The sequence below is a fragment of the Lepidochelys olivacea genome (assembly GCF_965140295.1).
Source record: "Lepidochelys olivacea isolate rLepOli2 genome assembly, chromosome: 11".
In the NCBI taxonomy this organism is placed as follows: domain Eukaryota; kingdom Metazoa; phylum Chordata; order Testudines; family Cheloniidae; genus Lepidochelys; species Lepidochelys olivacea.
Genome location: NC_140421.1, coordinates 1,124,203 through 1,253,483, shown reverse-complemented (window position 1 = coordinate 1,253,483; position 129,281 = coordinate 1,124,203). Strand labels below are relative to the sequence as shown.

General features: G+C 59.6%; 3 protein-coding genes across 5 annotated transcripts; 2 read left to right on the top strand and 1 right to left on the bottom strand.

The window, feature by feature from the left end:
- Window positions 1-27,471: 27,471 nt before the first annotated feature.
- Window positions 27,472-50,389, top strand: LOC311528096 (dnaJ homolog subfamily B member 2-like). Its single transcript, XM_084642722.1, has 9 exons — window positions 27,472-27,523; window positions 32,416-32,516; window positions 38,065-38,174; window positions 42,183-42,236; window positions 43,607-43,723; window positions 46,482-46,592; window positions 47,100-47,205; window positions 49,027-49,097; window positions 49,817-50,389. Exons 2-9 carry the CDS (start codon window positions 32,452-32,454, stop codon window positions 50,353-50,355), a joined length of 1,173 nt encoding a protein of 390 aa, XP_084498848.1. The 5' UTR covers window positions 27,472-27,523; window positions 32,416-32,451; the 3' UTR covers window positions 50,356-50,389.
- Window positions 50,390-57,320: 6,931 nt separating this feature from the next.
- LOC311528403 (dnaJ homolog subfamily B member 2-like) lies at window positions 57,321-71,709 on the top strand. Of its 2 annotated transcripts, none has more exons than XM_084643402.1 (10): window positions 57,321-57,450; window positions 61,141-61,240; window positions 61,843-61,952; window positions 64,816-64,869; window positions 65,932-66,048; window positions 67,362-67,451; window positions 68,518-68,623; window positions 69,351-69,421; window positions 69,682-69,897; window positions 71,026-71,709. In XM_084643402.1, exons 1-10 carry the CDS (start codon window positions 57,369-57,371, stop codon window positions 71,034-71,036), a joined length of 957 nt encoding a protein of 318 aa, XP_084499528.1. In that variant the 5' UTR covers window positions 57,321-57,368; the 3' UTR covers window positions 71,037-71,709. The 2 variants fall into 2 exon arrangements, with proteins under 2 accessions (XP_084499528.1, XP_084499527.1); XM_084643401.1 differs by having other exon boundaries at window positions 65,929-66,048.
- Window positions 71,710-73,113: 1,404 nt separating this feature from the next.
- On the bottom strand, window positions 73,114-121,343 carry PTPRN (protein tyrosine phosphatase receptor type N). 2 transcript variants are annotated; one of them, XM_084643399.1, is made up of 23 exons: window positions 121,227-121,343; window positions 108,386-108,436; window positions 107,761-107,874; window positions 107,469-107,574; window positions 105,513-105,774; window positions 104,809-105,148; window positions 98,980-99,096; window positions 98,697-98,731; window positions 92,487-92,836; window positions 91,684-91,770; window positions 91,220-91,299; window positions 90,799-90,863; window positions 82,089-82,301; window positions 81,711-81,920; window positions 80,489-80,636; window positions 80,085-80,158; window positions 79,752-79,829; window positions 78,895-79,014; window positions 78,597-78,763; window positions 75,349-75,402; window positions 74,940-75,004; window positions 74,587-74,660; window positions 73,114-74,071 (listed from the first exon to the last, which is right to left on the bottom strand). In XM_084643399.1, exons 1-23 carry the CDS (start codon window positions 121,333-121,335, stop codon window positions 74,000-74,002), a joined length of 2,991 nt encoding a protein of 996 aa, XP_084499525.1. In that variant the 5' UTR covers window positions 121,336-121,343; the 3' UTR covers window positions 73,114-73,999. The 2 variants fall into 2 exon arrangements, with proteins under 2 accessions (XP_084499525.1, XP_084499526.1); XM_084643400.1 differs by having other exon boundaries at window positions 105,513-105,756.
- Between the last annotated feature and the right edge of the window lie 7,938 nt (window positions 121,344-129,281).

Genomic DNA, 129,281 nt, shown 5'->3' with positions numbered 1-129,281 from the left:
GGAACAGCAAGGGAGAGTTGTGTCTTCCATGGGGTGAGAGGCAAAGTACTGTTGTGGATCAAAATCTGGCTAGGAGACAGAAACCAAAGAGTAAGATTAAATGGTCAATTTTCATCATGGCAGAAGGTTAACAGCAGGGCTGCAAGGTTTCATCCCTTGTTGTTTCATATATTTATTAATGATCTGGAGAGGGGGTGAGTAGCGAGGTAGCAAAATTTGCAGATGACAAAGTTATTTAGGTTAGTCAAGATCAGAGAGGGCTGTGAGGAACTTCAGAGACCTGAACAAGTTAGGGGAATGGGACACACGATGGCAGATGACATTTAATGTTGACAAATGGAAAGTAATACACAGTGGAGGGAAAAAAATTAAACTACTCTACCTTGCAGGAGTCTACATTAACTGTATCAACCCAAGAAAGGAACTGGGACATAGTAATACAGAGTTCAGTGGAGACCTCGGCTCAGTGTGCAGATGTGGTCAAAAAAGGATGTTTGAATACAAAAAACAGAAAAGGGACAGAATAGTACAGAAAATATTATGAGGCCTTCATATAACTCAGTGGTGCAGCCTCCTCTGGACCCCATGTCCCGCACTTCACACAGGATGCTGTAAAGCTAGAGGGAGTTCAGAGGAGAGCATAGCCATGTCAGCACACAAGGACTCACCGGCAGTGTTTTAGCACCGTGACCTGATGATGAAAGATGCTCTAGAAATACCTCTAGTGGAATGAAAGATTCCAGCTCAGCACAGTGATTTCCACCTGCATGGCTATACAATCTATTCATTCCTAGAGCAGTCAGTGCCCTGGGTGGCCCTAAGGCATGTGTGCAGTGCAGACGGTTATGCACAGCTCAGGCAAGGTACCACTACTAACAAACAAACACAGACAGGGAAAGAGTTAATGGTGAGAGCAGCACCCTGGGTAACAGGAAGGACTGGCAAATAAGGGGCTGAACCATCTTTTCCACTTGTTGCCTGTGGTTGATTTTTGTAACCAACCGAAGACCTCAAATGCCAAGTGCAAAGTCCTGACATCACAATCAGCCTCCCCTGGTCTCCAGGCAGCGCCGGCCAGGCAGGGGCTGGGCTCTGCAGGGGGACATGAAACCAGAGAGAGGTGGAGCGTGACCATGATGCAGCCAGCACAGCCTCTTCCGACACAGGGAGGTATGGCTGAGCTGTATTCGTGGGGCTGAGCTCCTGGGGAGCTCAACGAAGAGCCCCGTGGGATGGAGAAGGGCGGACGCTGAGCTAGGCAGTGCTCAGACAGTGGCTGACGCAATTGGTGCAGAGCAGAGAGTGGAAAGGGGATGTAGGAAAAAGCATGAGGGTCAGACAAGGGCTGGTCTCCTGGGCATGGGCCTAATACCCACGGCCTAGGAGCCTGGCCCCGTGGTCTGCCCTGGGAAGGGCCATAAACCTCAGCCAACGGTGAGCTCAACACCCTCCTGACCCCAGCAGGTCTCCCTGCCAGGACAGGGATGGGTCTGGCTTGTGGGCTAAAGCTCCCCGGCACGTCTGAGAACCGCAGCGAGAGAGGCTGCTCAGATCTCACCCAGAGAGGTGACATCTGTCCTGCCCTAGCCCAGCCCTGCTGCCAGGGAAGTGGCCAGTCCAGCCCAGGCCCAGTCAGGCTTGTCTGTGGAGTAGAGGAATTCTGAATCGGTTGAAGTGGAAGCAGCTGGGGTTCAGCTGACAGCAGGAACAGCTTGGTGGCTCAAGCCTTCGTGGGCATGATGGTGGGGAAGGAAGGAAGCCTTCTCCATGGCCACCAGAGCCAGGGCAGAAACTTGTCTCTGAGCTGCCATCTGCCAGACTCAGTGGAAGATGACCCTTGTCAGTTGTCATCTGCCATGGCTCATGGTATAACAAGGTGGCATGGGAGGACTGGGAGGAAGGGTTGTTTTGTGGGCAGTGCACTGGCCTGGGAGACCCTGCATACATGCATGCCCAATTATACGGAGAACGGCTTTATCACGTAGTGTGAGCAAAACAGACTAGGAAGCTAGGGTCCAACTGCTAGTCCCCAAAAGTGCATAGGCAGGAGATACTCCACTTAGAATCAAAGAATCATAGAATATCAGGGTTGGAAGGGACCTCAGGAGGTCATCTAGTCCCACCCCCTGCTCAAAGCAGGACCAACCCCCACTAAATCATCCCAGCCAGGGCTTTGGCAAGCCTGACCTTGAAAACCTCTAAGGAAGGAGATTCCACCACCTCCCTAGGTATCACATTCCAGTGCGTCAGCATCCTCCTAGTGAAAAAGTTTTTTCCTAATATCCAACCTAAACCTCCCCCACTGCAACTTGAGACCATTACTCCTCGTTCTGTCATCTTCTACCGCTGAGAACAGTCTAGAGCCATCCTCTTTGGAGCCCCCTTTCAGGTAGTTGAAAGCAGCTATCAAATCCCCCCTCATTCTTCTCTTCTGCAGACTAAACAATCCCAGTTCCCTCAGCCTCTCCTCACAAGTCATGTGCTCCAGCTCCCTAATAATTTTTGTTGCCCTCTGTTGGACTCTTTCCAATTTTTCCACATCCTTCTTGTAGTGTGGGGCCCAAAACTGGACAAAGTACACCAGATGAGTCCTCACCAATGTCGAATAGAGGGGAACGATCACGTCCCTCGATCTGCTGGCAATGTCCCTACTTATACAGCTCAAAATGCCGTTAGCCTTCTTGGCAACAAGGGCACACTGTTGACTCATATCCAGCTTCTCATCCACTGTAACCCCTAGATCCTTTTCTGCAGAACTGCTGCCGAGCCATTCGGTCCCTAGTCTGTAGCGATGCATGGGATTCTTCCGTCCTAAGTGCAGGACTCTACACTTGTCCTTATTGAACCTCATCAGATTTCTTTTGGCCCAATCCTCTAATTTGTCTAGGTCCCTCTGTATCCTATCCCTACCCTCCAGCGTATCTACCTCTCCTCCCAGTTTAGTGTCATCTGCAAATTTGCTGAGAGTGCAATCCACACCATCCTCCAGATCATTAATGAAGATATTGAACAAAACCAGCCCCAGGACCAACCCTTGGGGCACTCTGCTTGATACCGGCTGCCAACTAGACATAGAGCCATTGATCATTACCCATTGAGCCCGATGATCTACCCAGCTTTCTATCCACCTTATAGTCCATTCATCCAGCCCATACTTTAACTTGCTGGCAAGAATACTGTGGGAGACCGTATCAAAAGCTTTTCTAAAGTCAAGGAATAACAAATCCACTGCTTTCCCCTCATCCACAGAGACATATCTTGTCATCAAAGGCAATTAGGTTAGCCAGGCATGACTTGCCCTTGGTGAATCCATGCTGACTGTTCCTGATCACTTTCCTCTTCTCTAAGTGCTTCAGAATTGATTCCTTGATGACCTGCTCCATTTTTCCAGGGACTGAGGTGAGGCTGACTGGCCTGTAGTTCCCCGGATCCTCCTCCTTCCCTTTTTAAAAGATGGGCACTACATTAGCCTTTTTCCAGTCTTTTGGGACCTCCCCCGATCACCATGAGTTTGGGCCATTTGGCCCACAAGGTGCCCTGTGCAGGACACCTAGAGAAAAAGAAAACCTTTGACTGCCTCTTGGCTGGCTTTTACTAGCCTGGAGTGTCCAGGATGTTGCAGACTACTGAGCGCCTTGCCCAGACTGCCAACTCTCAGAGGTTAAGGGGGTCAAATTGGCACCCCTTGTCTCATTGACCCTAGTAGAAACCCCCTTTGAGAGGACAGGGTTAGAAAAGAGCTCGGTAGGCCATCAATATACATTGGTAATAGTGGCTTATGCAACACATTATCCAGAAGCTATTCCCTTGTGATCTATCAACGCAAGCACAATAGCAAGTGAGTTAACAAAACTCTTTGCCAGGGTAGGCCTGCCATGGGAAATCTTGACTGACCAGGGACCTAACCTTACATTCAACCTGATGCAGGATATGTGTAGTCTCCTGAAGACAGAAAAGTTAAAAACATCATCCTACCAGCCACAGACTGATGGCTTAGTGGGACATTTTAACAAGACCCTCAAGGGGATGTTGAAAAAGTTTGTCGTCACAGACCCCAAACACTGGGATCACTGTTGCCTCTGTTACTATTTGTTATCCAGGAGGTTTCCCAAGCATCCATGGGTTTCCCCCCTTCCAGCTTGTTACATGGCAGACAGCTCTGGGACATCCTCGATTTATTACCGGAGTCCTGGGGAAGTCAGGGACCATGAGCGGAAAAACCTAGTCCAATACATCGTTCACTTGCAGAAGCAGCTGGAAAGATTGGGGGCATTTGCCCATGAGAGCCTACAGGAGGCTCAGCATCATCAGGCAATGACATACAACCATGAAGGCTGGTTAGGAGAGTTCAAGCCGGGGGACCAAGTTTTTCTGCTGTTGCCAAGCACAGAGTCCAAGCTACAGGTCCAATGGCGGGACCTTTAGAGGTATTGCAACTTGTACATCATAGTGAACTGGGTCTGCTATGCCCAGACAAAAGAAAAGACACCCACATCTGCGATGTCAACCTACTAAAGGCCTGGAGTGACAGGCAAGCCTTCTTTATCACCCCACTCACCACTCAGCCTGAACTGAGACCAGAGCTTCCAACAACAGAGGCTAATAATGCTGTCAAATTAGGGGAGATGCTTGGGGCTGAACAAAAGACCCAGATGGATCAGCTGGTACAAGCACTCCCTCAGGTATTCTCTGCCCTTCCGGAGTGTACCCACCTGACATATCATTGCATAGAGACCAACCCTGGACAGAGGGTGAGGGAGATCCCTCGGCCCCTACCCAAGACAATGTGGGACACCATCAAGACTCAATCCAAGCAATGCTAGACCTGAGTGTGGTGGAGGAATCCCACAGTGAATGGCCACTCCCATCCTGCAACCACCACCCCAGTGGTATCTATTTTGAGGATAATTGTTTAGTAGTATTGTGATAGCACCTAGGAGCCCTAGTCATGGATCAGGACCCCATTGTGCTAGGAGCTGGACATACACACAACAAAAAGATGGTCCCTATTGGGAAGAGCTTGCAACATAGGTTTATTGGGGTTGAATTCACCCTCTTCCTGCAGACACTGGCTAAGGCTTTAATTGCACCATGGGAGTCAGAGGAGATGGAGGTATAGAGCAAAGGCACCACACCCCTAGCAACCTTCCCAACAGCTCATATACAGAGTGAACCAAAGGGAGAAGAGAATGGAGCCCTACTGAGGCCTCAGTGGAGGAGAGAAACCAACAGTATCCTCTGGGATCAGACAGCAAACAACAAAGGCACTCCAAAGCTGCCTCATTCACGGTTCCCACCATTCACAGGTGAGACAACATCACGTGGTAGTCAGCAGTATGGAAGGCATATGATACATTAATAGTATCAGCACTGAGACCTGACACTTGGATATTTCCGAGTGTCCACATTGCCTTGAGCCTGCAGAGACTGGAGCTCTATAAATAGCCCAGAAAGACTAGGGAGCCGCTGTGATGGGGGTGGGGTTGAATATTTATGAATATTGTCCCTGAGCTGCTTATCAGAATAGCTACTGCATAGCTATATCGGGGTAGTGCAGTGTTTACAGTACACACATGCTGGTTCGTAAAATGATTTACTAGGAGGGCTGTTAGGGGGAAAGCAGGAAGGCAGAACAATGTTCTCCAGATAAGTCAACTGGCCACGGCAGACAGGTCGGGGTCATTAAGAGGCAGCCTGAGCTATTAGCTGTGAATATGCGACTTCTAAGTGCTAGCAAAGGTACAAGCCTTGTTTGTGCTAAAAATGGTATTGGATCGTCACTAGATAGAAATGGTGCAACTGTCACTAATAGTGCAGAAAAGGCAAAAGTATTCATTAAATATTCCTGTTCTGTAGCTGCGGAAAAGCCAGGTGATGTAGTCATACCAGATGGTGATGAAACACTTTCCATTCCAACAGTAACCCAGGAGGATGTTAAATAGCAGCTACCAGAAGATAAACATTTTTAAATCAGCACGCCTGGACAACTTGCATCCAAGAGTTTTACAAGAACTGGCTGAGGAGCTCTCCGGACTGTTAAAGCTAATTTCCAATAAGTCTTAGAACTGTGGGGAAGTTCCAGAAGACTGGAAGCAAGCTAATGTGCCAATATTTTTAAAAAGGTAAATAGGACAGCCTGGGTAATTACAGGCCTGTCAGCTTGACATAGATCCTGAGCAAAATAATCGAAAGGCTCATACGGGATTCAATGAAGAATTAAAGGAAGGTGATATAATTAATGCCAATTGACATGCGTTTATGGAAAATAGATCCTGTCAAAGTAACTTGATTTTTTTATGAGAATACAAGTTTGTTTGATAGAGGTAACACAGTTGATGTAATATACTTAGACTTCTGAAAGGCATTTGATTTGGTACCAGATGACATTTTGATTAAGAAATCAGAATGATGCAAAATCAACATGGCACATGTCGAACCAGATTAACAGATAGGTTTCAAAATGTAATTGTAAAAGGGGAATCTTCATGAAGAGTGCGTGTTTCTCATGGAGTCCCACCCACAAGGATCAGTTCTTGGCCCTGTGCTATTTAACATTTTTTTCAATGGCCTGGAAGAAAAGGTAAAATCCTCACTGATAAAGTTTGCAGCAAAAGGAAGATTGGGGGAGCAGCAAATAACAAAGAGGACAGGTTACTGACAGAGAGCAATCGGGATTGCCTAGTAAGATGCGTGAAAGCAATATGAGTTTTAACCTGGCCAAATATAAAGTCATACCTCTCGGAAGTGAATGTAGGCCGCACTCACCAGATGGGGGACTCTATCCTGGGAAGCAGTGACCCTAAATAGGACTTGAGGGCCATGGTGGATAATCAGCTGAACATGAGCTCCCAGCACAATGTGGTGGGCAAATGGGCTGTGATCCTTGGATGTATATACAGGGGAATCTAAGCGGTAGGGATGTTATATTACCTCTATATCTAGCACAGAGTGACTGCTACTGGAATACTACATCCCGTTCTGGTGTCTACAGTTCAAGATGGATGTTGGTAAATAGGAGTGGATTCAAAGAAGAGTTATGGAAATGATAAGGGATTGGAAAGCATGCCTGACCCTGAGACTCGAGGAGCTCAATCTGTTTAAATTAACAAAGAGAAGGCTAAGGGGTGACTTCATCACAGTCTATAAGTACCTACAATGCGGAGTGAGACAATAGAGGGGTCTTCAGTCTAGCAGACGAAGGTCTAACAAGATCCTGTTGGCTGAAAAATAATATCCACTTTGACTTAGGCTTAAATAGTTTCTTTTAGCTTTTATTTGTATGTGTTAAGACAACACTTATCTATGAATAGAGCCCTACCAAATTCATGGTCCATTTTGGTAAATTTCAGAGTCATAGGATTTTAAAAATCTTAAGTTTCATGGTTTCAGATATTTAAATCTGAAATTTCACAGTGTTGTAACTGTGGGGGTCCTAGGGTGACCAGACAGCAAATGTGAAAAATCGGGACGGGGGTGGGGGGTAATAGGAGCCTACATAAGAAAAAGACCCAAAAATCGGGACTGTCCCTATAGAATCGGGACATCTGGTGACCCTAGGGGGTCCTCACCCGAGAGGGGTCGTGGGGGATGGCACAAAGTAATTGTAGGGGGCTCATGGTATGGCCACCCGCACTTCTGGGCCGCTGCTGGCAGCGGCACTGCATTCAGAGTTGGATGCTCGGCCAGAAGTCACAGCTTTCTGGCCTCCCAGCTCTGAAGGCAGCACAGAAGTAAGGGTGGCCATATCAGGACATCCCTACAAGAACCAGATTTCATGGGGGAGACGAGATTGCATGGTCCGTGATGTGTTTTTCACAGCCATGAATTTGGTAGGGCCCTACCTATGAATTACATATACATGCAAAAGTAGATAAGGTAAGAAAAGTAAGTGATCACACATCGTGTTCTCAAGAAGAAAAGGAGGACTTGTGGCACCTTGGAGACTAACAAATTTATTTGAGCATAAGCTTTCCATAAGCCTGTTCTCAAGGATGGTAAATTCTTTAAATCTCTGGTCTCTGGTATGTTTATTCCTGTGTCTTCACCACTCTCTTGTTGTTAATCATCTATCTTTCATCCTCTGTTCCACAACTTTGTGTAGACTCCTCATTAAGACAGTCTCATGCGTATGTCACAATAACTAACCCAAACAAAGACATTTTTGCTTATCCTGCTAAAATGTACTTTTAGCTATCTACTTCTCTCATCCCTACTGGTTCCATCCAGTTTTTTGTTTTTAAATCTTATAGCAATTGTAATTCTTCTTACTGGTCTATTTTTGTGGCCTTGGGTTTTTACTTGTTAGCTTCGGGGGGCGGGAGGAGAGGAAGAAGGGCACCCCTGGAGTTAACAATTCCGTCTCCACACTCTGCTTCACCCTGCTATTTGTATAGGTCATGCATTTTACAGATAAACACACAATAACCAATAACCCTGAAGCTGTTTCAGCTAAGTTCTGAAATGCTGCATTAGCAGAGACAAATACCAAAAGCAAAGATCCCTTTATATTTTCTTATAATGCTCTCCAGAACATTCATTTCTCCAACATTATTTAGTGTGTATATTTGACTAGCACAATACATTACAGAGCTCTCTAACAGTCCAGTGGCTGGAAGCTGAAACTAGACAAATTCACACTGACAGAACTGCAGGTACCGCCGCCCAGCCAGGCCCGTTGGGGTTCGCATGGTTGACGCACAGGGTGTTGTAGCCCAGGTCCCAGTGTAAGAGAGGGAGAATCATGGACTTCACCCCAGCAAAGGGAAGGGCATGAGGCTGAGCCATTGTGAGGGTTCACTCGGGGACACCAGAAAAGCGGTAAAGGTACAAGTAGCCCTGTGGCCAGGAAATCCTGGTGGGCAAGGACAAGAGGTAACTGTAGCGTCCCCTTAGGCCCCCAGTGGCAGAGGCCATCGGCTGTCCAGTATTTGCCGTTGGAGAAGAACAGTGTGAAACGCCAGCTGCAAAACTAGTGCTAGTGTCCATGCTGGCTCTCAAAATTCCAGACGACAAAATTCCCCCTTCCCGGAGGCTGACTTGCCTTGTGGACCCCCAAGTTTCACCTCGCTTACGAACGACTGGCGTACACAATCAGACCGAAAAATACAGACGTGTCACAGCACACTGGCACTGAGAGATGCTGACTTTCTCATTTTTACCATAGAATTATAAAAGAAATCGATTGGAATAGACATATTGTCCTTCCATTTCCGTGTGTGGCATGCAGAGCAGGATAAACAGTCATTGTCTGTAGGAAATGGTAGTTTGTACTGACTTTGCTGGTGCTTTGTATATAGTCTGTTGTAAAACTAGGGCAAACATCTACATGAGTTGACGCACCCCCAGAAGACCTCTGCGTACCCCCAGGCACACACCTACCACTGGGTGAGAACCACTTCTTGAAACGAGGATGAGGAAAGGGCTTAGAAGAGTGCTGCAAGGGTGACCTGTGGTCTGGGAATCACACCATACAGTGAGACTAAAGGTGCTCAGTCTAGTCAGCTCACTGAACGTGAGGTTGAGAGGTGACCTGAACACGGTATAGAAATAGCATCGAATCAGAGAATCTCAGACTCTCAGGGCTGGAAGGGACCTCAGGAGGTATCTAGTCCCACCCCCTGCTCAAAGCAGGACCAATCCCCAACTAAATCATCCCAGCCAGGGCTTTGTCAAGCCTTAAAAACCTCTAAGGATGGAGACTCCACCACCTCCCTAGGTAACCCATTCCAGTGCGTCACCACACTCCTCGTGAAATACCTCCACAAGAGAATGATACATGATACTTCAGGGCTCGTTCCTGAAGCAGGCAGAGGCATAACAAAATCCAGTGGCTTGGAGTTCGGTTAGCTAAATTCAGATTTAAGAGGCAAAATGTTGGCCAGTGAAGGTAGTTAGTCACCGGAGCAGCTTGCCAAGGGGCATGGGAAATATTCCCTCACGGCGGGTCTTGAACCCAGGACTGGATGCTTTAGAAACGATGTGCTGACATTCCACAAGAAGTTACTGGGCTCAATGCAGGAACTGTCCCTGGCTTTTAGCAGCATCCGGAATGATAGCCCTCCCAGGACTGGCGCCCTAGGTGTATGACAGGTCACACTAATAATCATACTGAAAAGCTAATGACATGGCTAGCATCGGTGTGGGGGAGGAGATGCCAAGGCCTGAGGAACAATAAGGGGCAGAGAGATAAGGCCAGCTGGAAACACTGCCATCGAAGTGAGGGACAGTAGGGAAGGGGAGAGAGCGTCTGACTGACACTGTAGGCTGGGCCTGTCTAGTTGAGTGGCTAGTTTGGTGGCTGGCCTGAGCATGAGGCAGGAGGGATGGATTACTGAACCATTGATTGGCCACACCCAAGTGCAGACTATTCCTTCTCTGTCCAAAGCGAAGGATGTGCCCTACCTGATCTCATCATACCAGTCACCACCGAGCACCTGACCCCTCCTTGTCAATCGGCTCCACTCCTCCAGCGCACCATTCCTGCCCGTTTGCTCTCCTTCCCTCCTGCTCCTCACCCGAGCATCTGCAATCTTCTCTCAGACACACCTACCTTGCTAAATCTGCTCTCTGTCCAGACTTGATCTCCTCTCCTGTCCATCCAGCCTCTCTCCTCTCTTCGGCCCAGCTCTCCTCACTTTTCCTCTACAGTCAGTCCCCTTTCAACTCCTACCCCCAGTCCAGCCCAGCCCTGCTCTCATCGCTGCCTGGATCAGCTCTGATGTCTCACAAGGACATTCTCCCTCTGGATCCTGGAAGAACATTTTTCTTCACATTTCACACTTGCCTTGTAGCTCATCCCCTGTTCCTTCCCCTTACGCTCCTGGCTAAGGGAACCTCCTGGGATCCAGTTGGGTCATTCAGGGCCTGGCCCTGGCTGGAAGCTCCCTGCAGTTAGTTTACCATCCTGTTTTTCAGCTGTATCCCTCAACTCAGGAGAAGGCTTCTGCGTCTCTTCCACTTCTACCAAGTTCATCAATGGCAAATGCATCACAACCGAAAGGTAAGGAGGGGCCATCAGCTTCCATTCATGGTCACCGCTTAAGCACGTAATTCCCGCTATTATTGTTGTTTATTATTTATACTGTGGCAACACACATTATAGCCCCACTGCGCTAGACTCCGCGTGCACATGACAGGAAAAGACAGGCCCGCCCCAGAGAGCTCCCAAGGGACGGGCAGGAGGAGAGACAGCAGATAAGATGAACAAACAGGAAGGAGGAGAGAGAACAGTTTGATATAATGAGCAGCAGTCGAGCACACCAACTGCCTAAGCCTTTTGCAAGCCCCCCAGCGGAGGGGAGTTTAAAGGGGGGATTTGAAGACGAAGTGCAACGCAATGGCCTGATGGATCTTCATGGGAAGCGGGCATGCGTAAAAGGGCAGAAGGGGAGAAGACCTGGAGGAGCTTGAGAGCCCCCTGGACTAGTAGGGAGAGCGAGGTGGGAGTCAGTGTGTCAGTAATGTGCAAGAGTTGACAGGGAGGGCAGGTCGAAGCTAGGAAAGGCCTCAGGCAAGGCCAAACAGCCTGAAATTGGTGTGGCAGGAAAATGAGTCCTGGAAAAGGAGGCGGCGGCAGCAGTGGTCAGTGGGATGGGCCAGGCAATTGCGAGCAGGTTGTGTTTGGGGCGGTGCAGAAGAGGGGCCAGTGGGCGCAGCGAGCTGGGGGGACGCAGCATCAGAACAGGAGGAGGTTCACGGGAGTAGCATTTTGAACAAACTTGCGGGGGCAAGATCAGGTCTCAAGTGGCAAGAATTCTCCGCACAGTGCGGCATTAGGACTGTTTCCTGAACGGAGCCATGTGGCCTGACTTGCTTTGTGAAGAGAACATCTGCCAATCGTGGGTGTGTGGGTGGGGGAAACGTGTGTCCTAATGGGTGCTGCCCCTCCTTTGCCTGGGTAACTCTACTGTCTGTTTTCCAGGACCGTGGCGAATAGGCAGGAGCGGGCAGATGTTGAAGGAGATGGGGAGCTGAAATCTGTCCGTGTTAATGGTAAGGAGCAAAGGCCAAGATTTTCAAAAGTGATGGGTGAATTTGGGAACCTCAGTTATTGGGTGCCAAGCTTGAGACAGTTGAAAGGGAGCTGATTGTCAAAAAGAGTGCTGAACCCCCTGGAATTCCCTGGAAATCAGCGACCCTTTAAGGGGTCTCAAGTTGGGCACCCAAGAACTGAGGCTTCTAAAAATCACTAGCCGCGTTTGAAACTCTCAGCCAAGGCTTGTAGGGCTGTTTAGTGTGAGAGATGACAATAAGACCTCCTGGAGGTCATCAGGAACACACAGAGAAGACCTGGTTTCACAATCCTGATACTTCTAAAGTAAAAAGCAAACAAACAAAATCAACCCCCACAGCGCTGAAAAAAACCTAACAACACAAAAGCCCAACCATTGAGATCTTCTCTATCAATATCATATAGAAGTAAAACAGGATTCAAGCAAGAGGAAAGGTTACAGGCAGTGCTCCATATTGTAGGGGAAATATTTAAAAAACAAAAACAAAAAATAAAAAACACTCCAGCAGGAAATTCAAAGTTAGTTACACTAAGAAAACCCAAATATTAGAAAGTGTGGAAGTGCAGTTAAAATGCTGAATTAACCTTGGCTCTGTCCTCATCCTCCCACCTTCTACTCAGAGTAAAGCAGATGTGTCAACCAGGACACACTATTTCTTTATCACAGGCAGGTACCATAGTAAACCCTGGATACTTTGAGGAGGTAAGCCAAGAATACCCGGTGTATTACAAAGTGTAAGGCAGGAGATGGGGGTATTGCTGCCTTGCTAAAGAAGGGCAATTAGTGGCTGATCTCTGGTCAAGTGGATGGCACATAGAGAGAGGTGGGTGCGTAGGAACATGCCTGTATGTGGCATATGAGACTGTGTAGTATGGGAGGGGGCTTTTCATTCACAGAGAAGCAATTTTATTTTGAAAATTTTATGCCACTAAGAGAATCTTTTAAAAGTAAAAATACAATCTTAGCCCTGATGCGGCAAACGCTGCGGCACGTGCTCTGCTGTAAGTACATGACTAGTCCCGCTGAAGGCAATGTGGCTCTTCATGTGAGCCAAGCTATGTACCCGCTGACTGCAGGTTGGGGGCCTTCCTTTGCAATATTTGTTTCTAGGTGATAGCAGTTTTAAAAATTCAATTGTCACTGTCTCAGGGGTGCTCACTCACCACAGGTGGCGCCTCCTCTTGGTCACTCTGGGGAATAGCTCTCTGCCAGGTCTGATGCCTTTCCTTTTGGTGTCTGCCCCCGCTGTCCTTTCTCTCTCTAAGGCCCCTCTCTCGCCTTTGCAAAAAGAAAAGGAGTACTTGTGGCACCTTAGAGACTAACCAATTTATTTGAGCATGAGCTTTCGTGAGCTACAGCTCACTTCATCGGATGCATACCGTCATCCCTAGAGCTGACCCCTTGAACCCAGCTGCCAGTGCCAAAGGGCACATGCCTTCAGCCACCGTTCACCGAGTCTCTTGGACCCAGCCTCTGCCCGCTGCTGCTGAGCGAAGGCCCAGCTGTGGGGCGAGTCTGGGCCTCACCAGTTACTGTGCTGGGTGGTTTCCCAGCGGAGGATGCACTGGTGCCAGGGTTCGCAATTCTTGTACCGCCTCCCCCCGGCCCGCCAAGTGACAGGGTTTTGGCTGGAGCCCAGTCTTGCGATGGCACAAGACACGCCAGCCCTCTGGCAAATCTGAGCCCTCTGGTTAGCTGCCTGCCCCACTTGCCAGCCTCCTGGAGCAAAGCAGCCAATGAGAGCTGCTCCAGGCAGAGCTCTCTCTCCCTCCTGCCCTCTCCCTTCAGTAACCCAAGGGCTTTCTCGCGGTGAGAAGGGGGGGCGCAGAAAGAGTCCAGCAACTCAGGGCAGCTCCACTCCTCCTCCCCTCCTGTGAGCAACAGGGACGGGATGCACCTCTGCTCCCTCCTCCCCTCCTTCCTACAACACCTGGCCTGGGAAGAGGTGGAGAGACCCTGGAACTGCCCCCCAACTTGGGTTATCCTGTGGCAGTCTCCAGGCCTGGGGGTGGCGGGGGTGAAGAACCACAGGAGCAGCAGAGTTGAGGCTGGAGGGCTGAACTGACAGGAACCTGGGGATGTGTGTGAACGGATAGTGAACTGAGGGGAGGGTGGGGGCAGGGGCACAAACAGAACGTACATGGGAGCAGAACTGATGCGGGGACTGGGGGATAGAATTGTTTGGATGTTGGGGGCAGAATTAATTGCAGGGGCGGGGACAGGCAGCTGTGGGGGTGATGGGTGCCATACATTTGGGAGAGTGGGTGATAGTAACCATCAGCCCACACATTGAGTTCAACGGACAGACCAAAAAACAATATTGTCTTTTAAAAATGAAACAAGATTTTGGGGCCCAGTCTCATTATTTTGGGGGCCTGGCTCATGATTTGGATCTCTTGTGGTTGGCAGTACTGGGGATGGGGCATTTCAAGCTCGTTACTGGTTACTGTCCTAGACACTTTTCTCGTGGGGGGCTGGGGGTGCTGAGCCCAGGATCATGGCTGCTGCTCTACAGCAGAAGAGACGCCCAAGTTCTCTCTTCTATGAATGCTAATGAGGGTCAATTCTTGCAGGGGTGGCTGTTGACAAGACATACAAAAGAGCAGTAGGGAATGAATCTCATGCTGGGCCTACGGACCCTCGCCCTGGGCCTCACACATCTCGTCAGAGGCAAAAGAAGCCACACACCAGATACAAGTCAGCTTCTGGCGACAAGCTGCTGGCTGGGAAGAGCAAGCCACAAGCCAGGCGAAGCTTACTACAGGAGGGAAGCAGCATACTACTGGCTGCAGCACCGGCCAGGGAGAGCAAGACACAGGCTGAAAGGAGCACACCAGGGACTGGGGAGAGCGCTCTGCAGGCCAGGGAGAGCAGGTCTGAGTCATATCTGGGAGCTGAGTCGCATGCCGGAAGGAGAGAATTGCATGCTGGGAGGAAAGACTTGCACGCCAAACAAAAATTAGATCCCAGATATGCTGGCCACAAGCGGTCTCCAGCTGGCAGGAACCAGTCGCATGACAGACGCCAAAGAGAAGAGGTCAGGTGGCTAGAAGCGGCTGCTGGGTGTGATGAGCTGGATCCTGGGTGGAATGAACTACCTGGTGATTGGAAGAGTCTCCCACAAAGTGGACGATGGTTGCTACTGCGTGGAATGAATTGGCAGCCTGATACAAGTCAGATCCCAGCTGGGACGGAGAAGAGGATGCAATACTTTGGGACAGCGTGTCTAACACGCATGACGCTTCTGGTGGGAGAGAGTCAGCTGCCAAGTGTAACAAGGATACTCCCAAGAGGAACAAATCATCTGCTAGATGGAAAGAGACAACTCCTGGGTAGAACCATACATTTGCCTAGGTGGCCAAGCCAACCCCCATGCAGGGCAAGCCAGCTCCAGTGTCATACAACTCCACTCTTGGGCAAAAGCAGCTGGTTCCAGGGTGGAACGAGATGGATATGGGACGGGATGAATAAGTTGCCCTGTGGAACAAGCCAGCTCTTGGATACAATCAGTCAGCTCCAGGGTGGGGTGAATCAGCTGCCCTGCAAAATAAGTCTGCTCCCAGATATAATCAGTCAGTCCCAGGGTGGAACGAGCCAGCTCCCAGTCAGAAGCAGTCCTGAAGTTTCGTCCTCTGATTCCAGCTGTTCCCGTAACCAGCTTCACACCAGGGAAGGGAGAATGCTGTGAATGGCTGGGACCCACTGGGAAAGAGGTTTCCAGGGGGGCATTGGCCCGTGGGCAAGCAGCTGTTCAATAAAGGACAGGACCAGGGCTCTCTGTCTGTCTTTATCATTCACTGAGAAGTCAGATGCTGAGGAGTTGCTTAGGCAGGGACAGGAGCAGAGCTCCCAGGGGCTGTCTGACCTCCAGAGGCCCAGTGGTGTCCTGGGCATTAGGTCCTTAGGGCCACCTCAGTGTTGCTGGTGGTGCCCCTATTGGCACATGGTTCAGCTGCATATTGATACCACACACCTGTTGTGGGCACTATAGACAGGAGGACGTGGTCCTGCTCGTTACTCACACACAAAGGTGATGGGGGCGTATAAGAGCCCAGAGAGCCCCTGGCTCTCCCAGGTGCTGTCAGGAGGTTACAGCCCCCTGACTGCTGTGGCTCGGTGCTCTGGTTTGGCTCTCTTGGAGGGGTGCCCAGGGAAGGGAAATGGGGGGCACGTGCACAAGAACACTGACTTAATACAGCTTTGAAACTTCACTGTGCAGAAGAAAAATGCTGCTTTGAACCATCTTATCTTAAATGAAAAAAGCACAAAAACAGTTTCCTTCCCTTGTCAGATCTTTTTTTTTTAAAATGACCCTTTATTTTTTCCGTTGTATACATCTAACACAGCACTGTACTGTACTTGCCTTTTTTGTGTGTGTCGGCTGCTGCCTGATCGTGTCCTTCTGGTTCCAAATGAGGAGTGTGGTTGACCGGTCAGTTTGTAACTCTGGTGTTCGTAACTCTGAGGTTCTACTGTTGGTGAGTACTAGTGTTAGGTGGATTAGCCCTGAAGCTCTGTACGGAGTGTAGTAACATGCTCCCCTGCTCCCCACACCCACTGCCTTTAAACAGCCCCGGGCAGGTGGCTTCTGGCCTGGCAGGCTTTGGGGATAAAGAGGGCACACAACTACCTTTGGCATAGGGGATGACCTGAATGTGAAGTTGGCTGGTGTGAACACCAGTGTGGGGACATTCCGTGGGAAACTCTGCAGGAAACAGTGGATCTGAGGGCACTGGACAGGAGAGGAGGCTGGTTCCTTTCCTGGGTGCCTCCCTCTCATCCCCAGGTCCATCCAGGGTTATAAATCCAAGGAGGGCAAGAAGAATTGAATTCTGAAATGACTGGGGAGGCGGAGGAGTTCTCTGTGGATCAGACTGGTGTGTTTGTGTTCTTTGTACAATTAAACAGCCAAGAGGCAGGCCAAGCTGAGCTGGGATGAAGGCCTCCGTGGGGATCTTAGGGGAGGAGGCACTGAAGCAGGGGCCACAGGGCAATGTGCAGGTGACGGGGTGACAGGCAGATCTGAGATGAGGGAGGAGGAGAGGAAATGTTCCAGGGTGACACAAAGGTGATGGACACTGGAAGCCAATGGATTGTCTGAGCCAAGGAATGAAGCAGGGCAGAGGGAGTTGTCTAAGCATGTTCCTCCCACCCAAAATAAGCGTTTCTATCAGCAAGACACATCTATCATATTTCTAGGAGGCTTCACAGCTATTAGCTAAGCACCAGGAAACGTCAGCATTTATCTGAAGAATGATGAGCTGTAGCTCTGTTGGCCTGGTCGATCTAGACAGTAATGGCAGCTAAGGACGTGGCATTCAAGGCATTTGACAGTCTGTACAGCTGAGTATAATCAGTGTACGTGTTAGCAACAGGCAGAGCAGAGAGAAGGGGGAGAGAACTGAACTGTGTGGTGCACCCCAGAGAGGGGGAGTATGACGGGGCACTCACCTCGTCAGTGCCTCCCGTTGGCTGGGTATGACTCAGCAACCCCCGTTTCCCTGCTCCTGGTGCCCCTGTAGGTGGTTGGCCTCACTAGGTAGGATTTCAGTGGCTCAGCCTTCCGGCTAAGTCACGCAGTCGATAGATGAATGAATGAACTGCTTCTGGGGTGACAAAGCTCAACGAAAGGTTGGCTCTCACCAGGGACGTCAGCCCCAACTCTGGGCCGGCATGAATTCCAGCCCCTTTCTCAGTCTTTTAGTAGAGAAGCTTGTCCCCTTTTCAGGACTGAGGCCACTTCCTCACTGGCCAGTAACGGGGCTCCAGGCCCACCCACTACTCCAGGTCCCAACCCAGGGACCCTGTAAGCAGCGGCCAGATGCTGCTGCCTTTAATAGCTGCTGCTACACTTCCTGGGCCTCATCCCACCTGGCCTCTCTACCTCAGTGCGTTACCTTAGGGCTAGAGCTCTAGCTCTGAGCTGAGCTGAGGTTTAGCTTATGCAGTCTATGGTGCTCCTGTGGCCAGAACATTCCCCCTCTGGCCCCAACCAGAAACTGAGCACCTCACCCCGCAGTCCCTTTTATCTGAGCCTACTGGGCTCTGATTGGGTGTGTCTAGGCAGCCTCTCTAGGCACGCTGGAGGACCCATCTCCGCTACTCCTTCCTGGGGCATGGTGTGGTGGGACCACACGGCTCCCAGCACGAAGACCTGGTGCACCCCATCACAAGGAGTCTTGGGGGAAAGGGAAGCTGAGGTTCGTTCCTTGCTACAGAGGTGCAGGCCCGGCTGGCTGAAGTTTTGCACTGCGAGCACAGAGAAAGAGGAGGCTGAAGAGCCTTCGTCAGCAGGAAGAGAGAGGTTGCTACGTATGGGACGAAAGCTGGGTCTGTACTATGCACGGAACAAAGTGCAGACTGCAAATGGGCCAGCGAGGGAGGTGACTGCAAAGAGGAGGGAGATCTGCTTTCTGAGGAAGGGAAGGGTGGGAGTAGGGGGTGGCTAGAGGTGCGGAGGGCCGTGGGGAGGCGTCTCTAAAAGAGGCTGGACAGTGGCAGATTTGAGGGGGTCGGTGGAGGTATAAGGGAAGGACAGTGACAATGGTGCTAGCAGGCCCCCAGGGCAGGGAGGCAGCAAGGGTTACTCTGGAGCTGGGAACAGTGCCCTCCTCAGGTACCTGAATGAGAGGTGGAGAGTGCAGCTGTTCAGAATATGACTGTGCACATCTCTGAGCTCTAGGGGGCACTGTGCCCCGGCTCCCCATGGAGGGGTTTGAATACGTCCACAGTCTCCGCTAGTCTTTTTCTTGAGGGGGGAAAGAGAAAGCGATGGCACCTGCCCAACATCAGTATGTGTAGAAAGAACAGGAGGACTTGTGGCACCTTAGAGACTAACCAATTTATCTGAGCATGAGCTTTCGTGAGCTACAGCTCACTGCATCGGATGCATCCTGTGGAAAGTGTAGAAGATCTTTTTATACACACAAAGCATAATGAGAGGTCACTCCCAGTGACCTGTGAGGAAATAATTAACGGTGACACTTACATCATCACACCTGGGCCTCTGAGCTCACACTCCCCTGCTGTTGACATTTCTCAGAGCTATTGCTGCCGGTTCTCTGCAGGCTCACCTCTGCAGCACGTACACACAGGTCACAATTTTAAAGTTTTCTTCACAGCCATCACTAGAGACTTAATTCTTGTTAAAGACAGCTCAGATTCTGGAGCCCAGCTTGAGAGAGGTGCTGCTGTGTTGTACCTACACACACTGACTCAATCCAAGACTCGGGAGACAGGCTCAAAGGATTGAAGAGAGGAGTTGACAGAGGAGTCGGGAATGAGTGGCATCAGTAGGGTGGCTGGTGGAAAACGGGAGGAGGAAGGCGGGTGAATGTTACAGCGGAAAGGCGTGAAGGAGGTGGTGGATGGAAGAAATTGTGAAGAGTTCTGAAGGGAAAGGGGAGATCTTTGGAGGGCAGCGAGGGCACTGATATGACGAGGAGGAGGACAGGAACCGCCGTGCCAGATCTATGTAGTCCAGTCTCCAAGTCCTGTCTAGGACAGTGGCTAATACCAATTATGGTACAAGATGCCCACTGTTGTCAGACGTCACCAGTGTGGTGCTCTTCTCTGTTCAATGATGATAACAGTCAGCTGCGTGCATGTGTGTTCTCCCTGTGTGCTGTCCCAGCTCTGTGCAGATAGCTGGCACAGCAGATCTCAAGCGAACCGCCCAATGACCACAGACTCTGATAAGGTACGAAGGCACCTGGCCAGGTTTCTTGCCAAACGAAACACAGTGTCTAGCTCCCCAGATCATATGTCTACAGTTCTGCTAGTACATATGTGCTCCCAGACAATGGACCAGCTCAGTCAGTGGCGGGATTTACCACTGCCCCCTAGGCCAGACCAAGACAACTCCTCAGGGGTAAATTCTTATACACAGGTACAAACAAGTTACACATCACTCCTGATGTACTGAGGTGCAACCCCTCTATGTATTAAGGTGCCACCTCTCACCTTGTACATGTTGGTTCGAACAAAACAACTCCAGCCATCATATTACCCTTTTGCCCGTCTTTAGGATGGGTCCGCCTGTTCCTTGTTATGTGTGGAATGTGCAAGTATCGGAGTGTTCTTGGTACCATCCTGGCACATGGTTATATCTCTAGTGTCCAGTACCTTTTAGGTAGGTGTATTTTTGCAACATCAGCCCTTTCCTTGCCAGCTTCTGTGAGCAGGGCCTGCCTCTGGCTCACTGTTTAACTTTGCTTTATGTTAACAAAGTCTTGACCATTACTTTAGTTCAGGCCTTAGGCCTCACACTGGGCCTCTGACATAAGGGTTTATGTTTCAGGGCCTCATCTTACTACACCCACATAGAGGAAGTTTCTGCCTGACCCCACCCACCACTCGGTGCTTGGCTTATGTTCTGATGCAGGGCAGTTGATACCACTCTTGTTTTAATCCTATCTGCATGTAGCTGTTGATGTTCTCATTATCTAGATAAATGTCTAATCCTTTTTTAATCCTACTTAAGCCTTCCCCTCAGTGATTGTTGTGGCAATGAGTTTAGTTGTGCAGAAGACAGCTGTGATTTTTATTTTTGACTGTGTCATCTTTTATGGATGTGACAATTTGCTATGGAGGAAGCAGAAGCTGAGCAAGATAGATCTGACAGGAGATGCATGTTTATTATTTAAGAATATGTACTAGTTTATGACATGCATTTCTAATGTACCCTTCAGGCTCGAATCTGGATAGACATTCAATGTATTAACCAGACATCAGATTCCCCTAATGTGCAATTGCAATTGCACATGTAATCTCCCCCAGAAGAAAGTGTGTCCCCTGAAGTCTCACTTCAAGGTGAATTTAAGGATATGGGCCCAGTGGGCAAGTGAACTCGGAGTCCCCATAGTAGGGCCCAGTGTGCCATTCATGTGGAAAGGCTGGAATGGGTAGAAAGGCAGCTGGGTGGTCAGGAAGAACAGAGCTGTGACAGCTGGAGCTGTAGGCCAGTCCCAGTGAGAACATGCAGCCCCCCCCATCAGTCCGCACCACAATCAGGGCTGAACAGACTCTCTTCTTCACTCACCTGAGGAAGGAAGGGTCCCTCCAGCTCAAATACCTCCCCAAGAGCCTAGGCCTGGGTGATCAAAGTAGCCCTTGCAATGACTTGTGTGCTGCCCACAACATTCAAACTCTACTTCCTATAACTTATTCAGAGGTGTTAAGGCCAGAAGGGACCATCATGATCATCCAGTCTGACCTCCTGCATAACACAGGCCAGAGATTCCCTCCTGCAATTACTGAATCAAGCTCTTTAACTTCTTGTGGAGCCTTAGTGGATCTCCAGTCTTCATTTAAAGACTTCAGGGGATGGAGAATCCAGCATGTCACTAAGTAAATTATTCTAACGTTTAATAACCCTCAGTGTTAAACGTGTTCACCTTCTAGTTTACATTGTTCTAGCTTCAGCATTGAACCATTGGATCTTCTAGATTAAAGAGCCAATTACTATAAGAAATCTCTCCCCAGGTAGGTTGCTTATAGACCACGATCAAGTCAGCTCTGAACTGTCTCTTGGATAAAGTAAGTAAGTTCAGTTAGTCTCTCTCACTGCAAGGCACGTTCTTCAGACAGATCACTCCTGTAGCTCTTTTCCAAACTCCTTCTAATTTGTCAACATCCTTTGTGAAGTGTAGACCCCAGAACCAAACATAGTACCCAGTAACAGTCTCACTAATGCGATAGATGGTAGTAAGTCTATCTCCCTGCTCCTACTTGATGGGCTCCGGTTTACACATCCAAGGATCACGTATTCCCTCTTAGCTACAGACTTACACTGGCACTCATGTTCAGTTGGTTATCTGCCATGACCTCTAGATCCTTTTCAGTCGCTGCCTTCCAGGATACTGTCTCCCATCTTATAACTTCCTAACTGTCAGGGTGGTTAAGCACTGGAATAAATTGCCTAGGGAGGTTGTGGAATCTCCATCGCTAGAGATTTTTAAGAACAGGTTAGACAGACACCTGTCAGGAATGGTCTAGATAACATGGAGTCCTGCCATGAGTGCAGGGGACTGGACTAGATGACCTCTCGAGGTCCCTTCCAGTCCTACGATTCTATGAGTTTGACCTACACACTGTGTTGAAGTACACTTTGTTCAAATGAACCTACCTTACTAAACAATCCACATGAGTTTGCATAGTTGACCTGTCCCATCGTTATTCACCACTCTACCAATTGCTTTGCTATCTGCAAATTTTACCAGCAATGAGTTTATGTTTTCTGCCAGATCACTGATGCTGAAGAGCACTGGGCCAAGAACCAATCACTGAGAGTCCCCCTTAGAAACATCCCCACTATATGATGATCTCCCACTTGCAGTTACTTTTAGTGATCTGTCAGAACTTCGGCAGATTCATGAGGGTCTCTGTTTACATTCAGTGTGAAATCCTGGGACTGAACATCGATCTCCATCAACGTAACCAGGTCACTCACTCTGTCTCCTGGCCACGCCTGGTCCTTTCTCTCGCTGGGTTCTGCTCCTCTCTTTTTCTGTTCTGGAATCCTGGTCGCTTTCCCTTTCTCTGTTTCTGCATCTGTTTCCCTGCAGGGGAGTTTCTCCCTCTCCTCTTAGTCCTTTCTTTCCCCGTATTGTTTTCTCTCATTCTGGATACCTTCAATACCTATTTTTTTCTCTCACTGTTGCCACTTCCTTCCCCTCCCCCAGGCTGCATTTCTCTTTCATTCTTTTTTAAAATCATCCCCGATCCCCGCCATCTCTTCCTCCTCCCCCCTTTATTCCTCCAGTTTCTCCTTCCTTTCTCCACTGCCTGTCCCACACTAACACACACCCAGTGACCCAGGCACTCACCCATCAGCCTAACCCACCTCTCCTCAGGCTCTCCCCAGGCCGGCTGCCCACGGGCCCCACCCCCTCGCTCCCCTGCCATAGGCCTCCCCCACGCCCCCCACATGCCTCCTACTGTGCCCCCTCCCTTGGCCCATGCCACCCCCACCTCTCCTCAGGCTCTCCCCAGGCCGGCTGCCCGCGGGCCCCACCCCCTTGCTCCCCTGCCATAGGCCTCTCCCACGCCCCCCACATGCCTCCTACTGTGCCCCCTCCCTCGGCCCATGCCACCCCCACCTCTCCTCAGGCTCTCCCCAGGCCGGCTGCCCCCGGGCCCCACCCCCTCGCTCCCCTGCCATAGGCCTCCCCCACGCCCCCCACATGCCTCCTACTGTGCCCCCTCCCTTGGCCCATGCCACCCCCACTTCTCCTCAGGCTCTCCCCAGGCCGGCTGCCCCCGGGCCCCACCCCCTCGCTCCTCTGCCATAGGCCTCCCCCACGCCCCCCACATGCCTCCTACTGTGCCCCCTCCCTCGGCCCATGCCACCCCCACCTCTCCTCAGGCTCTCCCCAGGCCGGCTGCCCCCGGACTCCACCCCCTCGCTCCCCTGCCATAGGCCTCTCCCACGCCCCCCACATGCCTCCTACTGTGCCCCCTCCCTCGGCCCATGCCACCCCCACCTCTCCTCAGGCTCTCCCCAGGCCGGCTGCCCCCGGGCCCCACCCCCTCGCTCCTCTGCCATAGGCCTCCCCCACGCCCCCCACATGCCTCCTACTGTGCCCCCTCCCTCGGCCCATGCCACCCCCACCTCTCCTCAGGCTCTCCCCAGGCCGGCTGCCCCCGGGCCCCACCCCCTCGCTCCCCTGCCATAGGCCTCCCCCACGCCCCCCACATGCCTCCTACTGTGCCCCCTCCCTCGGCCCATGCCACCCCCACTTCTCCTCAGGCTCTCCCCAGGCCGGCTGCCCCCGGGCCCCACCCCCTCGCTCCCCTGCCATAGGCCTCTCCCACGCCCCCCACATGCCTCCTACTGTGCCCCCTCCCTTGGCCCATGCCACCCCCACCTCTCCTCAGGCTCTCCCCAGGCCGGCTGCCCCCGGGCCCCACCCCCTCGCTCCCCTGCCATAGGCCTCCCCCACGCCCCCCACATGCCTCCTACTGTGCCCTCTCCCTCGGCCCATGCCACCCCCACCTCTCCTCAGGCTCTCCCCGGGCCCCCCACCCTGTGGGCCTGGCCAGGCCCCTCCCCAAAGCCCCCTTAGGTCCCTCACAGAAGCACTGTGTGCGTGGGGGGGGGCAGTGGGGCAGGCCCCCCCAGCAGGCCGGGGCAGCAGCAGCAGCATTGCTCCCCCCGCTGCAGGGGGCGCCGCGCCACCAGGCCGCGGCCCCTGGGAGCGATGGGTGGAGCGGTGCGAGGCCGGGTGGCGCTCTAGCCACATCTCTATGGCTACGGGTGGGGTGGAGATGGCGCTCTAGGCAGGGTCTCTATGGTCTGGCTGGTTGCTAGGGGGGGCGGTTGCTAGGCGGGGCAGGGCCAGGCCTGTCGGTCAGACGGTCTAAGGCAAACTTCCCATGGGGGGGAGGGGCAGGGCCAGAGGGTCACACCGCTGCCACCATGCTGCGCTTGTGGCTGGGGCGCAGGACTCCGGGGTCCTGTGTCCCTGCCTGGCCCTGGGCAGCTCTGTCTGCCCATCTGTCACGGGGCAGGGACGCTGCCCCGCCTGCTGGGGCCACGCGGACGGGCCGAGAGTCGGGCCGAGAGTCAGCCCGAGGTGCGGCACTCATTCCGGAGTCGGAGCGTCCACACAGGGAGCTATTCCCGCACTGTTGTTCCGCTTCAGATTTACACTCTGCCTTACTGCGAATTACACCTCAGGTGCAGACAAGCCCTAAGTAATTGGTGGGGACCCTGGGGCATGGCCACTAGGTAACTCGAGGGGATGGAAGACCACGAGTGTCAATGAAGCCCCCTCGCACTGGGCCCAAGTGTCCTTGGCCCCCCGCCTGGAGGCACTCGCAGCAGTTATGCTGAGGATCTGCAACAATATGTCAGACTGCCTGAAACTAAGCAAGGCCACACAGGGCAGAAGAACAATGCTGAATCAAGCAGCTTTATGTATAGTTTAATAAATGATACAGAGAACCAGGGAACTAGCTGGGAACTGGATTGGCTGGCTATATGGATACTTGGGGCAGCTTGCTATTGGATAAGTATGCTGGGAAAAAGGATGTATAAAAGCCTGTGTAACTTCCTGCTCTGTGTACAGGATTTGAGATTCAAATCTCCCTGTACCTATTTGAAGCTTCAAATAAACCTTTCTGCTTCTCCACCCCGTTGTGATTATTGGGTGTAGCACACCGGGTAACGAACCAACTTCAGCTGTTGTTTAGCCTCTTGGCACTGGGTGCCGGCAACATAATGGTGACTCCACCAGTCACATTACTTGGGAAGCTGGGCCAATAGGTAATCACTTTCATCTTGAAACACGTGCTTCTCATTTGCAGCTGGAATAGATCTAGCTTCAGTTTCCAGCCATTAGATCTTGTTCGGCTGTTGTCTGCCACACTGAAGAGCCCTTCTCCCTGCATGGGTACCTAGAGACTAGAATGCAGTCACTGAACTTTCTTTGATAAGCCAAATTGATGGAGTTTCTTTAGTCTCTCCCTAGAAAGCAGGTTCCCCAGATCTCTGCTCATTCTTGGGGCTCTTTTCTGAACCGTTTTCCCCTTTTCAACAGCCTTTTAAGTGTTGACACCAGAACTGGCCCAATGGGGAGGTTCAGATACTGCATTAGTGGGGGGTCGTAGAAATACCTAGATAGATTTTTCAAAGGCGGTGAATCTCAAGCTTTTCCATTTGGGACCCACAAGATCCCCTTAGCTGGGGCCCCATTCCTATTTAACAATATGGACAAGGCAGGGTGGTGTCATTCCCTCCTGCCCCCTCCCCCACAGTTTGTGATGCCCCCATAGCTGGAGATTCCCCTCTCTAGGCCCCTGGCAGGGTAAACAGGAGTCACTCATTGTCAGGTCAAACAAGAGGGACCTGCTGGGCTAGATCAGATGCAGAGGTGTAGAGACGTCACTGTCACTTGACTCGCTTCCACATTTTCAAATAGCAAAAGCTCCCTGGTGTCACTGCTGGTTATGCTGCCTGGACTCTGTGCTCTGCTCCCAAGTGGGGTGGTTCAGATTGTAGGACGGGGAATCAAACAGCAAAGAACAGCAGGATTCTTCCCCTTCTTCAGCTTTTGTTTCAATCTTTAAGGCAACCATGCTCTTCAAAGTAGCCCTGGGCTTGCTATTATTTATTTGTATTGCCACAGTGCCTAGGGCATCCCCATCGTGGCTCAGGACCCTCATTGCGCTAGGTGCTGTACAAACCCAGAACAAGAGTCCTTGTATGTTAAAGCTCAGAAGAGAGGCAGAGCTGAAGCCCACCACTGTACTGCTTTCTGGCTCTGTTTTTAAGCTTGGGGAGGCATTTCACATTCTCTGCCCAGACTTGCTTGGGCTTCATCTGAGAGAGTGTTACCTAGTGGTTAGAGCAGCTCACAGCCTGGGTAGTTGTTACATTTTCCATGTGGATAAGAGCTGGCTGTCCTCTCAGCACAGCTCCCTTTTATGGGCTTGGCAAGAGGTGCAGAATGGGATCAGGCTTTAGGACACCTCATGAGGTCTGTGGGAAGAGAGATTTTCTCCTGCGGGGGCACACAAACATGCGGTATTCAGTAAAAAGGCAATGAACAGTGAAATTCCTGGACTCTTCTTTTAAAGTATTAATTTCAAAAGTGAGTTTCAGTGGGGTCCAGCCAATACCCCCCAGAATATGACTTCCCTTAAAAATTCCATCCCTTCAAGACAGAGCCCCTGCTATTAAGAAGTCTGACCTGAAGACTTGTGGGATGCAGCAAGCTGCCGGTGTATAATCGCCCTCCCTCTCACCCCCTGCCCGTTTGCTAGTCGTAGAAGGTCTACAGGTGCAGGGACCTGTCTGGTCTCGGACACGGCCCCTCGCTCTTGGATGCTACAACCTGAGAAATGGTAATGGGCAGAGATCACAAGCAGCTTACGAGGAAAGAAGCATGCTACAGCTTCGAGGGTGCCACAGATCGCAGCCCCGTAACCACAGGACCACCAAGCGGGGGGCTAGTAGAGAGAGGAAGGGGGCGAATCTGCTGCCCCGCAGAGCCAGCCCTTCTAGTAGGGGCAGGGAGGCTAAAGAATTGTGGGGAGGAGTAATTGCCTTCTCCTCACCCCCGCGCAGTGATATCTGCCCTCACGGCTGGGGGAGGGGAACTGGGTTAATGCCCCTGAGGACCACGGCCCAGGCCGCCGCTGGGCTGAGGCTTGCAGCCTCATAAATGCAGAACCTTGACATCACAATCAGCCTGAGCTTTCTATTGGCTGCAGCAGCTGTTAATCAGCAGTGGAGGAATGTGACGGGCTGCTGATGAGCTCCGCCCCGCCCTCCTCCCTCCAGCCAGCAGCAGGCGCTGCAGGTGTGAAGAGAAAGGGGAGCCTCTGGGTTGCCGAGACCATGGTGCAGCTGGGGCCGTCTCCCCTGCACCGATAAGGTGCGGCCGAGGGTTTGTTAGCGGGGCAGAGCCCCGGGAGCTGCGGAGCACACAGAGCCCCAGGGCAGGCGCTGGAGAGCCGCACCGTGGGGAGCCCCTCGCTTAGAGCCGGCAGACGCAGAAAGACTCACGGTTAGCTGCCTTCGTCTGGCACAGATGCACACGCAGCTCAAGTGGGGCCCTCTGCTTGTGGGACGCCCAGGGCAGTTCAGTGCTCAGCAGCCAGCGGCAGCCCTGCGGTAGGGACGAGAGGGGTCTGTTGTCGCGGCGTAGATGGAACGTATGGGCTACAGGCGCTAACGTTACCCAGTCGCCGTCCACCGTCGAGCAAGGTGCAGGGTTTCTATACAGAGGCCTCAGTCTGCTCAGTTGTGTCAGCCGCTCTGAGACCTGGGAAACTCATACCATGCTCGGGCTATTCAGGGCGTTGCTTTTGCTGCCTCTGTCCGGTCACAGGCTCCCAGCAGTGCTGCAAGCTATGCAGTCTTGGCTGGCTAAGCCAGACGGCAAAAGGAGGGAGAGGGAAGAAATAAGTGGGGGAGGAAAAGGACCCACAACGGCGGGAGTTTGTGACAATCTCACACCCTAGGAGGTGTGTTTGGGACTCAGCCAGAGCTGGAAGATGATGTCATCTGGATCTCTCTCTCTAGCTGGGTCTGCTCAGGACATCCCTCAAGACCAGGCTGACCAAGCCCCGGGAGATGGTGGGGGTGGCACTCATGATGGTGAAGCTCGCTGCAGTAGCCAGTTTTTCCTCTGAAGAGTCTCTTTCTTTAAGGACCCCAAAAGGGGGCGATGGGTGGAACAGCCCCATCTCTCATTTTGTCCACCACCTGGGCCTAACATCTGACACACCAGTTCTGGTTCATTAATTTCCAGTTCCACAGTTCCTCATTTACCAGACCTGATCTTACCACAGTCCTCGAGTTCTATCATGAGACCTTTTTGTTTGGCCCGATTCACTGTCTCCCTTTCACACCTCGTCTCAATGATTATTATAGTTATTGTGACATCTTAGGAGCTTCCCCTGGCCCTTTTACAGTTGAGGGAAAATTTGGTGGCCCTGTTATCACAGCAGGGAACCCCTGAAAAGGGAGCAACCGGAACCTGAGACCAAGCCACTCCCAATCCTTCCACTCGCTGTCCCTTCCTTGGAATAACTGTTAGCTCTGTCTTGCTGGCAGGGAGATAGGCCTGGAGGGTCTGTGGCTAGCGCTGCTGCACAATGGGGCCTGGAGGGAAGCTGAGTCAACCAGGCTGACAGCAACACACATACACCCTGGAAATACTGGGGAGGGGTGAGGAATAGAGAGGACACAAAGAAAAGGGCCCCTGTGGAGGAGAGAGAGAATCCTGCAGGAGAAAGGCTGGATCAGGAAAGGGTTTGAGCGAGAAGGATGTGCAGGGATGGACGATACAGTGAGCTGGAGTTATGGGCAGGAGATCCTGGACAGACACAGGCCAGTGTGACCTGAGAGCCAGGGTCTCAAGAGGGGGCAAAGCTGGCAGAAAGCAGGGCTGAGAGAGGCCTAGGGGAGGGAATGGGCAGCAAATGAGTGTGGGACACCCTGCAAACCCTAGGAGTTGTCCACTGTGATTGGGGGCTGCGTGTGCCAAGGCATCAAGGCATTGGGAAAGGACTATCCCCTCTCACTGTGGCTCTGGGGAGGCTGCAGCTCCCTGTTCAGGAGGGGATGTAATGTAATGGCATCATGTAATGGCAGACAGCTAAAAAGTGACAAGTTTTTTTAAGTGCTTATGTACCAGTGCTAGAAGTCTAAATAAGATGGGTGAACTAGAGTGCCTCGTATTAAATGAGGATACTGATATAATAGGCATCACAGGAACTTGGTGGAATGAGGATAATCAATGGGACACAGTGATACCCGGGTACAAAATATAGGACAGAACAGGTCGTGCTGGTGGGGGAGTGGCACTATATGTGAAAATGTAGAATCAAATGAAGTAAAAATCTTAACTGAACCAAACTGTACCACAGAATCTCTATGGATAGTAATTCCTTGCTCAAATAATAAGAATATAGCAGTAGGGATATATTACCGACCACCTGACCAGGATGGTGATAGTGACTGTGAAATGCTCAGGGAGATTAGAGAGGCTATAAAAATTTTAAAAAAATAATAATGCGGGATTTCAACTATCCCCATATTGACTGAGAACATGTCACCTCAGGACGGGATGCAGCAATAAAGTGTCAAGACTCTTTAAATGACGGCTTCTTGGAGCAGCTGGTCCTGGAACCCACAAGGGGAGAGGCAATTCTTGATTTAGCCCTAAGTGGAGCACAGGATCTGGTCCAAGAGGTTAATAGAGCTGGACCGCTTGGTAATAATGACCATAATATAATTAAATTTAACATCCCTGTGTCGGGGAAAACACCACAGCGGCCCAACCCTGTAGCATTTAATTTCAGAAAGGAGAACTACACAAAAATGAGGTTAGTGAAACAAAATTTAAAAGGTACAGCACGAAAAGTAAAATCCCTGCAAGCTGCATGAAAACTTTTTAAAGACACCATAGAGGCTCAACTTAAATGTATACCCCAAATTAAAAAACATAGTAAGAGAACCAAAGAAGTACCACCGTGGCTAAACAACAAAGTAAAAGAAGCAGGGAGAGGCAAAAAGGCATCCTTTAAGAAGTGGAAGTTAAATCCTAATGAGGAAAATAGAAAGGAGCACAAACTCTGGCAAATGAAGTGTAAAAATATAATTAGGAAGGCCAAAAAAGAATTTGAAATACAGCTAGCCAAAGACTCAAAAGTAATAGCAAAAAAACATTTTAAGTACATCAGAAGCAAGAAGCCTACTAAACAGCCAGTGGGGCCACTGGACGATCAAGGTGCTAAAGGAGCACTCAAAGACAATAAGGTCATTGCGGAGAAACTAAATGAATTCTTTGCATTGATCTTCACGGCTGAGGATGTGAGGGAGATTCCCAAACCTGAGCCATTCTTTTTAGGTGATAAATCTGAGGAACTGTCCCAGATTGAGGGGTCAGTGAGAGGTGGTTTTGGAACAAACTGATAAACTAATCAGTAATAAGTCACCAGGACCAGATGGGGTTCACTTAACAGTTCTGAAGGAGTTCAGATATGAAATTGCAGGAAGACTAATTGTCATCTGTAACCGATAATTTAAATCGGCTTCTGTACCAAATGGCTGGACGATAGCTAATGTGACGCCAATTTTTAAAAATGGCTCCAGAGGCGACCCTGGCAATTACAGGCCGGTAAGCCTGACTTCAGTACCGGGCAAACTGGTTGAAACTAAAGAACAAAATTGTCAGACACAGAGATGAACGTAATTTGTTGGGGGGAATCAAAATAGTTTTTGTAAAGGGAAATCAGGCCTCACCAATCTACTAGAATTCTTTGAGGGGGTCAACATGCATGTGGACAAGGGGGGGATATAGTGTACTTAGATTTTCAGAAAATGGCCACTGTTGGAAGACGGGATACTGGGCCAGATGGACCTTTGGTCTGACCCCGTGCGGCTGTTCTTATGAAGACTTAGGTACCATGTGTCTGCATCCACAACAGCCTCAGCCACATGTTTCCCTGGCCTCCCTCCACAACTGGGCAGGGACCTCCCAGCTCTGGGCCTAAAGCCACCTGCCTCCTTATTCGGCCCCCTCCTTCCGGCGGCGTGTTGGTGCAGATTGGTATTACTATCTGTACCGATGCCGAAACAGAGGGGCCATGCGACTACCGCACTGTAACCCCATCAGTCCTTGCCCCCACCCCTCGGCGCCCCCGTCCTTTGGGCAGAAACCACAGCTGCCTGCCTCTCCAGTAAGGCACCTGTCGTAGACTCACCATAGTAGAGCACTTCCTTGTGGCGAGAGCCAGCGTCACAGTCCCTCTGCCTCTTGCTCCCGACCCTGCAGTGAGTTCCCCTCCAGGGTATGTTGACTCCGCAGCCGGGGGAGGGCTCCCCGGCCCAGACAGCCACTAGCTTTGCTGAAGGCCGCATCCTAAAGCGAGCAGCCTAGCCGGGGGCAGCACAAGCTAGCTGTTTGCGTACATGCCCAGGGCGTCCGTGTCACTTTGTACGCAGGTGGATTGCCCCAGTACCTGCCCACGATGCTACCCTAGCAACACTGCTGTTCTTAGCACCTGAGCTCAAGCTGGGAAGCACAGGCCCGGGGCAGTACAGATCCGCCCTCAGAGCCCTGCCCCCTCTGAGGTGACAACATCCCAACTGAGAGGAATGAAAACACTCCCTCCCTTCCTGGGCTCCGTCCGCCAGTCCTCTCCTGGCCTCTGCAAACTTCCCCCTCGCTCTGCTACCCAGCCCTGCCCCCCACGGCTCTCTCCCCAGCACCTCCCAAGCCACCCACCCTCAGGGCTTCTCCCCCACTGTCTTTCTCCTTCTCCCTTTAGAGACAGTCCCAGTGTACAGCCACCTTCCCAAACACCCCTTTGGGTTCCTGTCCTAGAGAGAGAACTAGGACTCCCCACCCCATGGCCCTCAGTCCTTCCTTTATAGGAACCAGCCAGGCTGGTTCTCTCCAGCTGGATCTAACCCTTAATTAAGGGCTAATTGGCCTTTCCTTTTACCCTCTTACTGTCAGTGTGGCTGAGGTTTATACACCCTGGTGCAGTGTCTCGGACACTGTGATTTGCTCTAACATACTGTAATAACGCTGCAGAGTTGGGAGGACAGTGCAGAGGGGCGGGGTGGGGCGTATCAGTGAGAGGTGCCATTCGGGGGCTGCACCAAGCGGCAGGGGGGTGAGAGAGTCACAGGTGGATTTCTGAACAGTGGCTGGGTTGAGGTCAGAACCTGTGTGAGCTGGACAAATGGACAAGGACTTGGGACAGACGGACCATACAGGCTCGGTTAGGATGGTGCGGGTAAGAGAGAACAGAGGGATCTGGCCGAGGTCGTCTGCTCAACGTGAGGTACGGGCTGCAGCAGGTCTGAGTGAGGAGGTGCCTCACTCTGGGACCTGCAGGCTGGCCGTTCTTCTCAGTGCCATTCATTGCCTTTCCCCCCTAGATTCCCTGCTGGCCTCGGCACAGGACCCCACCCGCCATGGTGGAGTACTATGAAGCCCTGGGCATTCCCCGCAGCGCCTCCTCTGACGACATAAAGAAGGCGTAAGTCCCGCTTCCTTGGAGCAACTGCAGCCCCATCCCCACACATCCCGATGGCACCGTTCCTCTGTGCTTGCCCGCGCTGTCCCCCAGGGGCTCTGGACTTAGGGCGTCTAGCGAGCTCTGTGGCCCACAAAGGAAGAAGGCAGCACTGAGTCCCACTGTCACGTAACAGAACCATGGACATACAGTCTTCGCTACAGGGACCATGCCGCCCTGTCGGGAAAGGGGGCAGTTCTCGGCCTGTGCCCTGCAGGGCTCAGACTAGATGGTCCCAACGGGCCTTGGAATCTAGGAATCTATGCTGAGGTGGCTGCAGGGCCAGGAGGGCGGTGGAGGTGGAGAGGGGGTATCTGCCAGTGTGTGGTGTGAGCCGGGACACGTGGTGGGGTGGGAGTGGCTGGGAGCTGGCTCCCCTGTAGTACCCTGTGCTGTGCCTAGGTATCCCGTTAGGGGCTGCTCTTTCCCCACTGAGCTGTGATAGAGACAGGGAGGGCGATGGGAGGGCAAAGGTGACCAGACCCCCTGCAGTTGGAGTTACCATGGGAGCCCTGCCTTTGACCTCGAGCCTGCTGCTCCTGAAATCAGGGTCCAAACACCCGTCAGCGGGAGCAGGCAAGGCCCTCTGCAGCAGGGCTGTGGTTCCACCTAGCCACCATTCGCTCACCGCCACGCTGGGCCCTGAGATCCCATCATTACCGTGGCCCGGGGTTGTAGAAAGCCACGTGAGGAGACTGACACGTGTTTGAGGGGAGAGGGCCCTCCTTCCTGGGCAGATCCTCCCGTGGTGTCCAGCACGAACCATCCCTGGTCCCTGCTGGGGTGCCGTAGCATGGCAGAGTTATTGTCATTCCTTAAAGCAGAGGTTCTCAAACTGGGGGGCTGTTTTGGCTTGTGTGAGAAGCTTTAGGGAAAAAACAAACAAACCCTTACTGCGCACATTTTGCTCACAGCAATCAACAGGCATCTACTTAAATCACGGAGAAATCACACATTTTTTGCAGGTTGGTCAGGGGGTAAAGAGCCAGTTTCGCGGCTGTGTTCCTACAGTTGTATGTTCCATGCCACCCTGACTTCTACGCTGCGGCTGGCGGGGCGCTGCCTTCAGAGTTGGGTGCCTGGCCAGCAGCTGCCGCTCTCCCACCGCTCAGCTCTGAAGGCTGTGCAGAAGTAAGGGTGGCAATACCGCGACCCCCCTACAATTGGGTTGCGACCCCTTTTGGGTCGGGACCCGCAGTTTGAGAAATGCTACTCTAGAAGGCCCTGTGCGTTTTGACGGATTTCTGTTAAGCTTGCACAGCATTATACGAAGTTGTTGCCATCGGTATGTTAATCCGTTTGCTGTGAGGTGCTGTGCACATTTCGTTGTAAGCATGGACCACAAGCACAGTTTTACTTGTGCTGTTATTACAATGGATCGTTGGCTCATTCGTGCAACAGAAAAGAACAAAACAAAAAAACCAGCTCAAGTGAAAAACAAAGAAGCCAAAACAGATCCAAGTGAAGCCCCGCTGCGGGTGGGAGATACTGAGAAGCGAGCCACACAAACAGTGAAGCATGGTACAGATAAGGCTGTGACATGTGTAGTCCGTTGGGGGAGTGGCCCCTCTCTCTCCAAGTCTGTGGGTGGCCAATCCACCCCACTGTGTCTCCAGGGGTCGCCCAGCGTGGGGAATCAGCGGGCGTCGGGAGATGTGGGTGCAGGTCTGTGATCGGGGCCGAATGACAAACACGGTTACAGAGCCCAGCCCCTGGTCAGGGCGGGGCAGTGAAGAGTCTCTGGCTCAGGCTGGCCCACAGGCTGGGCAGCAAACAGTCGGGCCCCCTAGATCTGGCGGGGGGCCGACAAGTGCAGGCGTCTTGCCTAAGGGAGGGGGAGGCTGCCCCCCACGGCTGGGAGTGGCAGGGGGGATGCAGGCCCACCCACTCCACTGCGTCCTGGCCCAGAGTCCTAGCAGTGGGAGAGTGGTCTGGCGCTGGGTCACGGGGATCCTGACTGTAACATGCTGACTCAGAGTCGGCTACCCCTGGGCCACTTCCCAGCTCCCCCTCTGGGCGTTGCTGCCTCGGGAGAGGGTCGTCCTAGTCGTTGGGGAAGAGGGTCTGTAAATGGCCCTGGCCAGTCCTCGGCTCCCTCATTGTCTGCAGCAGCCTCCCGGCTCAGGAGCTCACAGGAGGCGTCTGACTTCTCCGGCGGCTGCCTCCCAACTGAGTTCTCTGGCACACCTTTTATACTTCTAGTCCCGCCCACTGACTTCTGGTGGGAGGGTTGAGCGAGGTGTGGCTCCGCCCACCAGGGTTCAGTGAGGGGTCCCTTGCCCTCCAGGTCTGTGGGCGGCCAATCCGCCTCACTACACATGGCATAAAGTCAAGTGGAGGAAATACCGAGAGGAATACACACAATACGGCTTCCCCCACTTGCTGATTGGAAATGTGGCGCACCCACGGTGTGTTCTGTGCTCAGAAGAGCTTGCACAAGATAGCTTAAAACTCGTAAAGCTGCAGCAGCATCTGCAGCCTAAAGACGCCACGCATGCCGATAAGCCAACAATGCATTTCCAGCGGAAAGAATGAGACCTTAAAGGTTGATGGGATGTTATGAACAACCAACCAACCCCAGAAAAAGCACAAATGGCTTCCCACAGTTTCCTACCTAATTGTTAAATGTAAAAAAGCCCCACACAGTGGGCGAATCATCATTCTCCGGTCGCAGTAGCAATGTGTTGCATTGTGCACAGTGACAAATTTGCAACTGCACTTCTAGCCCTTCCGTTGTCCAATGATACAGTGGCATGTCGCACTGATGATATTGCTAACGACATGAAGGTTCAGCTGATCGAATGGTTTAAACATAGCCCCAAATACGCCTTACAACTCGATGGGTCTACAGGCATCTCTAATCCAGCTCAGCTGCTTGTGTACGTCAGTTACTGCTGCAACAGGAAGCTGTAAGAAGATTTATTATTTTGCAATTCTCTTCAAGGAGAGACAATGGGACAAGAAGTATTTTGCAATCTTGACAACTTCATGCATGAAGAAGGACTGGAGTGGTTATGCTGAGTTGGTGTATGTACAGATGGGGCCCGTGCTATGGGGGGAAAAGTTGGAGTAAAAGCAAGTTTGGGGATTGGTGCCGCATGTTATTTTCACGCAGTATGTACACGCAGGGAAACTCTGGCTTCCAAGACACTCGAACCAGAACTTGATTGTGTTCTGCTAACTGCAATCAAAATAGTGAACTTTGTTAAGTCTTGTTCCCTGAACTTGAGATTGTTCTCAAGTTTATGTAGAGATGGGGTCAGAACAGGAGAAATCTGGGGGCTACCTTGAGAAAAGATCCTGATGCGTGTATTTGAGCTGATAGATGAACTCCACTTGTTCCTTCTTGATGCCGGCTCACCTTACGCAGAACTTCTGTCTGATTCCAAATGGCTTTCAAACCTAGCATATTTAGCAGACATTTCTGAGGAGCTGAATGTTTCACTTCAAGGTGCCACCTTGAACCTTCTGCTATTAAATGATAAAATTGACGACTTCTTGAAGAAATGTACTCACTGGAAGGAGCGCCTGGAAGGTGGGATGGCAGAAATGTTTCCAGTGTTGGCAGAGTTTTGGGAGGAGAACGAGCTTGAACTTGAAACAGTAAAACCAATCACGGCTCGTCATCTCGCAGGCTCAATAGCTCCTTTCAGAAATGTTTTGAGGATTTGACTCTCGATCAATATGACCGGGTTTGACAACCTTGTCAGGTGACCCATCACTGAAGACAATATTTGCTTCCACCCCACTAAGTGAGTTCTGGCCATCAATCGCCGGGGTATCCAGTGTTACCCGAAGCTGCAATGAATCTCTTAATTCCTTTCACATCAACCTGCTAATATGAAACAGCCTTTTCTGCCCTAGCTTACGTCAAAAACAAAGCCCAATCTCGGCTCCAGGTAGAAGGGAACCCTCCGGATTGGTCTCAGTCACCCAGTCCAGGAGGGAATTGATCTGCTCCAAAAAGCCCCCAGCACACTAGTGACAACAGTGTGATGCCCCTAAGCAGGAGTAACATTTCCATGACTCTCTACTTCAGTGGCTCTGTCTGAGCCAATGCCTTACGGGTTTTAATAGTTAGTGAGAATCGCATATTGATTTGGTTTATCGGTATATGTACTGATGTGGTGGGGTGGGGGATACAAACACCTACAGACACAAAGAAGGGGGGTGCAATCAAAGAAGTTTGAGAACTACTGCCTTAAAGGGTGCTTGTGCCCCTCCTGGCACTTCAGGGAAAAACCCACGACCACCATCAAAGGGCAGCTTGTCCGAACAAACCCCAGGGCGGGAAACATGTCCAGAGCAGGGAGTCATAGCCAGGAGACACTGCCTGCCCCCCGAGCCAGGAAGCACCCTGGTGTCTCCGACCAGCACTGCTGTCCGGGCCGTTAAAAGTCCGGTCGGCGGTGCAGCAGGGCTAAGGCAGGCTCCCTGCCTGCCCTAGCTCCGCACACCTCCTGGAAGCAGTGGCATGTCTCTGTGGCCCCTAGGTGCAGAGGTGGCCAGGGAGGCTCTGTGCGCTGCCCCCGCCCTGAGCGCCGGCTCTGCAGCTCCCATTGGCTGGGAACTGTGGCCAATGGAAGCTGCAGGGGCAGTGCCCTCGGGTGCAGGCAGCACGCAGAGCCCCCTGGCTGCCCCTACGTCTAGGAACTGGACATATCAGCTGCTCCTGGGAGCTGGCTGAGGTAAGCACTGCCTGACCAGAGCCTGCACTCCGAACCCCCTGCCCCAGCCCTGAGGCCCTTCCCACACCCCAACCCCAGCCCTGACCCCCCTCCCGCACCCCAACCCCTGCCCCAGCCCTGAGCCCCCTCCCACACCCAAACTCCCTCCCAGAGCCCCCACCCCAACCCCCTGCCCCAGCCCTGAGCCCCCTCCCACACCCAAACTCCCTCCCAGAGCCCCCACCCCAACCCCCTCCCCAGCCCAGAGCCCCCTCCCACATCCTGAACCCCTCATTTGTGGCTCCATCCTGGAGCCTGCCCCTCCTTCCAGAGCCCTCACCCACTCCCAATCCCAGCCCTGTTAAAGTGGTGGAGGGTGGGGGAGAGTGAGCGATGGAGGGAGGACGAATGGTGTGAGCAGGAGGCGGGGCCTCAGAGAAGAGGCTGGGCAGGGGCGGGGCCTCGGGGCAGGGGGCTGCAGGGGGTGGGGCAAGGGTGTTCGGTAGCCGCTCTGGATCCCGTGAGGAGTCACAGCAGGAAGAAAGTCGTCCCCCGTGTCCAAATGGAGCAGAGGTGACGTCCATGGGGTTGATCCGGACGCACGGATCAGGCTGGGCAAGGCCTGACTGGAGACGTGGGGCAGCCTAAGGGACCGGGGCACTGCTGCGCTTGCCGGGGCATCTCCAGAGCCAAACCCGGCTCTCTAGGAAGATCCAGCCCTGCTTTCTGGTGGAGCAGAGCTTTGGGGAAGGAGGGGACAAGGGGATGATTCGACAGGGCGCAGCCCCTGGTGACCAGCACACTCAGGGATCACTACTTACTGCTGTCTCTCTGGACCTGTGCAGGTACAGGAAGGCGGCACTGAAATGGCATCCGGATAAGAACCCGGGGAACAAGGAACACGCCGAGCGGAAGTTCAAAGAGATCGCGGAGGCCTACGAAGTGCTGTCGGACAGTAAGGGGCCGGCGTCTCCCCTCCCTGCGGGCTCAGTGTGGGTCCTGGCAGAGGGGGCCGGCGTCTCCCCTCCCTGCGGGCTCAGTGTGGGTCCTGGCAGAGGGGGCCGGTGTCTCCCCTTCCTCCGGGCTCAGTGTGGGTCCTGGCAGAGGGGGCCGGTGTCTCCCCTCCCTGCGGGCTCAGTGTGGGTCCTGGCAGAGGGGGCCGCTGTCTCCCCTTCCTCCGGGCTCAGTGTGGGTCCTGGCAGTGGGGGCCGGCGTCTCCCCTCCCTCCGGGCTCAGTGTGGGTCCTGGCAGTGGGGGCCGGCGTCTCCCCTCCCTCCGGGCTCAGTGTGGGTCCTGGCAGTGGGGGCCGGCGTCTCCCCTCCCTGCGGGCTCAGTGTGGGTCCAGGCAGTGGGGGCACACTCCCTGCACAGGGCAGGGTGGCCATGGGTCAGAGCAGGCTCTCACGTCCTCTTGCTGCGCTTGGAAGAAGGGTTTGCTCTCTCTGTTGCCCGCTGGGTTGCTTCCAGCGCTGTGTGTCTCACCCGTAGACGGGACAACTGTGTTACCCAGTGGCCCAGTGTGCCGCTGTCCTCTCACCAGCTGCCCCAGTCGCTGGCTGCCAGGTGCTTCCAAGCCTGCAGGGCCTGGGGAGAGTCTAGTCACTAGTTCTAGCTATGGGTCTAAAGGGCGCACTCCAGGGCCCAGACCTCTCATCCAGCTTCTTCCCACCACTGTCCAGCCATCCTAGACCTCAAAATCCATGTCTGAGCCCTCCGGAACCCCCCAGTGCTCATTTGCCCTCCCGCCGAGCTCCACGGGGGCTGCGGGCACTCTTGCCTTCCCATTCAGCCCCCTTGGGGACAACGTGGCAAGAAAGCAAAGAACCCAGACGGTGCAGGCGAGGTTCCTAACTCCAGTGACATCAGCCTTAGAGCCTTCGAGAGTCACAGATCCCTAAAAACTACGAAAGCCGTGAGACACCCGCTGCCCCGGGCTGAGCTAATCTGAGGTTCATCAGCGTTTCCGGCTGGACAGCGTCCCCGCTCTCTCCCCAAGCCCTTTGCTCCTGGGGTGAACCCCCTGCACAGAGCCAGACCCCGCACCCACAGTGGGCCCGGGGCTCTGCACCATGTGCACAGGCTGGGAAGATCCAGCTCCACCAGGCAGGCTTGCCCTCCCTTTGCGGCCCCTGTGTAGAAAGGCCATTGTCCTGGGGGGCTCGGCCAGCTCCCCCCTATAAATGCCGCAGCGAAACGGCTGTAGCATGGACACTTGCTATCGCCACAGAAGGGGGTTTCCCATCGCTGTGTAAATCCACACCCGTCCCCCGAGGGGCGGGAGCTGGGTCAATGGAATCGTTCTACCGTTGATCCTACGCCGGGGCTGAGACTGGCTTAACTCCATCTCGCTGGGCCGACCCAGGCTGTGGGTGTGGACCAGTCAGTCCAAGGCGATTCCAGGCAGCTTGACGGCTGTCAGTGATGGCCCTTCAGTGAGGTGTCCACTGCCTGGCCCCGGCGGGGCAGCTGCCTGGAATGCAGCACAACGGGCTGCCCTGGGCCCGCCAAGCTCCTGCGCCAGGCTGCCAACATTTCAACACAGGCACTCAACAGAGACTCCGTAATCTACCGTCGCCCGCTGCTCCAGCTGGGCCCTCAGGCGTCCCGTGGCTCTCCCTCTGCCATCACCTCTCCTGCGTAACTGCCGCCCCTAGGAAGGGGCAAGGTGCCGTTTGCCAGGCTGGGACGGTAGAAGGGAAGCCTGGTGGAGCAATGCCTCCTGCCTCCTCTCTGCCCCCGGCCCAGGAGTCCCATGCAGGAATCCGTCTGGCTACTGTGGTGCCCCTGATCCCATGCTGAGCAGGGGCTGGGAGCCTGGAGCCCTGTGATGACCCCTGAGGTGCAGGATTGCTCCCCTCTGAACATGCCCACATGTAATGCCCCAAAGGTGGGGGCTCCCACCCCTCGCCCTGGGGACAGTTCCAGAGCCCAGCCCCTCCCTCAGACAGGAGCTGCTTCCGGATAGTCAGCCTCCATCTTCTCCCCTTGTGCCCTAGTCACAGCCCTGGCACACCCTAAATCCCTGTCCCTTCCCAGCAGCCGCACCCTCCCCATAGCTGCCGGCTTTGGGCAAGTCCCTCGTTAGCTGTCTTTGGGCTGAGCTAGGATGAAGCCCCATTAACCCTTCTTCAGGATCCCCAGGCTGGTCTCCACTGAAAACTGAGGTCAGCGTGTGAAAAATCCACCCCCCGGAGAGACGTCGCTGTGCCGAGCTCACCCTCCGGTTGCCAGCGCTGGCCGATGGAAGTTCTTCCGTCAATCTTGCTGTCGCCTCCAGGGCGGTGGGTTAACGACGGCGAAGGGAGCCCCCCGCCGTGTCTGCACTGACGTGGGGCAGCAGTTTCAGTGCAGACATAGCCCAGTCCCCGGATGGTTCCTATTGTGCATAGCCATACATAGCCAGACATAGCCGAGTCCCCTGGGGTTTGCCCTGGAGCTCTCCAAAGCAGGCCCGGGCGGGAGTCGCCATGTTCTGGGCAGGAGGTGGTCTGCAAGGACAGGAACGCCAGCGTCATTTGGCTCTTTGGTGATTTCATTCCCCGGCAGAGATCGGGACATTTAACTTCCCCGCACGCACCGAGCACCGGGGCTGGGAGACTGGTCTCGTTCTACAGTCCTGCGGGGTGGCAGCGTGTACTTGTGGGTTTTCCCGTGTCGGTCATGCCCGTGTGTGCTGCCATCTTCTCTCAGCATCACCAGCCCGTCTGTTCCACAGCCCAGCCTCAACCCTGGCTGGTACCTGGCACTACCCAAACTATCCCGCCTTTTGCTCACCCAACAGCCTGTCAGCTCCCTCCTGTCCCGGCGTCCCCGGGCGATGCTCTGGAACTGCTCCCTATGAAGCCAGGCAGGACTCTGGGGAAGTCTCCTTTCTGTGAGCAGACTGTCCCCAGGACACACAGCTCACCTGGCTTCCACCTTCCTGGGTCTGACCTCGGAGCATTCAGCATCCTCTGCCCCTCCGTGCACTTTCCACCGTGAGTTCACCCAGGCGGGGTCCTGGGGAAGCCAGAGGGTCCTGCACCCCAACTCCGCAGTCAGATGGGACTCTCAGCCAGCCAGCAAAACAGAAGGTTTATTAGACAGTCTAACACAGAGCTTGTAGGTACAGAGAACAGGACTTCTCAGCGGGGTCCATTTTGGGGGGCAGTGAGCCAGACAACCCCGTCTGCACTTCACTCCATGTCCCCAGCCCCAAACTGAAACTCTCCAGCCACTCCTCCTCTGGGCTTTGTCCCTTTCCCGGGCCAGGAGGGCACCGGATTCCTTTGTTCTCCAACCCTTTAGCTCTCACGTTGCAGGGGGGAAGAGCCAGGCCATCAGTTGCCAGGAGACAGAGCGTTGGCCATTTATGTACCCTGGCCCTTTGCTCTGCAACAATTACACCCACTTATTCCACCCCCCAGAGACTTAAGAAATGCCTAGGGGAAACTGAGGCACCCCTACAGTATTCAGAGGAAATATTAAGAACAGTCCCACTTTGTCACACCTCCTCTGCCAGTCTGGGTTCTGCTTGGTGTGTTCACCGGTTCCCTCCGCTGCCAGTCTGGGTTCTGCCTGGTGCGCTCACCGCCTCACAGGCCTGCATGGCTCCCTTGATGCCAAGGCTGCCTCGCTGCCCCAAGCCGCGGACTCCGGGGTCACACAGGTCAGAGGAGCAGGCCCTCCCCAGGTGAAGTTGAGAACTGATCACTGTTTCTGCAGCCCCCTGGGGATCCTCTGGAAACCTGCTCTCCCGTCCCTTACTAGATGGGCAGGGAGCCCTGACATAGGCGCTGGCCCAGGCAAGCCTGTGGCAGTCCCATGTCTGTTCCTCTGGCTGCTTCCCCATTTGCGGGCAGGCACCCTCTGGCCCTTTGCTGGGGCTGAGGGTCAGCCTGGTGAAAGGGCCACTGTGTCTGCAATGAGACCCGCACTTGGCTGAAGATGGGCTGGGTGACCTCTTGCTCCTTCTTCTTTCCAGAGAGCAAGCGCGACCTCTACGACCGCTACGGCAAGGACGGGCTCACGGGGGCAGGTGAGTGACCCACTCAAGAGAAGTGGCCTTTCCCGCGGACCAGCACTGGATTCCAAGGGACTGGTCTATCCGTGGGTGCGGTTCTCCAGCCCGGGGTCTGTATGCACGCCCTGGCTTAGGGGGCCTCCTTCCTGGTTCGGCATGAAGCACCTGTCACGGAGTCCCCGGGCGATGCTCTGGAACTGCTCCCTATGAAGCCAGGCAGGACTCTGGGGAAGTCTCCTCTCGGGGAGCAGCCTGTCTGCAGGACACACAGCTCACCCGGCTTCCACCTTCCTGGGTCTGACCTCGGAGCATTCAGCCTCCTCTGCCCCTCTGTGCGCTTCCCACAGCGAGTCCGCCCAGGCAGGGTCCTGGGGAAGCCAGAGGGTCCTGCCCCCCAGCTCCGCAGTCAGACGGGACTCTCAGCCAGCCAGTAAAACAGAAGGTTTATTAGACGACAGGAACATGGTCTAAAACAGAGTTTGTAGGTACAGAGAACAGGACCCCTCAGCTGGGTCCATTTTAGGGGGCAGTGAGCCAGACAAGCCCGTCTGCCCTTCACTCCATGTCCCCAGGCAGCCCCAAACTGACTCCCCCTCCAGCCCCTCCTCCTCTGGGCTTTGTCCCTTTCCTGGGCACCGGATTCCTTTGTTCTCCAACCCTTTAGCTCTCATCTTGCAGAGGGAATGGCCCAGGCCATCAGTTGCCAGGAGACAGAGTGTCAGCCATTTATATACCCAGGCCCTTTGCTCTGCAACAATTACACCCCCTTATCCCACCCCCTAGAGACTTAAGAAATGCCTAGGGGAAACTGAGGCACCCCTACAATATTCAGAGGAAACATTAAGAACAGTCCCACCTCGTCACAGCACTCTTGGTGCCCTGCCCCAGCCATTCCTCTGAAAAAGCCTCCCGAGGTACAGCATGGTCCTGAGACTGCAGCTACCATTTTAGTGGGGCACACAGAAAAAATCTGAGCTCTCCCTTACCTGGTGCGAATTTAGTGGAGTCACTTAATTCCTCCTGGAGCTGGGCCCAGCCCCACCAGCCTCCTCGGAGACACTGGTGCTCAGACAGCGGAGTGTGGGGGCAGGGCGGATGGCTCCAGACCCCCTGGGAGATTCTCCCCATGGGCGTTAAGGGCTGGGCTGACCCTTTGTATGGTCAGGGAAGCTCTCCCAACCAGAGATCCCCATGGGAACCGCCTCGGACACCAAAGGCATTGCATCCTGAGATCCATAGTGTCCAGAGGCCACAGTTCTGGGTGAAGGTCTTTCCGTCTGGCTACAGAGCTCTGGGGATTCCAGCCTTGCCAGCCCCCAATGACCTCCTGTTCTCCTTCCCTGGGAAGGCAGGTTTGTAATGGCCAGTGTCTGCTTTTCCCCCAGGGACCGGGGATCCCCGGGGTGGTGCCGGAGCTCCGGGCTTCACCTTCACCTTCCGCGGCGCAGACGAGGTCTTCAGAGAGTTCTTTGGGGGCCGAGATCCTTTCGCCGACTTCTTTGGTGAGCATTAGCCCAGTCTGGCCTCCTCCTGAGGTGAGGTGGGCCCAGCCGTCCCCACGGCCCATCTGCTGCCCTGGGGGAGTGAGCTGGGGGCCTGATGTCCTGCCTGCGCAGGTCCTGTCAGCTGGAATACAACCAGACCTGGGAGCGCTGCTGGAACAGCCAGTGGGAGAGCTCATCCCTTCAGCCCCGATGGATCTCGCCCTGGCCCAGCCCCGAGTGTCACGCCCCCTCGGGAGAGCCGGGGGTGACTGGACTCTCCACAGGAGTGGGTGTGACACCCTCCCACCCTGAGATTTCACCCTGCCAGGCTCCAGGTGACTCATGGCTTGGGTCCAGCACCAAACCAGGACTCATGTTACCAGGCAGAAAGGTCTGGCTCAGTAACTCTCCCACCCCTCGGTGCTGAGGGCCAGTGGCAGAGCCCCCAGGCATCGTTGCCGTTGGCGAGATCAGGCTCCGGTACAGAGAGACAGGAGACAGGGCTCATTTCCTCCGGTTCATGTTCCACCGTGGAGCTGGGCCGCGGCCCAGCCCAGGCCACGGCCCCAGTCACTGCTCAGGCTGTACATTCCCTGTAGCCCCAGTGGGATGCTCACGGCCTCTGGTCACCCCCCATGGCCCCACACAACCATTCAAGCACTTCCCCTTGTAGATTCATAGATACTAAGGTCAGAAGGGACCATTATGATCATCTAGTCTGACCTCCTGCACAACGCAGGCCACAGAATCTCACCTACCCACTCCTGCGAAAAACCTCTCACCTATGTCTGAGCTACTGAAGTCCTCAAATCGTGGTTTAAAGACTTCAAGGAGCAGAGAATCCTCCAGCAAGTGACTCGTGCCCCATGCTACAGAGGAAGGCGAAAAACTTCCAGGGCCTCTTCCAATCTGCCCTGGAGGAAAATTCCTTCCCGACCCCAAATATGGGATCAGCTGAAACCCTGAGCATATGGGCAAGATTCACCAGCCAGATACCCAGGAAAGAATTTTCTGTAGTAACTCAGATCCCACCCCTTGTTTCACCCCTTCCCTGTGTGGTCCCCCCACTTGTCCCCACTCCGAGCTGATGCTCTATCCTGCTTGTGCAGATCATATTAGAAGCGCCTCCAGGCAGGGACCTTGCTTTGTTCCTGTCTGTGCTGCTCTGTATGTCGCCCTAGATAAACGCCACTGTGCTGGGAAGAAATTAGTCAGCAAATCATTGTGAGCTGAGAGATTTCAGGCAGCCAAATCCTGCACCCCCAAACCCCCTTCCCACCTTGGAGCCATCAATCCATGGCCAACTCCTTTCCCTGCCCCATTCCCTTCTCAGGAGCAGGTGCCTTCTCCCCACCCCTAGCCAGCAGTAATGCCTCTTGGGACTGCCCGAACCTGCCCCTCAGCTGCATCCCAGAGACGCAGACAAACACGGCTTTGGCGTTCAGTTCTCAGCACGTGCCCTGCACCCAGAGTCCTCCCGGAACAGGCTCAGCTTTGTACCCGCTCCTGCCCTCAGAACGTCCATGGCATAACCTCGACAAGGGCGCCAGGACGTAACCCACGGGCCCTGTGCAGCGTCGGAGCCTTTCACAGCCATGTGTGGGCACGTTTCCGTGTGCGCTTGGGCTGTGCACGGCAGGGCTGCTTTACCCTCTCGCTCAGCCAGAGTAAGTATCAGCTCCTGGCCCCACAGCGCAGGGTGTGTCTCCGTCGGCCTTGGCAGTCCCTCTTGCTGAGGGCTATCTCCGGGCTGCAGGCCCCCTCTGGCACACTACACGCCTGCTAGCTCGCCCTGGACTGTACAGACCAGAGAGCTGCAGGACAAATGGCGCTTGGAGCTGAGCAGGGAGGAGGAAAGAGGGCTCTGACAGACCCAGCTCCCAGCTGGCTTAGATTCTTGGCAGGGAAGAGCCCAGCTCCCCTGTGGAGTTAGCACCAGACAGAAGATTTGATGGTCCTGGATGACCACAATGGACCTTAGTTTTCACATCATCAGCGACTCTGAACAGCCCCTCAAGTCACTGGAAGAGAAGTACCTACATGGGACCAAGAGCTCAGCTCTCAGAGGCCTCTGTGGTCCTGCCCCCAAAGGCAGAGGGGGATCCACTGGCAAGGGGGGAAGTGAGCTAGATTCAGACTAGCAAGGAAGGTGCAAACGGTGCGGGGAACTAGCCCTGGGGCCAGCTCACCCAGGGATCTCGCTCAGTGTCTTCAGTCCAAGACGGGGCGGCTCCAGGAGACTCTGCAGCCCAGCGGGGAGCGGTGGGTGTGACACGGACATCTCTGGGCTATGCAGGGGGTTGGGCGATGGTCCCTTCTGGCCTTGCAATCCTTGAATGAAATGACCCCCTGCGCCAGCCTGCTGCGCCCGCCCCGTTGCTGGGAGGAGGAGCAGTGCAGCCATCTCCCAGCCGGCACTCGGCCGCCATTCAGCCCTACCTGGCTCATGCCTGCTGGAGCGTGATATTAGTACTGACACAGCGCCCCAAATCTTCAAGAGCACCGAAGCAAGGCCCCTGCCCCACAGAGCCTGGGCTCTCCGTGGACGGGGGCAGGAGCCCCAGGGCTGGAGCGCGGCCTGCAGCAGGAGTCCCAGCAGCTCCATGCTACGGGTTTGGGTGGCTCTGTTGTGTCTGTCCTTGGCGGGCGGGGGCAGAGTTCCAGGCTGTGCTCCCATCACGGCCCCCCCGGAGAGCCCCCTAGTGGCGGTGACCCCTCCCCCTGCCCTTCCCGTTAGCTACCGGGCCGAATTACCCACCCATGTCCTGCTTTCCAGATGATGTGGGCCTGTTCTCAGATCTGCATGCCGGAGGGCCCCGGGGCCACGGACGGGGGGGCCCCTCTGTTGCCTACTCCTTCTGCTCCTATGCCTTTCCAGAGCAGTCAGGTAAGGGGGCAGGGGGTGCCAGCAGACCAGCTTTGGGCTCCCCGTCGCCACGGATTCTTCCTCTGGCTCCAAATTGTAGCCCAGCCCCATTGTCCTCAGCTTCCCCCCCGCGTCCTTCCTCTGAGTCCTGGCCCTGTCTGAGCCCTGCACATCTAGCGCCATTCCCCTGCTCTGCCCAGCCCAAACCTTCTCCCCTCGGCTCCAGCTCCCCATCCAGCCCAAACCTCCTCCCCCTAACTCCGGATCCCCTGCCCGGGCCAAACCTCCTCCCCATGCCTCCATTCCCCTGCCCGGCCCGGCCCAAACGACACTCTCGCCCTGCGACTCCTAGACAGATATTTCCTATCCCAGTTTCACACCCGCCCTGCAGTGCATCCCCTGGCTGACCCATTACCACCCCGTCACCCTCTCACACCTGGCCAAGGACCCCCTGTGATCCCGCGGGGCTCCCCGGTGCCTGGCCCAGGCTGGGGGCTCCTGCTGTGAGGTTGTCACCCTGTTTTTCAGATTTCTTCTCCTCGTCCTTCAGCCCTGGCACCGACCCCGGAATTGGCTTCCGCTCAGTTTCCACCTCCACCACCTTCGTCAACGGCAAACGCATCACCACGAAGAGGTAGGGAGGAGCCAGCGCGGACTGGCCAGTGGCCAAGCTAGCCTGTCTCCCAGCAACACGGCAGCTGCTCCAGGGGACCAGATCATGGAGCCCCCAGTCCCGTGTCCCACCACCCACCATGCCAGAGCCCTCCATGGGGCCAGCCAGGCTGGTGTCCTGCTTTCAGCAGTGGCTCCCTGCCCCGTCTCAGGAGTGAACCTGAGCTGAACTCCTGCAGGGTGAGGGGGAGCCCAGCAATCCCCGGAGTCACACAAATGACCCTGACTCTGGATGCATTCCCAGTGCCATTGTCTCATGCTCTGGAGGGCTGGGGGACGGAGGGAGGGTGCAGCAGCTTCCGGGTGCGTGGAACGTGTGAGCTCCCATGGGGCACGGCCCTGAGGGAACGGGGCACAGTATGCTCACAGCTGCGCATTTTGCGAGGTGGGAGGCAGTGCTGGGTGCCCAGGGGTAGCAGCAGCCTCCCCACCTGCTGAGTGTGTGTGGCCAGGGCTGGCGGGTTTCCTTTCCTTGGGGTTCCCACTGCCTGGGGCATGGGGCAAAGTGCTCACGTGCTCAGAGAATCCGGGATCCAGGGGGCCTGTGGCAATGTACAAGCGAAGGGTGTGCGGGCGGGCGCGGGGGGGGGGGGAGCAGGTGCGTGGGTGTCTCTTAGAGCGGGCCGTGTGGGTGGGAAATGGGGAGGAGGAGTGAGTTTCCTCTCTGCTGGACCCATATGCTCTGTGCCCGGGATGTGCCACACTGACAATGCCACGCTCAGGGCAGGTACACCAGAGCTGGTGGTTTGCTCTGTAACTAGATGCCCCAGGCCCGTAACGAAAGCGCTGCATCGAGTCCTCCCCGCCAGTCCCCTCTGCGCAGTCCAGCCCTTGGCTCCCAGCCAGACTACCCGGTCCCATGTAGCGAGGGACGATTGAAAAACCATTTCCCTGTATGTGAGTTTCTACTAATCCCAAAGGGCCAGACACTTACCCCAGGTCAGTATGAATCTCAGATCTTACCCACGTATCACCCTGCCAGCCCATCCTTAGTGAGCTAACGAACGGTTTATTCAGGAAAGAAAAGCAGAGAGTTACAAATGGGTAACAGATCATATACGGACAAGTGATGGCGAAGTCCTTAGACAGGGCTGTAGCAGGGATGCAACAGACGGGTCGCTTGCAAAGTCTCTCTGGCACCTTCCCATAGATTGGCAGGTCTTCGGTCTACGTTCAAGATGCTCCTTTGAGTTGTAAATCCACAGTCCATAGAACTAGGACAGGAAAGAGGCAACATGGAGATGTCTCAGGGGTCTTTTATATCCTTTGCCGTGTGCGTGGAAATGTCCTGTCCCAAACAAAGCCCACAGCCCTGATGCATGGAAAGTTACTGCCCAAGATGGAGTCCAGGGGCACATGGGCAGATCACATCCCTCACGTGGCTTGCTGACTCCCAGGGGCTGCCACTGCCCATCTTCTCTCTGAGGGGTCTTCAGGAAAGGCTTACGGGGCAGGATGTGTATCTTCAACAGCCCGTTGTGAGCCGAGTGTCCTTGATGGGCCATGAACACACAGCTGTCTGGCCCTGCTGTAAACCCATCCGGAGGCATCACCCACGAACAAAACACCGGCTGGAGATACACAGCCCATATTCCTCACTTCCGATACAAATCTGATAGGTGGATTTCACCAGGATAATCGCACTCGATAGATTATAGTGTTTCCATTGACACCGGACATGAGACACTTTGTGCAAGACTTGTTGCAAATGCACCACAGTGATAATATCAGGAATAGAAATGGTCATCTCCACGCATACAGCACCCCCTCCTCTGTTCCCCAGGATCATCGAGAACGGCCAGGAGCGGGTGGAAATCGAGGAGGACGGAGAGCTGAAAGCTACAGAGGTGAATGGTGAGGAGCAGAGCTTCTGGGCCTCCGGATGGGGGTTGCGCAGGGCCGGTAACTTGTGAGGCCATGCTGTGTGCCTACCCTGGCCGGTGCAATTACCAGGGAGACTGGGGGAAAGTCTGACGGGAGAGGGAACTTAGCCCACAGGGGCCTGGAATGTAGAGTCTGCCTGGTGCAGAAAATGGGAACCAGAGCAGTTCAGTAAGTAGCCCGGGCTAGCCCCGCCCAATGCTGGGTGAGCAGACGGGCGTCGGGAGCGTCTGCGGGAGAGGGGAGCACCCGACGCAGAGACGGGGCTCCTGGGACATGGCCCGACGCTGCATCCCCACCTGGTGCTGCCAGACAGGCAATCTCCCCTCGGCCGTTGGCCCTGGGGGACATGTCCCTCGGACCTGGGGCTAACTGGCCCCTTATTGGCAGTGTCAGCAGAGGGGCGCCAGGGAGCTCCCCCAGCTGGAGGTGGGGTGGGGGGTTCTGGGCAGGGGCTGTGGGGAACTCCACTTGCCCACACTGTGCCCGTCTGAGCACAGAGGAATTCGCTCTCTGGGGCTGTGGATCCCTCTTACCAGAACCTGCAATGCCACACTGGGGCAAGGAGCCGAGGCCCATCTGTACACTGAATCTGGGCCCCTGCTTCCCTGGCTGGGGGCTGGCCCCGGGTCCTGGGGACGCTCTGGCCGGGTCCCTCTCCCGTTACTCTGGTTCGGGTGCTTTTCTTACAGACATAGCCAACAGTGTGGAGCCTCAGGTAGGGCTGCACCGCCAGGAACAGCACGACATCCTGAGCTCTGCGTCCGACTCCCCCACCCCGCAGCGCCCCCCAAGCACGGCCTCCTCCTATGTGCTCCCCGAAGAGGAGGACAAAGATCTGCACCGGGCCATGGCCTACAGCCTGTCGGAGCTGGAGGACATGGGGCAGCATCGAGTGGACGCCCGCGGCTCCAAGAAGAGACGGGTCAGTACGCGGCGGGCCCGCAAGGGGGCCAGCGAGGAGGCGGGCGCTGCCCTGGCACCTCAGAGCCGGACCAAGGGAGCAGAGAGCCCCGGCGGAGGAGACAGCGCAAAGGAGGGGGAGGAGAGGGCGGCCGAGCTGCAGAAGGTGGGGAGCATTCCTGGAGCCACGGGGGGCGGGTTGGTGCCAGACGAGAGCGAGTCGGTGCCGGACAAGAGCCGGTTCACGCTCAGCGACCTCAAGTCAGCGCTTGCCGAGATCGAGTCTGCTCCCGACGAGATGGAGTCGGTCGTGTGTGTCCTCCTGTGACGGTGGCCACGGGGAGCCCTCAGCACGCGGGGATCTGCTGGGACTGCACCAGGCAGTGGCTAGTAAAGGTCAACATCAGCGCTCCGAGCCTGCGTCTTTATCATTCACTGAGTCAGGAGCCACTCAGGCAGGGCGAGAGCAAAGCCCGCCGGGCCAGGGTCTGCCTGGTCTCCAGCCCCATTGCCCTGGGAGCTGCTCGGGGCCCCGTGGCCCTGGGGCTGTTTGGCGCTCCCCGTCTCTTTCTCTGGGACCATCTGTCCAGGGTGGAGGCGCAGCGCTTTGGGAGGACCATAGTCCCAGGGCAAGAGAAGGCGCATTGGTTAGTCCCCTCCGGGGGCTTGGGGTTCAGCGGCATGCCCCTTGCTGAGGGGCATCTGTGATCTGCATGCCCAGGTGAGAGGCTTTTCTCAGCTACTCCCTGGAAACCGGTGTCAGAAGGGTGTGCTGTGGGACCCTGGCTAGCAGCATTAGTCCTGGGAGCAGATGGAAGGGGTCAGAGAAGAGCAACAAAAATGATCGAGGGGCTGGAGCAATTGGCTTATGTGGAGACACTAAAGGAGCCAAACCTGCAGCTTGGCCAGAGGAGAGCAGGGTGGACGTGAGAGCTGGCTCCACAGAGCTGGAGGAGGAGCCCTGCTAGTGTTAGCATGTACACGGGGAGTAGTGGGAGTAGCAGAGTGAAACTAACCAGGGAGACGCTCCTTCTGAATAGCAGGGAAAGCTGCCAGCAGGCAGATGGACCAAGCTGGGGGATCCTTTCCCCCAGGGAGGGCGGAAAGCCCGAGACCTCGCCTGCTGCGTGCGAGATGAATCCAGCTGCGAGCACGATCTGTCCATCAGCACACAGAGCTACAGCCAGTCCCTGGCAAGGCTTCCTGCTGCCCCCTCTCTCCTGTGCACAGGAGGCACCAAAGCAAGCCCGTGTGCGTTCCAGAACAAGACCCCACCCAGGAGAGCCCAGGCAGTGGAGAGGAACTCTGTGAGGGGGCTAGAGGGCTGCTCTGCCTCCAATACCCTCTCCCATCCATGGGTCACGTGTGGAGCATCCCACTCCCCAAACATAAGTTGGGGCAGAGTCAACACGACGTTTGTAAGGGAGATCAGGCCTCACCGAGCCATTAGAATTTTCTGAGGGCTCAACAAACATGGACCAGGGGGATCCAGTGGCTATAGGGTACTTGGACTTTCAGAAAGCCTTTGACAAGGTCCCTCACCAAAGGCTCTTCAGCAAAGTAAGCTGTCATGGGGTAAGAGGGAAGGTTCTCTCCTGGACTGATAACTGGCTAAAAGACAGGAAACAAAGGGTAGGAATAAATGGTCGGTTTTCAGAATGGAAAGAGGTAAATAGCAGGGTCCCCCAAGGGTCTGTTGTCACGGAGTCCCTGGGCGATGCTCTGGAACTGCTCCCCATGAAGCCAGTCAGGACTCTGGGGCAGTCGCCTTTTTGTGAGCAGCCTGTCTGCAGGACACACAGCTCACACTGCTTCCACCTTCCTGGGTCTGACCTCAGAGCATTCAGCATCCTCTGCCCCTCCGTGTGCTTCCCCCAGCGAGTCCGCTCAGGCAGGGCTCCTGGGGAAGTCAGAGGGTCCTGCACCCCAACTTCGCAGTCAGACGGGACTCTCAGCCAGCCAGTAAAACAGAAGGTTTATTAGATGACAGGAACATGGTCTAACACAGAGCTTGCAGGTGCAGAGAACAGGACCCCTCAGCTGGGTCCATTTTGGGGGGCAGTGAGCCAGACAACCCCGTCTGCCTTTTACTCCATGTCCCAGCCAGCCCCAAACTGAAACTCCCTCCAGCCCCTCCTCCTCTGGGCTTTGTTCCTTTCCTGGGCCAGGTGGTCACCTGATTCCTTTGTTCTCCAACCCTTCAGCTTTCACCTTGCGGGGGTGGGAGGGTGGGGGGAAGGGCCCAGGCCATCAGTTGCCAGGAAACAGGGTGTCGGCCAGTCTCTATGTCCAGACCCCTGCACACACCTGCCCTCTAGGGCTCTGCAATGATCATACACCCTTACCCCACCCCCTAGATACTTAAGAACTGCATAGGGGAAACTGAGGCACCCCCACAATATTCGGAGGAAACATTAAGAACAGTCCCACTTCGTCACATCTGTACTGGGACCAGCCCTTTTCAACATATTCATAAGTGATCTGGAAAAAGGGGTGAACAGGGAATTTGCAAGCAGATGGTACAAAACTACTCAAGATAGTAAAGACCCAGGCAGATTGCGAAGAGCTACAAAGGGATCTCTCAAAACTCGATGACTGGGCAACACAATGGCAGATGAAATTCAATGTTGATAAATGCAAAGTAATGCACATTGGAAAACAGAATCCCAACTAGACATATACAATGATGGGGTCTAAATTAGCTGTTACCACTCAAGAGAGAGATCTTGGGTCACTGTGGATAGTTCTCTGAAAACATCCACTCAATGGGCAGCGGCAGCCAAAAAAGCCAACAGAATGTTGGGAATCATTAAGAAAGGGAGAGAGAATGAGACAGAAAATATCCTGTTGCCTCTCTATAAATCCATGGGACGCCCATATGTTGAATACTGCGTGCAGATGTGGTCACCTCGTCTCAAAAAGATATACTGGAATTGGAAAAAGTACACAGAAGAACAACAAAAATGATTAGGGGATGGAACAGCTTCTGTATGAGGAGAGAGTAAAAAGCAGGGACTGTTTAGCTTGGAAAGGAGATGGGTAATGGGGGAGGATAGGATAGAAGTCTATAAATACATGACTGGTGTGGAGAAAGTGAATAGGGAAGTGTTATTTACCCCTCCACATAAGATAAGAACTAGGGGTCATCCAATGAAATTAATAGGCAGATGGTTTAAAACAAACAGAAGGAAGTATTTCTTCAGACAACGCACAGACAACTTGTGGAACTCATTGCCAGGGGATGTTGTGAAGGCCAAAACTATAACTGGGTTCAAAAAAGAACTAGATACGTTCCTGGAGGATAAGGCCATCAGTGGCTATTAGCCAAGATGGGCAGGGTCAGAACCCCCTGCTCTGGGTGTCCCTAAGCCTCTGACTGCCAGACTCTGGGACTGGACAACAGGGGATGGATCACATGATAATTGCCCTGTGCTGTTCATTCCCCCGGAAGCACCTGGCCCCGGCCACAGTCAGAGACAGGGCACAGGGCCGGAGGGACCCTTGGGCTGACCCAGCCTTGCCGTTCTGTTCCAAACCACCCCTGCCACCTGATGTCCCTTTTCCCTGCCGGCTCGGGACTCCAGTCCCTTGCCTGGCTGGAGCCAGACCCACCAGCCTGATGCAAACACAGACCCAGGTCTGAACCACGTCCCCCACAAGCTGCAGGCTTAACTGAAAACAGCTGAAGAAGTGCTCCTGTCTCCCGCACTCAGATACCCAAACAAATCCGTTTTACCCTGTAGAAAGCTTATACAGGCTAAACTCATAAATTGTTCGCACTCTATAACACTGATAGATATGCCCAGCTGTTTCCCCCCCCCCAAGTATTAATACATACTCTGGGTTAATTAATAAGTAAAAAGTGATTTTATTAAATATAAAAAGTAGGATTTAAGTGGTTCCAAGTAATAACAGACAGAACAAAGTGAATTACCAAGCAAAATAAAATAAAACACGCAAGTCTAAGCCTAATACAGTAAGAAAATTGAATACAGATAAAATCTCACCCTCAGAGATGTTACAATAAGCTTCTTTCACAGACTGGACGCCTTCCTAGACTGGGCCCGATCTTTTCCCCGGTACAGCCCTTGTTCCAGCTCAGGTGGTAGCTAGGGGATTCCTCATGATTGCAGCCCCCTTTGTCCTGTTCCACCCCCTCACAGAGCTTTTGCACAAGGCGGGAACCCTTTGTCCCTCTCTGGGTCCCCACCCCTCCTTCTCAATGGAAAAGCACCAGGTTAAAGATGGATTCCAGGTCAGGTGACATGATCACATGTCACTGTAAGACTTCATTACCCACTTGCCAGCCCACAGTAGACAGGAAGACTTACAAGTAAACAGAGGCATTTGCAGTCAATTGTCCTGGTTAATGGGAGCCATCAAGATTCCAAACCACCATTAATGGCCCACACTTTGCATCATTACAATAGGTCCTCAGAGTTATGTTTCATATTTCCAGTCTCAGATACGAGAACGATACATTCATACAAATGGGATGACCACACTCAGTAGATTACAAGCTTTGTAATGATACCTTACAAGCCACCTTTTGCATGAAGCATATTCCAGTTACGTCATATTCACACTCATTAGCATATTTTCATAAAATCATAGAGAGTGCAACCTCACACTCCCCACTGGCCAGGACACCAGGAGCTGGGCCGAGCACAGCACTGGGCTAATTCCCCCCCTCGGTCCCTCTGGGTCCTGGGACTCGCCTCATCCCCACCAGGCTCCCTGCTAGCCATGGTGGGGCCCAACCATAACCCAGCGGGAAAGTGCAGAGTCAGCTCAGCTGGCCCCTCCCTCCGAGCGGCTGCCCTGAGGCGGGGGTCAGCAGTTGCTCTGTGCTCAGCAGCCACCTGACAGCCACAACAGCCGCTTTCCAGCATTTGCTGGGGCCTGTCTGCTGACTCTGCCGCTCCCCTCCCATGTCTCTCGTTCCTGGACACAGACCGACCCCGCTGGGGCTGCGGAGCCCTGGGCCTGGCACAGCAGTGCCAGGATTCACCGTCTCAGAGCCCAGGCTCTCTGGGCTCCCCAGTATCAGGGTCTCCCTACTGCAATTCCCAGGATTCCCAGGCCCCGAGTGCCGTAGGATCCACCCATGGGGTAACTGCACAGTGCTTACATTCACATGCTGGCCCTTCGATGCACTAGTGCTGCGTTCACACGCCGGCCCTTCGATGCACTAGTGCTGCGTTCACACGCCGGCCCTTCGATGCACTAGTGCAGGGTTCACACGCCGGCCCTTCGATGCACTAGTGCGGGGTTCACACGCCGGCCCTTCGATGCACTAGTGCTGCGTTCACACGCCGGCCCTTAGATGCACTAGTGCGGGGTTCACACGCCGGCCCTTTGATGCACTAGTGCTGCGTTCACACGCCGGCCCTTCGATGCACTAGTGCGGGGTTCACACGCCGGCCCTTCGATGCACTAGTCTGCATTCACACGCCGGCCCTTAGATGCACTAGTGCGGGGTTCACATGCCGGCCCTTCGATGCACTAGTGCGGGGTTCACACGCCGGCCCTTCGATACACTAGTGCTGTGTTCACACGCCGGCCCTTCGATGCACTAGTGCTGCGTTCACACGCCGGCCCTTCGATGCACTAGTGCGGGGTTCACACGCCAGCCCTTCGATGCACTAGTGCGGGGTTCACACGCTGGCCCTTCGATGCACTAGTGCTGCGTTCACACGCCGGCCCTTCGATGCACTAGTGCGGGGTTCACACGCCGGCCCTTCGATGCACTAGTCTGCATTCACACGCCGGCCCTTAGATGCACTAGTGCGGGGTTCACACGCCGGCCCTTCGATGCACTAGTGCTGCGTTCACACGCCGGCCCTTCGATGCACTAGTGCGGGGTTCACACGCCGGCCCTTCGATGCACTAGTGCGGGGTTCACACGCCGGCCCTTCGATGCACTAGTGCGGAGCTCACACTCCCTGCCCCTGAAGGGCAGTAGAATGCACACCCTGGATCCGTAGTGCAGGGCGCATGCTCTCGGGCTCTGGGTGCCACGGGAAACGCACACCGCCTCTAGGTGGGAGCGGGAGAGGAAGCGACACGGAGCTGGAATCCACGGATCTCCCTGCAGAGGCGAGCCCCGTCAGGGCCGGACAGGCGAGCTCTCCTGACCTCTCATCACCATGGCTGCTGGCTTCTCTTGGGGGATCTCTTGCCAAGGCCAGCCCAGAGCACCTGCCTCGTGGTTTTACGCAGCCCTCCCTCAAGTGGGGCTGTGCCCGCGTAAAGCCCTCCTGGTCTGGCCCAGCCCTCACACTGGGTATGTGGTGCTGCCCCTCAGAGTGGGAGGGGAACGTGGCCGAGGAGCTACCCCCAGCTGCCCCCCAAAGGGTCAGAGGGGTCTAGCACCTGCACAGACCAGACAGGGTCACACAGGCAAACTGCCTTGGGCTCCATGGGCCTGGATCAGCCTTGGTGAGGGGCCATTAGATGATCCGAGCTGCACTGGGGGGGGGGCAGGGGACACCCAGCCCAGCTCATGCACTTGGGACTCAACCCAGTGCTGCATCGGGGCAGCTCACTGCATCGGATGCATCCTGTGGAAAATACAGAAGATGTTTTGTGTTTGGTGTTTTTCCTAAGCTCCCAGCTGCTGGAGTCAGGTGATGCGTTAGGTGGGAATTGCAGCCTTCCTTTAAAAAACCAGCCAATTCCTTGTCCGGGGTGGGGGAGAATGGCGGGAAAAGGGGACCTGAGTGAGCCGCAATGGCTGCAGGCAAGCCTGGAGGGTTGCCAGATGTCTAGTTTTCAACCGAACACCCGTCGAAAAGGGACCCTCCCCAGCCAGGTGAAAAAGGTGAGGGTGGGGGAGAGCGCAAGGGAGTGGGGCGGGGCCTTGGAGAAGGGGCGGGGCAAGGGAGTTCAGTTTTGTTGGGTCACAAAGTTGGCAACCCCCCGCCCCCTGGCTCCTCACCTTTGGGTGCCTGGGGCTGGCTGGACGGGGGAGGCGAGGCGCCCACCTCCAAGCTGCACCCTCCGGCTGGAACCCCAGTGCTGTGAGCTTCCTCACAGCAGTGCCCTGGCAGCCAGCCTGAACCCCAACCAGGAGTGACCCAGGCCTTGATTTCCATCCACGTGGCCACGCGAGGGGAGCCCCCCGGGGTGGGGGGGCCAGTGGGCGGGGGGCCGTGCCCGGGAGCCCCGGGGGTCGAGGGAGGGGCGGGGCCAAGGGGGGGCGGGGCTCTGAGCTTGTGTTTCGTGACCTCATCAGTTCAGAGTGCAGAGCCCTGACGTCACAATCGGCCCGGGCTCCCCATTGGCGCTAGGCGCTGTCCGTCACACAGCGGAGGGGTGTGACGGGCCGGCAGCGAGTTCATGTCCCGCCCCAGGCCCGCAGTTGCATCTGGGCTGAGCCGCGCTCGGAGCGTGGGGAGCGGGGCCGCTGCGCCGCGGGGAGGTACGGGGGGGGCCCGGGGGGCGGGGCGCTGGGGGGCGCCGTGGGGGGCAGGGATCCCCGGGGGGCGGGGCGCTGGGGGGCGCCGTGGGGGGCAGGGATCCCCGGGGGGCGCGGTGGGGGGGTGCAGTGGGGCGCAGGGCAGGGATCCCGGGGGGCGCGGGGGGGGGGCCCGGGGGCGGGGCGCTGGGGGGCGCCGTGGGGGGCAGGGATCCCCGGGGGGCGCGGTGGGGGGGCCCGGGGGGCGGGGCGCTGGGGGGCGCCGTGGGGCGCAGGGATCCCCGGGGGGCGCGGTGGGGGGGCCCGGGGGCGGGGCGCTGGGGGGCGCCGTGGGGGGCAGGGATCCCCGGGGGGCGCGGTGGGGGGGTGCAGTGGGGCGCAGGGCCGGGATCCCCGGGGGGCGCGGTGGGGGGGTGCAGTGGGGCGCAGGGCCGGGATCCCCGGGGGGCGCGGTGGGGGGGTGCAGTGGGGCGCAGGGCCGGGATCCCCGGGGGGCGCGGTGGGGGGGTGCAGTGGGGCGCAGGGCCGGGATCCCACGGGGGGCGCGGTGGGGGCCGCTCCTGCGGCGGTGTCGGGCCTGGGGAGACCCCCGGGGTCAGGAGGTTGCGGAGCGGCTGGGGCAGGGGTTGGGCCCCGACAGGATCGGGCCCCGGAATCGGGCCCCAGGCCTGGGGGCCGGTGGCTTGCGCCGGGTGTGGCCAGAGGCGGGGGCGCGGGGGCCGGTGTGCGAGGGCCCAGCCCGCCCTGTGCCCCCGATGTGCCCGGGCCGCTCCGCGCCGGGGGCGGGACGCCAGCCTGGGCCCGCGGAGCCTGGGGCTGCTGGCGGCTCGGGGCCCCTCCCGCGCGGGGCTGGGGCCCGGGCACGTCGGGGGCACAGGGCGGGCTGGGCCCTCGCACACCAGACCCCTGCCCACGTCTGGCCGGAGATGAGCTCCCTGGGTTGGCAGCAGGACGCCCGGCGCTGCGCCCGGCTTCGAACCCAGGGCCAGGCGCGGGGGAGCAGGGAGCCCTGGGGTCCAGGGGGAGGTGTGACTCGCCTGGTCTCCCTTGCCCTGGGTGTTTGCCCCTCCTTGGGGTCGCCCTGGGTCTGTGCCTGCTCAGCACCCTTGGGCCGGGCTCGGAGCCCCCCCCCCCCCCGTGCACCCCAGGAAAAGTGAGAATTGAAGTTTGTGTTTTTGCTTTCAAAGGCAGAAAATCACACGCTGGGGTTGCAAAATCCCTTATTTACCAACAGAACCGAGCTGGGGCCCGAGGCGGCCCTGGGAACTGCTGACCACAAGCGGGGGGCGGGGGGGGGGGAGAGCGAACTAGTGTCCGGCATGTGCTGAATGTGCGGGGGAGGGGAGGGTGCAAAGCAGCCCCCTGGATAAAGGGAACAGAAGAGGGGTGTTGCATGGGGCAGCAGGCGTCCTCCCCACCGTGCTGTCTGCTTCGGGGCCTGTCCCCCCTGAAATGGGAAAGGCCCAGAGAAGGGCAGCAAGCAGGGTGGGGCTGAGAGGGGCAGAGTCAGTGCGCCAGGCGAGGGGCCGGCTGCGGGAGCAGGTGTGGGGGCGGTGGGGGGCCGTGTGAGATGAGCCGGGAGCGGCGAGGGTGTGAAGGCAACGGTGAGGCACCTGGATGTAATGCGTCTGGAAATGGGGAGCCAGTGGAGGGGTTCAGAGGCCGGGGCCGTGACCACGGCAGCTGCAGGTCGAATGGATTCAGGGGTGCAGGAGTGCCAGCCAGGAGGAGGCTGCAGCGTAGAACTAACCTGTGGAACTGGCTGCCGTGGGGAAAGCTCACAGCTGTGACTGAGGCCAGGGCCCCCAAGTAAACAAATGGCCCGATTTCCTGAGGAGCCAGGCGCCCTCCGCTGCCCTCGACCCCGGTGTGGGTCACTGACGGGGGCGGGCAGCCTCCCCTCCCGGCAGAGCTATTCTTACTCCTCCCGGGTGGCGGGTGGCGGGTGGCGGCGGGATTAGATGTTCATAGTAGCTGCTAAGCTCCTTAATGCGGACAGGCTGACTAGGGAGGGGCTGGGTCCCGCTCTGTCCCGGGGTGAGATTCCCTGTTCTCTGGTCCCCTGCTCACTGCGCAGTCCCCCCCCTCCCTGCCCACATTGACCCCGTCCAGCCGGGGAGGGCATCTGCAGCACCCCCTACGGGCCAAGGCTGAGACTCCCACCTAGGCCCGGCCTCCAGCCCCCCAGCTCCCTCGTTAGGCATCAAGGGCCAGGTTTGTAACGGGATGTCGGTGCCTAACTCCCACTGGGAGTAAACTGCCTGTAAAACCCTGGACTCTAGAGACTTGCAGAAGGGGGGAGCGATGGGGGCTGGGGGCGCTCGGCCCCTCTGCATAAATCCGGCCACTTCCTTGGGGGCCTGAATGCTGAGCTGGGCGGGCCCCCGCGGCGAGGGGCGGTGTTCTGTGGTGATGGCCCCCGGGGCCCGTCGGGCTGGGCCCTGCCCAGGCACATGGGGAGGGTGGTCCTGGGCTCCCTGGTATGGGTTGACGCCGGCAGTGCCCCCGCGCCCCCCCCCACCGGCTGCGGAGCGGGTTCTAGCAGGGACCCCCCCCTCGTCACCCCCCCAGTGCCAGAGGCCGGGCAGGGTGGGGGCACGTGCTGAGGGGGTGCCCGAATGCCGGCCCCAGAGTTCCCCACCCCAGCTACCCCAGTCATCACCACAGGGAGCTCTCCCGGGCACCTGATTAACATCCCCCCCCACCCCCCTGGGGTGAGACCCTGAGGGCAGCTGGGTGCTTTGAGGGACTGGGGTGGGACAAGCAGCCAGCCTGGTCTCTGCTCCTCCCCTTTGCTGCTCCCTGAAGAGCCGGTGTGGGGTGGCTGGCCCTGGCTGCTGGGGTGTCTCCCTGTGGGCAGGTCAGTGTGGGGGGAGCCCCATGGTGGAGAGGGAGAATGGGGGGGGTCAGACATGAGGGAGAATGGGGGGGGGTCAGACATGGAGAGGAGCAGAAGCAAACCTCCCGCGGGGAGGCACCTCCCTTCGGCTCAGCAAGGGCGAGGGACTCGGGTGAGGAGGGGGTGGCCCAGTGGGGCTGAGGTCCTGCAGTTGCATAGGTGGAGCATAGCCCTGCCCCCGAGTGGCTCTGGGAGGGCTGGGACCCTCTGGGGTGCCAAGAGGCAGGGTCCCTTGAAGACTCGGCAGCTGGTGCCGTCCCTGCGCTCGGGCTGTGACAGAGACAAGTGCCCCTGGGGCTCTGGCTGCCGGCGCCTGACGTGGGTGGGGCCTGCCAGCCTCTGTGCCACAAATAACCCCCTTGCATTCCCGCTGCCCGGGCAGGGGCAGAGAGGCTGAGCCCGAGGAGGGGCGGCAGTGTCAAAGTGAGGGGGCGAGCCGGGGGACCCCGTCCTGGCTCAGACACGCTGCTCGGCACGACAGCCCATCGGCTGGGAGGCAGGGACTGAGGGCAGATGGGGCCCAGTGTCCCCACTCTGCCTGCTGCCTGAGCAAAGGGGGTGGGACGTCCCCCTCCGGATCTGGTAGCGCTGTTGGGCCCCAGTGGGTCTCTGCGTTTGCCGGGCTGGCCCTCTCTGGCAGGGGACAGACAGCCCAGTTGCTGCTCTTCGGGACCTGGGGACGGGCGGCTGTTTCTGGCTGATGCTCTGTCCTGAGCAGCCAGCACAGTCCCGGGCCGCTCGCTCTGCTCCCCCGGGCATCTCCAGGTATGCCTGACGTTGCCCTTCCTCCCCAGCTGCACCGCCGGCCCCTGACGGACAGACAGGCGCCATGGTGGAGTACTACGAAGTGCTGGGCGTGCCCCGAAACGCCTCCTCGGACGACATCAAGAAGGCGTAAGTCCTGCCCCCGCCCGAGTCACTATGCTTTCCACTAGCAGCTGCTGCCCTGCCGGGGCCCCCCTCAGGGTAGAGTGGGGCTGGACGAGCGCTCAAGGGGCAGTGGGGCCTAGTGGGGAGGGCCCTGGGCTCGTGCTCGGGAACCCTGGGATCCGGCCCTGCTCTGCCACTGATCAGCTGCGAGCTTGGCCAAGTCCCTTCCCCTCGGGCCTCGCTTCCACGGCTGGGCGAAGGCGGCGACAGGCCATCCGTGGGCAGTTGGCATTGCACCCCCCCCCCCAGCAACCTGCCCCATCTCCCTCCCCGATCTTGCGCTGTGATCACAGGCCCTGCTTGGGGGGGGCAGGGTGAGATGGTGGGGGGCTGTTCAAGGGCAAAGGGAGTGTCCCAGGAGCTAAGAGCAGCTCTCTAAGGAAGCCCCTGGACACCAGGCTGTGCCCGGGTGCTGGCGGGAACCTGGTGCGGTGGGGTCCAGCCTGGCACGGGTGGCTGTGCACCATCGATTGGTCTCGGGGTTGGCTGGCACGGGGGGGGGGGGGGGATGGCACCTGCCGACGGCAGAGCTGTGGGGTCACCGACTATCCCTGGGCACTGTGCAGGTACAGGAAGGCGGCGCTGAAATGGCACCCGGATAAGAACCCGGAGAACAAGGAGCACGCCGAGCGGAAGTTCAAAGAGATCGCGGAGGCCTACGAAGTGCTGTCGGACAGTAAGGGGCCGGTGTCTCCCCTCCCGCTTCGTTTCGGGACACCTGGTGCTTGTAGCCATGGGGCTAGAAGGGACCTCAAGGGGTCACTTAGTTCAGCCCCTGCACCACGGCAGGGCCAAGTGGCCGTAGCCCAGCCCTGACGGGTTTGTTGCTTAAACCTCCAGGGATGGGGGTTCAGTGGCCCCTGGGAAGCCTGCTCCTCAGTGTAGCTCCCCGGAGTGCTGAAAACTTTTCCCACAATTGCCCCAAGTGCCCCGTGCGGCAGATCAAACCCGGCACTTCCTGTGCAGCCTGCAGTGGACGTGCAGCACGACTGGGGTGTCCACCCTGCAGTGTAGACCCGGGGCTGTGGGGCTGGGCCGTGGACTCCAGCATCCCCACTGCGCGGCAAACCAGGGCCGGGCCCGGCTCTCTCAGCCAGGCTAAGGCGGCCACACCACACTCTGCAGCCCTTCTGACCCGGGGCTGGGGCTTGTGCTGCGTCCACACTGCAAAGTGACAGGGCTTGGACCTCGCCCAGCAGGGCCCTAGGGCTCCGACTCAGGGACCGAGTGGCTCGGCAGCAGTTCTGCAGAAAAGGACCTAGGGGTGACAGTGGACGAGAAGCTGGATATGAGTCAGCAGTGTGCCCTTTGGGCCTTCTTGGCAACATGGCATTTTGGGATGTATAAGTAGGGGCATAGCGAGCAGATCGAGGGACGTGATTGTCCCCCTCTATTCGACATTGGTGAGGCCTCATCTGGAGTCCTGTGTCCAGTTTTGGGCCCCGCACTACAAGAAGGATGTGGAAAAATTGGAAAGAGTCCAGCGAAGGGCAACAAAAATGATTAGGGGTCTGGAACACATGACTTGTGAGGAGAGGCTGAGGGAACTGGGATTGTTTAGTCTGCGGAAGAGAAGAATGAGGGGGGATTTGATAGCTGCTTTCAACTACCTGAGAGGTGGATCCAAAGAGGATGGTTCTAGACTATTCTCAGCGGTAGCAGATGACAGAACAAGGAGTAATGGTCTCAAGTTGCAGTGGGGGAGGTTTAGATTGGATATTAGGAAAAACTTTTTCACTGGGAGGGTGGTGAAACACTGGAATGCGTTACCTAGGGAGGTGGTAGAATCTCCTTCCTTAGAGGTTTTTAAGGTCAGGCTTGACAAAGCCCTGGCTGGAATGATTTAATTGGGGATTGGCCCTGCTTTGAGCAGGGGGTTGGACTAGATGACCTCCTGAGGTCCCTTCCAACCCTGATATTCTATGATTCTATGACTCACCCCCTGAGGGTTTGCTGAGCTGTCTGACTGGTGTGTGTGGACGGAACGTGGGCTCGAGCCGGGGTCAGAGCCCAGCCTTAGAGTGCAGCATAGACAGACCCTTAATCCCCCTCCTCTAGAGAAGAGCCCTTCACGGACCTGGAGCCTGGTCTCCGTCGTGTTGTCTGCAGACTGAACGCGCCCAGATATTAACTCTCCCTCACAGGGCAGGTTTCTAAAGCTTTGATCAGGTTTGTTGCTCTCCAACTGGTTCACATCTTCCCTAACGTGCGGTCCCCAGCCCTGCCGCAGCCCTGCTGCTGAGGCCTCCCCAGTGCCGAGCAGAGCGGGCCAATGACCTCCTGTGCCTTACGGATGGTGCTCCCGTTAACACACCCCAGCACGAGCAGCCTTCCCGTAGCCGCGTCCCGTTGTGGATCTAGTCGGCGTGTGATCCACGGGGATCCCCAGATCCTGCCCAGCCGGTTCCCCCATTTGGTGTTTAGGGGAGCTGCTGTGCTCTGTATGGACGGTGTCCCCGTCGCGCCCAGCTGTGCATGTGCCCCTGGGCTTTAGGCAGGACGGAGCTGCTGCCCTGGTTTCTTGCCCCTTTGCAAGCAGCCTCCAGCCCAGCTGCATCCTGCCCCGGTGCAGGGCAGGGGTGCACAGAGACCGCGGCTGTTCCTACTTGTGGTCAATGGGCCCCTCCCTCTGCCCAGGATCCCCGGCACAGGTGTGCTCTGCCCCCCCCCCCCCCCCCGGGCCAGGCCCGGTCCCTGCACTAGGGAACGCTGAGCTTCCGGAGCCCCCTTTGCGCCCCTTGAGGTGCTCAGGGGGAAGGCGGGGGGGGGTCGGGGGTCTGACTGGTCTGCGCCTCTCTACCTCTTTGCAGGAGAGGCTCTTGTTAACCCTCTGCTCTCAGAGCCACACGCACCTTTTCGTGTTCCTTTGCCTCTCTCCCTGGGGGCTGTAGTCGGGGTGCGGGGAGGGGTCCCCAGGACTCTCTGGCCATGTCCAGCCCCATGCATTGCGCACGACTCGCTAGATTCGTTCATTCCCCACAGATTCGCTCTTATCCCGGGCGAGCTGTCGGAGCTTGGCCCTCGCTGCTGAGCCCCCAGACCTGGGGTAGCCCCATGCATCCCATGGATCTAGGGGGGCTGGCTTAGATCACATCGCCTGGAGCCGCTGAGATCCGACGCTGCTTAGACCCCGTGAGCCTGGAGTGGGACACCTGGAGAGCCGGCCAAGGGACAACCCCACCCACCCCCTGCACCAGCCCCAAGGGTCCCAGAGCAACGACACTAGGTCGAAAATCCCCAGACTTTTCAAAGGAAGTGTTGGGTTCTCATCTGCGCCCTGTGTCTGAGCCCTGGGGGTTGCCGTCCCCCCAGGCTTTGCTCTGCAGCCAGGAAGGGGAGGAAACAGCAGCTGACAGTCTTGCCCCATCCCATGACTCCGAGAGCTGGGGCTTTAGGAGTACTCCCAATGGCACGAGAGCTGGCGATGCCACCTGCCCACGCAGCGGGAGATGCTCCCCCTTAGCTAGGGGCCGCCCCTTCCCCAGCCCAGCCCTGCTGGAGCGGTGGGGGCCGGCTAACTCTTCCTCTTCTCCCCGCAGAGGAGAAGCGTGACATCTACGACCGCTATGGCAAGGAAGGCCTCATGGGAGCAGGTGAGCTGGCCGTGCTGTGGGGGAGGAGCCTGGCCTGGGGGAGCTGAAATCGGAGGGTGGGGGGCCTTGCTCCTGAAATCTGGGCTGAGGGGAATAAAGTCTGACAATCCCAGCCTCTGCTGTCGCGTGGCGTGTGCCCACAACGGGGTGCTGTCCTGCCAGCTCTCGCCGGGAGCATGAGCAAGACCGTGGGCATGAGCAAGACGGCAAAGCCCTACGCGGCCGAGCCCCCCAGGTGCAGCCCCACGGGGCTCGCGGCCCCCCGAGCAGGGCTTCCCACTCTCTGCGCGGCCGAGCCCCCCCAGGTGCGGCCCCCCCCGAGCAGGGCTTCCCACTCTCTGCGCGGCCGAGCCTCCCCAGGTGCGGCCCCGCGGGGCTCGCGGCCCCCCGAGCAGGGCTTCCCACCCTCTGCGCGGCCGACCCCCCCCAGGTGCGGCCCCGCGGGGCTCGCGGCCCCCCGAGCAGGGCTTCCCACCCTCTGCGCGGCCGACCCCCCCCCAGGTGCGGCCCCGCGGGGCTCGCGGCCCCCCCGAGCAGGGCCTCCCACTCTCTGCGCGGCCGAGCCCCCCCAGGTGCAGCCCCGCAGGGCTCGCGGCCCCCCCGAGCAGGGCCTCCCACTCTCTGCGCGGCCGAGCCCCCCCCAGGTACGGCCCCGCGGGGCTCGCGGCCCCCCGAGCAGGGCCTCCCACTCTCTGCGCGGCCGAGCCCCCCCAGGTGCAGCCCCGTGGGGCTCGCGGCCCCCCCGGTGTGGTGTGGTGTGTCTGTGCTCCACCCACCCCTCAGAGCTGCAGGCGTTCGGGGTGGAACTTGCCCTGGGCTGGGTGCCGGCTCTTGACCCAGGGGCAAATTGCACCCACTACAAATATTTGCAGGGGAACCCGAGAGAGAGAGCGCGTCATGTCCTATTGCATGCTGGGACCTGTAGTTTTCACAGCCCCAAGCTAACAGAGCACCTTTAACCTGGCGCGTCTCTCCAGCGGGCGGGGACCCCAGCCTGCTTCTCTCACGCGGTTCAGACTGGGATCTCGGTGATAGCGTCCTGTGTCTGCTTTTCCCCAGCAGGGCCTGGGGGATCAAGAGCCGGCGCAGGAGTCCCCGAATTCACCTTCTCCTTCCGCAGCGCCCACGACGTCTTCCGGGAGTTCTTCGGCGGGCGGGATCCCTTCTCTGAGCTCTTCGGTGAGTTTTGGCCCACAGCTCTCCTGGGGGCCCTGGAGGAGGGAGGGGAGAGTGGGCCCAACCCAGTGCACGTTTTGATTCTTTGTGGCCAGAGAAGTGGGGATTGGTGAGAGACCCCAGAGGCTATGTTGTGTGTCACGGGTCCTGTACTGCTGAAAGCTCATGGAGATTCGCCTTTGACTCAAGTGGCGTGGCCTGGGCTTTTGGCTCGGGAGGGGCTGAGTTTGAACTTCTGGGTGACAGCAGGGGCAGGAGTCGCCAGCCGAGGAGCAGCTGTGACCCCTCCGGTTAGTACGGTGCCTTCCACCGCGTCGGCTCCCTGCCCCACAGCTGGAGCAGCAGCTTCCTCCAGTGCCTGCCGTGCCGGTGGTGCGGAGGCCGGTGACGCCATCCAAGGACTGTCCCACGCTTTCAGCAGGCCCGGTCCAAGCAGACGCTGGTCCCTGTGCCAGAGGACGCAGGGGAGGAGCGAGGGAGGCCGGTAGCTGAAGGAGAGAGGCTGGGAAGTGTTGGTGGTCTGGGCTCGGTCGCTTTGGGGAGGCTTGGCTCCGATGCAGCCGGGGATGACGCTGGGGGAGAGCGTCCATGATGCGGGAGGCAGCCCCGCTTGCTCCTGGGCTGAATACACAGGACAGAAGGATCCGTGCGTGGGAGGGGCTGATCCGTGAGGAAGGGTGAAGAGCCGTGACTGGTGGTGGGTGGTCGACACCGACGACTGATGGAGCTGGCCTAGGTGCTGGGCCCAGGCTTGTGGTAGGAATTGAACTCGAGTCCCAGGGCCGTGCCCTAGCTGCTGGCCCAGGGCTCGCTGCGGGTGCTGGCAGGGGGCGGCTGGAAGCAGCATGCTGCCGTTATGAGGGGGGCAGGTAGGCTGCCTATCGGGAATCCTCTCCCAAGGGCTGCAGGGAGCCTCAGGACACGTGAACTGAGAGAGGCCAGAGCAGTGCCCGCTGGCTGCCAGCCCTCGGCAGCGTGTGGCCCTGTCAGAGCGACTAGCACCCAGGCCCTGCCCCCTGTGTGGGCCTGATCCCTCAGCGCCCGGGGCAGGAGAGCCACTCTAGCCGGGGGCTGCTGGATCTTCAGCTTCTCTTCCTGCAACTCAGCAGCTGGACACACGGAAGAGCCAGCTCCATAGGCCTCCGGAGACTGCCCCCCAGAGCCCCCTTTGGGGCCTGCTGCTCTGGGGCCCATGGGTGTCCTGCCCCCAGGGTGGAGTGGCTGCACTCTGGAGCTGTGTGGCTGGCGCGGCCTGGCCTGGCATCCTGCGAGGGAGAGTCTCGGGCTGTGCTCACGCCACGATCCCTGCCTTCCAGATGAGATGCTGCCGTTCTCAGAACTGCGGGGAGCTGGCCTTGGACACCCCGGACCAGGCTCCTTCTTCTCGTCTTTCCCGGCATCCTCAGGTAGGTGGCAGCCTGCCCGTCACTGCCAGCACCGTCCTCCCTGGGCACCTGCCGCACCTGGAGCGGGCACCTGTGTGGTCCCAGCTCCGGCTTTCTCCCGAGTCGCTCCTCCTCCCCTCGGTGCCAGATCCCTGGCTGGCCCAAACCACCTCCCCTCGGCTATGGCGATTCAAGGACAGTCTTGCCCTGTGTCACAGAGTCCCCGGGCAACGCTCCGGAGCTGCTCCCTACGAAGCCAGGCAGGACTCTGGGGAAGTCTCCTCTCGGGGAGCAGCCTGTCTGCAGGACACACAGCTCCCCCGGCCTCCCCCTTCCTGGGTCTGACCTCGGAGCATTCAGCCTCCTCTACCCCTCCGTGCGCTTCCCACAGCGAGTCCGCCCAGGTGGGGACTTGGGGAAGCCAGAGGGTCCTGCCCCCCAACTCCGCAGTCAGACGTGACTCTGAGCCAGTCAGTAAAACAGAAGGTTTATTAGACGACAGGAACATGGTCTAACACAGAGCTTGTAGGTGCAGAGAACAGGACCCCTCAGCTGGGTCCATTTTGGGGGGCAGTGAGCCAGACAACCCCGTCTGCCCTTCACTCCTCGTCCCCAGCCAGCCCCAAACAGAAACTCCCTCCAGCCCCCCCTCTCTGGGCTTTGTCCCTTTCCCGGTCCAGGAGGTCACCGGATTCCTTTGTTCTCCAACCTTTTAGCTCTCACCTTGAAGGGGGGAAGGGCTCAGGCCATCAGTTGCCAGGAGACAGAGTGTCGCCATTTATGTACCCTGGCCCTTTGTTTTGCAACAATCACATCCCCTTATCCCACCCCCTAGAGACTTAGGAACTGCCTAGGGGAAACTGAGGCACCCTTACAGTATTCAGAGGAAACATTAAGAACAGTCCCACTTCATCACACCCTGTGACTCCTGGACAGACATTTCACTGCAGTGCATCCCCCTGGCTGACCCGTTACCACCCCGTCATCCTCTCACAACTGGCCAAGGACCCCTGTGATCCCTTGAGGCTCCCCGGGGCCTGGCCCAGGCTGGGGGCTCCTGCTGTGAGGTTGTCACCCTGTTTTTCAGATTTCTTCTCCTCGTCCTTCAGCCCTGGCACCGACCCCGGAATCGGCTTCCGCTCGGTTTCCACCTCCACCACTTTCGTCAATGGCAAACGCATCACCACGAAGAGGTAGGGAGGGGCCACTGGGGACTGGGCCATGGCCAAGCCAGCCAGTCTCCCAGCAACACGGCAGCTGCTCCAGGGGACCAGATCATGGGGCCAGCCAGGCTGGTGCCCCACCTTCCCCCATGCCAGAGCCCTCCATGGGGCCAGCCAGGCTGGTGCCTCACCACTCGTCACGCCAGAGCCCTCCATGGGGCCTGCTAGTATGGTGTCCCCCCACACCAGAACTCTCCATGGGGCCAGCCAGTGCCATGTCCTGCCACGCCAGAGCCCACCCTTCCTGGGGCCCAGCTGTGTCCAGGCAGGGTCCCCCCATCTCTGCTGGCTCCTGCAGCAGCTGCTGTTTGACCTGCTGTCAATGGCCAAAGACCCGGCCCGAACAGCGCAGCGTCTGCCCTTCATAACCTCCCAGCCCCTCTGCGGGTGACGCCTCGATCAGCCCCAGCCGGGGAGCCCAGAGTCCTACCAGGAGGCTTTGTTGCTAGGCCACCTGTCGCCGCAGTGCTGGGTGGGGAGAGCACTTTAAATCAACAGCCTGCACCCCGGGAAGCGTAGCTCGTGCCCGAGGTCAGAAGACCAGAATGGAGGTGGCAGCTGCCCCCGACGCACATGGAGCCCGTAGCCTGGCACAGTCCCTAGATGGCACCGCACAGTGCCCCACCCCATCCCGAATCTGCCCCGTGGGGTGCCGCCCTGGCCGGCTGGGTGACTTGTGCTGGCTCTTTCTCTGCAGGATTGTGGAGAACGGGCAGGAGCGGGTGGAGGTGGAAGAGGACGGGCAGCTGAAATCAATCCACGTTAACGGTGAGGAGTGGGGTGGGAGGGGTCTCTGGGGAGCAGGGTGCCCCCTGTATGTTGGCTGAGCCCTGCCCCCTGGGAGGCGGTGGGGCAGGGTTCTCCCCAGTTCACAGGCAGCGGCACTGAGACCCAGATCAGATGACTGGGCAGACGGGGACAGGCCTAGGAACTGTGTCTCCGGGGGGCACAGCCCCCTCCTCCCACGGCCAGGCCAGGCCCGGGGACAGCGTGCCTGGGGCCTGACCCTTGTGCCTCCTTCCCGCCAGGTGTCCCTGACGACATGGCACTGGGGCTGGAGCTGAGCTGCCGGGAGCAGCAGGCCCTGCCGGGCCGGGCCTCGCACTCGCCCCCTGCACCGCCGCGGCCCCGCGGCTCGTCCCCGGTCTGCCTGTACACGGACAGCGAGGAGGAGGACGAGGATCTGCAGCTGGCCATGGCCTACAGCCTGTCTGAGATGGAGGCCGCGGGGCAGCACAGAGCAGGTGTGCATGGCGCCAGCAGGCAGCAGGAGGCGCAAGGGGGGAGCCGGGTGCCTCGGCCCCAGCCCGTGGGCAGCGAGGGGAGCCGGACACAGAGCCCGGGGGCAGGGGGCGGGCAGGAGGGGGCAGCGCCCGAGCCAGCAGCGGGGACAGAGCCTGCTTCCAAGCCGAAGCAGCCCCACTGTCGCCTGCTGTGAACCGGGCTGGGGCTGGGGGCCCGGGCAGCCGGAGGATCCCAGCCCCGGGGGAGCAGAGGCGCCGGGCTGCCTGAGAACCCAGCGGGGCCGGGGGGCTCAGTAAAGGGCTGGAGAGGAGCCTCCCTCTGGTGTGTGCCGTTGCAGAGCGAGGAGCTGCCCCCGCAGGGCGCGGACCCAACGCTTCCCCTGGGGCGTCCTGGGGGGGTCGCGTGGGGCCCTGGCACCGTCATACACTCAGCTGCTTGTCCATGCCATGTCCGTCCGTCCCCCCATCCCCCCCGCAGGGGGTGTCCCTCCCCCAGGCCAGCACTGCTCCTGGCTCAGCTGTGTGCGAGGACCTGCCCAGGTTCAGTGGGAGCTGGTCTGCCCCTAGGGTCTCCTCCCAGAACCCCCCTGCTGGGCCAGGCTGTCTGGGAGGGGTGTAGGGGTCACGGCCTGGCAGGGGAGGGCTGCCCAGGGGTGTGGGCTCAGGTCCTTCGCCAGGGCTGCTCTAGAGGAGGCGGGGTAGGGTGTCCCTCGGGGGGCGGGGGATGCTGCAAGGAAGGTAACAGGGGTGTTGGGGGGCAGGGGCTGGGTGCTCGTTCTTGCCCTCACTGTTGCTGCTCTGGATCCTGCTGCTTACCCCACCCCCCACCTCCACTGCTCTGGCTGCAGCCCCTGCCTGACACCCCTGCCCCCCAGGTAACCCCTGTCCCACTTCCACAGGGCCAGGGGCCACCCAGCTGGGGCATCAGGGCCCAGCACCCCTCCCTCCTGCGCCTCAGAGCACCCGGGCTGGCAGGAGCCTCGGGTGAGTCCTGCCCCAGGAATGGGGCTGGAGCCCCCCAGCCCGAGGGGCGCTGGTGCCCTGGCCTGCACGTGCCCTGGCTGTCACGCTCACAAGGCTTGATTCATCCGTGTCGTCCGTCCCCCTCCCCTCTGCTTGTCTCCCCAGGTGTGTTCTGAGGGACGCGCCGCGGGGACCCTGCCATGTGCAGTCGCCCAGGGAGGCTGGTCACACCGGGACATCGCTCTGTTTCCGCACTCCTCCCCCCCCGCCCCCAGTACCCCCGGGCTGCGTAGTGGGGGGGTCTCTCCTGTCACTGTCTGCTGAGCAGTGTGTAGTCGGCTGTAGCTAGTGAGGAGGGGGCACGGCATCTGTGCTGGGGCCTGACGGGGCAATGCCCTGCCCGTGGGGCCCTGACAGCTCTGCAGGGCAGCTGTGCCAGGGGGCCCCGGTGGGAGGGGGGCTGGGGGACAGAGCCCTGGGCACCTCCAGCCCAGTCCTGCTCTGCTGGGGGTTGCAGCTGGAAGAGGGCTGACTGCAGGGATGGAGGCAGCCCAGGGGAAGGAGTAAGGGCCCCCCCAACCCCCATGGGGGAGGGAGCTGCAGCTGGAAGAGATGGAGGATTCTCCTTCAGGGCCTGCACAGGGGGAGGAGACTTACTCCAGCAGCCTCCCCACCCCCCCTTCCCCTTACAGCTGGGCAGGAGCTGCTCTAAGGCTGCGGATGCAGGGGGGTGGAAGGAGGGTGCCTGTGCCCTGCGGGTCCTGCTGTGCAACCCCCTTGCTGCTGTGGGGCTGCGCCAGCCACCAGGGAGCGGACCCTGCTGTCAGTCAATAAACTGTTTGCAATAGAGGCGGTGTGTGAGGGGGGCTCTCTGAGGGGGGAGGGCAGGGGCTGGAGCCCTGTGTGGGGCGGGAGGGTGATTAAGCTCCTACAAGAGGGGCAGGGCAGGGCAGGCCTGGGAAATTCCGCCCTGGGGGGGCTGGGGCTGGGCCAGTCACCAGGCTGCGTCCCCAGTCTCAAGCAGAGTTTTCCCTGGGGGAGGGTAGGTCCAGGTTGTTCCCATTGGCAGGACTGGTGCAGGGGGGTACCCGGGGCCCCTTGCCTAGCTCTAACCCCCAGCTCTCGGCTGCTGGCGGCGGGGTATGGAGCAAGTTGGTATCTGCTCAAACTGCTGCCTCCCCCACCCTGGGGGGTGGGTGCAGTGACGGTGTGATGAAGTGAGCCTGTTCTTAAATATGTCAAACTAGAAACTTAAATCTGTTCCTCTCACATGTTTGCCCTCAAGGTGTTTCTTTCCATAATTGCAAATTATCCAAGGACTGGTCCTGGCACTTGCTCAGGCTGGGGTGCGAAGTGCTACTCCCGAGGGCATTCTGTGCCAAAAAATAAAAATTCTGTGCACAGTTGTCACGGAGTCCCCAGACGATGCTCTGGAGCTGCTCCCTACGAAGCCAGGCAGGACTCTGGGGAAGTCTCCTCTCTGTGAGCAGCCTGTCTGCAGGACACACAGCTCACCCGGCTTCCACCTTCCCGGGTCTGACCTCGGAGCATTCAGCCTCCTCTGCCCCTCCGTGCACTTCCCACAGCGAGTCCGCTCAGGCGGGGTCCTGGGGAAGCCAGAGGGTCCTGCCCCCCAACTCCGCAGTCAGACGTGACTCTCAGCCAGCCAGTAAAACAGAAGGTTTATTAGACGACAGGAACATGGTCTAACACAGAGCTTGTAGGTACAGAGAACAGGACCCCTCAGCTGGGTCCATTTTGGGGGGCAGTGAGCCAGACAACCACGTCTGCCCTTCACTCCATGTCCCAGCCAGCCCCAAACTGAAACTCCCTCCAGCCCCTCCTCCTCTGGGCTTTGTTCCTTTCCTGGGCCAGGAGGTCACCTGATTCCTTTGTTCTCCAACCCTTCAGCTCTCACCTTTGTGGGGGGAAGGGCCCAGGCCATCAGTGGCCAGGAAACAGGGTGTTGGCCATTCTCTGTATCCAGACCCCTGCACACACCTGCCCTCTAGGGCTCTGCAATGATCATACACCCTTACCCCACCCCCTAGATACTTAAGAACTGCATAGGGGAAACTGAGGCACCCCCACACTATTCGGAGGAAACATTAAGAACAGGCCCACTTTGTCACAGAGGGGCACAACCCTGCCCTCAGCACAGTAACCCCCTCCCAGAGACGGGCCTGGCTGGAGGGTGCAGGGAGGGCACAGCCCCAGGCAGGGAACCACCCACAGAGACAGGCCAGGCTGGGCTGCAGCTGCACAAACGCGACACGAGAACTTTATTCACATCAAGATACAAAATTATATTTCTCTAGAAATTTCTCTTCTGCTCAACTGACGCTGATTGACCCACACAGGGGGTGTTGGGGGGAGGGGAGGGTTCCCCCGCCGGGCTGCCACACCCAAGGGCTTGGCTGGGTGGGCCCCTGGCATCAGCAGAGCAGGGGGGCCCTCAGCCCGGCAAGGATTGTTCCAGCTGCATCACCTCTTGCCCTGGGAACGGGGGGGGGGGGGCAGGGGCAGGGACAGGAGCTGGGCAGGTTGGGGCCAGCCTGGCGAGAGCTGCAGGGCCCCCGCCCCCAGAGGAAGGGCGCAGAGCTCCTGGGGGTAGGAGAAGCAAAGGCAGCGGCTGCTCCCAGGCCCCTCCCGGCCCAGCAGCTGCAGGCTCCTGGCAGAGCTCAGAACCGCCCCGTGCTGGGTCAGACCTTCCCTGGCCGTGGGCAGGGCCTGGGTACCTGGGGGGCTGGGCGGGGGCAGCGTGACTAGACACACACACGGGGAGGAGCCCGTGGCAGGGGCAGTGCGTGGGCACCTGTACACAGGAGGCAGGTGGGCACTGGGCATGCAGGGGCAGCTGTGGGGGGGGCAGCATGGTCCCATCTTAACCTCTCGGTGCAGCCCCCGTCCCCCCGCGGGTTCAGGCTGCCTGTGCCTGCTGTCAGCATGAATCCTCCTCCAGGCCCAGCCGCTCCCAGCAGGAGGTGGCAGCCAGACGAGGCCCGGGCAGCCCAGGGGGGCGAGGGCGGACGGGGGAGACGACCAGCATCACAGACACGACGTTACACGGGCGAGCAGCCCCGGCAGGCGGGTGCTCAAAGCACACGGGCGTGAGGGGGCCGGAGGCGAGGTGAGCGGGTCACTGGGGCAGCGCCTTCAGGATGGCATTGACCTCCTCTGCCACGGCCGTCAGCGCAAACTCAAACTGGTCCTGCCGAGGGGAGAGCAGGGTGGTGAGACCCACCCCAGGGGAGCACAGTGCCTGCCCAGTGTGAGGGGGCAGGGCTGTGCCCCCCCCGGCCATCACTCCCCCGTGCTGCCCGCAGCCGCCAGTGCCCACCCAGCTTATGGGCAGGGCTGCCCAGTGCCAGGGCCGCCCAGCGCCAGGGCCCTGCTTCCTGGAGGCTGGCCCCAGCAGAATGGAGGAACCCGCCGCCCTGGGAAGGGGCAGCCCCATTGTGCCCCCCGTGCTGGGAAGGAAGCCAGCAGCCCAGGATCTTTGCCCCCGTTGGGAGCACTAGCCAGTGCCTGGGTGGGGGCACAGCGGCTGTGGGGCCAGGTGCTGTCTGGGTGCAGCGAGCGATGTCAGAGGGGAGAAGGGCTGTATGCCCGCCCGCCACTGCCCCATAGGGGGGCCCTGCCCCTTCCCTGCAGGGGGGCTGGGCTGGCCCCGGGGCTGACCTGCTGGGGGTGCTGGCCTGGGCCTAGCTCGGGGAAGGGGCGCACCTTAGTCTGCACCATGCCGGGCCTCTGGTCGCGGACGTGCTCCAGCGTGGCAGCGATGTCAATCTCCTTCACGCCTAGGGCAGAGCACACGAGGGGTCAGGGGGCCCGCAGCCAGGGCTGGGCCCCGGAGCACATGCGGGGATGTGGAGGGGAGGATGCGGGGCAGAGCAGACGAGGGGCAGAGCTAGGGGACGGCCAGAGGGACAGGTGCCGAGGGCAGGGCAGCATGGGGGGGCCAGGGAGAACGGGGCCGGGGCTGGGCGCCAGGACCAGGCAACATGAGGCTCCAACGCGTGTTGGACACAGGGGGGCTGGGGGGGCAGGGTCGCTGGGGGGGCTACGGCCGCACTCACCTTTGGCCATTCGGTTTAATACCATGTCGATGAGGATGTAGGTCCCGGTCCTGCCCGCCCCGTCACTGGAAGAGACACAGACGCAGCTCCACAGACGCAGCTCCAGGGACGCACCCTCAACCCACTGCACAGGGGGGACACCTGGCTCCCAGCAGTATGGGGGTGGTGGGGGGAGGGGAGAGCCACTGTAGGCTTCTCGGGGGTCCCCACTGTGCTGCATATGCTCTTCCCTCGCCCGCCCTGGCAGGGGAACGGGCCCCAGGCCAGCCTGGGTGGGGCGTCCCGCGGAGGGCGGAGGGGGCAGCGTGAGCGAACCCCTGCTAGGATGGAGACTGCCCTAGGCAGGGTGGCAGCTGTGGCCCCCCGGGCAGGGCCGAGCGGCGCTCAACGCGGACGGAGGGGCCGTTACCTGCAGTGCACGATGACAGGGCAGGAGCGACCCCGGTAGCACTTGTTGACCTTCCTGCAAGGACAAGGAGAGAGCAGGTGAGAACAGCCAGCGCCCAGCCAGCCAGCCCTGCCTCCAGACCCCCGCAGCCCAGAGCAGAGCCCTGCCCCGGGGCACACACAGGGCTGGGCAGGGGTCACGTCCTGGGGCCTGGCGACCCAGTGGGAAGGACCCAGAGCCGAGGGCTCTCCATGGTGGGGCCGGCAATGTGCTCTGCCCGCTGCTCAGCCCCAGCCGCCTCACCCCGGGGGCCGTTCCTGCAGCGACGGGCACACTCTCCCCTGCCCCGGCCGGGAGGGCTGGGGTCCCGGCTCCCGACAGGCCTGGCTGGGGCGTCTCTGCAGGAGGCCGCACGCAGCAGAGGGGGCCAGGGCATTCACAGACGGGTGGGGAGGGGAGCCAGCCCCGGCCCTGGGCGCGGATCCTCCAGCCCAGCTCCCTGGAGCACGTGGGCTCTAGCAACCCCCCCCCCCCCCCCACGCGGTCTCTGCCGGGGAGCAGCCCCGTGGGGCGGGGGCTGGAGACAGGCCCACAGCAGCGTCCCGTGCCCGGCGCTCTGCACCGAAGTGGGGCGCTGGCGGGAGTCCAGGGGCCCGGGCTCCATGCAGCAGACACGGCTGCCAATGCTCACTTTTGTGACTATGCAACTGGACCCAGATTACTAGCTGCAAATCACAAAAATGCCACTGGCAGCTGCACGAGAGAGAGAAGGGGGCAGACCGCGCGCGCGGAGATCCCAGCCGGGCTGTGGGGCCCTGCCCCACAGAGGGGCCCGGGGGCAGCACAGACGGCCACAACCAACATGAGGCTTCAAAACACAGCCCGCCCCCCGCCCCCCCCGAGGCCAAGGTGGCGCAGCAGCGGGTGCTCCTCTCCGGTCCAGCCCGGTGATGTGGCGCACGCAGACCCCCACGCCTGGCGCTGGGGGGGCCTGGGGAAGACGCGTCACTGACAGCAGTTAGAGGCAGAGACGGGCTGGCTGCAGACCCCGCCTGGCAGGGAGCCGGTAACACCGTCAGCCCCACGGGACGCCAGGGAGGGGCGGTGCCCGCAACCCGCCCTGCTTCCCCCAGCTCTGAGTGCCGTGGGTTACGCCCACTCTCCTCCCCACACCCAATGCCACAGCGGGCGCAGGGGGGAACCCATGGCCACAGCCCCCCGCCTGCACTCCTGCCCCAAGCTAACCGAGACGCGCGGCACCGTTCGTCAGCAAGAGGCTGGTACGAGAACCGGGCCTGCTCTCTATGGGGGGAGACATGCCTCAAGCCCAGGTACCCACCAGCCACACCCGCCAGGGCCCAGCCCAGCAGGCAGGGGCTGGAAATCACCTCCCTGCCAGCCTGGAGCGCAGTAACCGTGCCCCACCCGCGGAGACCGGCCCCCCTGCGGGTCTAGCTCTCCTGCAGCGCCCCCCAAGCACTGAGCCAAAGCCCTGGCTGCAGGCCTCCTCTGGCTGCAGGCCTCCTCTGGCCCAGTCCTGGGGCCAGGGCAGGGGTCCTCACAGACCCCCCAGCCATCGGGATCCCAGAGGAGGGCCTGCTCCACTGCACCCCCCCTCCCCCCCCGGTCCAGAATCCTCCTTGAGCCCTGGGTCTGGAGAGCCCAGTGTCCTGCCCCGCAGCAATCCCCTCCCCCAGCCATGCAGCCCCCAAGAGGGGACTGCGACCCTCTGGCTGGGGCCAACAAAGCCCAAGAACTCAGGACTCACCTCCCTTCGCTGCAGGGTGGGAGGCCCCTGTGCACGCAGGCCCAGGTCAAACCAGGCTTTGGGCTCCCATCTGCAGTGGGGAACTAGGGTCTCATCCCCTGCCCCCCCAGACTCCCTGTTCCCCCACAGGGCTTCCCGCAGGGAGCAGCTCTCTCTGCCCCAGCTGCAATAGCTGAGCTGGCCCCCACCCTAGTCTTTCCGGGCCCTTCGCCCAGGGCCTGGTTTCTCTGCCAGAACGTTCAGAACTCCTCCCGCTTCCGCATCCCACGCCAACGGCAGGGCAGGGCACCGTCCCCCGCCCGCACTCCCATGCCCTTTGGCCAGGGCCCCATGCTGCTCGGGGGCAGTTTGCCCCAGGACATTCAGGGCCTTTTCCCTCCGCCATTTCCCCATCGCCCACAGGCAGAGACTGGGACGAGGACCATTGTCAGGGTCCCCTCCCCACTTCTCACGGCCGGCCCATGCTGGCTCAGCTCCAGCTCTGCAAGTCGGCACACCCGCTTGTGACAAAGTGGGACTGTTTCCTCTGAACAGTGTGGGGGTGCCTCAGTTTCCCCTAGGCAGTTCTTAAGTATCTAGGGGGTGGGATAAGGGTGTATGATCATTGCAGAGCCCTAGAGGGCAGGTGTGTGCAGAGGTCTGGACACAGAGGATGGCCGACACCCTGTTTCCTGGCAACTGATGGCCTGGCCCTTCCTCCCTGCAAGGTGAGAGCTAAAGGGTTGGAGAACAAAGTAATCGGTGACCTCCTGGCCCGGGAAAGGGACAAAGCCCAGAGGAGGAGGGGCTGGAGGGAGTTTCAGTTTGGGGCTGGCTGGAGACATGGAGTGAAGTGCAGACGGGGTTGTCTGGCTCACTGGCCCCAAAATGGACCCAGTTGAGGGGGTCCTGTTCTCTGCACCTGCAAGCTCTGTGTTAGACCATGTTCCTGTCGTCTAATAAACCTTCTGTTTCCCCGGCTGGCTGAGAGTCCCGTCTGACTGCGGAGTTGGGGGCAGGACCCTCTGGCCCCCCCAGGACCCCGCCTGGGCGGACTGGCTGTGGGAAGCGCACGGAGGGGCAGAGGAGGCTGAATGCTCCGAGGTCAGACCCAGGAAGGTGGAGCCGGGTGAGCTGTGTGTCCTGCAGACAGGCTGCTCCCCGAGAGGAGACTTCCCCAGAGCCCTGCCTGGCTTCATGAGGAGCAGGTCCAGAGCATCGCCCGGGGACTCCGTGACACCGCTCCCCAGCCTCCCAGACCCACGGAGCCCCGAGGGACTTACAAGCACAGCCCCCTCCGAGTGGGCATCCACGCGCCCTGGCTGCCCTGATTGCCCCTGGGGCCCCAGCTGACTGGGCATCCTACAGGGCTGAGCACCAGCCCCTCCCAGAGCCACCCCTGGGACCCAGGCCGGTGCTTTCCCTGACGGCTCCCAAAGCAGGCCTGGCTTTGCCAGCCCATCTGCCCTGAGCCTGCGGCCCGGCCCACTCCTAGCCAGGCTGGGAGGAGACTGCCCCTTACCTGCGGAAGTCCAGGAGGGGGCGGGTGGTGGTGGGGATGCCCTCGGCTGGCCAGCTCAGGAAGTGGAACTGGGTCAGAGTGCGGGTCTCCTGCGACTGCACGTTCTTCAGGTAGAAGCTGCGCACCAGGAAGTCCTCGCACCAGATGTGCTCCGAGACCAGGTTCACCTGCACGGAGAGGCCCAGGGAGTCACGGCCCAGCCAGCCCCAGCTCCGTCCCGGGGGCTGCACGCTCAGCCGGGCCTGCGCTCTGCCCGCTGCACCCCATGGGCCATGCCCCCGCCCACCCCGCCACTTGCCTCGTAGATGTGGTAGAGGGAGGAGCCTTCGTCGGGCCAGTACCGATCGCACTGCTTGACGCTGTCCTCCACCAGCGGGCTCAGCATGACGATCACCGTGCAGCCGTTCTCCCACACCATCTGCACGCAGGGCACATGCCGTCAGCAGCGGGCGCCGGCAGGCCGGGCCCAGGCTCAGGGGTGCTGGCTGAAGGGGCTCTGCTGGGAGAGCCAGTGGGGACTGCGAGGAGCCCAGGGAGGGCAGAGCTCAGCGGCCAAAGCCTGGGGTCCCAGCCTGCACCTGCTGAGCCTGTCCAGAGACTCCTCTGGGTCCTCTTGGCAAGGGGACTGGGCTCTCTTTGGGGGAGCAGCCCCAGCAGGCCCCCAGCAGCCAGCACTGGGCACCTCCCTGCTGCTTCCTGCCCCTGGCTCAGGAAACCGGGGCACCCCAGGGCACAGTAAGGTCCGGCCCAGATGATGCTCACCCGCCATCCTCACACATGCCTGCCTGAGGCCCTGTGACCCAGCGCTCCAGGGAGCCTGCCCACTGACAGGAGGGGGATTCAGAGCCGAGCAAGGGCAGATGCAAGGGGAGCCCCCTGCCAGGCAGTGCCGATGGGACAGGGCCACCGGTCCCTCCAAGCTGTGCGCGTGTGTGCCCACACAGCACCGAAGCCCCGGGCACACGGTGAAACCCCGCACGCACAGACGCACAACAGTTTGCACAGAAGACATTTTGTGTGCACGCGGCCTGCCAAAAATTAGAGGGAACTTTGGACAGCACCCTGCTGTGGGCACCTCTGTGCCCAGCCAGGGCTAACGCCGCAAAGCCAGGGGTGGGGAGGGTCCCGCTCCAGCACCCGGCGGCCAGCACTCACCTGCCAGAAGTCGGCGATGGTGTGCGAGAGGGGCCCCTGCGTGGCGATGTACGCTGGCATCCGTGGGTCGTGCTCAATCTGGGCCAGGAGACAGCGCGTCAGACACTTCCCTCAACAGCACGATGGGGGTGCAGCGGGGGCCCCCCAGGAAACGGACACCTCAGGTGGCACCAGGCGAGCAGGCACACACGAGTGTCGGTACAGGGCGGGGAGAGGGGTGCGTACACGAGTGTAACGGGGAGAACCCCGCTCTGAGGAACACCCCGGTCGCCCCGGGGCAGGCGGGCTGGGGGGCAGGGCCGGCACATGGGGCCCAGGCGAGCTCTCACTTACGATAGGGCTGGCGTTGATGAAGTCGCTGCGGGATGGGTTGCTCTCGGCCTTCAGCTTGATCCGGGCGTGGTCGTCTGGGAAATCACCGCACAAGGGGAGCCGTGAGCGAGCAAGACGGGGCTGGGCCATGGGCCATGCACCCCGGGATCCGCTGGGCCTCAGATCTGCCCGCGGCTCTGCTCCTGGGGGCAGGGGAGAGAACCGGTTCTCCCTGTCCAAGCCATGCCGGTCGGCACACCCCCATGCCCCCGCTGGCTGGGCTCCCCCAGCCTGTATGGCCCCCTCTATCCGTGGCCAGACCCCACCATACCCCGAGGACCCTTGGTGCGACACCGGCTGGGCTGGCAGCTCTTTGGGTCACAGCCCGCTGGGAGGGGGGCGCGCCGAGGGGGCAGGGCACTCACAGGGCACGTAGTCGGGGTTGCGGTTCTTCTTGAGGTTGGCTTCGCTCTGGGCGGCAGTGCAGACGCTGGGCTCCGCCTGGTAGGCGCACAGGGCCTGCCACTCCTTGGCCAGCCGGTCCCGGTTCCTCAGGTGGTCTTCCATGTAGGCCTGTGGGGGCGGCTCGCGGGTCAGCGCCGGCTGGGAGCGCAGCCGGGCAGGGCGACGGGCCGTGGGGAGGGCAGCCTCCCTGGGGCCGGACGCAGAGAAGAGGCCACACGGGCAGGGGAGGGAGCCCCTGGGGCGGGGACGTTTGGGCCAGCAGCAGGAGGCATCTCCTCCAGCAGGGGGCAGTGCGCACACACACGGGGACGGGGACACACACCCCGGGGCTCACCGTCTCCAGCAGGGGGCAGTGCACACACACACGGGGACGGGGACACACACCCCGGGGCTCACCGTCTCCAGCAGGGGGCAGTGCACACACACACGGGGACGGGGACACACACCCCAGGGCTCACCGTCTCCAGCAGGGGGCAGTGCACACACACAAGGGGACGGGGACACACACCCCGGGGCTCATCTCCTCCAGCAGGGGGCAGTGCACACACACACGGGGACGGGGACACACACCCCGGGACTCACCGTCTCCAGCAGGGGGCAGTGCACACACACACGGGGACGGGGACACACACCCCGGGGCTCACCGTCTCCAGCAGGGGGCAGTGCACACACACACGGGGACACACAGCCCGGGGCTCACCGTCTCCAGCAGGGGGCAGTGCACACACACACGGGGACGGGGACACACACCCCAGGGCTCACCGTCTCCAGCAGGGGCAGTGCACACACACACGGGGACGGGGACACACACCCCAGGGCTCACCGTCTCCAGCAGGGGGCAGTGCACACACACACGGGGATGGGGACACACACCCCGGGGCTCATCTCCTCCAGCAGGGGGCAGTGCACACACACACGGGGATGGGGACACACACCCCGGGGCTCACCGTCTCCAGCAGGGGGCAGTGCACACACACACGGGGATGGGGACACACACCCCGGGGCTCACCGTCTCCAGCAGGGGGCAGTGCACACGCACCCCAGGGCTCACCGTCTCCAGCAGGGGGCAGTGCACACACACACAGGGACGGGGACACACACCCCGGGGCTCACCGTCTCCAGCAGGGGGCAGTGCACGCCCCCCCCAAAGCCCCTCTCCCCCCGCCCCGCCCCGCAGCTCACCAGGATCATGTGGCCGGTGGAGATGTCCATGTTGGACTGCACTGGCTCCTCGCACCAGGACGGCGTGCTGCTGTGAGAACTGGGGCTGGCCTGGGGGGCGTCGCTGAACTGGGACGAGACGCTGCTGACCCGGGAGTTCTCTGCCGGGGCCGGGGGGGCTTCCGCGCGGCCAAAGAGCGACTTGGCGGCCATGTGCTGCCGGCACAGCTCCTGGGGGGCGGGGGCGAGACCAGTTGCCCCTCGGCACTGAGCCCGCAGCATCCCCCACCCCCCCCGCCCAGCCTGCCCCTCCGAGCCAAGCCCCGGCCGTTTCAGGCCCCGAGGACTCGGTCCCCGCTGTGTCCCCCCCCGCCCCCCCCGGCGCTGCCCGGGCCCTACCTGGTACTCGAAGGTGCTGTCCCCGGTGCCCTCGGGCCCCAGGGCCGCCAGCCGGTCCTTCTCGCGCTGCTTGGCGTGCTGCTGCAGGCAGGCGGCGATGCCGGCGGCGATGCCCACGCCCGCCACGCAGGCCAGGGCCAGGAAGGTGAGCAGCACCGAGTGGAAGGTGTCGCCGAAGTGCGAGGGGTGCGGGAACGGGGTGGCCTCATTGCGCTGGGGGCGGGGGGGCACCGTTAGCGCAGGGGGCCGGGGGTGACCGCGGGGCCCACCGGGCAGCAGTCAGCCCCTGCACCCTGCGCGGCGGGGGGGGACCCCCCGAGTCAGGAGACGCCCCGGGGCCAGACAGCGGGAGGAGGGCCCGGGCTCTGCAGAGAGCTCAGGGCCGAGAGCCAGCAAGGGCCCCCCGCAGCTTGCGGGTCTTGAGGCTGCATGCGCCAGCGGGGGAGGAGCAGGGCGGGGGAGCCCCGCCAGGAAGGGGGAGCCCCATTGTCCCTTCTGCTCCGGCCTGGGGAGGTAACCATGGGAACGGGCAGGAGCGCACACAGGCCGGCTCAGCGGGGCACCGGGGAGCAGGCTGGAGTTACCGTGGCAACGGCTCGATGCCAGCTGCAGCGATGCCCGGGGCCGAGGCGGGTGCGGCTGACGCTGGGGAGGGAGCCCCTCGCAGGGACGGCCCCCCCCTCCCGGCCCCGGCCCCGGCCCGGAGCACCCCTCCGGGGCACGAGAGCCCGCTGCCAGCAGATGGCCGCAGCTTGGAGTCACTCCGGGGCCGGGTGGGAGCCGGCGCCCCCCAGAGGGGACAGGTCCCTGCCCCATTCCCCGCCCCCCCTGAGCCAGCCAGGCCCCAGCCTGGGGCCGGGAGCCAGCGCCCCCGAGAGGGGACAGGTCCCTGCCCCATTCCCCGCCCCCCCTGAGCCAGCCAGGCCCCAGCCTGGGGCCGGGACCCAGCGCCCCCGAGGGGGGACAGGTCCCTGCCCCATTCCCCGCCCCCCCTGAGCCAGCCAGGCCCCAGCCTGGGGCCGGGAGCCAGCGCCCCCGAGGGGGGACAGGTCCCTGCCCCATTCCCCGCCCCCCCTGAGCCAGCCAGGCCCCAGCCTGGGGCCGGGAGCCAGCGCCCCCGAGGGGGGACAGGTCCCTGCCCCATTCCCCGCCCCCCCCGAGCCAGCCCCCGCATCCGCTCGGCTGTTTCTGTCTCAGGATTCAGGCCCAGCTGATCTGCCCTCCCAGGAGGCGGGGGTGGGGCAGGGTGGGGCAGCAGGAGGGCAGAGGGAGGACCCATGCTGCTGGGCTCCTCTCCCCTGACTCCCTGAGCTTCCAAGTCCCTCTTCTGAGGGCTCCCCCCTCAGCCCCTCCTGTCCACCTCCCCTGCCCACTGTCAGCCCCCAGCGAAATCCGAACCCAGCTCCCCTGCCTCATCACTGCCAGCAACCGCCCCCCTGCCCCCCTCAGGCTTGTGTCATCTGTGCCGAAGCGGGACTGTTCTTAATGTTTCCTCTGAATACTGTAGGGGTGCCTCAGTTTCCCCTGGGCAGTTCTTAAGTCTCTAGGGGGTGGGATAAGGAGGTGTCATTGTTGCAGAGCAAAGGGCCAGGGTACATAAATGTCCCACGCTCTGTCTCCTGACCACTGATGGCCTGGCCCTTCCCCCTCCAAGGTGAGAGCTAAAGGGTTGGAGAACAAAGGAATCCGGTGACCTCCTGGCCCGGGAAAGGAACAAAGCCCAGAGGAGGAGGGGCTGGAGAGAGTTTCAGTTTGGGGCTGGCTGGGGACATGGAGTGAAGGGCAGACGTGGTTGTCTGGCTCACTGCCCCCCAAAATGGACCCAGCTGAGGGGTCCTGTTCTCTGCACCTACAAGCTCTGTGTTAGACCATGTTCCTGTCGTCTAATAAACCTTCTGTTTTACTGGCTGGCTGAGAGTCCCGTCTGACTGCGGAGTTGTGGGGCAGGACCCTCTGGCTCCCCCAGGACCCCGCCTGGACGGACTCACTGTGGGAAGCGCCCGGAGGGGCAGAGGAGGCTGAATGCTCCGAGGTCAGACCCAGGAAGGTGGAGCCGGGTGAGCTGTGTGTCCTGCAGACAGGCTGCTCCCCGAGAGGAGACTCCCCCAGAGTCCTGCCCGGCTTCGTGGGGAGCAGCTCCAGAGCATCGCCCGCGTGACAGCATCACACCCTCCCCCCAACCCCCAAGGCCTCGCACATTGCTGTTCCTGCCCCACCTCAGTCACTGCAGCCCCCCTTTAATACACCCCAACCGCAGCCCCTGAGATATCTCCCTGGCCCTAGCACCCAGTCCAGGCTGCCTGTCCTCTCCGCAGCCTGGCATTGCTCCCGTCGCTGGCCCCACCCCACTGGGCCCAGTGGTGAGATGCCAGGTGTGCTGCCCCTGTGCCCAGACAGAGACCAGGCTCCCTGCAGGCAGGGCCCTGCAGCGAGCAATGGAGCGCCCAGCGAGAGGATTCACCCAGAGCTGCTCAGCCCTTGGCAACGAGCCGGCTCTCGTTCCCGGGGCACCATCACCGGAGCACCACAGTGCCCACTCTGGGGCCTTCCCCTCAGGCTGCGCTGGACAGTGGAGTCCCTGAGACCTGCCCCATTTGGGGAGCTGGGGTGATCCTCGGGCAGCTGATGCACTGCCAAGGTGACACTCCTTGGGGGAAGGGCCCTCTCCCCTCACACCACAGACCCCTTGACGGAGTGGGAATTTTTCATAATATTTTGTTTGAGGACTGTGCATGCCTCAGTTTCCCCTATGTGCTGCACAGTTAACTAGGTAGGGGAAAAGGCTGTCTGGAGTCTGGGCCCAGACCATGGCCTGGCCATTTGGTATCTATCCACTAATGCCGGGGGGCGGGGACTAGATGGAGAACAAAAGGACTAAAGAAGAGGGCCAGGTGACCACGTTCACCCAGAGACACGAAAAAGGAGGGCCCTTTGGGGCTGTTACGTATGGGCCTCTGGAAGCAGGATGCTCTTCCACGGGGACGGGAGAGGGGCTGGAGGGTTCTGGGCTCAGGCTGACCCAGCTGGACGCTGCTGTCACTGTGTTAACCTAAGGACTCTACACTGTGTCCAGACATCCAATAACCTTCCTGGTTGTAGCCCGCTGGCGGAGAGTCCCTGCAGAGTCAGGGAGGTGGGGGTGCTTTGCTCCCTCAGGGTGGGCAAGGCTCCCTCAGGTGTTCAACCCAGTAGACTTGCTGAGGGGAGCTCACGGTGTGACCCAGGGGTGCTGAAGGCTCCGACCCAGGAGGCGGGGAAGCCAAGGGGCTGACCCCAGTGAGTGTGACCCTCAGGGGCTGGTGCACTGCAGGGCTCCCACCACCGCTTCCCTAGGAGGGTGGGAGCTAGAGATCCCGATGTCCCACCTCCCACCAGCCAAGGGGCTCACACCCCATCCTCGGCACAGCCTGGGAGCCCTCCAAGCGGCACAGCCCCCAGGACCCAGCCAGGCCAGCTACCCCGCTGCACAAAGCAGGGACGCTCTAGGTCCAAACAGCTACACCCATGTCAGGGCGGGCAGGAGCAGCAGCCAGCTGTCCTGCAGCCTCCTCCAGGGGAGAGCACGGTGGTGTGTGAGCCACCGCCGTGTCATCCCCGGGAGTTGGACTGGATCCTGTTCCCAGCAGCCAGCAGGGACCACGAGATCAGCTGGCCTGAGCTCCTGGACAGCCCTGACCCAAGGATTCCCCCCCAGGCACCCCGTAGTGAGCCCAATAGCCTGGCTGGGGTAAAGCGGCTGCCAGGAAGGCACCAGGCCGGATGTGAAGCCACGGCGAGCTGGAGAAGCCCCCGCTGCCCATGGGAGTTTGTTAATCAGCCGCACTGTTAACAATGGGTGCCTAATTTCTAACCGGAAGTTGTCTGGCTTCAGCTTCTAGCCATTTGCTCTTGTTTGGCCTCTCTCTGGTCTCTGGGGTTCGCGACCCATTCTGTGCAGCTGTAACAGACGGGTTGTGCCAGGGACCCAGATTGAGCCAGGAGCGTCTTTAAAATCCGTGAAGGCAGAAGCTCCTTTCCCTGGGTTCGATGCCCCGGGTTTGTTGCTGGGCATCCCCACACCCAGGTAGTGGCTCTGGTTTGTTTCTCAGAGCACCTGTGAGGCAGGGATTGGTCAGGTTTGTTTCTCAGGGAGAAAGTCTGTATTAGTGTGAAGGTTCCTTCATGGGAAGGAAGCAGCAGGTGCTAACGGATTCGTTAATCTAGTGGAGCCGGGCAGAACAAAAGCCAACAGCTGGAAGCTGAAGCCAGACAAATTCCAAAGGGAAATGAGGTACAACCTGTTAACAGGGCAGGCGATTAACCACTGGACCAAGCGCCCAGGCCACCAGTGGCTTCATGTCCAGCTTCGCTGATGCTTTAGCCAAATCAGTGGCTGGGTAAAAGCAGTAAAGCAGGGCTGGCCCCACCGAGCCTCTAAGCCACGTCCCTCAACACCGTGCCCTGGCCACTCCGACGGATCACCCGCTGTGTGGACCTGGCCTGAGCCCACCGGCGCTCACGCGGGACCGGCGCCCACTCCAACTTCACAGTGTGGAAACAGGGGTAAAGGATTTAAACATAGGCCTCTTGGTTGTAAGAAACAGAGTAACTGTCATGGTAAGTCTTAGCCTAATATCGGGACCTGTAGAAGCAGGACTCACGTCAGAAGCGGGTGGGAAGATAGCAGAGTAAAGTCAGCATGACCCAGCCCTAAAATAGCAATGTTTTAAAAACAAAAGTAAAAAAATACAGGAAGGGGCAGGAGACTGGCCCTTATAACATAAACAAACTGCAAATGTTTTTAATTAATGCATGCCACTAAAACGTATAAATGCTTGTAAGATATTGCTTGTACTTTGAAGAAACCGAGGCAGAGATGCTCTCTGCCCGCTGTATTCTTCCCTTGCAATTGCTCGGATAAAGCGGTCTCTGATTTTGTTGCTTCCAGCCTGAGAATGGAGTCTGTTTTCTTCCACAACAGCAAGCCCCAGGCTGCAGGGCGCTAATCAGGGCCCTTCAGAAACAGCCGGAGCCACATGACGACAACACAGCCCTGAGCGCCAGGCCCTGGCCTCGCAAGGGCAGCACGGAGAGAGCACTCAGCAGGTGGCTGGCTCCATCCCAAAGGAGCCCCTGGGGCCACAGCCCCCAGCCCGGGGCCCCGGGCCAGGAGCGAGATGCAGGGCTGGCTCCAACCACTGACCACACTGACCAGGGCGAAACCCCACCCTGCAGGAATACAGACCCTGCCACCTGGTGCAGAACCGGGCGGGGCCCCTGCCACAGGGACCAGGCCACCCCCCCACACACACACTGCCACCAAGCAGAGCCAGGCCAGTCTCCCAGCCCCCTGTTCACCGCCCCCTGAGCAGAGCGCCACCTCGGCCCAACCCCTCCAGAGGGCACGAGGTGGGTCAGAAACTAACCCCAACCGCAAACAAGACCCACTGCTACGGCATCGCTCCCTTGGCACGACCCCAACCAGGGCGCAAACAGCCCTGCCCCAAAGCAGAATAAGCCCTGGTCTGAGACACTAACGTCCACATCAAAGGCTGCTTGAGATCCCCGCACAGCCCTGCCTGGCCCCAGTGATGCAGGCAGAGCTAGGCTGGGCCAGGGGCAAATTCGCACCACCCACAGAATCAGGGCCCAGGAACCAGGGGTCGGGAATGGGGGAGAGCCAGCAGGCCAGGAGGGGCTGGGGCTGGACAACACAGGAACAGGGCAAGGCCGCCTCGTCCCAGGGATGAGCAGACTGTCGAAAAGCCACAGGTAGAACCAGGCCTGGCAGAAGAGCAGTATCACACCATGGGGCAGGAATGGCCCCGGGGGCTCAAAGCCCACACCCAGGGGGAGGGAACCCCGACAGAGATGGGGTTCTGCCTCAGTGACACCTGGCAGCATGCAGGCAGCTGGCCATGGCAGGGAAGTTTCATTTTAATGTAACTGATCTGTGCCCCATGGGGTAGGTGCGGATCATCGACGTGTATCCCAAGTGCCAGTCTGCCCAGGCCACCCCCTTTGCCATGGCAGCCCCCCCCCCCCGTGCCTCATTTCAGGATATTCTGGCCATTGCTCCAAATCTCTGGCCCCAGGACAGGAGCCTGAGAACTCATCCAGCCCCATCTCCACCCCCACCATCCTGGTGCCCAGAGAGCAAATCCCCCAGGCCCCTCCTTTGAGCCCTCAGCCCACGTGGTGCCCGGTGCGGAGGGGAGCGGTGACGGCAGCCATTCCTCTGCAGGAGACGTCTCTGCGCTGAGATCAGCATCCCCCCAGAAACTGATTCTCCCCCACCCAGCTGGGACATGCACCTCGGCCCCTTCCCTCCCAGCATAAGCCAGGGGCGTTTCCCAGGGCAGGGGCTAGTGGACTCCGTAGTCCGTGCTGCCGCAAGGGAAATTGCCCCGTTCCCCAGAGAGTCAGAGGCTGGCTGGCTGTGCCAGTCACTGCACACACTGCCCCGAGTCCTGCCCCACTCCTCAAGGCTCTGCTGAGGCCAGCCCCCATCCTGTGGGATTTTCACCTCAATCAATGGGGGGGCAGGGCTAGAGCCCTGCTTCAGAGCATGGTGCCAAGCAGAGGGGCCCGGGGTACATCCCGGAGCTCAGCCAGGGCAGGGGGACTGGCTTCATGGCCATGGGACTGTGGGGCTCGCCCCAGCTTCACTTATGAGGGGGCATCTGTACTCCCCCACTCCCAACAGAGCTGAGGGAGGTTTGTGCTGAGAACCGCAAACTCGTGTCACTTATGTTCTAAGAGTGGGTGGGAACAGGGCCACGGGGGATGACGGGAAGAATGGCCCCCTGGAAGGGCACCAGCCCGGTACCCCAGAGACCTGGGCTCAAGTCCCAGCTCCCTGGCTCCAGCCTGTGCAATGGGGCGACAGTGCCGCCCCGCTGCTGGGGGCTGCCAGGCCCTGGCCCTTGGGGGGCCCTGCCCCATGCCAGTCAGGCCTCACCCCTGGGGGCTGGGGTTACCTGTATGCCAGCCCCCGTCGCTGGGGGCTGCCAGGCCCTGGCCCTTGGGGGGCCCTGCTCCATGCCAGCCCGGCCTCACCCCTGGGGGCTGGGGTTACCTGTATGCCAGCCCCCGTCGCTGGGGGTGCAAACAGCCCCATCGCAGTCACGAGCGGCTGGGGGTGGGAATTGGGGGCCTCGCGCTGGGGGTCACCGGGAGGGCCGGGGAAGCCAGGCAAGGCCCAGGGCTCCACGGGTTGCTGATGGAGACAGGCTGCCTCCATGGCCAGGGCACCCCCAGCTCAGCCCAAGCAGCCCCGCGCTCAGCCCCCCTACGAAGGGGGGCCCGGCTCAGCAGCAGGAAACCCCCTTTCACCTCCTGCTGGAGACCAGCACAAAGGGGCTGGTGAGTGGCCTGGCCCCCAGACATCCCCCACCCCTCTGCACGCTCAGGGGTGCTCCCAGCTCACACCACACCCCCCTCCCTCCGCCCCGCCCGGGGAGAGCTGGGGCTGGGCCACGGTGGGCAGGAGCCAGCTCCATGCCTCCGAATGCCCCACCAGGGGCTCAGCACCTGCTGCACCCCAACCCTGCCAGGCCTGCCTGGGACCAAGGCTCAACACCCGTTGTTAGGCAGGGATGTGGGAGCCAGGGCTGGATTCAGGCCATTCACAGTCCCAAAGCCTGCCCCCCTGCCCCACAGCTTGGCCATGGTTTAGGACCCCACCCCCTGCTGCACTCCAGGAGCCCCAGACCCAGAGATGGACAGGAAGAAGGTCTGATCTCCTGGCACTAAACCCTGAAGTGGAGGAGCTGGGGTCCCTGCACAGGCTGCTCCAGCCTGTGGAAACAGCCCCGGCCCCTGCCACACACCTGGCCCCGCAACCGCAGGAGACAGCCTGTCTCGGCCTCCCCGGGCCATGCTCTGGGACTGCTCCCTACGAAGCCAGGCAGGGCTCTGGGGGAGTCTCCTCTCGGGGAGCAGCCTGTCTGCAGGACACACAGCTCCCCCGGCTCCACCTTCCTGGGTCTGACCTCGGAGCCTTCAGCCTCCTCTGCCCCTCCGTGCGCTTCCCCCAGCCAGTCCGCCCAGGCGGGGTCCTGGGGGGGCCAGAGGGTCCTGCCCCCCAACTCCGCAGTCAGACGGGACTCTCAGCCAGCCAGTAACACAGAAGGTTTATTAGACGACAGGAACATGGTCTAACACAGAGCTTGTAGGTGCAGAGAACCGGACCCCTCAGCTGGGTCCATTCTGGGGGGCAGTGAGCCAGACAACCATGTCTGCCCTTCACTCCATGTTTCCAACCAGCCCCAAACAGAAACTCCCTCCAGCCCCCCCTCCTCTGGGCTTTGTCCCTTTCCCGGGCCAGGAGGCCACCTGGTCTCTGTTCTCCAACCCCTTCAGTTGGCCCCTTTGCAGAGGAGGGACCCAGGCCATCAGTGGCCAGGGTGTCGGCCATTCTCTGTGCAGACCCCATCACACTGGCCCTCTAGGGCTCTGCCACAATCACACCCCCCGATCCCCCCGCCTGGATACTTAAGAACTGCCTAGGGGAAACTGAGGCACCCCCACAGTATTCAGAGGAAACATTAAGAACAGTCCCGCTTCGTGTCACAGCCCCACGCCCTGCTGCACCAAGACTCAGCCTTACCCCTCCCCGCCCAAGATCCCAACCCCCAGGACGCTGGTACTGGGGCATGGCCATGCCCCCAGTCACTCAGCTGTTCAGTGGGGAGCCCGTCGTGCGTCTCCGGCAGGGTCGCTGCCTTACCTGCCCCACGCCCGTCTGCACAATCTTCAGCCCCAGGTCGGCCTCCAGCTCCGACTTCACCATCGCTGCAGAGAGCGGAGAGGTCGGGGGGAGCTCACGGGTCCAGCAGACGCAAGTGGGGTGAATCGCCGAGGGCCTGCCCCGGATCATGGGGGCATCGCCCTGCTTCCCAGCTCCCATCTGGGCGCAGGCCCGCCCCCCGCTGCCTGCCCTGCAGCGTGGGGCGCAGACCACAGCAGGCACTCACATCTGGGAGGGGCCGTGGGCGAAGGGATCAGTGAATCACTCGCCTCGGGGCCAGCCCCGCCCACCTGAGCCCCCCACTCCATGCACTGGGGCCCTGGCCTGTGCCCCACACAGCCGCCCCTCACCCAGGTGGTGCAGGCCTAGCCCCCAGAGCCCCCAGCCGCACCCCACTCACCGGCCTGATTGGTCACATCTGCCAGCGACAGGTTCTGGTGGTTCTGCCGGATCCGGAAGGTGAGAGCAGGGCCCACGACGCTGCAGGGAGCAGAGAGGCCTGGGTGTCACGAGCCAGGGAGGGGCCAGACCCCAGCCAAGGGGGCCATGCCCCCCACCCAGACCCCACCCCGGATCCCTGTGCCTGGCCTAACCGAGCCACGGAGTTTGGGGGCAGGGCAGCTGCTGACGTGTTGCAAAGAGGGGCCAGCAACTGCAGATGAACTGGGGTGAGACCTCAACCCCTTGGCCCCATGCTGCCCCCCACTGCACTCACCCCAAGCCAGCCCATCGCCCACGGTGCCCCTATCACCCCACCCCCTCCAGGGATGCCACACCCTTCCCAGGATGTATTGCTCTGCCCCCCCCCCCCACCCACACTGGACACTCTGCTGACGCCCCCTCTGGGGCGGCCCCTGGCCCCACCTGATGTTGATGAAGCTGGCCGTGGACAGGTGGACGTGCTCGGCCAGGATCTCCAGCAGCCGGACGCCGGCAGCGAGGCCCAGCGGTCTGGAGGGGAGCAGAGATGGGCACAGCTCACGGACGGGCTGGGAGCCCCAAGGAGACGCCACGCTCACAACCTCCCCCAGCACCCGAGGCGGGTCAAGGGCCCTGAGGGTGGCCAGCTGGGTGTCTGAGCAAGCCAGCAACGGGGGGTCCCAGCCCTGCCAGGCCCCCACCGTGCAGAGGAGCTGGAAGGAAGGGGCGTGGAGATGGGTCGGGGGCAGCTAGGCGGGCATGCCAGGCGGGCGGGGGTGCTTTCTCCATCTCCAGGGGGAGGGGAGGAGTCTGGTGCATGGACGTGTGAGCTGGGGGTTAGGAGCATTTACCCAGCTTGCATGCGTGGCCATCGTGTGCAGGGGCTGCCGGCCCGCACGTCGCACGGCCCCTGGGCTGCTCCCACCAGTCAGAACCAGGCGTTATCGCCGCCCGAGGAACAAGCTCCCCATACGCACCGCACCCTGCAGAGCCCCCCCGGGGGGCAGGACAAGGGGCCACGCCAGAACCCCGACAGTCAGAACCAGGTGCCACCCCCTGCCTGAGGAACAAGGTCCTGCCTGCAGGCACCCCGGAGAATCGTCCGCAGACCGGCCACCGGGGCGGGGGCCAGAGCCGGGAACGCTGCCCCCGCCCCCACGGCAACAGGCAGGGCAGCCACACAAGCCAGGAAGCCACATGCTCTGGCCCTTTCACCCCCCAGCCCAGCCCCCATCCGCAGCTCTCACTTCTGGTCGGTGACGATGTAGCCGTACTCCTCGGCGGGCCGGGGCTCCAGCGGCTCCCCCTTCCCGCCATGGCCCCTCGGCTCCGTGGAGCTCTTCTTCTCCACTGGGCCTGGCTTGTGGAGACGGAGCAAGTCGCCCGCGGCGGGGTCCCTGGGCGCAGCCTGCCCCGGGGCCTGCGGTTCAGCCTGGGACACCGCCGGAGGCCTGGCACTGCCCCACGCCGGGCCAGCCGCCTCCTCCCATCTCGGCCCCTCCGTCCAGGAGGAGGCGCTGGCTGGATTCTCAGGGGGAGGCACCGTGGAGGGGGGCGGCTCCGGCTCCTCTCCATGCTGCATTTCCCCTTCTGTCACCTGGGGCAGAGGGCGGCACGTTACCCACGGGGCAGCCGGGCCTGGCTCATGGCAGAGTCTGCCCCACCTGGGGAAATGGGGCCTCACAGCTCCAGTGACCTCCCCTCACCCAGCCCTTGGCCAGAATCCCAGTCTCCTCGTGACCTTGGCAAGACCTCTCAGAGGAGGCAGACAGCTCCGGCTGGGACAGGTGGCAGGAGATGCTGTGCAAGACTCACCCTGGAGTTTTGCTGTCGCCCTCGAATCTCAGCCTGCCGCTCCCCGTAACAGGGCTGCCAATAAATATTTGCAGATGGAGAGAGCACACTCGGGCTAGTTTGCTCTCAGCAAACCCATTCTGTTTGCACCCTGGGGCCCGGAGGCCCAGCCCCTGGGGCACTGGACTGTGAAGACCCCTCTGAAGAGCCAGCTGGTCCAAGGGAATGGAGGGCGGTACAGGACACACCTGTGGAAGGCTGCTTGGCCCAACCGGGAAGAAAATTAAGCTTGCCCACAAAAAGCTCTCCAACTGTCCGAGGAAGATGGACGATCCTGTTCAGGGATTCTATACTAGGAAGATCTACAAGGGCCAGGAGGACCACAGGACGATGTGCTGCCTTCCCGGAACCAGGCTGCAAGATGTCGCTAAGATCTGACAGGTTTCTGCAGTCAACGGGGACGGTCCGCTCTCATGACAGAGCTCGGTGGGATCTCACACAGATTACACAGGCCCTTCCAGTTCCCTGAAGAACATCCAAGCGATCTTCTCGGAGATCCTGCCTGTCCTACAAGCAAAGTAGGACAGAATAGAAGATTCTGGGGGTGAACTGCTGGCTAGGTGCTAGGAGACAGGGTTGCAGAGTTTGGCTGGCCTCCAGCTCCGCAGAAAGAGGGCCAATCTCTTTGGGGACAGGCTGGCTAGAGTAGTCAAGAAGGGATTAAACTAACAAGGGGAAGATGACAACGGGGAGGAAATGAGAACAGAGTTGTGATGCTGAGAACATCCTCGCCAAGACACCAGAGGACATGAAGAGCAGAAATTCTTTAACTGCCTGGACACCAAGGGTAGGAGCCTGGCGAACAAACCAGAGGAACTGAAATTGATCATTTGTGAGCATAAATTTGATCCAGTTGTTTTGACTGGCGGGAAGATTTGGGTGACTGGCATGGCAAAAAACAATGGTTACAACTGACTGAGGAAGGATCAAGTGGCCCAAAGGTGAGGGGGAGTGGCACTGTCAAAAATAGCATGACCTCTTTCCGATATCAAATGCTTATGGCTCAATAACCTAAGAGAGAAAGCACAAGATGGGGTGTTGGTTGGTGTCTGCTGCAGAGCCCCAGATCCCACTAGGGAACAGGGTGACTGGCTTCTCAGGCACCCAGTTAGGGAAGAGAGCCACATGATCATGGGGGGACTTCAGTCTGAAGGACACACACTGGTTGTCTCGTGCTGCCAGGACTAAAATATCCTCAGAACTTCTAAACATTACAGAATTTCCTAACTCAAGCCAGTGCTGAATCCAACATGGGGGAATTCTGCATTAGGCCTCACCCAGAGGGGCAAAGAGGAATGATCAAAGATATAAAAATTAGTTGCAGCTTAGGTACAAGTTAGGACTTGATCACATTTGTTACGTGCCAACAGAATAAAGTCGGAACCGGTAAAACATAGATACCCAGCGGTTTAACAAGGGACAATTTCATAAAGCTCAAAACAATTACGAGCCAAATCAGCTGGGAGAAAGAGTTCAAACAGAACAGTGTGAATGATAATTGTGAACGGTTTAAGAATGTTTTCCTAGATGCTCAAAAAGCTACAATTCAAGAAAGAAGACTGCACTGGTTAAAAAACCACCAACTTGGCTTACAGTGGAAGTGAAGGCAACTATTAAAAATATAAAACAGGGAAGAAAAGAGAAGTTGACACTAATGAACTATACATCAGAAGCTCGGCACTGTAGAAAATGAATAAGGGAAGCAAAAGGACACCATGAATAATGAGAGGTTTCAGAGTAACAGCCGTGTTAGTCTGTCTTCGCAAAAAGAACAGGAGGACTTGTGGCACCTTAGAGACTAACCAGTTTATTTGAGCATGAGCTTTCGTGAGCTACAGCTCACTTCATCGGATGCATACTGTGGAAAATACAGAAGATCTTTTTATACACACAGACCATGAAAAAAAATGTGTGTTTATCACTACAAAAGGTTCTCTCTCCCCCCACCCCACTTTCCTGCTGGTAATAGCTTGTCTAAGGTGATCACTCTCCTTACAATGTGTATGCACATTAGATCACCTTGTGATAAGTTATTATCAGCAGGAGAGTGGGGTGGGGGGAGAGAAAACCTTTTGTAGTGATAAACATACATTTTTTTCATGGTCGGTGTGTATAAAAACATCCTCTGTAGTTTCCACAGTATGCATCCGATGCAGTGGGCTGTAGCTCACGAAAGCTCATGCTCAAATAAATTGGTTAGTCTCTAAGGTGCCACAAGTCCTCCTTTTCTTTTTACCATGAATAATGTACATCCAGCAGAGTTAAGGATAATAAAGAGTTTAAGTATACTAGAAACAAAGGAATCCTAACAATTATATCTGTCCATTACTAAATGGAAGTGCTGGAATTGTCAATAATAATGCAGAAGAGGCAGAAGTTCAATACATTTTTGTTCTGTATTTGGGGGAGGGAAAATGATGTAGTCATATCACATGGTGATGAAATACTTTACATTCCAACACTAACTCAGGAGGATGTTAAACAGCAGCTAGTGAAGTCAGACATTTTTAAACTCAGCAGCTTTGGACAGTTTGCTTTCAAGAGTTTTAAAAGAGCTGGATGAGGAGCTCACTGAACCATTAATGTTGATTTTTCCATAACTCTTGGAACACCAGCGAAGTTCCAGCAGACTGGAAGAAAGCAAATGTGCCTCTATTTAAAAAGGGTAAGTGGGATGGCCCAGGTAATTATAGGCATGTGTGACGAAGTGGGACTGTTCTTAATGGTTCCTCTGAATAGTGTGGGGGTGCCTCAGTTTCCCCTATGCAGTTCTTAAGTATCTAGGTGGGGGGATAAGGGTGTATGATCGTTGCAGCGCCCTAGAGGGCAGGTGTGTGCAGGGGTCTGGACACAGAGAATGGCCGACACCCTGTTTCCTGGCAACTGATGGTCTGGGCCCTTCCCCCCTGCAAGGTGAGAGCTAAAGGGTTGGAGAACAAAGTAATCCGGTGACCTCCTGGCCCAGGAAAGGGACAAAACCCAGAGGAGGAGGGGCTGGAGGGAGTTTCAGTTTGGGGCTGGCTGGGGACATGGAGTGAAGGGCAGACGGGGTTGTCTGGCTCACTGCCCCGCAAAATGGACCCAGCTGAGGGGTCCTGTTCTCTGCACCTACAAGCTCTGTGTTAGACCATGTTCCTGTCGTCTAATAAACCTTCTGTTTTACTGGCTGTGGCTGAGAGTCCCGTCTGACTGCGGAGTTGGGGGGCAGGACCCTCTGGCTTCCCCAGGACCCCGCCTGGGCGGACTCGCTGTGGGAAGCGCACGGAGGGGCAGAGGAGGCTGAATGCTCCGAGGTCAAACCCAGGAAGGTGGAAGCCGGGTGAGCTGTGTGTCCTGCAGACAGGCTGCTCCCAGAGAGGAGACTCCCCCAGAGTCCTGCCTGGCTTCATGGGGAGCAGCCCCAGAGCATCGCCCCGGGACTCCGTGACAGCATGTCAGTCCAACATTAATCCCAGGAAAAATAATGGAGGAACAGCTGATAATGGGATTTGATTAATAAAGAATTGAAGGAGGGTAACAATGTAATTAATGCAAATCAGCGGAGCTTTATGGAAAATAGATCCTGTCAAACTAACTTGATATCTTTTTTGGTTGGTATTACAAGTGTGGTTGGAAAGGTAATACCATGGATGTAATCTACTTAGACTTCCGACTCGGTGCCGCAGGGCATTTTGATTAAGAAACGATAAGGATATAAAGTTAAGATGACCACACATTCAGTGATTAATAACTAGCTTATTGGTCTCAAAATATAACTGTAAATAGAGAATAGTCACTAAACGGGTGGGTTTCCAGAGGAGTCCTGCAGGGATCAGTTCTTGGCCCTGCGCTATTTAAGGTTTTTATCATTGACCTGGAAGAAAACATAAAATCCATCTCTAATAAAGTTTGCAGCAGACACAGAAATTGGGGGAAGTGGGAAATAACAAAGAGGACGGGTCACTGATGCAGAGTGATCTGATCACTTGGTAAACTGGGCTCAAGACAACAATACACATTTTAATAAGGCCAAAGGTGAAGTCAGATATCTAGGAAAAGAACGTCGGCCGTACTTACAGGATAGGGGATTCGATCCTGGGGGACAGGGACTCTGAAAAGGACTTGGAGTCACGGCGGATACTTAGCTGAACACGAGATCCCAGTGTGACCAACGCAGCCAAAAGAGCTAATGCGATCCTGGGCTGCATCAACAGGGGAATCCCGAGGAGAAGCAGGGAGGTGATTTTACCTCTGTATTGGGCACTGGTGCGACTGCTGCTGGAATCGTGTGTCCAGTTCTGGTGCCCACAGCTCAAGGAGGATGTTGATAAATTGGAGAGGGGGCAGAGAAGAACCACGAGAAGGATTAGAGGACTGGAAAACCTGCCTTCGAGCAACAGACTCATGGAGCAGAATCTACGTAGCTTAACAAAGAGAAGCTTCAGGGATGACGTGATCCCAGTCTGTAAGTACCTTCATGGGGAACAAATATTTGCTCACTGGCTTGTCTGCCTAGCAGCGGAAGATCTAACACAACCCAGCATCTGGAGGTTGAAGCTAGACACATGCAGACTGGCAGTCAGACCAGTGTTTAGAAGGAGGGTGATTAATCGCTGGAACAACTCACCAAGGGCCGGGGTGGATTGTCCATCACCAGCAGTTTCTGAATCCAGGATGGATGTTTTTCTAAGCCACCTGCTCTCGCTCAGACAGGCCTGAACTCAGGGCAGGGCTCAGGCTAGGTGGCCACAACGGTCTCTGCTGGCCTTCAGATGTCTGACTCTGTGAACCCTTCCTGACCACTGGGGGCTGTGGACGCTGTGATGAAGCGGGACTGTTCTTAATGTTTTCTCCGAATACTGTGGGGGTGCCTCAGTTTCCCCTATGCCTTTCTTAAGTATCTAGGTGGGGGGATCAGGGGGTGTGATTGTGGCAGAGCCCTAGAGGGCCAGTGTGATGGGGTCTGCACAGAGAATGGCCGACACCCTGTTCCCTGGCCACTGATGGCCTGGGCCCTTCCCCCCTGCAAAGGGGCCAACTGAAGGGGTTGGAGAACAAAGATCAGGTGGCCTCCTGGCCTGGGAAAGAGGCAAACCAAATGAGGGGCTGGAGAGTTTCAGTTTGGAGCTGGCTGGGGAAAGAGAGGGAGGCCCAGACCTCTGGTCTGGCCTCCCTGCCCCCAAGATGGACCTGACTGAGGGGTCCTGTTCTCTGCACCTACAAGCTCTGTGTTAGACCATGTTCCTATCGGCTAATAAACCTTCTGTTTCCCCGGCTGGCTGAGAGTCCCGTCTGACTACGGAGTTGGGGGGCAGGACCCTCTGGGCCCCCCCCCCCCAGGACCCCGCCTGGGTGGACTGGCTGTGGGAAGCACACGGAGGGGCAGAGGAGGCTGAATGCTCCGAGGTCAGACCCAGGAAGGTGGAGCCGGGTGAGCTGTGTGTCCTGCAGACAGGCTGCTCCCCGAGAGGAGACTTCCCCAGAGTCCTGCCTGGCTTCGTAGGGAGCAGTTCCAGAGCATCGCCATGACAGACCCCCCCAGCAACAGGCCTCTCGAGTCTCAGCACAGCCCTGGGAATGGGGCTGGGATGCTGCCCTGTGCGGCAGGGAATGGCCGGACTTACCCGCTTGGCCTCCGGAGCCTCCTGGCCAAAGCCACCTGCCGGGAGAGAAAAGGACATTTTGTGTTGGCACAACCAAGGCTCACGCACTGCTCCAGGCACAAAGAAAGCACCCGGGGTGCGGGGGGAGGAATCAGGCAGATTCGAGGATGGGGCAACGTACTCCCCCCCCTCCTGGGGGGAACCGGCAGCACATCCCACAGTAGATGTAGTGCTGGCATCTCTCACCTCTCTGCCCCCCGCCCCACTGCCCATCCTCCCGCCTGCCAAAGTCAGCCCCACTCACCGGGGTGCTGGAGCAGCTGCAGCAGGGTGGAGAGGCTGCCGAGCTGCTGGGGACTCAGGTCCTGCAGCCCCACCCCGTAGTCGGCCAGCACCGCCACCAGTCTCTGCAGGGCTGCATCTGCGGGAGGGAGACAGCGCTCGCTTTGGGATCCTGCCCACGGAGCAACAGGCAGCCCAGCGCCAGGCTCCTGCCAGCTGGCAGGGGGCTGGACTCAATGGAGGCGACAGGGAGGAGTAGGGAATGCCTGCTAGGTGAGAGAAATCGTGGCCTGGGTCGGGAGGGGACACCTCAGCCAAGTGTCTGCCCTCGCTGGGCCAGAGAGGTCAGGATCCGGGGGGGGGGGGGGGGGGAAGGGACAGGAGCCACCTGCTGGGGCAGGGCAGAGCCCCCACCCCAGGGCCCAGAGGAGGAAGGGGAGAGGGAGCTGCATGACTAAGGCTAAGATTTAGTCAAAGTCATGGACAGGTCTCATGCAATAAGCAAATAAGCAAAAAATTCATGCCAGTGACCTGTCCATAGCTTTTACTATAAATACTCGTTGACTAAAACTTAGCAGCTCCTGGGGCCACGGGGGTGCTGCTGCGCTGGGTTGCCGCAAGGGCTGATAGCTGGCCCCTGCTCGGAGGCGGGGGGGGGGAAGAGGCTGACTGTCCCCTGACACCCTGAGACCCCCAGGGGCTGCTGCTGCTCGGGCGGCCCTGGGGTCAGCTGCTTTGGCAGCTGCGGAAGTCATGGAGGCCCCGGAAAGTCACGGAATCTGTGACAGACTCGCAGCTTTATGCAAGAGCTGTTTAAGACTCGTAGTAATGGGGAACTTAACTACCCTGACATCTGCTGGAAAAATCACACAGCAAAACCCAACTGTGACAAATGGGAATATTTTATGAGCCTGATGTGTGCCTCAGTTTCCCCTATATTTCTCATGGCTACCCAGGGGGAGCGGGGTTGGGGAGGACTGTTTGTACTGAGACATAGGAGTGAATGGCGCCCAGCTCTTCTGAGCCGGGCTGAGTCACTGGAAAAGGACTGTCCAAAGCTGACCCCAAATCAATGGTGAATCTGAGAAGACAATGGCAAATCCAGTCACTGGGCCATTGACATCTAGCAACCACAAACCCAGGGGGAGACGGCGTGACACTGGCTGAACTGGTACCAGCTCACGGCAAGATCCCCATGGTTCAAATCCGTGGCTGGAACCGGCCTGGCTCCCCTGTGCATTAGTGCTGGTAAAACAGGCATTAGAAGCCTGAGGAGGGCGTTCTGCTTCGTGTTTATGGATTGCTGGCGAGTGGCTGCCAGCATCAATCTCACTTACCGCAAGTGCATCCCATACGGTGCGGTGGTAGTTAAGCATTTGTGTTGTGAGCCTGGGAGTGTGTCAATCACCAGCCAGGAGAGACAGTAACTCGTGCGAAGGGCCGGTCTCCGACAGCAGGTGTTAGGTCCTGCCACCAGGGAAGGCCCCTTGACGCCTGACGGACTATTGAGGGATGTGAAAGGACAAAAGCCTGTCGCTCTGCTCTTCCCTCCCACTGGGGACGAGTCGTGCAAGTGGATTCCTCCCCTCAGTTGAGTTGCCAGCTCAGAGCACATGGGAGGAAGGGAATAAAAGCCCCGCCCCAGGAGGAGCCGGATCTCTGGGCCGCTCGGACCCTGGGGGGCAAGGTTTCTAGGCATCAGCAAATGACCCCCAGCCACTTAGCTGGGGTTAGCACTGAAGGTCATACAGACCTTGCTTATTACCGCAGTTTCTATTACCTTTGGAAACTTAAGATGGTAACCATTGGTGTAGCTATGGTTACCTGCTTTAACCTTGTAAATAACACGTTTCCTTTGCCTGTTTAATAGATCAGTAGATCGCGTATTAGAGGCTTGGCTACAAGCATTGACTTTGGTGAGAGACCCCAGCTTAGTTGTGTGACAAAGTGTTTTCTTGGTTTTCCTGTGGGTTGCATGCAGAGGGGGTGGGACTCAGTTTCCCTGGGTGTTACGGGTTTAACGAGGGGATGGGAGAGGGAGTTTGTTGGGACACAGGGCCGGCGAGGGAACTTGGGACCCCGGCCAATGGCCTGGAGAACGGAGACCCCAGCGACTGGGGACCGGGAGGCCCAGCTCAGGAGTCCCAGCCGGGTCTGGCCAGCGGGAGGACAATGGGCTGAGAAGAGGGGACCCCGGTGACCTGACCAGCCAGGTCCAGCCAGAGGGGCCAGAGCACAGAAGCAGGGAGAGGGGGCCCAGGCGACCCTGTTTACCTGGAGAGAAGACAATGGATGGGGGCGGGCTTGGGGCTGGTGATCTCAGCTGCAAAGCAGGGGGGCTCTGGGCTGGAGGGAGGGGGCAGGCAGAACCCCCCTGGATGCAGGAGAGACTGGGATGTGCTGGGCTGAGGGAGGCCAGGCCGGAGGCTGGAGAGAGTTTCCTGTGCTGTGTTCAGATGCTCAAACCCTCCTGTGTTACGCCGGCTGAGAGTCACTCTGGTCTAGAGACCAAGGCGGGGCGGGGGGGGGGGGGGATTATTCCCTCTGGGAGTGCAGGTCCCAGGGGTCCAGAGCGACAGGGCCCATGGCAGAGACAGGTGTGCTAATGCTCAGAAAGGTGCGGTTCCAGGAGATGGAGGAGCTTAACCCCCGAGAGAGAGAGTGGCCTCTGAGAAGGGCTGTCGCACTGGCAGGGGTTCCCCCCAGGAACCGCACGGGGCCAAGAGTGGGCACGACCTGGGAATCCGTGACAAGTTGCACCTGAGATAAGTGACTGGTGCTTTGGGACTGGGTGTAGCAGGAATAGGGCTGCAATCCTTGGCGTCAGGGAGCATCTGGCACAGAGGTGAGGCAGACAGATGGAGGTACCCAAGCAGAATGGATCCCACGCCCCGTTTGGGCAGTGAGCATGCCCAAGGCGTTCACACTTAACTGGCTGGCGAACTCTCAGTATGGAACTCACAGCCAATGTGGGGTTTGTACCTGCCCTGAGGCTGGTCCCCACGCCCGAGTCACAGCAGGACAGCATGATGGATGGTTCCCCCCGCCCTCGGAGGAAGGCTGAGCACTAGGCCCCAGCTCGAGAACAGAGGACGGGCAAGGGGTGAGGGGGAGAAGAGCTGGCTGCTGGAGGATCAAGTAAGCAAGGTCGGGCAGAGCCAGAGAGGTGAACCTGGCGCTCACGACAGCTGGGCCAGGCTCTGGGCTGACCAGAAGGGAGGGGGAGGATGCTTTGACCGGCCTTTCCCTGACCCAACCGAAGGACATCCTGTGCTGTGTGCCAGTGAACGAAAACCCGACTGTTTCAACAGCGCTGTAGCCGCCAATGCTGGGTGAGGGGCATTAATCCCGGGGAGTCTTGCCTCGGTCTGTCTCAGCTGGATTTGCTGAACGGCACTCACGCTGCAAAGCAGGGGGGCTGGAGCCCCAGAGGTTCAGCCTCAGGTGGTGGTGAGGCCGCATGGCTTCCCCTGGAGGAAGAGTGAGACCCTTTCGGGGCCTGGCCCACCAACTGGTTCCTTCGAGAGACTGTTCCAAAGCTGGGGGCATAGCACCGATCGTGGGGATCCGGGACACCAACATTTCTAATAAATCCTTGGAATGTCTGGGGGACAACTTTTTGTTTCAGAAAGTGGAGGAAGTAACCCAGGGGACAGCCCTTGTAGAGTTGATTCTGGCCAACAGGGAGGAATTGGTAGCAAATCTGAAGGAGGAGGCAGTTTGGGTGACAGTGATCATGAAAGGAGAGATGTCATGATTCCGAGGAAAGGAGGAGAGAGAGCAGCAGAACGAGAACAATGGATTCCAGAAACCAGACGTGAACTAACGCAGAGAATGGGAGGTGAGGTCCATGGGCAGAGACTCTAAGGGGTTTAGGAGAGCTGGCAGTTTTCCCAGGAGACAATAGTCACGTTACAACTGCAGACGAGCCCGATGCAAAGGAAAGATGGGAAGAACTGTAAGAGGCCAATGTGACTCCCCCAGGAGCTCTTTAATGACCCGAAACTCAAAAAGGAATCTTACAAAAAGCGGAGACATGGATGAATTGCTCAGGAGGGGCACAAAGGAACAGCACAGTCTAGTAGGAGCAAAATCAGAAAGGCCAAGGCACAAAATGAGTTACAGATACCAAGGGACATAAAAGGCAACAAGAAGAGGTTCTTTAAATACATTAGGAGCAAGAGAAAGACAGAAGCAAGTGCAGGTCCTCTGCTTAGTGGGGAAGGAGAGCTAATACCGGATGACATCAAGACGAGCGCGGTGTTTAAGGCCTATTTGGGTTCAGTCTTCACTAGAAAGGTTCATGATGACCAGACACTCAACATATTTATCACTAACAGTGGAGAAGGAACAAGCCGAAATAGGGGACAAACTGGTTAAAGTCTATTTAGAGGAGTTGCATGTATTCAGGTTGGCAGGGCCTGAAGGCATTCATCCCAGGCTACTTAAGGGACTAGCTGAAGCCATCTCTGAACCCTTAGCAATTATCTTCAGGAACTCCTGGAGGACGGGTGAGGGCCCAGAGGACTGGAGAAGGGCAGACACAGCCCCTGTCTGTAAAATGGGGAACAAGGAGGACCCAGGGAATTTGATACCTGGAAAGATACTGGAACAAAATATTAACCAGTTTGTGAGCACCTTGAGGCTAACTGGTTTAGAAGGAATAGCCAGCATGGCTTTGCCAAGAACAAATCACGGCAAACCAACCGAACTTCCTCCTTTGACAGGGTCACTGGCCCAATGGCTGGGGGAAGCAGTGGACGGGATATATCTGGATGTCAGTAAGGCTTTTGGCACAGTCCCACGTGACATTCTCCTAAACAAACTAGGGCAATGTGGTCTGGATGAAATTACTATCCGGGGGGTGCACAACTGGCTGAAAGGCCATACCCTAAGAGTAGTTATCCAGGGTTCATTGTCAAACTGGGAGTGTGGATCTGGTGGGGTTCTGCAGGGGTCAGCCCTGGGCCTGGCACTATTCAATATTTTCAGTCATGAGGTGGATAATGGAGTGGAGAGGATGCTTATGAAATGTGCAGAGGACACCAAGCTGGGAGAGGTCACAAGCACTTTGGAGGCAGGATTAGAATCCAAAGCGACCTTGACATTGGAGAACTGGTCTGAAATCAACAAGACAAATTCAATAGAGACAAGAGCAAAGTACCACGTGTAGGGAGGAAAACTCAGCACAAACTGGGGACTAACTGGCTCAGTGATAGCCCTGCTGGACAGGAGCTGGGGGTTACACTGGATCACAAATTGAAGAAGAATCAGCAATGTGATACAGCTGTGAGACAGGCGAGTCTCATCTGAGTGCATTAACAGGAGCGTCGTATGGAAGACATGGGAGGTCACTGTCCCGCTCTGCTCAACGCTGGCGAGGCCTCAGCTGGACTCCTGTGTCCCGTTCTGGGCACCACACTTTAGGAAAGATGCAGATAAATTGGAGAGAGTCCAGAGGAGAGCAACAAACCTGATGAAAGGTTTAGAAAACCTGCCCTCTGAGGAAAGGTTAAAAACCAGGGCATGTTTAGTCTGGAGAAAAGGCAACTGAGGGGGGCCTGAGAACAGGCTTCCAATATGCTAAGGGCTGTTACGAAAAGGCCGGAGATCAATAGTCCGGCCTACTGGACACGGAGAACAAGCAGCAATGGGCTTAACCTGCAGCCAGGGGGACTGCGGTTAGCAACCAGGAAAAACTTTCAAATGCTCAGGGGAGTCACGCTCCGGAGCAGGCTCCCAAGGGGGGCTGGGGAATCTCCCTTGTCAGAACAAGCTGGACAAACCCCTGGCTGGGCCGGTCCAGGTGTCCTAGGAGTCTGTGGGTGACTGGCTGGAAGGCAGGGGTTACCTGACTGCACCTGGGGACCCAGGGCTGGCTGCTGCTGTCTGTTCTCTTCACCGGGCTCGGTGTAGTCCCGGGGGAGCCCCTGGCTGTGCTGGGCCCTCGTGCTGGCAGGGGCCAACTGGATCGCCTTCTCTCTCGGCGAGTAGAACATGCCCAGGTCCTGGAAGAGGTGCCCTCCATCCAGCCCTGGCTGCCCCCCATAGGAAGGGATGGGGCTGGCCCCAAAGAGGGCTTGGGAGGCCTGGGCAGGGGCCCTGCCAAGGAGAGCAGGGAGCTCAGGGCTCTGCCTGGCCGAATTGCCCTGGATAGGGCTCAGCTGCTGTGTACCATCCTGGTAGCCAAACTGTAACCAAAGCACAGAACCATCACACCCTCAGTGCCAGGAACAGCCCCCCTGGAGAGCAATCTACCATGGGCTACAGTGCTAACAACATCCTCCCCAAAACCCTAGAGAAGAGGGACCCCTCGCCCAGTGCGGAGATGCAGCCACCTCTGGGGCGGGGTGTGGCCACTGGTTAACAGCCACATTGCACAGCGGTTTAGACAAGCTGGTGAGACAGAATCTTGTGTCCATCAGGAACATGGGGGGCTGGGCCTGCCTAGGGTGTCTGTCTGATCTGCGTCTGTCTGTCCCACTCTGCCCCACCCACCCAAGGCCTCCTGGGCTCGCGTCAGGGCCGGAGGAAGGTGGCCTGCCCCCCACTCACCTTGTGGTACGAATAGGGATGCAGCAGTCCTTCCTCATAGCCCAGCTCAGGTGGGGGGCCCAGCAACAGGAGCTCCAGGTATCGCTGCAGCAGGGTGGGGGGTAGCGGGGGCTGTGGTTCCAGGTGTGGGGCCTTCTCGGCGCTGGCGGGCAGCAGGCGTGGAGCCATATGCAGGGCACTGCCCGGCTGGCTGGGCTGTGATGGGAACAGGGCCATCCGGGGAGCGGCACGCAGTGGTGAGAACCTTAGAGACACAGCAGCCCTGGAGAGTGACATGGCGGGGCTGGGCTCCCCCTTCTTCCCCACTACCCCCGAGAAGCAGGAGAGCAGGGGCCTGGGGCCCCTGGAAACACAGGCTGCAGGCATGACCCTATGCCCCATATTCTTCGTAGAGAGATTGTTATGATGTGAATATGGCATAACAAAGATATGTTTTATGCAAGATGGCTCATGTGAGCTCTCATTGGAAAGGCTGCGATTTACTGAATGGGATTATCCAGTGGGTATCCCTGTATCATTTCTGTGTCTGAAGTTAGGAATATTGACTATGTAACAATTACAAGTGGGTTTTCATCGGGGGAACGCCCACCAGACAGAATACCATCAGCCTGGATGGGCCATCAGGGAGAACGACAGGACTTTGAAGGTGCTAACCTCCCAACTTCCTGAGAAGCTGCTTTGACACAGCAGGGTCATGTGATCATGTCATCTGGTACTGGACTCCATCTTGGGCTGCTGGTATTTTTCCACTAGTAGGGGGTGGGGAACAAACTGGGAAACGAAGGATTCCTGCCATATGTAAATCCTATTTAAGGCTGAGAAGTTAATCAGGGTCAGTTCTTCACTGAATCCCCACCCAGGATGACGGCCGAGAACATCTAAAACAAGGACTGAGGGGAGGAGAAGAGCTGAGCCCGGGCCGGAAAAGGTGTCTGGCCTGTGACAGAAATACCTGGAGTTTTAAGCTGCAAGCAAGAGCAGAAACTCTGCAACCTCCTTAAAACAACATTTAGGGTGAGAAATGACTACTTGTAGCCAGTTTCTTTAGTGTGTTAAGTTTAGTTTGCGTGTTTGCTTTATTTGCTCAGTGATCTGCTTTGATCTGTTTGCAATCCCTTATCATCACTTACAATCTCTCTTTTGTAGCTAATAAACTTGTTTTGTTTTCTTTAAACCAGTTTGAGCAATTCATGGGGGGGCTCCTAAAAGCTGTGCATATCTTCCTCCACATCGAGGGAGGGGGTGATTTTCATGAGCTTACACTGTGTAGATTTCTGTGCAGCTCAAGACAATACAATTTTGGGGTGCAGTACTGGGCAATCCTCAAGCTGACTCTTCCCATGCAGAGCAGATCTCAGTGCTTGTGTCTTTCTGCAGCTGGGCATGTCCCTGCCTGCGTGTTGCTGGAGGGGGCTTGAGGGCCTGGCTCAGCAGGACAGGGTGAGGGAGCCCAGGCTGGTGGAACAGGCGGGCTCAGTGGGACCCCAGTACATCACTCGGAGGGGATCGACCCGTCACAGCAGGCTCCTGTGCCTGACCAGCCAGCTCCTGGGGTCACACAGGAAGCTGCTGTGGGATGCAGGAGAGGGGCTCTCTTTTTGAATGCTGGGGGTGGCCCTGGGCAGCAGGGGTTGGGGAAGCCCCGGGACCGGAGCCCTGTGGGGGCCAGCTGGGGTAAGCCAGACGCTCCCATCACAGATCCCCTGCTGTGCCTAGCTCTCCCCAGGGCGCGGGTCTGGCTGCTGCTTCCCCAGCGGGTGCCAGCAGCTCACTCAGCCGCAGCAAGCAATGCCCACCAACGGGGGGGAGCCCCAGCCAGAGCGGGCACATGACACCCAGCTGCGCCCTTCGTGCCACCCTGGTAGGGCTGCGTGTGGGGTGGGAGCTGCTGGGAGGAGGGTGGCACAGGCTCTGGGGTGCCCCTGGCCTGGGGCGGGGCGGGCAGCCCAGCCGTACCTCTCCTTGGCCGCGGGCTCCCGTGTGAGGGGCGGACGCAGCCTGGGGATCCGCTCCATCTCCTGGGCGATCACGTATTGCGTGAGGTCATCCCGCCACGACAGCCCTGTCCGCGGGGAGAGAGGCAGCCAGTCAGAGCACAGAGACGAAGGGGCGGGAGCCAGTTCCCAGGGAGTCGCCGTGGCGAGAGGAAACGGGCCATCCTGGCACCGACCGCCCAGGCTGACCTGCCCCTGCCCCAGGGCCACCTGGGTCCCACCCTGCTCCCAGCCCCCCGCCCGCCGGGGCTCACCTTGGGCCGTGAGGCGGTGCAGCACGTCCTGCAGGCGCTGAAGTACGGGCGAGGTGACCTGGAAGTAGGGGCTGTCGCGGGCCGCGCTCTCCTGGCACTGCCCAAACAGGCCATCTAGGAGCAGAGCAGAGAGGGTGCCAGCCCGGGGGCTCAGCGTTGGGCCCAGGGGAGCCCAGGGGCAGTGAGCTCAGCTCCGGTGGGCCAGGCTGGGGGGGGAGGGGGGGGCCGTGGGCCTGGCCCCTGGTTCCCCCCCCTCATTCACCCTGCTACGGAGCAGCCACCGGCCGCCCAAGGTGGTGGTGGGGGCAGGACACTGCAGCCAGCACCGGCCCCACAGGGCAGCCCAAAGTCACTGGTGGAGGAGGGGAGCTGGGGGCAGTTTTACCCCACCCTAACCTGTCTTCCACCTGCCCCCTCGGGCCCCCCCTGCACCAGGTGCTGCAGCCTCAGCAGTTCCCCCCCCCCCGCGGGGTCGCCTTTCACGGCTGGGGCATCACCACAGCAAGGCCCCAGGTCGTGGCAGGACTCAGCCTCACCCCACCGAGCCACAGGGCACTGCCCCCCTTCCCCGACACCGAGCCGATATGGGGCCGGCCCCTCCCTCCCAGGGCCCCAGGTCACTTACCCTGCACACAGACCTCCTCCTGGGAGCAGAGTCTCCTGTCGAACAGGCAGCCTGGGACAGACACGGGGACAGTTAGCGTCCCCCAAACAGACAAACAGCCAGCATGTAGGGAGGGAGTGGGGGGAGCCTTCCAGGGGCAGGACCCCCCCCAGCGACTCCACCCCCAACATGCACTGCGTGGGCACACGGCATGCTGACCCCCCACTCCCCCCTGCTCCATTAGCTGCCTGTGACAAAGGTTATGGGAAATGTTTATGATCTTGTGTGCCTCAGTTTCCCCTATATGCTGCATTGTTTTCCAGTGGGTGCGGAGGGGGAACCATTTGCCCTCAGGGCAAGCTAAGAGACAGGTGTGGGTGGCCCCAGCCTTCAGAGCCAGGATGGGTCATCTCTAAGGCTACGATTATGTCACGGAGGTCATGGAATCCGTGACTTCCAGCAACCTCTGTGACACCTTCTGCCCGGGGCTAGAGCTATCAGCTGGGGGGGCCCTTGCCCGCAGCTGGTAGCCACTGGGCAGCAGGAGGACCCAGGAGCTCCCAGCTGGCCCCCTGCAGCTTCCAGACCCAGCCCTGCTGTGGGGACCCTGGAGCTCCTCGCCTCCCCGGGCGGTGGGGGGGACCCCAGAGCTCCCAGCCACTGCGCAGGGGACCTGCTCCCACTCACCGCAGCAGCAGTGGGGGACCCTGGAGCCCCAGGAGCAGTGGGTGCTGAACTCTCCTCCCTCCCTATTTTGACAGGGCTACTTTTAGTGAAAGTCAGGGGCAGGTCACGGGCTTCCCTGAATTTGTGTTTATTGCCCATGACCCTGTCCCTGACCTTTACTAAAACTATCCCTAATTCTTAGCCTCAGTCATCACAAGGGACTGGCCCAGGTCAGTGGAGAATCCCAGAGGAGAACAGCAAATGCAGTCACCAGGACATTCGCCTCGAGCAAACAGCATGGGGGGCGGGGGATTTCCCCACCTCTCAGCCGGGAGGCTGGGCGCAATCCCCCAGGACAAAGGGCTGGCGGCTGGAAGGAGGCAGGGGCTCTCACCTGGGTTCTGACCAGGACGGTGAGATGGAGACACAGACGCAGCTTGGACCGAGGGAATCACTGCAGCTGGGCTGGGCTCTGGGCTGACCAGAGCGGACTCAGGGGAGCACAGGGAACTGAAGGTTAAAGCACCGCCCAAAGATGGCCTGTGACGTAGGCTGCCCGAGAGCCATGGCAACCACTGGCTGAGCTGCGGTAACCCCTGCAGAGTGGACGGCGTCCGTCTCAGTGGGACTCGCCGAACAGAGCTTGCAGCGTGAAGCAGGAGGGCTGGACCCCCAGAGGTTCAGTCTCAGGAGCCGGTGAGGCTGCAAGGCCTAACCCTGAAGGAAGAATGAGACCCCCAGGGGGTCTGGCGCATGGAAGGGGTTGCTCCAAGAGACTGTTCCGAGGCTGGGGTCATAGCACTGATCCTGTGGGTCCATGACTGTTGGTGGCAGCAGTGGGATGCTGAATGCACTAGCAGTATTTTGCAATAAGTGACTTGCAGAAGTAAAACAAGGGTAGTCAAAGGAAATGTCCTATAACCACCTCCCTAAGAAGGGCATCGCATAACCATCTCCCTGCACAGGTTTACAAGGCACAGCTGATTAAGCTCAACCAGGCTCCCCACCAATAGATCTGAAGTGGTGGGTGTTGGAGCGGAGAGCAAAGGAGCTCGCTGACGGCGAGAGGGAGTGAGAGCATGAGGAAGAACAGTGGAAGAACCAAGAGAACCAGCAAAAGCCTGAACTGGAGCTGGAGAAGCCAAGGGGCAAGAGATCCCACCAAGGGGTGAGTGAGGAAAGGCCCCAGGATACCAATTCCACGGGCAGCCTAGATACCAAACTGCTGCCCCAGTTTAAGAGGGGAGATATCGATACCTGCTTCACTGGCTTGTGATCTGAACCAGGCTGACTCTGTGGATGGGCTACACTATCTCACCCCCAACTTGGCCCCGGAGCCATGGGGCGCACGGCCAGACGGATGGGTGGAGATGGGGACTAGGAGCTGTTTACAAAGGCTCCATGCGTAGGTTGGAGTGGACCCCTGGGGCATATGGGAGACGGTTTTGGGGTGTGCGAAGATGTCAGCCCCGACCCTGCAGGGAGAATCTCTCTGCGCCTGGGGCCAGAGGATCAGTGTAACCCGGCTGGGCTGGAGCAGGTCTGAGATCTGTCCCCACGAGCTGAGCATGGGGCCAGTGGCCAGGAAGCCCGAGGGTCTGGCAGGGCAGGTCGGCTGGCAGAGGAGTCTGGGGACAGTAGGTCTGGGGATGGAAAGAGACCCAAGGGGACTGGCCTAAGCCTGGGTCCGTGGAAAGGGACCCAGAGCAGGCACCCCAGAAGCAGGATTCAGGGAAACCCAAAGGTGGGGGAGCAGCCGACCCCGGCGAGGGGTCACGCAGACCGGGGGGCAGCAGCGAAGGGTAAAGCCGCTGTAAGACTGCTGCTGGTACCAGAGACGCCTGGTCCGAGGGTGGCCACAGCAGGGTCTCCCCAAGAGACCCCGAACCCTGGCCCATGGGGGGGGCTCTGTCCTGGGGGTGAGGGCAGCAGGTTAACCCCAAGAGGGGAGATGGGCTCCTCGCATAGGCATAGCCCTGACGTTCGGGGGCCTGCCGATGTGAGGGAGAACCCTGCACCCCGGCCTCCTCAGCCCCTGGGGCAAGACCAAATGCTCCTGGGGTCACGGCCTACCCCAGCCTAGGGGCAAGGACACTGTGTACTGCAGCCAGGACGGCTGGCCCATGGAGGTGGGGGGGTCGCTGCCCCGCTCACACCCTGGCAGACCAAAGCCAAAGGTTTTGTGGTGGCAAAAGGGCTGGGGGACCGCAGGAACCCCCCCATGCCCTGCTGGTGCCGTCGGCCAGACCCGACCGGAGGGAGGACGTGACCCTGCTCTGAGCCGCGTAAGGTTCAGTGATTAGCAACGGAGCTGGGAGAGGCCTGGAAGTGCCGGACGGGACAGTGACCGAGGGCAGGGGAAAGATGCCGCGACACCACTGAACATTGGTGGGTTCAAACTGCCCCAGGTCACTGCTCAGAGCGACCCTGCTCCGTTCAGTCCCCAAGGGGCAGGGGGCCCCGATATGCTGCACTGGTACAGTCGGGGAGGACAGTTTGCCTGAGCCGGGATGGGGCATTAACAAGGACTGGCCCAGCCCAACCCCGGGAAGACGACAGCAAAGCCAGTCACAGGACACCGACACCCACGACACCCACTGTGCGCACCCCCGCTCTGCAGGGAAGCGGAGCACAATCCCCCAGCTGGAGAACAAGGCCGGGGAAGGGGGGAGTTGGGGGCTCTCACCTGGGAACTGACCGAGGCGCGGCTGGGCTCTGGCTGACCTGGGTGCCCGGTGCTTTAACCTTCCTTCCTCTGGCCTGACCTCAGGCCTCCCTGTGCTGCGTCCCGCTGAGTAACAAACCTGACTTCCGCCTGCACTGGCTGCGTGGCCCTGCAGACGCTGGGCGAGGCGCACTGATCCCTGCGCGGGGACAAGTCTCTGCCCAGGGTCGGTCTCAGTGGGGCTCGCTGCCTGGAGCCCACCGTGGGAAGCAGGGGGGCTGGAGCCCCAGAGGTTCAGTCGCAGGAGGGCATGTGGCTGACCCTGGAGGAAGAGACGCCTCAGGGGTCTGGCACACAGACGGGTGCTCCAAGAGACGGTCCCAAACCTGGGGGCAGAGCTCTGACCCTGTGATTGGTGCCAGTGCCCAGCGAGGGGGGCCCCAGCCCCCAACTGGGCAAGCTTGTGTCTTGCTCTGTCCGAGGCCCCGAGGCAGGATGGTCCCTGCAGCCTGTTCTCCAGGGTTCAGCCCAACCCAGCTCGAGAGCTGCCCCCCATCCCCTCCCCCCAGGCTGGGGAGGTCAGTACAGGGCAGAGGGTGAGAGAGAAACGAAGGGTGTGATAACTGTCCCCCCAGCAGGACTGGGGACATCAGACCTGTGGCTGGCCCTTGGGGGCTCAACCCCCACATCTCCCCTTAGGGCAGGGGACAGCCAAGACAAGACCTTCGCCAGTGTGTCCAAGGAACCGCCAGGCAGGCCGGACAGGGCCTGCCCCATGCAGCCAAAGGAGGAGTGGCGTGGGGAGGTGCTGGCGGAGGGCAGGCCCGGGCTTGGAAAGGGGGAAGCATGTGAAGCTGCAGGGAAAGGCGGGTGGGAAGAGGGGACAGGACAGAGATGGGGAAGCCAGAGCAGGCCGGGGAGAGACGTGGGGACACAGGGGGCTTGGACCTCGGAGGGGAGCCAGGCTCGGGTCGCTGCAGGGCTGCTCCCACGGCCTGGCCCACGCACGTCACTCAGTAGCCTGCTGGCCCAGCATGAGGAGAGGGGGCCTGCCTGACGCAGGGATGGGGAGGGGCAGAGACAACGCACCAGCTGCCGTCCGCCGCAGAAGCTGCCAGCCCAGCCCACTCCCTTCTGCCCCCTCACAAGAGCAGCGTCAGGAGTGGGGGGGGTGGGCACAACATGGGCCTGATGGGCAGATTCCCCCCCCCACCGCTTCCCTCAGCCCAGCTGCAGCCGATGACTCAGCCAGAGAAGGGCCAGCAAGGCAGGAATGAGAAAGCTGGCGGGAGGGGTCTGGCCGGCCTGGAGCAAAGCGCCCCTCTGCCGCCGGCCTTGGGCGGCAGGCTGGGGCTGCTCTGCCCGGGACACCCAGCCCCACACACGGGCTCTCGCCTGGGAGCCCGACTGAACCCGGCACTGCTGCCAAATGCAGCAGAAGGGCCCCATCCCCACAGACAGGGCCTGCCCTCCAAGGGGCTAAACAGGGCAGGGGCGGGAGGGACAGACACAGCCAGGGCACTGGACACGGGAGCAATGGGAAATTCAAGCTGCAGCTCCCAGGGAGAGGGATCCGGCTGGGAATCCCTCCAGGGGCAGGGCTGGGGGCCCGCTGCCCCTGGCCAGGAGCCAGAGCCGGCTGGGGAAACGTTCCCCAAGGGAAGGGGCAGCAGCTCCAGTGCCAGGGAGCAAGCAAGCCCCCTGGAAAGGGCTGGCGCGAGTGACCCTGCCCTGGATCAATCGCCCAGGGTCTCCTGTGTGTGCTGACCCCTGGCAGCTCACCCCTCTCCAAAAGGAGACACACCACAGGCCTGACGCGCCCGTCTGCCCCGGGGGCATCAGCGCAGGGCCCGTCTGCCCCGGGGGCATCAGCGCAGGGCCCGTCTGCCCCGGGGGCATCAGCGCAGGGCCCGTCTGCCCCGGGGGCATCAGCGCAGGGCCCGTCTGCCCCGGGGGCATCAGCGCAGGGCCCGTCTGCCCCGGGGGCATCAGCGCAGGGCCCGTCTGCCCCGGGGGCATCAGCGCAGGGCCCGTCTGCCCCGGGGGCATCAGGTCCCAAAGCACCGCACACGAGGCCTGTCTCATGGCAAAGGAGCCAAGCCCCCCCACCCCGCCTGCTGGGAGCTGCCCATGGTGCTGAACTGCCCAGCCCCATGTGAAACAAACCAGGGCCCCACAATAGGCCCAGCCACGACCCCTGTGGGGCAGGGACCCCCCTTCCATTCAGCGACGTGCAGCGCCCAGCACCACGGGGCCCCGACACGCTACCACAGCCCCAGCAAACAAACGGCTGCCCTGAACCGCGGCGCTCCCTCCCCGGCGGGGCGGAGGAAGCCAGGCTGCCAACGAGCAGCGGGACGGCGGCGTGAAGGCACCAGGGCAGGAGAATTGCAACCCACCAGGGCCACCCGCCCTGGTGAGCCTGGAGTCTGCCAGCTTCAGCGTCCAGCCCCTGGCACCCGCTCGCCTCTCCCCGCCCAGGCTGAGCCACCACGGCCACGTCAACATTCGCGACACACTGAACCTCACTCTGCTGCCGGCCGGCGCTTCCGCCAGCCTCCCGCTCCTCGGGGGGCACCTTTCCGCAGCCTCCAACCACCACCTACGGCCGCCGGGGGCAGGTCTCCCCAGGGGATATCCCCTCCCTGCTCCTGCTCCCCTCCCCGTACAGCCCTGGATCGCAGCCCCCTAAATCCCGCGCCGAGTCCCTGCTCTCCCGGGACTGGCCGTTCCGTCATGGCCTGCACTCTGCCAACAGCAGCCCAGCGCACGGCGCCAGGCCCTGTACACACAGGGACACGGCCTGCTCCGGAGCGGGCAAGGCACACAGGGCGGGAGAAGGGCTCGTTACCCCACTGCACAGCTGGGAACCAGGAACGGAGCCAGGCAGGGTCTCACCCAGGGAGCCTGGGCTGGAGCTCGGACCTGACCCCGGGCGGTAGAGCGTCAGCCTCCAGGGGGGCCAATCCAGCCCCTGCTGCTTGCCAGGGATTTACTCAGTCGCTAAAACATCCAAGCCCTGGTTCCCGCGTCACCATTAACACAGCCCCCCCACGCCAGCACGCGCTGCACGAGGGGACTGCAGCGCTGGGTGCGTGTGCGATGCCGCGACTCACGCTAGGGCAGACAGCTCAGGCTGGGAGGAGCCCAGGCAGTCAGGGCCCCCCGGGGCCGGTGGCCTGACGGCTTCTGCAGACCCCAGCTGGCCAGGCCCAGCCTCCCACCAACCAAAGCCAGCAGCAGGGCCTGGGGTGCCGGCAGCTGCCGCGGGTTCAGGACGGACTGGCCCAGCCTGGGCTCGCCTGCAGGGAGGCCTTCTGCGAAGAGCAGCAGCTTGCGGCGTCCCATGCGCCTCCTGACGCCCCCAGCCGGCGCCCCTTGGGGCAGGGACGGTGACCGGGGCACTGTGGGAGGAGGCTGCACAGCAGGGCCTGCTATGGACCCTCAGGAGGAGCGAGCTGGCAGGCGCCTCCGACTCCCGGAGCCCTGTTGCTGGACCCATCAAAATCCAGCCCCAGCCCCAGGCAGGGCTGGGGACGACCCATCTGTCCCAGCCATCTCCCATCCCGGGGTTCTGGCCAGCCCCAGAGCCATTCTGACGGACGCTTCCCAGCCACGTTTCCACCCGTCCCCGCGGGTCCCTTCCCGTGTCTCCGGCAGGCATGCCCCGGATGGGGCCGCTAGCTGGCTGCGCAGGAAGAGGGCCAGCTACTCTCCTGAGCTCACGTGGGGGGCTGGCACAGGGCGCGACCCAGCTGCCCGCTCACGCCTCCTGAACCAGGAACATTCAATGGGGGCCCCAAATCGATCTGACCAAGCACCCCGCAAAGTCGCCTCCTCTCCAGCATAGGGGTGCCCCCCCAAATCCCAGAATGCAATGCTCCAGCCTGGCCAATCTGCAGGCCACAACACTCTCCAGGTTGGGGGGTTTGGGGCTGCAATCCGCTCCACTGGGGTGGCCCTTGGGCTCCTGGCACATTGCTGACACAGCCCCCAGCTCACCACAGCTCTGCCCGTGCCAGGCCAGGGCCCAGCTCTCTGCACCCCTGCCCCCAGAGAGCTGGGGCACGAGGGGGGCACAGGCTACGAAGGAGACTGGGGAGGGCTGGCAGCTGCCAGCAGGGCATCGGGAGGTGGCCACGGGGACAGCCTGCGCTGACCCACCAGGGAGATGGGCCCTTCCCGGCTCTAGCCGAGGGGGGAGGGGAAGCCACGCCAGGAGCCGGGGAATCCCCAGACAGACAGGGGAGCCCTGCCCACCCCTCCTACCACCACTGCAGGGAGGGAGAACCACGGGGGATCCATAGGACACTGAGTCCCTGAGACAGCTGCAGGCCTGGGGTACTGCAGGGATCTCCCCTTACATCCCCTGCAACCCAAACAGCCCAGACACACGCTGCACCCAGGCCCCCCACCCCAACACAGCCCCCCGGAGCCAGCCCAGCGAACTATCAAGTGACCTAGGTGCTCCAAGCCAGAGTAAAACACAGAGCTAAAGACAGAGCTACATGCCCACCCTGGCCAAGTACAAGAGACTCTGCCCCAGCCCCCACCGGGGCACTGCCCTCAGCCCCCGCAGAAACCCCCAGGAGAAGCCCAACCCCACCGGAATACAGGTGCACCCCCGCAGTCAGTCACCTCCTCCCTGCCCAGGGGACAGCTCCCTCCGAAGGCTCCTGTGCCAGGTGGGCACCCAGCTGCTGCGGGGCTGGGGCAGCCTAGCCGTACAGACGTGGTGGCAGCGAGCTCCCGGTGGAAGAGGAGATGGCTGCCCCACGTGAGCGAGGCGCAGGGCAGCAGATGGCTCGGGAGAGGGGCAGGTCCCCCGGAGGGAGCGAGCCCCGTTTGGGACCCGATCGGACCTGGGACCCTCGCGAGCAGGCAGGGCAGAGCTGAGCAGAGACAGGAGCGTGCAGCAGCCCAGGTGCCCGGGGCCTGGTGAGTCACAGGCAGACGCAGGGCATCAGCTGTGACATCCTCAGCAGTGAGTCAGCGGCCTCCCGAGGCAGGAGAATCCGCCCATGGCAGCCCAGCGCAGGAGGGGGCTACAGGGCTGCTGGGCTGACCGCGCTCTGCACGGCCACCTGCCTCCACCCCAGGGCGGGGATTCACCGCCCCCCACCGCAGCATCTCCGCCAGGGGAGCAACACGGGGCTCCGGGAGCAGCACTCGGGCCTGTCCTGCCCCAGGGACGCTGGCTCCAGCCTCCCACCGCAGCCTCGGGGCCTGTGCCAGCCCAAAGACAGAGCGAGGGTGCCAGGCCGCATCTTGGACAGGGAGAGGCTGGCATGACCCGGAAGATGCCCCTTTTCTAGTCACCTCACAGCTAGCTGGGGAGGAGCTAGCAGCCCTGCCCCCCCACCCCCACGCTGGCTTGTCCCAGCGCACAGGGCCTGTGGGCAGCTCCCACGGGCGATCGATGGCAGAGGCGAGTCCTTGAAGCTGTCCAGACGCCCACCTCTCTCACACGGCCAGCCCGGGACAGCCACCAGCCCAGCCGGGGCTTTGGAAGGGGGTCGGGCTGAAGGCCACAGGCCTGCACCCACAGCCTGCTCACGCCCTCCGTGCAGGGGCTCAGGGTCAGCCGGGAGTAACGGAGCCCCACTGCCCTTCGGTGTCACTAGGACAGCACCTCCCCGACCTCCATAAGGTCCCGGGTGCCCTGCTCGGAGACAAGGTGCCCCCAGTCTAGTGAGGCCACCGCATCCTCTGGGCTCCCCGGCCCCTCATTCCCCCACACACCCCAGGGCATCACCAGGGGAGCAGAACTGACTACAGGACATGAGAGCAATTTCAGCCGCCAGTCACACCCCCAGCCCAGCCCCACACCAACGGTGGGGCCCACAGCACCTTCTGTGCCAGGCTCCGACGGGCCCATGATCGTTCCCATGGGAGCCAACACGGCTTGGTCCCTCCCTGTCCTGAGGGGAGGAGGAATGGCCCCAGAAGACGCTGCAGGGGCAGAGCCAGGCATGCGGTGGGCACCCTGGTTACACAGCCTGGGTACGCCAAGCCCCCGGCCTACTCAGGCCGACTCGAGCCTGCTGGGCGTCATGTCCACAATATTTGGATTTTAGAGGCTTCAAGGTCCCGGAGGAGGAAGATAAAGTGCAGGGCAGCTTTGGAGCTGGCCCCCTGCACCCTGGGTCTGCCCAAGCACTCCCTCCCTCTACACCCCCCCTCCAATGCCCCAAAGCCTCACCCCCCCTTCCCGAGGGCTCTAAGGAACCCTGGGGTGCTGGGCAGAGACCACCCTTTACCCAGGGGCATGTGCCAAATATGCCCTTAAGACAGGACGCACCGTCACTCCTCTCGCTGCCCAGCTCTGCCCCCAGAGAGCAGGGTGGGTGGGGGGCGTCAGGGCCAACCAGACATGGAACATTTCACCATCAGGGCCCCAGCCGCCACCGGACTCTCTCTGCCCTCACCAGAGGCTGGAGCCTTCCCAAGCCCAGCACGGGTCCCCGCACAGCCTGGCCTCCAGCCGCACCCCTGCGCCGAGGGACTGCCGTGAGCAACGCCCGTGCCTCCAGCAAACCCACTGCATCCAGCTCAGAGCTGCCCTGGCTGCAAAGCGCTCTAGATCCCAGCTCCGGCCGGCCCTCCTCTCCAGCTCCTCTGTCCCCCATCTCTGCCACCTCCTCTCAGGCAGCATCCCCATTGTTCTCTGCTCCCCTCAAACAGCCTCCCCTGGCTCAGGGCTGAGGCACCCCCCGGTCAGGAGCAGCCAGAGCCCAGCAGGGCTGCAGGTGGCTCCACACAGGGGCGCTGAGTCCCGGGGTCCCAGACACGCCACCTGCCTGAGCTCCCAGCACAGGTCTAGATGCACTCAGGGCACTGGCTCCTACCCCATTTCACAGGCGCTCCCTGGGCAGCGGGCAGCCCTCAGGGGAGAGCGGCAGGCCTGGGGGAGCCCCCTGGCACCTACTGGCCAGTGTGTTACGGGAAGGAGCAGAGCTGGGCGGTGCAGGAACAAACCCCGCTGGGGCACAAGGAGAGCCCCCACGCGAGACCCAGCCCAGACAGGGGCCTGGCGGGGACAGCCCAGCCCTGCGGGCAGACAGAGACGCACCGAGCATCTCCAGCTCTATCCCTAGCATCGTGGAGGGGACTCCGGATTGGGCCCTTTGAGCAGCAGGCCTGGGAAACACAGGAAGCCCAGCTCAGTCCCACTACTGCGGGGAACCCAAATATCAGCAGGCCTGGCACCCCCGAGCCCGGCTCTCACCATTGGGGCACAAGAGCCCCAGGTTGGGGGGTGGAGAGGAGAGGCTGCTTGGGGAGGGGGCATCCCCCGAGAACAGCGTCACCGGCACCTGCCACGAAACCCCTTGGGCTCCAGGGACCTCGCCCGGCGAGGGAAGGCACCAGCCTGCGTATCTCTGTGTGCAGGCGCCCAGCTGGACCCCGCAGCTGATGCCACAAAGGGGAAGAAGCCTTGGGCAGGGCGACGGGGCCCTGGACAGGAGAGGCGCGCTGGAAACCGAAGGGCAGGGGGTCGGCAGCCCGGCTGGAAAAGGAAGCAGCTGGGATGGCGTCAGCAAAGAAGGGGAGGCATTCCCCCAGCGCTGGCAGGCAGGGACCGAGCAACGTCTGCAGCTGAGCAGAGGAGGAATAATGCCTGAGACAGAAGATCAGAGCATCCTAAGGAGCAGGGCGAGCGATGAGCTAAGGGGGTCCACAGGGCTGGGCTTGCGAGCTCCATGACGTGCCTCGTGACAGGCAGCCACGCAAAGGGATGACATCATTGTCCTGCTGGGAGCAGGGGGGTCCAGCTAGATACCTGGAATTGGGGGGGTGGGGGGGCAGGTTCATCCCACCCCCAGAGTCTGGGCTCTGCTTGTGCTCCTAGCTGCATTCCTTGGGGGGTTGTTTGCAAAGACTCAGGCTGGATCTGGCCCCCCAACCCTCATCCCTGTCAGTGCTGCCCGTGCTCCCAGCCCTCAGGGGAGCAGGATTAGGGTTTCCAGGTGCAGCCCATGGGGTCACTCCTGCTTGGGCAGCCAGCGACTTCCCAGGGCTCTGCCCAGCCTGGGATGGAAACCAGAGTGTGGAATGAGCCGGGGTGCAGAGCCCAGGGGCCTGGGAGGGAAATCACCACCGAACTGACTCTGCTCCCCGAGAGGAAGCTAACAGCAGTGCAGGGAGCCTGGGGGGGTGCAGCCCTGGGACTCTCAACACATCACAGAGGGGATCCCACTTTCTCCCCCACCACATGCACACAGTGACCCCCCCCAAAAGCCACAATGGAGCATCGCAGCCCAGGTGTGCAGGGCAAGTGCATAGGCGACAGCTGGCCCCCCCAATCCATGCACTGCTGGGGGCCCAGTCCACAGGCCGGGGGGAGAGAGACGACCTCTCTCTCTCTCTCCCCCCCCGCCTCGATAGTTGGGGTCCGAGCAGCAGCACCCCGTGCATGGGGGTCCAGCAGAGAGAAGACGCTGGGTGCCCAGAGAGCAACCACACCCGACCCTCACACAGCCCCCATTGGCTGTAACACACCTCCCCCCAGCCCCAGTCCCCGCCGGACCCCCGTCCCGGCTTCCCAGCCAACGCTGCCCCGATAGCCCTCCCCCAGCCCAGGTCTCACCGTGGGTCCTGGCCGGGCCAGTCCCCCCAGCTCAGCTCAGCTCTCCCCAGCCCACCCCCACCAGTCTGGCTCCCCGGTGCCCGGCCCGACCCCCAGCCCCTCCCCATGGGTCCCGGTCTCCCCGGCACCCCCCAGCCCAACCCCCCCCATGGGTCCCAGGGCCCCCCAGCCCAACCCAGTCCCCCCCAGCGCAGCCCCCCCATGGGTCCCAATCCCCCCGGCACCCCCCAGCCCAACCCAGTCCCCCCCAGCCCAACCCCCCCCATGGGTCCCAGTCCCCCCGGGGCCCCCCAGCCCAACCCAGTCCCCCCCAGCGCAGCCCCCCCATGGGTCCCAATCCCCCCGGCACCCCCCAGCCCAACCCAGTCCCCCCCAGCGCAGCCCCCCCATGGGTCCCAGTCCCCCCGGCGTCCCCCAGCCCAACCCAGTCCCCCCCAGCGCAGCCCCCCCATGGGTCCCGGCGCCCCCCAGCCCAGCCCCCCCATGGGTCCCAGTCCCCCCGGCGCCCCCCAGCCCAACCCGGCCCCCCCAGCGCCCCCCAGCCCAGCCCCCCCAGCGCAGCCCCCCCATGGGTCCCAGTCCCCCCGGCGCCCCCCAGCCCAACCCAGTCCCCCCCAGCGCAGCCCCCCCATGGGTCCCAGTCCCCCCGGTGCCCCCCAGCCCAACCCGGCCCCCCCAGCGCCCCCCAGCCCAGCCCCCCCAGCGCAGCCCCCCCATGGGTCCCAGTCCCCCCGGCGCCCCCCAGCCCAACCCAGTCCCCCCCAGCGCAGCCCCCCATGGGTCCCGGTCCCCCCGGCGCCCCCCAACTCAGCCCAGTCCCCCCCAGCGCAGCCCCCCCATGGGTCCCGGCGCCCCCCAGCCCAGCCCCCCCGTGGGTCCCGGCGCCCCCCGGCTCAGCCCCCCCCATGGGTCCCGGTCCCCCCATAGGTCCCGGCCCTCACCGTGGGGCCCGGCGCCCCCGGCCCGCAGCAGGCGGCCGGCCACGAGCAGGAGGCAGAGAAGCGCCCGCAGCAGCCGCCGCCCCATCGTGGCCGCTCCGCGCCGCACCATGCCGGGCCCGCAGCGCCCCCCGCCGGCCGGCCGCGCCCCGCCCCAGCGCCGGCCCCGCCCCCGCGGGAGGGGCCAATCACAGCCCGGCGCCCGGACACGCCCCCTCGGGAACCACCATTCGCCGCCTGCCGCTCGGACACGCCCCCAAGCGGGGAGCCAATCGCAACCCGCGTCCCGGACACGCCCCTCTGGCTCAAGTTAATTGTGCAGGGGCCCGCCCCTTGCGAATAGCCCCGCCCCTTTTGGGATACACCAATCACGATGCTCGCTAGAGACCCGCCCTTCGACACAGGGACCAACCGCCTCTCGCGAGCGGGGTTAACCCCTGGGGCTGCCCCAAGCGCACTTGGCCATAGGACACGCCCCTCTCCGAGGAGCCACGCCCACTGCCGATGACATCAACCACAGCCCAGGCGGAGGGCACAAGAGACCCGCCCCCTGCGTAACAGACCAATCACAGCCCAGCCCTGGGACACGCCCTCACACCAGGTGGGCCAATGGGATGGTTGGGGTCTGGACTCCCAGGAGTGGGACCAGGGGGCTTCCCAAGCCTGCTTGCCCCTGTCTGGGGGGTGCAGGAAACCATGGGGTGGGGCAGACAGTGGGGCAGGGCGAGGCAAGGGGGCAGGATGGGCAATGGGGCAGGACAGGATATGGGGCAAGGCATTGAGGCAGGGATGACAATGGGGCAGGCGGGAGAATGGGCACGACGGGATATGGGGCAGGGCAATGGGGCAGGACAGGATATGCGGCAGGGCAAGGCACGGGGGCAGGACAGGGTATGGGGCACGGCAGGGCATTGAGGCGGGGATGACAATGGGGCAGGCGGGAGAATGGGGCAGGTGGGAGAATGGGCACGACGGGATATGGGGTAGGGCAGGGCAATGGGGCAGGACGGGCAATGCGGGAATCAGACAATAATTATTGGATGTTGCGAGTGGCAGCTCACTCCCACGCCCGTTGTGGGCATCCCGTGGCTCTGTCCGAGGGGACCAGCCTCCGCTAACACTGGGGTCCGTTCTCCGGCAGAGTTTCTCCCCCAGGGCCCAGCTGGGCCTGCCAGGGACGCGCGCTGGCGATGTGTTTTTGTGGGTGTGCGCGTATCCGCTGAAATCGGCCTTCGACCTTTCCCGCTGACTCTCTAATCCTGCCGAGCCGGCCGACAGCGTCCAAGAACCCATTAGCCGCGACGGCTCCTCAGCACCTCCCCCCTGAGCAGGTTCGGAGCCTAATGCCGCAGGCGGCATTGCCAGGCCCCTGCTAACGCGACAGCATCTCCCTGCCTGCATCGTGCGTCTCTCCGGCCTGATCCCACGTTCCCTCGCCCCACCCAGCGACAGGCATTCTCCTGGCCCGCCGCGTTCACCACATCACCCCTCTTGTTGCCCCCTCCCCAGCTCGCTCCTCTCCATTGCATCAAACATCAGCTACTTGCCTGGCCTGCAGAATACTGCCGCCCCCTCATCGTCTCCCATTCCCTCCCGGGCTGTTCCTGCCAGGGGTCAGCCCCCAACCCCACCAGGCCAGCCCTCCAGGCCTCACCGGCCCTGCTGTCCCTCTGCAGGTTAGCCATGCGCACACACCAACCTTCAAGCCCTGCAAGTGGCCCCGCAGTGCTCAGCTCCTGGTCCACTGGATGCCCCTGGCTTGCACAGCCCCTGGCATGCCAGGGACGCCTCGGGCTCACTGCTCTGTTTGACACACACACACTGGCTACCCACGCACCCCAGAACCTCGACTTGCTACCGTCACGTCCTGTAGTACTGCTCAGCAGCGAGGCTCATCACCACAGCTGGGATCCCTCATCCACGAACTGCCATGCTCTCAGCTTGGCTCCTCACTGCAGGGACCGAAGTGTCTCCTTGCAGCCCCCTGAGACACCAGCCTGATTCGCTGACCTGTCGTAAACAGGCCACCCTCCCGTTGTGTGTTTCTTCCTGGCAGTTTTGTGGTCTCTTGCCAACTTCGCAATCTTGATGAGCCGGTGGTTCCCTGTGAGGACAGACTGACATTGTGAGACACACAGTGGACCAGGACCCGCCAGGGAGAGGAGTGTCTCCTACCCCTTTGAACGATGCTGCCTCTGGCGGGACACAACGGTGAGTGTCAATTCAGGACAAATTGCTTCGAGCAGGGCAGTCACAGCCCAGGGCTGGGGTTTCTATGCCCACCCAGGCAAACCAAACCAGCCAGACAGAGAGGACTTCGGTCTCGCCCCACTGGCTAACCACAAGTCACACAAGCAATTCCCTTAGACACCCCAGTTTCCCAGTATCCCCACCAGCACCACTCGGTATGGGGACAGATGGTTGTGAAAACCAACACCCCAGTAAAAGAACAAAGGTTCTCTCGATCCCAAAGGACCAAGCCCCAGACCCAGGTCAATATACAAATCAGATCTTACCCACAAATCACACTGTTGCCAATCCTTTAGAATCTAAAATCTAAAGGTTTATCCACAAAAAGAAAGAAATAGAGATGAGAGCTAGAATTGGTTAAAGGAATCAATGACATACAGTAACGGCAAAGTTCTTGGTTCAGGCTTGTAGCAGTGATGGAATAAACGGCAGGTTTAAATCAAGTCTCTGGAGAACATCCCCAGCTGGGATGGGTCCTTCAGTCCTTGGTTCAAAGCTTCAGTTTGTAGCAAGGTTCCTTCAGAGGTCAGAAGCAGGATTGAAGACAAGATGGAGGGGTTTTCAGGGCCTTTTATATCCTCTGCCCTGTGGAAGGACCCCTTTGTTCTGACTGTGGAAGATCACAGCAGGAAGATGGAGTCTGGAGTCACATGGGCAAGTCACATGTCCGAGCATGACTCAGTTTGCAGGCCAGGACGCCATTGTTTACATGTGAGTTTGAACCTTCCCAGGAAGGCTCAGGTGTGGATTGGCGTCTCCCAAAGTCCATTGTCAGTTAAGTGTTTCCTGATTGGGCACTTACTGAGAATTGCCCTTGCTCAAGGAGCTGACCAAATGCTTCCCTGAGGCTACTTAGAATCAAACACATTGAGATACAAGTGCAGAGCCAATATCCAAACATCAACTACAAAATGGTACACACATACAGACAGCATCATCCTACCCAGAGAATCACAACCTCTCCATGGACACCGTCCTAGACCTCCTTTGTACAAGATTTGGTGCAACTGCAGGACCTTGATTGCAACAATGATCTACACGGTCAGAGTTTATGTCAATAACTTGGTTTTGTGGTCTCTTGCCAACTTTGCAGGTTTGATGAGCCGGGGGGTTCCCTGTGTGGACAGACTGACATTGTGAGACACACAGTGGACAAGGACCCGCCAGGGAGAGGAGTGTCTCCTACCCCTGCCCAACCAGGACCTGTCTGTCACCTGCTGGTGACCCGTCTGAATTCGCACACCTTAAGAACGCGGCTTCCAGGGTAGATACTGTCACAGAGTCCCTGGGCGATGCTCTGGAACTGCTCCCCATGAAGCCAGTCAGGACTCTGGGGCAGTCGCCTTTCTGTGAGCAGCCTGTCTTCAGGACACACGGCTCACCCAGCTTCCACCTTCCTGGGTCTGACCTCAGAGCATTCAGCATCCTCTGCCCCTCCGTGCGCTTCCCCCCAGCGAGTCCACTCAGGCGGGGCTCCTGGGGAAGCCAGAGGGTCCTGCACCCCAACTCCACAGTCAGACGTGACTCTCAGCCAGCCAGTAAAATAGAAGGTTTATTAGACGACAGGAACATGGTCTAACACAGAGCTTGCAGGTGCAGAGAACGGGACCCCTCAGCTGGGTCCATTTTGGGGGGCAGTGAGCCAGACAACCACGTCTGCCCTTCACTCCATGTCCCAGCCAGCCCCAAACTGAAAACCCCCTCCAGCCCCTCCTCCTCTGGGCTTTGTCCCTTTCCCGGGCCAGGTGGTCACCTGATTCCTTTGTTCTCCAACCCTTCAGCTCTCACCTTGCAGGGGGGAAGGGCCCAGGCCATCAGTTGCCAGGAAACAGGGTGTCGGCCATTCTCTGTGTCCAGACCCCTGCACACACCTGCCCTCTAGGGCTCTGCAATGATCATATACCCTTACCCCACCCCCTAGATACTTAAGAACTGCATAGGGGAAACTGAGGCACCCCCACACTATTCAGAGGAAACATTAAGAACAGTCCCACTTCGTCACAGATACATCACTTTGTGACTAGCTGTACCTACCTGTCACACTGACTGTGGTGACCAGAGCTTTACGGGCTCTTGGGAGAGCCCCCATGCCAGCCTGCGGCACACTATTCTAGAGCCATCAGACCCAGAGGACACCTGCAAACCCCTGTGCACCCCTCATGCCCCCTGCCAGTTGGCTCCAAGCAGTTCCTGGGTCACAGAGGTGCGCCCCATAAACACGCCCAAAGCTACCTCATCGTCCACCTTCCTCAAAGCGCTCCTTTGCCAAGAGCCCGACAGAAACGACCTCGCTAGGCCGCAGTGTGCTGAGCCCACAGCCTGCCAAGCTGCCAAGCTCCTTGTTCCTGGCACTCCCTAGCTGTCCACCCCATCTCTTGTCTCTTCCTCAGAGCGTCAGCTTGCTGGAGCAGGACCTGCCCCTTTGCTCTCCGTCTGAACGGCGGACGGGGGTTCTGCTGCATGATGAGGGCTCGTAGGCAGTGATATAAATAGAGAGCCTCATCCCTATTAAACCACAGACCACCTCAGGCCTGGATCTTCATACAGATTCTAGCAGGCCCCACGCCCAGTGCAGGCCAGCACCACCTCCCTGGGCAAGGGCTTGCCCACTGCAGGGGGGACAGGGACCGGGAGCACTGGCAGCTGTCTACAGATCATTTGCCAATATCTGCCCCAGGGAGGGTTTGAACTCACAGCACGTTGGGGCAGCTCAAGTTCCATAACCATAACCTGGGCTTGGTGCACAAGTACGTGCCAGTCTCCAAGCCAGGCTGGTCTAGGAGCCAGGCTCTGCCTTTATTGCGCCCCCAGAGGGGCGGCTGGGAGAAATGCCGAGCGACTGAGACCGGCTGGGGCCTGATCTGAGCCGCAGCTGGAGCTCCGGCGGGTGCCCAAAGCAGAACCAATTGATTTGGGAACACGGTGCTTCTAGGGGAATGTAGCTCAGACACCCCTAGCTCAGAGGACCCCAAAGCCGGACCCCTCACCCGACCCTGCCCCAGGGAGGTCCTGCCCTTTTCAAGGCGAGCGGAATCAACGTGAGGAGTTTAGAGCCGGAAACAGAAAGAGCCTCTCAGCTTCCCTGGAGCCGAGCGGCCGCTCTACGGAACTAATTGGCCCGCTACAAGCATTAGCCAACGGCTCCTCGCCTCCAGGGCTGGGACGCGGCCTGGCCACGGGCGATGGCCGAGCACAGGCAGGGGCAGAGGCGGGCTGAGAAGCCAGGCAGGTCATGTCCGAATACTGGCACGTGGCTGGAGGCAGGTTCAGAGCCAGCGGCTGGCAGAGCCATTCAGGGGTGGCCCCTCCGGGCCGAGCCGGTGCCCTACGAGGGGAGGAATCGCCGAACACGGCTTTTGTCTAACGGGACCAAGGAATTTTGTTAGACAGGAGGGAGAGTCTCGGCCTACAGCAGCTCCCTCCCATCCTTGCTGCCCCACCCCACGCTGCAGGGTGAAAGGAGCAGTTAAAGCCAGGAGCGTCTTTCAGCTCCCGTGTCTGGCTGCTCCGGCCTGCGCTGATCTGGCACCCCACAAGCAGCTGAGCTGGGCTGGGGGTCGCCCCACAGCTCAGCAGTTAACATGGAGGCTGTTGGCTGGCAAACGCCCCTGGCAGTGGGCAATGCAGCCCTCTGCACCTGGGGGCACAGGGGCGAGACACTGCCAATCCGCACCCCCAAGAGCCTGGCCCCCCGAGTGGTGTGTTGCTCAGGACCGTGGGCGGCGAGGGGCACTCGAGGCAGGGCGCCCCGTCCGCCACCGCTGGGTTTATGCCTGAAGGACGAGGTTGATACCCGTGGCCAGAGCCGCTCACAGAACAGCCAGGCCCTGCCCCCCTGAGCTCGCCGGCCAGGGGTTTGTCCAAGGCAAGGAGTCGGACGCTCCTGTTTTCGGACACAAGGCAACGCTCCTGGCGCCCGGAGGTCGGACCAAGGAGACCAGCGTCTGCCCGCAGCTGCTGCTGGCTGTTACGGCGGAGCGTCCGTACGGCCCCGGCTACAGGCGGCTGCCGATTTCATAGAGCGTCACGGCCACGTCCAGATCCCTGCGCAGCCCGGGGGCCGGTACCGTAGCAGTGACCTACAGCCCCCGGCTCCTTCGCGAGTGCAGCGCTGGGCTGGGGCAGGTCAGGGCAAGCAAAGCAGCCAGCGGATGAGGCTTCCCAGCAAGCCATGCTCCGGGGATCAAACCTGGTGCCAAGAGGCCAGAAGGGTCAAGGAGCAGGCAGCCACCCTCCTGGCCTCTTCTCCCTGCCCCACAGCCTGCAGGCCAGGGCCCAGAGCTCACCGCCCGAGGGCCGCTCCCAGCAGCTGGGGCTGAGCGAAGCCAGGAGAGCAGGCGGAGGGGAGTAGCTGCGGCTCACCCCATCCCTGCCCGATCACGGAGCAGAAACCTCCGGGCCCCAAGGGGACGAGGCTGCGTCTCTAGAGGGGAAACGTTCGGCCCTTAAGGAGAGAGAGCCCTTTGCCAAGCCCTGGCTGCTGGGACATCGACCCAGCTTGCGGCCCAAGGGGGCTCTAAACCGGGGGCTCCCCCCCACGTGGGAGGGGGATGCTCATTCTGGGAGCAGGATGCACAGCAAAAGCCGTGGCTCGCCCGTCCTGCCAGCTCAGCCTGGAGGCACGGCCAGAGCAGGGCCCTCACCCGCTCTGTCCCTGAGGGGCCCCGTGCCCAGTGGTACTCCGCTAAACCACTCCCCTGGGGCTGGGGGGCACGGACAAGGGTGCCGCTTCGCTCTGACCCTGGGGGGCCAAGCCACAAGCCGAGGGCGAGCAGCCCCCCACGCTGACGCTGCACCAGGACCGGCTCCCAGGGCAGTTCGAAACAAACGTTCCCCTCCGGACGTGCAACCCCTGCCTGTCTGAGACCCCCAAAACGACCCAGGGCCCTTCCGATTCCCCCCCAGCAGAGGCACCCTCGCTCCCTTCTCCCCAGCTGCCCCCTCTCCTGTATTAGGGACTGAACGTTTTGGGACCTGCCCCTTTAGAGTCGCAGCTTGTCCCCCAGCAGCCCTACTGGAGCTGGAGGTTTCTGCCGCCAGGAGCAGCAGCTAACAAGTCTGTCCTTTCACCTGTCATCATTAGGTTCCAGAGTTAAAGAGACAGAGACACAGATCGCAAGGCTGGAAGGGATCACTGTGGATGTAGTCTGAGCCCTGCACAGCACAGGCCAGCGACCTGCCCTGCAATCACCCCTAGAGCAGCTGGTTTAGGGACACAGCCCCTCTGGATGTTAAGGTCAGGGATGGAGAACCCGCCGTGCCCCCGGGGAGCAGTTCCAAGTAAATTCCTCTCACCCGTAAAACTTCTTTCCTGCCTGAATGTCTCGCTTCGGGTCCAGCTAGTCCTGTGTCTGCACGGTGACGCCCCTGGTTTGCAGGGGTGGGTTTGTGTCCCAGCTGGGCTCTGGGGAGGGGACAGGCTGGCGTTCCCAGAGGGAGGCAGGGGGCCCTGCACAGCCCCTCAGGGCGGCTGAAGCCAGAGAGGAAGCCACAGCCCCGTGCTGGGGCTCCAGCCAGCGGACCAGCGAGTGCCAGTCATGTCCCATTCCCCACTGCGCCTCCCTACTGCCGGCCAGCTCAGGGGTGGGAGCCCCAGCAGCAGCCACCTCTGCAGCCAGGCGCCCCGCCTTGAGCCCCTGGGACTGGCTGGGGGTGGGAGAAGGCTCTGCCCTGGCAGCTGTGGTCCAGCCACTCCAACGGTCTGCAGGTTCGGAACGAGGTTTGGTTTCGGTGAAAGCTCAAATGCTCCAGGAGCTGCCACAATCCAGAGGGGCTGCCCCCCCCCACCGCTCCCCAAATTGCCAGGAC

Excerpts from the sequence above, each read along its gene's own strand:
- LOC311528096 (XM_084642722.1), top strand. The coding sequence starts at position 32,452 with ATGGTGGAGTACTATGAAGCCCTGGGCATTCCCCGCAGCGCCTCCTCT. Across the intron at positions 38,175-42,182 it reads CTACGAAGTGCTGTCGGACA|AGAGCAAGCGCGACCTCTAC; the intron begins GTAAGGGGCCGG and ends TCTTCTTTCCAG. Across the intron at positions 43,724-46,481 it reads TCCTTTCGCCGACTTCTTTG|ATGATGTGGGCCTGTTCTCA; the intron begins GTGAGCATTAGC and ends CCTGCTTTCCAG.
- LOC311528403 (XM_084643401.1), top strand. The coding sequence starts at position 57,369 with ATGTCCCGCCCCAGGCCCGCAGTTGCATCTGGGCTGAGCCGCGCTCGG. Across the intron at positions 61,953-64,815 it reads CTACGAAGTGCTGTCGGACA|AGGAGAAGCGTGACATCTAC; the intron begins GTAAGGGGCCGG and ends TTCTCCCCGCAG. Across the intron at positions 64,870-65,928 it reads GGAAGGCCTCATGGGAGCAG|CAGGGCCTGGGGGATCAAGA; the intron begins GTGAGCTGGCCG and ends GCTTTTCCCCAG.
- PTPRN (XM_084643399.1), bottom strand. The coding sequence starts at position 121,335 with ATGGTGCGGCGCGGAGCGGCCACGATGGGGCGGCGGCTGCTGCGGGCG. Across the intron at positions 99,097-104,808 it reads GGGTCCCCAGGTGCAGTCAG|ATGCAGCCCTGCAGAGACTG; the intron begins GTAACCCCTGCC and ends TCCCTCCCGCAG. Across the intron at positions 74,661-74,939 it reads ATTAAACCGAATGGCCAAAG|GCGTGAAGGAGATTGACATC; the intron begins GTGAGTGCGGCC and ends GCTCTGCCCTAG.